Here is a 107921-nt window from a genome sequence, read left to right as displayed (position 1 = left end):
GTGGCCGGCAGCCATTAGGTTGCCCCGTGACATTCAGAGGGAGAGGATGATGGTTCCATCGAGAGTAGGTAGTGCCTAGACGGGGCTCCACCCAGCACTTAGTTCACGTCGTGACTGTGGCCCGGGGCACGGCCGTTTCCAGGGTACAGTCACGCCCCTGCCGTGCCGGCACTGTACTCCGATTCGCTGGCCCATATCTCATCTGGTCCATCGCATTAGCCTAATCTGCCAACTACGAGAGAATAGAGGGACCTCTTGCCGTGCGAGAGAGAGTCGGTCGAGGAGAGTTGCGGGGGAGAGAGAAGGGGAAAAAAAAAAAAAAAAAGGAACGACAAAAACGACAAAAACGCGGCCATCGATGCGTGTGCCACCATCCGCGACGCGGGATCGCTTGGTGAGGTGCTGCCATCTTCGCGGCCGAACCGCGAACGCGACCGATCGATTTTTTTTCTAACCGCGAGCTCCTCCGTTTCGATACCATCATCTTTTTGCCAGAGATGTCGTAGAGAGCGCTACTTTTTTTCCCTCCCCCTCTTTTCTTTTTCGGTGATTCGATGATGATCGGAGGATTGTCCCGTCGATCGAGATGCCATCTTTGAATCGGTGGTGATGGAAGAGGCGCGGTGGCGGACATGTTGGATTCGATGAGGTAACGTTGCTTCACGTTTTTCACGACGAGATTTTTCATTTGCGCTCTTGCATATTTGTTTAAAGCATGCCTCTTTTTCGCGAATGAAATTTTTGATAGTTGATCGAAGATTTTTCTTCGGGTTTGCATTTTCATTCTCATTATAGTTCAATTGGAATACGTTGAAACTGTGGAGATGAGATATCTGCGAAAAGATTTGTGCAAGCAAGTCGATCATAAAGTCTGTATAAATTTCTGTTTCGAATTTTTAAAAATTCGTTTTATCTTCCAACAGCACTTTTCTTTCACGTCATCCTGCACTTTGTCATTCCACTCTAAAAATCTGATCGAATTAAAGACAAATTTTGAGCAAGCGGTTCATCTATTCAATCTTGAATGCATTTTTCGAAGACAGAAAAATAATGACGCTCAAAAAATCAGTTCGACCGGAATCGTGCAATAAAGTTTTTGTGGATCAGCTTAGAAACACGCGTTCGGCGCGGTCGAGCGGCCAGTTTGCGTCTCACGACGGACGAGGAAGCAGCTTGTCGTCGCAGTTCGACTTTCCACCCTGTCCCCAGCCATTGTCGGCCAAGTCGGTGAGTACCTTCTGCATGCCACGCAATTTTCATGCCTCCGTTTTCTTTTGTGTTCCATTCACCCGATTCCGACCTCGGCCCTGTCCCCATTTTCTGCGGTGGCCGAGGACCGACGGAAAACCGAATTTCACCGAGCTCATTGTTCCCCTTGGAAATTAAGCACGAAAATACGCACTGGTTCTTCGTCCAATAGTATAAAGATATGGACAAAATTAATTGTGCAAAGATTAAAGTTACATTTTCCAGTAATTGGTTGTCGCGATATCATTCTTTCCAAAATGGAAAGAAATCCGGAAAACAAAACTCTTTTTGGTAATTGAAAAAAATTGTAAAGTATAAATTCTCTAAATATGTCTAAAAGAAAAATGTTCAGAAGGATTCTTTATTATTCCTTCGTCCTGTTTCGACAAATGTGTTTAAAGTAGAGTTTCCTCGAGATTCGACCAATTTCTCTTCCCTGAAAAATAAATTTTACGACGGTTAAAATTAGCATAAGCACATTGTCTACCGTACCTTGCCAGTATGTTCACGAGAGCTCACGTCTCCACTTTTCAATTGGCCGGCATAAATCTTCATTTTCTCGTTCAACAAGGCCAGGTTCGGCGAGGAAAAAAGCCAGATGTCGAATATTGCGACGAATTTTCGGCCCCCATAAATTGCTCCAGTTTTTCGCCAACACGTGTGTATGCTGGAACAATCGGCGGTTTTCCTTTTATCCCGGGAACAGACCTGCGAAAGGCTCCTCCGCCATTACGTGGTGAGACGTTCTCGAGACGTTGGTGAAATACGTTTCGCGTAACGGTGAAACGAAAGGAAGAAAAACGTGAGAGTAATTGACCGAATCGAGTTCTTAAACGGGCGCTGAGAAATCTTCCTTCTTCTTTGTGTACCTTCCTGAAATAGAAGTGGTTGAAGGCAGCTTATGAAGATAAGGAAATAGGGATGTAGAGATATTTTTTTTTTTTTTAAAGAAATACTTCTCTGCAATGTGTATTGGCTGAATTGACTGTTTAAGTGGGTGTCGAGTGAACTTGGTTGAAATGGAACGTGGTTCATTAATACAAGATGTTTCTTGTTAAGAAAGGATTTCGAGAACGTGTCTGAATATGCATCGATCGAGTCGAGCTCAATTTTCAAATTGTGTGAAACCTTCCTCTCCTGTGTCTTTCTTGTCTACGTTTTCCTGAAACAGAAATGAGAGTTTAGTTGAGAATGTAAGTGGTCGCAGAAAGTGAGATATTTCTTGAGCAGTTTCTTTGTGAAGATACTTATATCAACGTTCAAAGAAAATAAATAAAATTGCCAATAAGAAAAGAATAGAAAAGAATAGAAAATTCAATATTATTTTATATTACCTGTGTAAATCTTGTGATTTCCAAACTTTTGAGTAATCCAATTAAATAAACCAACCGATAGATACAATTATTTACACGGATAGAGACGATACAAAAAAATCGACGATACACAAGATTTTTAAGAAACTTTTTCTAAAAGTCACATCACTCTCTAGGTTATTCTCAACCTCTCAAGAATTCGCACCTTATTACACGTACAGCTCGTTATAATTTGAAATTATTTCCACGAGGAGAATCAACTCGTTATCTCGAGATATCGACACCAAACATCTCGTACACGCGATTTCGTTTCGAGGTTTAAACACACTGGCGCCTGATGGCGCGAAGTTTCGAGATCGGCGGTCTCGATCTCTTTTTCTCTCTCTCTCTCTCTCTCTCTCCGTGCAAATTGAATATCTAGAGGAAAATTGAAGCGACGATGGATGATAGGGTGGCGAGGTATCTTAAGTGTTCGTTTAAATTAATTTCTCGCGGTTGTTAAAGGCCTAAAGCGCGGGCATTAGTTATTAGGCGGCTGGTGTTAATTATTGGATGAAATGAAGTAAAATAGTGTATTGTGTGAAAATGAGCCTCGTTTCGTTATGGTTCCAGGCCCTCACGAATAAATATCACGTTCCATCAAGTGTGCACGCAATTTGTTACGCGAAACGATACGCGTGACTTGTACACGACGCATAAATTTTCGACGCAGGTGCACAGGTCCTTTTTTTCTTGCCCCTTCTTCTTTTTCTCTTCGATCATCTTGCTTTATTTTTCTTCGATGCCAATTCGCAGCCGTCCTTCTACACTTTTTCGAATTTGAACGTTGGAGATTGCGAGGCTTCGCTTCACAGATAATAGAAACGGCGATCCAATTGGTGATTGAAGACTTCTTGAAGTTAGATTTTCGTATTTCTCCTCGTATATATATATATGTAATAAAACTACTGTAATTCGTATCGATCGAATGATAATAAAATAAAACTGGAAAGGTAGAAAATTTTGAGTTGAAAAAGTAGCAATTAATTGAAATTAATTTCACGCGGAAACATTGTTTGGAAATAAGAAGAAAAATTCACGTTATCGAAAGGATATAAATTACAATACAATCAAAGTGTACTTAGCTTTTGGCAGACGGTGTCGGTGCTTAATAAGCATCTTATTTATTAACTGACTGCATCATTACCCATTGACCTTTAGATCTGGAACGATTACGAGAGGAGCCCTCCATATATCCGCGAAATTATATATTACGCGTTTATCGTGTCTATCCTGTAATTTACATTATTATTAATTACGAGTTGGTATCTAGTTGCATCTAGATCACTGTAATAAACCGAATCCAGTCTCGTCGATCGCAATCTTTCTCGCCTTTTCCGCATCAGGAATTCTCTCAGAAATTACCAGCTCGATGTTTCAATCTTAGCTATCATTAAAAGCCGCGTAATGTGTCTTTAATAAACACGAGTGATGTAAAACCTCGATTATCCAGTTTTGATTTTTCCTATTACTTTTTCCCCCCTTAATGTTTATATATATATATATATAAAAAAAAAACACTATATTGGAAATGATAATTTAATCGAACATTGATCTTAGTTTCCTTTGATTTATTTTTTTTTTTTTTGAATTTGGAACGTTATATTATTTATATTATCCACGTTATTATTATATTATCATGTCATTTATATTACACGTTATTCAAAGGATTCTGATAAAATATAACAAGTTTAATATGTAAGACATTAATATCTTCACCTCTTCGATCTATCCTTTTCTATTTTTAAGTATTAAGTATACATTACACATTATATTATCTATATTTATGTTATTATAAAATTATTTTATCATTTATATTAAACATTCATTTGTTTACTATTGCATTCAAGTGTGTTTACCTTGCATTTCATAAAATAATTACTTCGTCTGAGATACGACTTTTTAACGACTATAAGAAATACTATAAGAAATAGATTAAACGGTGCTCCTATTAATAATAATTCACGTAAGTTACATTTGAAGGAAGCAAAAATTGAAGTCGTATAACGAATATAACGAATTGAATCTCTAGCTATTATTTTATATTATACTTAATCTTAATATTCGATAAAGAAAACGTACCTATTACAGTTTCTTATATTTTTTGACACTGCATAAATTTTTATACGAAAATCCTTTGATTTGTTCGTCATTTGTTCGTACAGCAAATGATATTTCACATTTAATAAATTGTTGTTATAATCACGTCCTCCATGTTGCAATTTCATTTCATTCATCGACCATTTGGCGCCACCGTCGTTTCATTCGCCTTTCGATTCGTGTTTATCGTGCATCTTGTTGGATTCTTCGGCTCCTCAAGCGCGATGGAACAAGCGGAGACGTCTGTGAGACATTGAGTCGTCTCGCTGACAAATGGCCGCCGTTTACGTTCCTCGACCGAATATTTTCGGTGTTTCTTCTTCGTCGTCGTTCCTTTTATTTCCGACTGAATCCGTGAACGATTCTCTCGGCTCCATTATGTTGAGGGGATCGAATCATCCTTTCTTGAAAGGAGACTTGATGGATGGAAATGATGGAGGATCGGGGAATATCTGTAGTTTTATTAGATTAGGTCAGTGTTTCTTTGTTTAGGTTTCAAGAAACAAATATAGAGAAACGTGTCGATAACTTTGTTGACGCAGTGCTTCAATTTTTTAAGATTGAAATGTTTTTTTTAAAGTTTGAAAAGAATAATTTTTGTAATTTTGTTTTAATTTTTGAATATATTATTTTAGGAAGGAATTTCTATTTATTATTAAAAGTCAGGAATAATACAAAAAAAGTTCTTTATTTTTGCAGATATATTTTTCTTCAAATTCTAACGATTCTAGTGATTCAATATTCCACTAGATATATGCAATATTCTTGGTTTTTAATATTATCTATAAGTAGTATTGTTTTTTAATAGTTATATCAATTGAAGTGGAAATATATCAACTTCATACTACATTGATTACTCAATGATCGTTTTAACAACAATTGCATTTATTTGCATTTATTTACATTCATTCTGACAATCTTATATCATAGATCTAAATGTCATTACAAAAGATATTAATTGATCGAGATGCAATTGGAAAAATTTGTAGAATCAAGTCTACACAATCTACAATAATAATTATTTTTGTATCTTCATATATAATTATAAATATTATTTTATCTTTGATCAAAGCAGAAGCTTGCATTCCTGCAACCAAAATTACATTTTTCTCGATACAAAATTTGTTAATTACTAGTCACGGCTCGTTTCTAACCGAGATTTTTACCCTCGATTTCTTTATATTTCATTCATTCGGCTAATGACCCACGTCCACCTCGGAAGTAGCACCTGTTCCTAACAATGACTTGTCGCGCATAACGGAGTCAAGATTAATGATGCCTTAATGACTGCATAAATGGTTTCGAGTGGCGTCTAAGTATAACTCAATTCAGACTGTAGAGAATATTCCGTGTGAAACGTAATTACATAATTACATATACGATTGATCTCACGTTTGATGTATTTTTTATCTGACAGCTTAAAATATCCATCGTATTCCTTTTTCTTACGATAATTATTATTTGATAATCGTCGTGTCGTCGAGAAATAATTGAACCATGAGAATTTTTATCCTTTCGAGGATGTAACAATCTATCGTTATTCCATTCTTTGGCATGATTAATTTGATTTCAATGATTTTCAATCAAACTCAAGATTGAAAGAATAATTGAAACAATAGCTTCAATAATTTTTTTATGTGAGAACAAATTAAATAATTAATGAACAGAATAATTAGTTTAATGCTCCTTAATTGCTCCTTTTTCAGATTACTGCCATTTAGTCGATAACTTTTATCTACTTCAACGTTATTACGTTACATACATTGATAATTCTACAATATGGCATTGTAATAACAACGTAATCTTATCATTCCTGAAAATAACTCAAAGTTAATTTTCTAATTTTCCTTTATCTTTTAAAATTCCTTAAAAAACTTCTCACACCTTACATCTTAACTAATTCTTTAATTTTCCTTCAATTTTCCTTTAATTTCAAAAAATTCTCCTTGCCTCTCCTGCCTATAACAAAGAATGTATATCAAAGAAAATATCACAATTTATTCATAACTCGATATATATCGTTTCATCACCTACCTGCTGAAGCCCATTTTCAAGGGTTTAAAGTGAAATAACGCTAGATTCCGCGTATCGACGGCAAAATGGCGGCGGCGTGGAAAGTTGCGACCAAACTTGGTCCCTTCAGTTAGATTTCCAAGTTAGGGAAAATCGAAAAGCCAGATAAGGAAGTTACCACGGATCCCGTTTGCAGCTCGGTTTGCACGCTCGTTTCCGCATGCGACTTTGGCCGTAATAGCTGGAAAAGAGAAACGATGCGCGTTAGCCCGTAATTAGCGAGCCACCGATAATCACGCGCTCCACGCGCAATTATCTTCGGAAATTTTAGAAAGCTCGTTAGCCCGTCCTTCCAATTACCACGAATACCCTTTTAATTACGCAATCGGCCTCCCGTTGTTAATATTTAATCGCACGAGAGCGCAACAACTCCGCCAGGCGAATTTGGATTACGCTGGATTTATGACCGGATTAAGGAGAATATTTCCTTTCCTTTTTTTTTCTTGTTACGTTTCTTTTGTTTATCGTACTCCTTTCTCTTCAGCCCTGTTTCATACAGCACTATTATTCGTATTATCCTATTTGTACGACGGATATGGCGAAAGGCTCTCTATCGAGTATATATTTTGTATAAAATGTCTTGTTGAATTTGCACGTTGTTTGAATTCTTATGGGTTCGTCTGAAAGATCCTATATCGAGTTTGCGTATCATCTGAAAAATTTTATCATGTTTGTACAAGAAAGATCCTTATGAGTGTGTGTAAAGAAAGATTCTATTTAATTTATACATTATCTTAAAGGTCCTCTTGAGTTTGTATGATATATCACACGTGAAACATCCTATTAAATTTGTTTAATACATTATCTGAAAGAGACTTAGCCATCTTCTTTACTTATTTTTATTCTCGTTCTTCTTCTACTTCTTCCGTGTACATTAATCACCCTTTGGCGAGACGTTGGACAACTGGCATTTCACTTTGATGACTGTTTGGTTCCTTGTTTCGTTGCTCTGGAACTTGGATGTCAAAGGGTCCATTTGGCTTCTTTTCTGCAAGACGTAAAAGATTAGTCGCGATATTACAAACGGAGTCTTTAGTAAAGTCAAACATTTCGCTTGTAATTTTCTTGTCAAGCTGTGATTTATGACACGTTGCGATCATCTCTCTGCGTGTTTGTTGAGAATTGGAGAATTAACATTGGAGAGACGGATATAACTGAAATGGAAAAGGTATTTATGAAATCTTCTTTTTCCTATTAGATTCCAATTTAAATTTTTGTAAATAAATTTATATTTACATTTAGACCTAATTAATTAGATAGATATGTTTTCCAATTACTGTACGTTTAGCTCGTTAAAGATAGTTTATACGTTCTTGTATATCTAATTTCAAAAAAAAAGAATCTTATCAAACTAGTAATAAACACGTATGAATTGCCTACAGTTTATCTAACATTTTTACCGATCCAATTTTTTCCAAGATTAAAATAATTATTCAATTTCTGAGAAATCTTAACGGACAAATGATGATAACCTCTTATAGACTTATTTATTAATTTAACAATCTTCGAAATATTACACGATAAAAAAAAAAAACAATCCATCGATCAATTCGTTACGAATAATAAAATTCCATACACCTGTTATACTACTCGATATGATCAGCTATCAATTTTCAACGGAGGGGAATACACAAAGGCCTATAATGAATTTTTATCACCTCCAATAATCGGCCTCCATTTTCTTCTCCCGCATTGTATCGCCGATATTTTACCCGACACCGTTAATTCCACGCTTTAATTTCATCCGGATTACCACGTTCTGACGTTTGTTGGCCGTTGCGTGGGCAGAGAAACAGAGGCAACCTGGATCCTGCTGTTTGTCGTTCACCGTTCCAACACACAGGGAATCCCGAGCCGTAACAACCATCGTGAATTGTCTTACACACGTGGCCCTTGTTAAACGCTCTCGACAGTTACAAGGCACCACTCCGTGGCCGTAATTGAAGGAGATTTCGGGAACTGCAGAGAGAGATAGAGAGTCAATGCCAAAATTCGACGATGATCCGTCGAGGAGAAAATACACTATCGTCGCGTCTTCGATCAATATTCGTCAATATTCTATTCAACGACTTACGAACAATTTTTTATTGTCACCTGCATCAACTTTTGTATCCTTCATAAATATCCTACGAATAACGAAGTAATCCACGATAAATATATACGATCGAAGATCTTGAATATCAACGTAAAATGACAACAATGGTACTAATTAACCTCAAACGACGAACGTTCGACACACGCGATCTCGAGATTCAAGATGGAGGCGAATTCAACGTTTCCCGCGAGAAACGGCGGGAAAATTTGATTAACAAAAACGGCGCATCGCTGAATTCCAACTGAAATAACGAAAAAAAAAAAAAAAAAAAGAAAAAAAAGAAAGAAAAAGGGACAAACGTGGGACCGTCGGGGAAGGGTGGCGGGATCCCGGGGCGCAACGAATATTAATAACGTGGCAAAGTTAAAAATGTTTACCGTGCGTTACGTTTGATACGAGGGCCACGAACGTGGCAGCAGGGTCCCTCGTGATTGATCGCGCGTCTCTTCGTCTCTCCCTCTGACAACGGGGTGTTTCCTATGGATATTGCTTTGGTACGGTGTTGCACGCCGACCATCTCCCTTCCATCGCGTTCCGTCGAGGCGCACCGACCATACCCGATCTGTTTCTATCCCCCTACGAATCAAATCTAACCCCCCCCCTCCCCCTCCCGTTCTTCTCTCTTGCTAGGGGTCCTAGACCCTCGGGCTCGCCATGTGCAGGCACGAAAATCATCGTCCAGGAATGTGGCCAGACGTTTCAACTGTCTGAGGATCTTCGTTCAATCCCTGTTACATGTTTTTGGATCATGCATGTACGTGGATGATAGAGATTTGAAGGGGCGCTTCTGGAAAGGGGAGTGAAGAGCAAGAATTGAATTGTGGAGAGAGAAAGAAAGTGTTTACAATACAGTTTTTTTAGATTTTCACGGAATCCTTCTGGGAAATTCGTCAATTTGGTGATGCTTGAAAATAAACAAGTTACATATAGATTATAAAAAAAAAAAAAAATAGAAAACAGATTTTTAAAGAACGTTCACGAAATCCGAATTAAGATTCATCAATATAATTAAAGCACGATGAAATTCTTAAATTGAAAACGTTCGAAACAAAGATAGATATCAATTTGCGATTAGAACGTGATTAAATTTTTACGAAATTAAAAATATCGAAACGAAGGACGATCCAATAATCGATATTAATTTTCACGATATGGATGAGAATAGATTTCGAATTTTACATGGTTAACACTCGCATTAGACGTAATGCGAGGCAAATGTTTTTTGACAGGGCCGTGATATTTAATATTCGTTAAGCCTTCCAGTTCAGCCACGCCCCCATATTAACCACGTTTTTTCCTTTTTTCTTTCTTTTTTTTTTTTTTTCGCCGTATTAACGCATATTCCAACGTTAAACGCAATAATGGAAATTGATAATCAGCCGGTCGTTAACGTCACGGCCGAGTAACGATTATTTATTCGTAACGATTTTCGTGGCTGCGTGATTCGCCAAGGGGTGAAAATCGCGATCCACGGTACCGATTAAAACTTTCCTACCCCGTTCCACATACACCTCTCGCGATGAATTCTCCGCTTGATATATCAGCTCCGACTAAAATTAGAATTTTTCTAATAGCCGACAACCTCGTCTTGGAGTTATCCATTTAATTTCATAAGGCGTATCTGTGTCTATTATAGTTCGCAAGATACGATCAATCAACGATTAATCTAATCCATCTAGGAGCGTGTAATGCAATTTTTATTATTGTCAAACGTGTCGCTTATTCACCAAGCAATGATACAACTCAAAAATTACTGTTTTTTTTTTAATTGTTGGCATAGGAATGCGTGCTTCTTTTTTTACACCGATTAAATTTTTCATCGAAAAATTTTTTGAATAATTAATTTCGTTCAATTAAATCGTCTAATTCAATCGTCGCGTTAAAAAATATAATTACACAATTTTGTATATCGATTGAAAAAGAATTTCCTTCGATTTTCGGGCCTCGATAAATTAATTTGGATCACAAAGTTACACATAAAGTCTCGTTTCCTATTTGTATTGTTTCACAGGAACACTGAAGTTTCGGTGATATTCCCATTGCCCCTCTTCTCCAGTTTGTGTATTGTAATTATTAGACGTGCTCGATGTTACAGAGGCCGACAAAATGTCAGATATAAATATCGTCTCAGCACGAGCCCTTCCCTCCGCCCCCGCGTGATCGTTTCATATTGATGCGAACACCATACCGATCATCCTGCTGCCTCGCCACCCCTGCTATTTCTTCCCCCTATTTCTCGTGCACAAAGGAAACTCGTACCACCATTAAGTAACAACTACATCACCACTTATTACGAATCTTTTCTCCCTAAAGGATGTGACGCATCGCGGTACATTGTACATCGACGACAAATTGTTAAACGATTGACCGAGAAAGCTCAAAACAATACACTATTTTTCGATCCATCCAATGACAAATTGGATGGACTCTTAGAAATTACATATTAACGCTCTGCACGTGAAAAATATTTGTATCCATTATGAATATTCATATTCGACTATTATTCTGGACGAATGAAAACACGAATGTATATATAAAACCGACAGAAGATTTACAAAGTGAAAAAAAGTCGAATGAACTTTCGAAACAACCTGTTATATCTTCCTCTTCTTTATCTTTTTGCTTCTTTTTTGGTTATCGAAAGGATCGGTCGTTTTTGGGCACTCGATACTTAGCCCGAGGAGGAAGCGCACTCGATGCAATTAATTTTGCTGTAGGGCACAACGTATCGCGATTAATCTTGGCGTGTGTTGGGCAACGGTGTCACAACGGTGGCGATCGAAGTCGTTTCGAGTAATTAGTCGTCGGTGGTCGCGAAAAAAAAAAAGTAGCTCGCGCCACGAAGCGAATGGTAGGTACCCGCGGCCATATAATTAGCCGTTTCTCAAATTGGACGTAGCTCGTTGTTGTTAGTTACGCTTAGTCGGTTGATAATCTCTTCTTTCGTTCGCTCGTTAATGAGCGCCCTAGCGGCAGCGCTCGTAATCTTGCAAATGGCTACCGTGCAAACGCGGCTAGACGATGACTGAGGGAGAACGATGAGGAGGGGGGCACAGGCCAGCTCAAATGAGACGGGAGACGAACGACCTTTGCGCGAGAAACGTCTAATCTGGCCGATAATTTTTGTCCGTGTATATTGCCTTCCTTGGTAAAAATTTCCTATCTAGGGTTTTTTTTTATTTTTCCAAGGTGTGTTGAAATATTCGAGATCCTAGACGATGGGCTTGGCGAATAGCGACGAAGCACAGTCTTTTTTACTAAACTTGTATCGTATTTAGGGTTTTTTTATTTTTCTCGAGACACGTCGGAGATTTCAGACGAAGTTAGAGAATCGATATAAATTTATTAAAAATTATTAAAAATATTGTAATTTATTTGTGTTAACAGTAAAAAAAAAAAAAAAAAAATTACGAAACTTTAAATTTTTCGAAATGTTAAGCTTTCGTCTCTGCTACGAATTATATGGAAATAAGTATCTATTTCAACAAATAGGTACGAGATACAAGAGACATTTGACTTTTTTCGCAAAATATCATTGAATTCTTCAATCTTGACCTCCCTTGTGACTATCGCGTTTCGAAACAGTCATAAAACCACTTCCACGTGTAAATTTCCTTCGGGATCGTTTCATCATCAGCCATTTTCCCAACCTCAAATCTGAATATTCGCATACTTCGTGTTAAAAGTCGAGATTCATTCCGTTACGTACAAGTTTCCTCCATGTACGTTGCTACCGGATCGATTAGTTTCTCTATCTTATGCCAATTTAATCCTAAATTAGCGTATTATGTCAAAAATCAAAGTTCAATCATATTTACTTCACTAGATTCTTTTATATTTGTCCGATTTAACTTAATCTAATCTAAAAAAAAAAAAAAAAAACGTGAATATTAACATATGTAAAAAAAATCAAGATTTCTTTTCATATTTATTTTTTCTTCATGAACATTTATGCTAAATCGATTCGTTTCTTAATCCTTGCTTAACCTATCCCCGAATATGAACATTTGCATATCGCGTCGAGAAACGAATATATTCTACCACATTTAAAACTTTTTTGCGCACATTGTTGTCCGATCTGTCGGTTTCTTAATCCTTGCCTAACTTAACCTCAAATATGCATATTCGCTTACCGTATCAAGAAACGAAATTCATCCTACCAAGATATTACCACATTTACAATTCCTTTGTGCGCACTGCTACCTGATCCATCGGTTTCTTAATCCATGCAGAAACGAACCTTTGAGCATTTGGTAGCAACTGGTTGCAGTAGCGAGAATTAACGATTAATCTTTCGGTCCGGTATATTGCGACTGAATCAGAGGGGACACGGTCGTTGTAAAGTGGAAGGGGGTCACAGAAAGAAGATAGGAGGATGCAACGAGGAGATATACGCGGAGAAGGCACGTTAAAGAGGGTACAAGTGGACAGAGATGGAAACGGGATGGGGAGTGGGGATGCAGAAGGGAAGAGAGTAGTTACAGACCGGGCATTATGCAAACGACGCAACAATTAGACTGTGGTCTTCCACCGGTTATTTAGTATTTAATATAATTTAACCCGTACTCGGCTATATAATGGCCATCTTCACACATTCCACCAAGACTTTCGAATATATCCAACAGGTATCCCAGTTGTTGTTGTTGTTGTTGTTGTTGTTGTTGTTATTGCCCTGGTCGGTTGGCAGCGTCACTTTCGAACGATTAATGCCTTACGAGATGCTGGATCTCTCGTTCTTGTTAACGATTAAGCGCCGATAGAGATCTCTCCTCTTGGCTTTTCAACTCGTTCGTCGGCGTGCCTCGAATATATCTGTTTGCGGGAATCTTTAATGATCGCAAGGTCTTTTGCGAAATACCTGTTATATAAATATATCCACAATTGTTAAAGACCGATTGTTATACATATTATCTGTTAATAATATATATATATTTTTTATAAAATTTAATTATGTGCTATCAAACAAACGAAAAATTTGCTACATGAAAAATGAAGGAACAATAAAACTTTTAAATATCGAAGACAGAAAATATAAAAATGGATACCATAGGGATCAATACAAGTCATAACGAATATTTGCAGACCAATTCCAATTTCGTTAACGCGATAAATCGGAGCGTTAAACCGGAATACTCGAATTGAGATGGACATCAAAAGGCCATCACCGCAAAATTCTTAGATACTAATGCCTTTCCACCTTCCAGCGCGGTATCATCCTTTCACGAATAGACGTTTTTTGCATAACTTGGCCGTAGGAGTTCCCCTCTCTCGTCGCCGCCATCAGCACCCCCTCCAAAACCTTACAGAACTTCCCATGTCCCTCACCGACTCCCTCTCCGGACGCTTTCCCCTCCCTCTCCCCCACCACTCCTTCTTTCTCTCGCTCCATCTTCACCTCTCTTCTTTCACCGACACCTCATCTTTTCCCTCTCTCTCTCTCTCTCTCTCTCTCTCTCTCTCTCTCTCCTCCCTCCCTCCCCGTTCTCCCTCTCTTCAACAGCAGGCTGCCACGACGGTGTACACGAGGCTCTGCGGCTAAGAGCAGAGCGACGTCGCCGACGCCACGCACCCCGACGTCGCCCTGACGCGCTCCACTGACGCTGCGGAGCGGAGATTAATGGCTTCGGACTCTGAAATCCTGGAAAATAAATAGCGGGGGCGCCGGTGGCGAGAGCGAGAGTCCTGTGGAGCAAGATGTCCCTCTCTCTCTCTCTCTCTCGCTTTCATTCTCTCTTCAATCGCCTATCCTTTTCTTTCTTTTGTACCAGTGGTCGATCGGGAGAAAGAGATGAAGAGAGATGAGATGAGAGTTGGAGAGAAAGAGAGAGAAAGATTCCCGAGGGACCTGCCTACCACTGCCCACCGCCATCGCTGTGTTCCCTTCTTTGTGAGGAACCTGAAGGTTGTCGAAGGGCTGACGCGAAAAGCGACCAGCGTAGAAATTTATCTGGCCGGAATGCTTTTGTTGGCTGGCCCGCTTCGTGACGAGGAAATTGAAGCCTCTACCAGTTTTTCTCTTTTTTTTTCCCTTTTTTTTTTTTTTTTTTTTTGATTGGTCGGATTGGATATAGGGGATTTATCAGAGATACTGGAATCAAGGCTTGGTGATACGCATTTGTTCTGATGGTTACACGATCTGCCATCTATACTATTCTGAAAACCGTATAACCTTTCAGTTTCAACCTGATAGTTTTTAAAATTTTTCAAAACGATGATTTTTAAATCAATGTATTTTGAAAAGAAGAATTATTCTTAAAAAAAAAAAAAAAAAAATTATTCGAAAAGAGTTCACAATTCAAATAATTGCTATACAATAAAATAAAACTATCTCTGTGCTGTATCTATATGAGAAATTTTATTGAAAAACAAGAACGTTTCAATTTCGAGAATTTCTTAATGAATTCCTGGGCTAATAAGAATTATTGGTCGAGGTTAATCGAAGAGAGTGCAAGATCTTATTTTCCTTTTAGTAATCCCACCTTAAACGACGCTCGTTGAAGTTATAGCATTAAAAACATGATGCGAATCGACGTAAATCGGTTTCGATTCAAGACTATAGTACACATTTTACGAATGAATCGCGAATAAACAGGCAGAAAATGAACGGTCTTTAATTCGACGCCGACTGTAATTTGATCTTATAAGCGAAATTACGTGATGTTGTTTATCAATCTCTCTTTCTTTCTCATGAATACCTGATTCGACTTCATCACCTTCTCTCTCTCTCTCTCTCTTTCTCTCTTTCATTCTCTTGCTCGTCACGGAGAATCGACCAAGTAATTTTCAGGTTGGCTGAATCTGTAATCAGAGTGAATTCACCTGTACAGAGACGTCGATATCGTGGGTAAGATTGCGCACACCGGTGAAATTATCGTGTACGTCCTTCGCTTTGTACGAGCTCCATTTTGAGATTTCTTCTCTGTCTTTGTTCGTTCTTGACAGAACGATTACACGGGATAGGATGTACGTTATGCATCCAGTTTTGCCAATTAGTCGCGTTAATTATAGATTTCTCGAACATCTTGCCAATTTATGATGAAATTCACGTGTGTCCATGTGTATCTTGATCCTGATCGAAATTCTTCTCTGTTTTGTTGTCTTCGATTCGAATCAATTACAAAATTAATATTCGTGTACGAAAAATATTTCAAGACAGTGATTACGGAAAGTATTTTATACGTTATTTTTTTTATATATACGCAGTTTAAATATCATGAATGTATGTCATACGTGGTTGAAAAAGAATGCAAGAAATGCAAATGGAAATTGAGACAAATACGTAGAAATACTTTCTATAATCATTCGATAGAAAATTATACTTACGAATAACGATAAATTCTTCGAACCAAAACGAGAAATGAAATCATCAAGATGCTTTATTCATCTGTGTCAACCCAATTCCTAACCTGTACTTTCCAACCACTTTTCCTGGTATCGAGTCGTCGATATATATATATATATATATATGTAGACTATTACGATGGTTAACTCGAGCAAAATGATTCTATCTGGACGAGTTCCCTGAAATGATCAACAGCGACTTGCTCAGCATTGTAGAAATTAACCAGGAAAAAATGATTCGATCGCAATTGTAGAAACGACGACAAATTACAAATTCTACGTATTTACGATCAACCATCATTGGACTACGTAATACGATATAACCTCTACTACCGTATTCTCCCAATTGAATATTTACTTGACGTAATGTTTATTAACGTTTAGAGAGCACAATATATATTTTACACCTTACGAAGAAACCGATGTCGAAAAACATATTTTTCAAGTAAAGATGATAGGTTACTTACTAACTTTCTATGCGTCGATAATCGTATCCAACGATCGAAGTAAACAAACAAGTAATACACCAATTTTCTTTTCGAACTCGAACAAACAGCGTGCACTTAGTAGTAGAGACAGTGAAAAATCGTTTCGCAAAGGCATCTTGATACTTTCGTTCGTAAAAAGCTTCTATACTTAGTTTGCATAATTCGAGTCGAGCGTCTGAACGCGTCGTGGTAGGCTCATGAATACCGTCGTTGATTGAGAATCGCGAATGTAGCCAGGGATCTCCGCGAGAGGGCGTCTCCTGTTCGTTAATTAACATTGTGTTTTATGGAGAAAGACGTCAAAGTATCTCAGACCGCGAACCCCTTTTATCTCAAGGGCGGCAACCCTTTCTCTTTCGAAAGAGACCCCTTTATATTGTTTACCAAACTCGTTATGCACAGTTTATGCTTGTCTCTTGATATTCTAATCACCACCTAAGGTCTTTCTTCCGCTCCTTTTTTGAAACTTTGAAAATTGTCGAAAATAATTTTGCACGATTTTCTTCTTCTTTTGACAAAAAAAAAAAAAAAAAAAATTATTCACAATGGAAATAGAATTTGACAGGCAACTATACTTTCCTCGAAAATAATTTCTTTCGTTTCTACCGCGATCCATCAAAATCGAATTAACGGCTCTAAACACAACTTTCCGCCGGAACTCCCCTACCATTTTTCCATTTTTCCCTCCGTCACGGAAGTTTTACATTCATTTCAACCGATCTCCTTCCAACATTTGGACAGTTGGAATGGAATATTCGAAATTCCACCTCGCTTTTAATTATTCAAAAATCTTCTTTTCGGGAAACAAACAATCCCGAAATAAGGAAAACTTTCTTTTTCCCGTTTTTCCATAAAACGCACGGGACGTAAGGTCGTATCGGCGCGAAATGAAGGAACGTGTTTGCAGATCGGAGGGATGGATCGCATAGGAATATCTAATAAGAAGCCGGGGCTCATCCATCGTGCGTCGTGGGCCACTCGGGAGCCTGTCACCGTGGGCGTCAGCGTGCCACGGCTGCGAGTGGAGGGGGGGGGGGGAGGGAGAGGGTGATTTACATAGTAATAATATCGGAGCCTCCCCGCGCCGAGTTTCGAGGCTCTCCTCTCGAATCTTGCACCAACGGCCTTAAACTTGTTCCCTAATACGCGAACCCCCTCCCGCCATTACCCTCCCCCTCCCCATCCCCATACTTTTCACGACATCGGCGATGAAAGATCGTTACTCTTCTGGGAAGAGCTTCCCATTGAACGCTTAAAATTATAACGCTTGCAAACTTTACTCTCTCGTTCGGCTTCTCCCCAATTTTCACCACGTCGCAGCAGCGTTAATCCCGCCCTGCGCCCTTCATGTATTTCGGTTTTCTTCGTCGATTCTTCTTCTTCTTCTTTTTTTTTTTTTTTTTTTTTTCCGATAAACACCTCCCAAATTAGAGCAAACTCGAATCGCGAGGCGAGATCTTTCCGAAAGTTGAAATTTCGTTCGGTCCGAGCGAGGAGAGGAAAAAATCGAAAGCAAGAGATCGAGGAAAGGTTTTTTTTCGGGGCGATAAGAGGCGGTAATCCGAATCGAGAGGAGGGTATATCTGCCTCGAGGAGGAGCGAACGATTGAAGCCCGTTTACGGAGAGAGGAGGTCGTGGGTGCCACCGAGCGACTACAGACATTAGTCCACTGACACCATTGACACTTTTATTAATGACGTCGAGATGCCCGAACCGCCATCCCTCCCCTTCGTTCACCCTGCTCGAGGCAGCAACCCTCGAGGCAGATTTTCCTGCGGGATCCAATCCTACGGATTTCTTTCTCTTCTTCCATTCACTCGAACAGACCCTTTTTTTCTTCTTCTTCTTCTTCCTCCTCCTCCTCCTCCTCTTCTTCTTTTTTCCCGCCATTATTGCGTATATACCTCTCCTTTTTCCACACTGCGACCCCACCCTTCCTTCGCCTCCGTTCATCCATTCCTGTGTCCTGGGACCTCGCGAGGGAGCCGCTCTCAAGTTACATTGAAAAATCTGGCGGACGGGTGAAAAATTGGCGATACCTATATCATCTATTGTGCTTCTTCCTGCCTTTGTTTTCCGCGCAAAAAGGGGAAGAGAAGGAGAGGAAGAGAAGGAAAACTGTATTTAACGCGGTTGCTCCCTCTTTCCAATTTTTCACTTATCGAAGATCATTGCTGATCAATCGGGAAAATGGCTCGAGACGTAAATAGGATAGCCACGATTCTCGATCTCGACCCGAGATTCACGGTATAAAAAATCCATCATCGGTCGGATCCCCTTAACGGCGATTTCGAGATGAAAACGCGAAGAAAACGGGTCTGCCTTTCAATTCATGAAAATCAAGGATATATATATATATGTACAGCAATCTCTCGAATCGTCACGTCGTCTTTGTAACACGATCGTAACGACGAGATCGAAACGTTTTATCCAAAGCCCTGGTCGCGCCACGTATTTCTGACCACGTTGCCTCCACACTTTTGTTCTCCACGGCTTATCCACGGATTTGCGGCCAACGATCCGCGGCGAGCGAGGTATCGTGAACCGCCTACTTATAAGATTTATTTCTACCCAAGTTCACCTCCCGTAATCGGCCAGATGTTTGAGCGCAACAAATTTTTCTCACCAATTTTTCCCGCAATAGATTCAACTCCTCGCTACACGGTATTTACATAGGTTTCACAAGGTTCTTGTTATAAAACAAGATAACACAAGATCGTCCATCGTCTGATCGATCGTCTGTTTTAACGTTCGTTCATTTCGTTGAGTGTTGGTTGGAGAAAGGAAGTAGTTTTAATATTTTGTATATTTTAGTTCCTCTCACTTAAGTATTTCGGTCTGAACTTCAACTTCAATTCCATGTTTCTACGTTAATTTTAGATTTAAAATTGTACAAAAATGCAGACCGATTCGCTAACAGATCATCAACTTGTCCATCTCCTTTCTATTGCTCTTAAATTTTAATCAATAAATGTATGTATAACAATTTTATCCATCTTAAATATAAAATACAAGTGTAAAATCTTATTTTTCTCGAAGAAGAAAGCGTGGGTCACCATCATATATCGTTAAAAAAGAACAATTCTCTTCTCCATCGATCCGAACATCTGATCTCCATCCCAACGAAACCACACTTTCGTGAAAGAAGAGACTCCGATCAAACGAGCCCTACCTCCCTCTCTCTCTCTCTCTCTCTCCTTCACGCGCTCGCTGATGGATGACAAATGGCTCTCCTCCACGACGCGTCACTCCAGGCGCTGCTCCCCCTACACGTGATCGACCATAGCTGACGTGATAGAGAGAGAGAGAGAGAGAGTAGGAGGAGCTAAGAGAAAGAGAGAGAGAGCGTGACAGGGGTGGAAAACGGGGGGGTTGGATAGAGCGACCTCGACAGGGGTGGGATACGGGTGTGGAGGGGCTGGGACGGAGATAAAGTGGGACGTCTGATCCTCCGTCGAGGCGAGCAAAAAGATCCTCGCGCGCTCCACGTCCCAGGAGACGGAAGCTGGGAACGAGAAAAACTCCCTCTGAGCCACGTCCACCTCCCCCCCTTCCTTCCTTCCTTCCTTCTCGTCTCATCGAGGAGGGTATACCGCTTTCATCCACCTTTTCTTCCAACCCCGTTCCAGCTGGAGAAAAGAAAGTTCGAAGGGAAAGAATCTGGGCTATACCTCATCCCGTGGCGGCCGACCATTAATTAGTTCGGAAGGAGAAGCGTGTGGGTCGATGCGCGCGCCACAGTTTTAACTCTTCGCCGTCGTCCACGCGTTGCAATTACATTCTAGGGACCTTCTTATGTAAACACGAGTTCTAGGGACTTTTTTGCCCCTCCCTCGGATCGAAACTTTCGTCGATTCGTTAAAGAAGAGAACGAAATTTCGAACGAAAGCGTGTACATTCTTTCCAAATTATACACTTATATCGTTTCGAATCTCCACGGCCGTGATCCACCGTGGCATTTTTTCCATCCCATCGCGGCGGAGGAGGAGGGTCGTTCCGACGTTTCAAAACGGCTCATCAGTCGCGCAACGTGTCCGTCTCCGAACTGGACGAAGATTGAAATCGAGAAATCGAGCAAAACGAGGGGCCCCTCCGGTTAGGCGTCGCAACCCAGCGGGAATATCTGCGCGGCGCAAGTACGACGCTTACGAAAGCGAGAGAGAGAAAGAGGAAGCGAGAGAGATGGAGCGGTGGCTGTTTGTATCCGAAATGAATTGACCGGTGCGCGGTTGATGGACGTAGCGGGTGGCTCGTTATGCTTACAGCCGGCCCGGCAATCAAGAAGAATTCATACGAACAACCGGCCGACGTGTCGCTCGTGATGGAGGCCCGAGCCGCGCGCTCCATCCATCTTCTCCCCCGCGCAACGCTCACCTTTTAATCGCGTTATAAAATTAGCCACAGGACAGGATGGTCCGAATAAAAATCGATCGAATCGAGACATCTTCGCCATCTTGGATAATCGTATAAAATGGCGGATCTGAAATTAAAATTCGTAAACACCATATGTTTATTAACATATATATATATATATATATAACGAGGAGAATGAAGCGGTTATCAGAAGCGGTTATTAAATACCTGTCTCTCCTTTTTAGCGGGTCGAGTAGTACGCCTTCGAGATATAATTTGCGGACACGAAGCCCTTCGAGATTCCCCTCCCTTCCTACGGTATCAATTACCGTATATAGGCAGGATAGGTCCTCCTCACCTCTCTTTATTGCACAAGATCGCAATAAAGACATTTAACATTCGAGCGTTTATTACAGCGTTTATAAAAGCGGTCGATAAAAGGTGGCGTCGGTCCGGTTGTCCGAGTTGAGCACGACCCCCGTTTAATATTTTACCCGCTCTCATTTTCGCCGCTCGTAAACTATTCATTTACCCCGCGCCTATAATCTCGATCGAAGAGCTGCTAGGGATTATTATATATATATATCCCTATTTCCTCCTCTCTCTCTCTCTCTCTCTCTTCTTTTTATATATTCTTTGCCTGCAATCCTCCTCCCTGCCAATCTTCACGCACGTACTACGCCCGGTTCGTTCTCCATTTTTCTTTGCTTGGGTGGGGGGGGAGGGAGGGAGGGAGGGAGGGAGGGGTAGGGTAGGACGATTTCTTCGGGTGGCCTTCGCGGGTATGTTGCCCTCTCTGGTGTGTTGATACTCGTCTTGATCGTCGTTGTTCGACGTCTTACAATTGCAATTTGGAATATCGTTCGAAGGAAAGTTGAAGTGTGTGTGTGTGTGTGTGTGTGTATATTAATATCGAGTTCAATCGAATTGTCAACGTGAGCGAGCGAGCAAATTTTCCAAGTTCGAGTCTCGCAGGCCAGTCGAATTTATCGATCGTTGCGTCGTTGTTGTTGCATTATGCATTTATCGTTGGACGAGAGAGAGAGAGAGAGAGAGAGAGAGAGAGAGAGAGAGAGAGAGAGAGAAATAATTACACGCGGTCGAGAGAGAGAGAGAGAGAGATGAAATTTTTCCGACCGACAACGAACGGGCAACGAACGGGTGTATTGATAAATTTCACAGGGCCATAGGCGTAGAATGGAGCGGGATCTGATCCCGTGGACACCGGCAATCTGCATAATGCGTATTAATGTTTATTATCGCCGAGGCGAGGGTAATCGGGGAATCGATACTTTGCGCTCTTTACTTATCCGTCCCTGGCTCTCTCTCTAAATTGCACACGCGCAACGATCCCTAATGTCTTAACTGAATACGGGTGAAACGAATCATTATCGTAATTTTGGCGTTTCTCTCTCCCTCCTCTCTTGTCCTCTCGCGGCGATCGATCCTTCTGGGTGGCTGGATTGAGATATCCCCCCTCCGTTCTCCTTCCTACTCGTGTATCTTACTCGAAAAAATGGCGACGCGCTGCAGAAAATGAAGCTCGAGTTTTTTTCTTCTCTCTCTCTTTTTCCTTTTTTTTTTTTTTGCTCTTTTTTTCCTCTCTCCCTCGAGCTCGAAAAGTTAAGAATTTCTTCCACGTACGCGAATCTACACTTTGTTTCGAGGAGACTGTTCCATCTTTTCCTCTACGTGTATGTATATACATATATATATATATATATGTTGGTCGTTCGGAAAGTAATTTCGTTTTTTCACACGAGCGTCGCTAGTCGAACACTTTGTCCAGCCAACTTCAGTCTATACTGTGTTCTGTTATCGTTGTATACATCGAGAGTTGGCATTTCAATTCGGCGCAAGATGCGAAATCAAGATATATTTTTGGCATATTTTATTACCGAAAGATAAGAAGAATGGTCCAGGCGAGGAAAAAGGCCAGTGGGAAAAAAATTGGATCATCTCGACAAGGGATCAAGTTTCCTCGCAATGATTAATTCATCTCCTTCTGGCAAACTTCGATAACGAAGTCAATAGAACGAGTTTCGAACGAGCAAACATCCTTCGACTTGTCTCCCTTCAATTTTCTTCGAGTGAAAAGAAGCCAGGTATTTATCACGTATTTATCACGGACAAAATCGAAGATGCCGAGAATCGAGAAAGGGATCCACGAAAATTCACTTCGTTCGTTCGTTCGTTCCTTCGAAGCGAAAACACCGGCGAGCATGCAAATTTCACCCTTCCATTCGGTCGGTCGGACATGATTAAACACAGAAATGCCGTTGTTTCAACCCTCTCCCCTTGTCCCTGGTACCTCTGGAGGCGCGCCGTATCCCTAGGATTCATCCCTCAGTTTAATCACCACCACCCTTGAAAACTCTCCGGTTCACGGTGGCATTCAATAACGTGGCCAGTTCCCACAACCCCTCTCTCTTTCTCTCTCTCTCCCCACAGTGGAAGAGCGGAGAATTTATCTCGTTACGTTTTGATTCTGTCGGCGGATTCAACGGCGGAGGCCGCGGGAACGCGACCCTCTAATTGCTATTCATCCCTGCCCATTGATAAACTCTTTGCCTCCTCGCCCTTCTTAATTGGAATCATTGCTGCGGGAAATTTCGGTGTCTAACGTCGTGGAAAGGATACATTTTCTTTATTAATTATAACCTCGTGGAAGGGTCGAGTCGGGCGCTTTTCGTGTAATATCAGTCGATAACGTTTACTAATTAATTGGCACGGATTTTAATTGGATTCTTAATTTTGCAATTACTCGTAAACTCTACTTAACCTATATTTCCTTCTTTTCTTTTCTTTCCTTCGTGTGTAACGAGTTCTTTTTTTCGTATTAGTTATAACTATTTCGACAAGTGTACGAGTCTCGAGCTAAGAAGAGTTGGTGGTTTCAAAAATTCAGGCGTGGAAACGAGAATGAAAATTGAACGAGGACGAATCGAGAGCCAAAGCGTCTCCCACGATGGTTTTCGAATGGAATGGATGAATAAAATTGGAAAAGTGGATAACCGCGCCAACTGACGGACGATTCGCGTACGAATTTATCGGAATCATTGTTACGGGAAATTTCGGTGTCGAACGTCGTGGAAAGAAATGCATTTTCTTTATTAATCATAATCTCATGGAACCGTCGAATCGTGCTTTTCGAGTAATATCAATCGATCCAGTTCGCGTTTACTAATAAATTGGCAGGTTTCAATTAGATTCTTAATTTTTCAACCATCACTCGTAAACTCTACTTAACCTATATTCTGTTCTTTTATTTCCTTCCCGTGCAACGAGTCCTTTTTTGTATGTTAGTTACAACTTAGTTTTTTGACAAGTGTACGAGAGTTTCGAGTTGAGAAGAATTGGTGGTTTCAAAAATTCAGGCGTGGAAACGAGAACGTTGAAAATTGAACGAAGACGAATCGTGAGCCAAAGCATTTCCAACGACGGTTTTCTGACGTTCGAGTAAAAAGTGGGTAACCGCGCCAACTGACGGAGGATCCGCGTACGAAACGGCAAAAATCCATTTTCGAATAGAATTGTACAACAAATTGTGATGAGAAACGGACACCGCATAATAATCGTGCGCGATCTGGTCGTTGATAAAAATTTGAAAAAGTCATCTTTGACTTCATACCATCGAAAAATCGATCGAAAAACGAGCCGCGTTAATCGCGTTAGACCTATTCTTTCGCGACATACCACTCTACAAAAATTAGCCCACCGATCGATCATCAATTCGTTCCTCCATTTACGTTTGCTCTTTCAAGAAACAAAATATTCGCGGCGCTCGAACAATTTCTTCCTGTCGTCGAAACCACCAAGTTTCATAAAAATGTAATCTCGTTGGGAAAACACGGTTCGAAACATACATTGTTTATCCAACGAGTCGACGATCCGTGAAAAAGAAACGATCGAAATAATTTTACGATCGCGAAGAAACGCTCGCGCGTAACACTTTCATCCACGGACGGGAAAAAGCAGGGATCGCGACAAAGCGGGCGAAGGGGAGGGCTGCCTCTAAATCTTTGCAGAAGAGGCAGAGAGAGGAAGCGACAGATTGTTTCGTTGCATAGGAAACGTACAACCGCATTTATACCGCTAAATGGGATCTCGTCTTTCTCTCTATGCCTCTGTATCTCTTTAACCGTTATGTTATGGCCAACGCTCTCTCTCTCTCTCCTCTCCCTCCCTCCCCGCCTCTTCCCCTCTATCTCCCTCTTATATAGCATCGCGTTTACGTTTACGAGCACCACCGCTGACGTTTACGAGCCACCGGCTGACGTACGAGCCACTTGCTGCTCTCTTCGCTCCAACCTCCATTCCTCGCCTCCGTCGTTTACGTAACGTTATTTCCAACGTTATCTCCCCCTCCCCTCCCCTCTCCAAATTTCCTTTCGCTCGACCGCTTCTCCGTTCGCTCTCGAATTCGAAACATTTCGGAATCGAACAAGTTGGAAGCGTAAAGAATAGGATGTTGACGCGTTTAATCGGTTGAAGTAGGGAGGAAGGGAGGGATTAGCGAGAAGATGGGAAGGAAAAGAAATATATATATTTTCCCTTCTGGGTGGGGGAATTCGGCGGCGGAAAATCGGTTTTGCATTTCGTCCACGTAACCAACGTCCATTTCGGGAGGCGGGGCGCGGCGTTTGAGCGATTTATGGGTTCGGGAACCGCATTGTATCTGTACGCGCGGCGTACGCCCTCCCTCCCCGCGCAGCGACGCACCTGACGTGACGTGACGTGACGTGACGCAACTGACAAGTCGGAAACCCGTGGCCTGGCTGATCTTGCGCGCGCTTGCCTAACCTAACCTCCTCCTCCTCCTTCTCTTGCGAAACAACACCCATCGTCTCCTTTATCCCTTATTCCTTTCCTTTCTCTCCTTTTTTATAAGGAGGGCAAAATTTATCGCCCGCGAGCTTTTGTTCCAAGGGATGAGGGGGTGAAAAGAAAAGGAGGAAAGTTGTTCAAAATTGTGTACATACTATGGCCAGCTATGGAGAGGAGAAGAAGAAGAGGGAGGAGGGCGATAAGTACCCAGGATCAAGGACTTGGGCTTGGCTGCCGGCCATATTTCTGGAACGTGGTTTTCTTCCCTCCCTTTGCGGTTCGGATCCGCACGGTATCGCGAATTGATATTCGCATCTCTCTTTCGCGGAGATAACGCTTCTCTCTCTCTATGGTATGGCGATCGTTGGTACGTCCAGTGATTCTTTCGAGCCACCCGATGCGTTTTTCCGATTAATACTTACTTAAGTTTCTTAAGTAAATTCGTTTCTTCGATCGATTAAATTTTAATTGGAGAGATGATATCGGAAGAGACTATTAGCGACAGTATCTTACTTACTTTCTTGTAAATTCGTTTTTTAAATCGGCAAAACAAGGATCCTTGATTTTGAATAATCCACGAATTGAGAGGCACTGGTACGCGTTATTTGTATTAAAAAAAAAAAAAAAAAAAAAATGGATTCCTCCATAGCGCGGATTCTTCTTCTAATCCAAAGCCGTCTCTTTCGCCTCTTGATTTCAGAATAATCAAGACCTTCATGATCATAAATCCATCCGGCGGATGGAAAAAGAGGAGGGATGCGAGAAACAACAAAGATCGGGATCGAACGTGTATCTCGCCGGCCATTCTTCTTGTCCCTCGAGTGGAGAATTCCAGCATCGGCGAGTAATTGCCGCGGTCATTAGCGGCGGGCGTTCTTGAATTAATAATGACGTCACTACAACGCCTAGACACTTCTGTTTGGCTTTAATAAGGAGACGACAGGTCGCGTCCCTCCCTCCCTCCCTCTCCCTGATTAACTATCTTCCGACGCTAATTATATCCCCCGAGTTGTTAGCCACCCTACGTCGTCGTCGTCGTCACGTCGTCCTACGACCAAGACGTCGTCGTCAAGAGTCGCGTTTCATCGCGCCAGGCGACGAAAACGAGTATCTCAATTTTCCACGAATTTTCCTTTGATATCAAAATCGAATTCTAATATTTTATTCCTATTCCAAGCGAGAGAGAAACCTTATTAACAGGAGCCGTGGATTTTTCAAAAGAGTTTATCAATTTTCCCAAACTTTTTTTACTTCGATATTTTTGGATTTCATCGAAGAAGGACGCTTTTATCCCCTCTTCTTTTCCGCTCTCTTTTCGAGAAACGAGGAGGGCGACGACGCGGCAACCGGACTTCCGGGGAGGCCTGCCTGCTCCCCTTCCTCTCCATTGTCCCTTCCTCCTCCTTTTTCCGGCAAGCGAGGAGTTTCTCAAGAGGACACAGTTCCCCTCCCCTCCCTCCTTTTCGAGACGGCCGCTTCTTCCCCGGCGTTCTCTCATGATTCATCGCCGCCACGATGGATTATATCCCATAGTTGACCATAGCTTCCACAGATGACGATGCCCGATTTATGGCGCGAGATTAATGGCCCCGTTTCAGATTTAAAAAGGCGCTGGAAAATTGCACGAATCCGCGAAACAAATCCACCCGTCTTCCCTCCCTTAAGGGGAGCAATTGGTGAAAAATTTAATAATAAATCGATCCCTTAAAGAAAACTTTCTAACTCGTTCGATCGAGAAAGCGAGGTAAAGAAGTCATCGAGGGAGGCGAGGATCAAAGGACGTACACGCGCTGCCTCGTAAACTGGTCCTCGACCCGCCATGGCCGCCATCCCCCCTCCTCTCCTGTTGCTCTGTTTTTCGAGCCCAGCCTCGGGCAGCTTCGGGGCCCAAACGGCCGAGTTTCGAAAGTGCAACGTATTACGCGCCGCGAAACGCAATTTCGCTCGCTTTGGCGTGCAATTTGGCGGGCCACGCTTTCTCTCCAACAGAGGGGGAGGGAGAAGCTAATAATTGCTCGAATGGTTGGCAGGAGAGGGTTTGTTTCTCCTCCGTATTTTTTCCTTTTTTCAAGTATTAATTTCGAGAGAGCTTCGATCGAGTCTTTAACCGTAAATCGAATTCACGAGTTGCGGGAATTGAGCCGTTGCTGTGTTCTCGATCCTGGAAAAAAATTCGTATCGTTGTTATTTGAGAAATGGGGGGGTTTTATTTCTAACAAAAAATCAATTCGAGTAAAAAAAAAAAAAAAAAATACGTATTTAAATATATACGGGAATAAGTAGATTATTTCGTAATCTCCAATTCCATCGAAGATGGCGCCCCAATCGAGCCTCGATCCCGCGAAAATTATTGCCATTCGCACGGCTGATCGATCGAGCAGCCAGCCACCACGGTTAATCGTAATCCATCACGTAGCAGTTATGCTACCCGATTCCGGATAAACGCACACGGCCATTTCCCTTACACCATCTTTCTTTCTCCATCATCGTTAACAGCAAGGATGTTCGACAACGTTCGAGCGTATTAAGTTATTCGAAATACGTTGGAGGAGGCCGCTTCTTGTTAACGATGGCGGACATCTGCCGGAGAATTTTCGAAACAGGCGACGGATGCTAAAGGAAGAAATTTTTCGTCAGGAATGAAAATGAAAAATAAGGGGGATAGGACAGGGAATTCCTTTTTTTTTTTTTTTTTTTTTTTCGTGGGAACGATCGTCGAGATAGACGATGTGTCGAAATTCTTTTTCCCTCGTTCGTTGCCTTTCCAGATCCAATCCAATTTTTGTTTCAAAGATTTAAAGATCAAGCTCTGCTCGCTCGTACAAAAAAATATATGGAATGATTCATTTAAATCGAATCATTTTCATCGAACGAATCGGCGAATTTAAACTTTCGAGTCTCTTCTGTGCTTCGAAGAAACGCGGCTCAATTTCGAAACACGCCAAGAGAGTAAAATCGGCAACATTGTTACAAATCGCGCTTTTAATAATCGTAATAATCTCCGTTCCCTTTCGAAACGAAATCACGAAACGATCGAAAACGAAAAAACACACAACAACACGGAACGACCCCTTTCGCGCTTAGTTTCGGATGCAAATTGCACGGTTGGGCCACATTGTTGCCTCCAAGTATCGATGCGAAGAAAAAATCGACAGGCAAACCTGTGTGTCTCGTTGCGTGCGCAATCTTTCTTCTCGTTTTGCTCCCTTTCTTCGATCGTATTGCCGGAAATTGCCGGTTAGGGGAGACGGTTTTCGTACTTTCCTCTTTTTCTCTCTCTCTGTCTCTCTCTTCCCCCTCCTCTCCTCGCGATGATCGCGCCGCCATATCTCTCCATCCGTGCATTTTCGTGCTGATTAATTCTTCTTCTTCTTCTTCTTCTTCTTCTGAGAGAGAGAGAGAGAGAGAGAGAGAAAGGATGTCGAGAAATATCGAATGACAAAAAAGAAGGAAAAAGAAAGGCATCGCGTCAAATTAATCTCCTCCTAAAATTGGGGATCGATCCGAGAACTATTGGCGCCAATCTTTCCAACCGACACCAACGCCCACCCAATATTGCTGCACGCCCGAACTCGAGACGAGATCTTATTATATATTTATTTAAACTGGCGGAATTTTGCTTCGAAAAAATTTCGGATCGAGATCGAAATCGGGACGATTTTCGCGTCGCTCGCCCTCGATTTCCCTCACTTTTTACCAACACGCCCGGCGAAGGAGGCTGCCATTAATCAATGTATATACATACATTGTCGGCGTGGTGGACGTCCCACGTCCGACACGGAGGATGATTATCTGAAATAAAATATCGTGCGACAAATCACTTCCTTGCCAAGAGTCGTTTAACTGGTTATATAAAATTACAGCCGGGTATTGTACACGCCAGAGGAAGCGTGGAAGAGAAGTCGCCACGGTTGAAAAGTGTACCGTGAAACGCGGATGGTTAAATAATTCTCTATCCGTTGAGCACCGTTCATTTTTCTCTCTCCCACCTCTTGTTTGTTCGCGTTTAATAACGCGAGCGTCGTATCTCGAAGAAAGTTAAAGATCCAACGCGTGGATACGTTTTATCTTTTTGCTTCTTGCGCGCAAAAATGAACGAAATTGAAGGATTAAAGGGAACGGAATGAACGAGCATGCGAGCGTATCGAGGATCATTGGTTAATCGTCCACCAGTGGCGCTAGCGTCGCATCGTCCATCCTCCGTGGTATTTAGCTAAAGATAAAGCACGAGGCAAAGGTGCAAGTTCAAGGATGAAATATAGATATGGGGGTTGGCGTGCAAAATTGGATTAATTTATATCAATGTAACCAAAGTTTTCAGAATTATATTCTTAGACTTTCGTATCGCTTTCGTTCGACGAAAATTTATCGAATAAATCCGGTTGAATTTCTATCGAAAAGGAAAACGATCGATATAAAAAGAGAAATCTTTTTTTCTCTCTCTCTATTCCACAACCATTTGAGAAATCCGATCCCGTGCATTATTGCGCGCGTTGAACGTTCGTTGACGCCTCGTTGGAACCCTCGGCCTTCCAATAACCAACGATCCTTTGCAAAAATCCTTTGTCAAACAATCGCGAAATTCCGCGGCCGACACCGCCGTTATAAATCACGCTGGAAACGCGTGCCCCGTTTCTCATACGGGGCGAAATAAATTCTTTTCTTCATTTTCATGCAAACGAACATCGCCACCGCCTCGCCATATTCTCGATCCCCGACTACGCGCCTACGAAAAAAATTCTTAACACAATTTCAACATATCGCAATTGTAAACTTTGGATCGTTTATTGAATCGAAAGAATCTTATCGAAAGAATCATTCGATCGATCATTAAATCGACTGAATTATTCGCAAGAATAATACTTATCTTTCGAGAAATTATTGCGAAGGAAAGCCAAGATAGGCATAATTTTTTAATTATTCCTCGTCGCCGTTGGCGGGAAGAAGGAAGGATAAAATCAACGATTTATCGCGTCTCCAAGAGGTTCAAAAGTGTATCTCGATTCGAAGCGCACGCATTTACCCGTGATGCGTGTGTACCTGGCAATATTAGAGGTATAACCCGTTACACACACGCACACACGTTTGTCCAAATAGGCGTATCACGAGTTGCCCACTGTATTTATTATTGTTATTATTATTATTTCGTTTCGTTTCCCTTCGTTCTCCCCCTCCCCCCCGACCCCTCCTCCTTTTTTTCTTCGTTCGCCACGGCGGCGAAGCGGCGAGAAAGAGAGAGACAGAGAAAGAGCGAGAGAGCGAGGAGACCGCCGTCAGACGCAGGGACGCCATTCGTCGTGTGGCAACGCGCATGTGAAAATACGACGGGAATATTTCACTTTTCGCGGCGCTCGCGCGCCCCGACGACAGCGTCGCGGTGCCACGTCACGAGGCATTCATTTCGAAATACGTATATATACACTGCTGCTACGTCCAGGCTCCCGGGAGTAGCCTTAATAAATGTAGAAGCATTTATAAAGGCGGCGAGATGCGAATATCCCCCCTCCCCCCTCCCTCTCCCTCTCCTTCTTCCTTCGTTGTTCTCCCTCTTGTCGAGCGAGCCTTCCCTCTTTCTCGCTTCGTTTCGTTTCTCGATTTTTACACGCGAAACGGACGATTCTCTCTCTTTTCAAGGAAAATACGATTCTGATCGATTTTAATTATAATCCTTTTTTTTTTTTTCAAGCCGCCGAGGAACGTACGATTCGATTTTATTATTATACAAAATATAATATTCCCTTCGATTCTACGTTTCGTCGACGATGAGGAAAAGAAGAAAAAAGAGGAAGGAAGTCGATGAGGAAAATTCTAAAATTTCCTTGAAAGCTTGAAATCCTCTCCATCGACTTCCTCCTTCCATTCTCTTCCCGAGACACGCGAATAATTATTTGTTTATCGAAGTGGATAGGATAGATCTGTGTATCGTCGATCTTTGTCAAATTTTTTCAAACTTGCTTCGAACTATTCTCGTCGAAATTATCACTTCGTGCTCCTGCACTTCCCAATTATTCTAATAACGATTAAAAATTTCTCTTTTCTATTTTTACTTCCTCCTCCTCCTCCTCCTCGCGGCCAAACTTTCAACGTTCCACGAATCGTCCTCCCCTGATGACGACGCACAGCGACATGGACGAATTCGTAACCGACTGAAACAAATGTAAAGGCATTTCTAACTGCGAGGAGAGGCGAGAGAGGGAGAGAAGGCATCCCGACGGACGTGCTTTTGATCGAACTTCCGGCAAACTTGAACGTTTGGCGACCGGGTCCGCGGTGAAAAATGGTCGCCCCCATCCCGTCTCACGAATTGAATCTCATCTCCTCCCCGTAATAGGCCAACCGTTAATTGAATATTCTTCCGCGGAGAATTCCTCCTTTTCGAATTTTTATTATTCAACGCTCGTACTCAACTATCGAGATGTTGAAAAATTCACGCCTTCTTTTTTTTTTTTTTCTTTATTCTTTCCATTCGCAAATGATGAAAATTTCTGATTATTTTAATTCAAATTACATATCGACAATTTCGCTTGTTTCGCGGGGAAACATGTGCGGAATAGTTTTATCCGAATCGTTTGAAAATTTCAATTTGAGCGAACGAATCGAAAAACAAACGACGAAAACATCGTTTGGCTACAGAAGGTCGACCGGATGCTATCTCTCGGCCCATATAATCCCTCCTACTTTCGTCTCTCCTTTCTCCCTTCAACTGGACGTCCCGTCCATCTAGATACGAGTAAGAAGAACAAGAGAATGGATATGTACATGTATTACACGTACAAGAAGTGTACTTCCTTTCTTCTAAAAGAATATCGAAAACCAAATAATTCGAATCTTCGAAAAGAATGTAACGAGGGAAAAGCGAAAGGATCTCCACCGTATCTCTCGAATTTTGTAATCCATCTTATTCCTGAATTTCGTTCGGAGAATTTTTGAAAAGATCGATCGAATAAGAACAAAAATACGTACTTTTACCTTTTCTTCTCGTCTCGGGAAACGATTCTCCTCCCGAAAGCAGCTGCCGTGCGTTCGAAGGATTCTGGCACGATTTCCGGCCGAGGCGAGCCGAGTTGAAAAATAAAGCGAGAACGCGCTCGGCCGTTGCCCACGCGATTAATTTTCGCCCAGTTAAAATGGCGGGGAGAGGGAGGAGAGAGGGAGGGGAGAGCCCGAAGATCGAAATTGCGTCAAAAATACGCGGGAGAGGGGCACACGGCGTGCAATCCTACCCATCCACCCACCCACGCACTCGTTGTTATTCGGTAGCACGGTTTTCACGATACGAGCGAGGCACACGCGCCCGTACACGAAACACGGCACAGGTCGACTGCTCGTGAGCGACGTATTAATAGAAGCGCGGCTCGTTCGAGTGTGTCTGTTTGTTGTTGTCCCGAGCGATATTCCAACGAGCCGTGACCGTTGAAACGCGGCGGATTCTTCGAAACCGATATAAACACGCCGGAGAGGCGAAGCAGAAATTCTTGTATATCGGGGACGACGAGGTTTGGCCATCGCTTGCCCGCCATGTTCCGACGGCCGTCGCAGCCATGTTTGCCCCGCCGTCTCGCCTTTTTTCGTCCATTCCCGAGTCTTCGATTCGATCGGAAAAACAGTTTTTATCAGGTTTTTTTTGCGGAATTGGAAGAATTCCTTTTTTTTTTTTTGAGAGAGGGGGAGAGGAATCGAGGATGATTGATTTTTCGGAATTTGGAACGAGAGAATTTTGTGTAGAGAGTTTTTCGTTCGTCGAGTTTATAATAGGAATTTTTGAGTTTTTTTTTTAAGGATTTCATTTGTGGGAGAGGGGAATAAATTGTTTGCTCGAGAGGAAAAGTTTTCGGAATGGATTTTCGTTTGGAACGAGAGAATTTTGGGATTTTTCGTACAGATCGAGGGAATTTTAGAGTTATTCAACGATTGTTTTATCGCGGTGTTGAGAAGAGAATCAGTTCTTTCTTTTTCAGAGAAAGAGTTTTGGAAGAATTTTGAATCTTCGTCAAACCTGTTGTTTGAAAGATTCGTATTATATTGGTACGCTTGTTCCATTTTTTTCGTCGTGGATACGGATTAAGTATTTTTAAGGGATAAAATTTTTGATCCCTCGAGAGCGCGGGATATATTTTTGGAATAAAAAAAAAAAAGTACGAGAAAAATGAGTTCCATCTTTCCGGAATATTTTGGAATATCTCGTTTCGGGAAGAATTATTTTTTCCAGAGTAGAGGAGACAAATTTTTTTGTCAGAGAGTACGGTTTCACGGAAGAGAAGAGTGCAACACATTATATCTTTAGAGAAAAATGAGCTTCGCGTGAATATTTGGGAAATTTTGTTACGAGGAATTATTTTTTCTACTTTTCCTTCCCTATCTATATTACTTTTATTCCTTTCGAAATGCATATTCCCTCTCTCTTTTAAAGAGAAATAGGAAAGAAACGGAATCCGTCAAAATTATTATTATTACTATTTCATTATTAATTATATACGTTTAACCGCTTTTATATTCTCGACTCGCGCAAATACAGATCTCAAATGGTATTCGTTGTATCCTCCCTCGCATAGATTCCGATACGAATTCAATATGCGATATCATAAATAATTCCCTTTCACGTTTTATAATACGCGTCCAGGTTTTGGTTCGTTCGTAGGTGGATTAATTTTTGGTGTAAATTTATTATCCCTCATTAACCTCTCTCTCTCTCTCTCTCTCTCGGTTTTGAATCCTTTCTCTCGAATTTTACACGAGAACGATTTTAACCAAAATTGGCCTCCTCCTATCGTTCCTGATTATTTCTTTTCCCATCTTTTTCCCTTTTTCGAAATTCTCACGAATTCTCAATGCTCGCTCGTTCTACTCTCGTTCTAAAATTGCAACGAAAAGTATCGATAAAGTTCGCGATGATGATTAATTCCGCGCGCGTACAAAAAAAGAAAAAGGTTGTTCGAAAAATTACGAGTGATGGCAATTAGCTTCCTTTTTTTTTTTTTTTGTTTTGCGAAATTTATGGTGACAAAGACTCGAGAAACTCGAAATAGTGAAATATATGACGAGTGATCGAAACGAGTGGAACCGTTTCCGAAAAGATAACACTCGAGCCGGCCCTGTTGCGCCATATTCCGACGGCCGACGCATTCGGGCTGCCATGTTTCGAGCTGCCATGCCTCGCCTCTTTTGCGGACGAATCGAACGATCTTTTCGAGGAGAAAAAAAAGCAACGTTATTTCGTTCGTTTGAATCGATCGTTACAATTTTTAATCATCGAATCGATTTTAATGTTAATTCTTCCTGACAAAAAAATTCATATCTTCGAAGGGAAAGAATTAAAAATCAAAGTAAAAAACGTTTTCTCCATTTTCTTCGAATTGTTCGAACAATCTTCCAAGAGACACGAGGAGAGGAACCTCTTCTTCCTTCCTCGCGAGAGAGAGAAAAAAAGGAAAGGGCGCAGATTTATGAATATTACTTTTCGAAAACTATAATAAACTCCTGGTGTTCTTTCTTTCCGTCGCTGGGGAGGGGGAGGAGGGAGGAGGAGGAGGAGGAGGAGGAGGAGGCAAATTACAGGATGGCGTGACCGGGATGGAGCGCGGGGTGGTAACGATGAAACAAAAGGCGACTCTCGATCGATCGAGGAATTTATCGATATTGCGTGGCGCGCGTAACCGGGTTAACGATAACGATTATCGCCTAAATACAAACTTATTCCCCTCCTCCCTCTCTCTCTCAGAATCCATGATAATTTGAACCCTTTGCACTCATGTCTCGCCATCCTACGTTTTATCTTATTGTACTTCACGTATTCACATCGATGTTGCATTCTAAGGAATCTCGTTGCAATCTTTTCCTTTAGTTTCTGTGTTAAATGTGCGCGCGTGCGTTATAAGAAATAAGAATATATAAATAAATAAAAGATTTTTCCTCTTTCGTTCCGGCTGATCGATTTTTAATTAATCTTGATTGAATGTATCGTGTTATACATATTATACAGAAATACAAATACTCCCAGAAAAATGTTTCTTCTCTTTTTCCTGATTTTATTAATTAATCGGTCATTTCCCCAGATCATTTATTTACAAACATTATATGGATTTTGATCGGAGGGAATCGAGATAAAATTTATTTTTCAACAATTCCCAGAAGAACGTTTTCATTTCGATCGAAATATGAAAAAAACACAGAAGATTTTTTTCGATCGATTCCCCTAGATCATTTATTTACAAATATTTTTTTATCTCGTACTCTTCTCTTTATCTCTTCTCGAATAATTCCCGGAAAAATGTTTTCATTCCGAAATGTGAAACGAATATTCAACGACTACTTTTACCGATCGAGTCGACAAGAGCGAAGAAACACGTGATTACATCCGAGCGCGAAGGGTTGATCCAAGGAAAGTGGATCGAGATCATTACGAGATCGAAAGGGATTTCGACCACCTCCCCCCCCCCCCGATTTCCGTTCTCAACGGGGAACAAGGAAGGATCGAAAGAAAGAGGGGGGAGGAGGAGGAGGAGGGTGGTGCGCGCGATATTTACGAAAGCGGCCGCGAGTACCCACGTGTGCGCCGTAAATCATTCGCCGTGACTCCTCTAATTATAAGTATGACTATCGCCGCTATCGCATCGTCGCCCGCTCGTAGAGAACCTCGTAGCCCGAAGCGAGGTGAACTTCCTCGCCCGCGATAAAACGATCCTCGAGTTGTCGGGATCGCGAGAGAGAGAGGGAAGAAGTAAAAAGGGCCGACAGACGAATTCCATGTTGCAAGGAATCGGTACCCCGTTTACCGAGAACGAGCTCGAAACGAGACCGCCTTTTAATTGCCTTTTCTTTCTTTTTTTTTTTTTTTTTTTCTTTTTTTTTTCTACTTCTCGGCCCCCTTCTCTGGATCGTCGTTCGTACGACGGAGAGGAGAGGTTTTTTTTTTTCTTTTTTTTATCTCTGGTCGGTCGTGGTCGGTTATTGGGTCGGGTTGGGCCGTCGACGGAGGAAGAGATCCTGTCCTGTGCTCGATGGATTCAGCAGGAATTTCCTGAATATTGAAATTACGCGAACAATTATATAATGGCAATACTCGATGATTAATTCTTTCGTTTAATCTGCGGACCTATTTTGGTTGTTGATGGAATCTTCAGAATATTGAAAATATATAAACAATTGTGATATTCGACGATTAAGTTGAACATTTTTAATTTTATGTTCAGAGATAGAAATCGTGACTCGTATCAATGAAGGAGGAGAATATTGAAAATATATAAACAATTGTGACATTCGACGATTATTATCTGTCGTTTAATTTGTTTAATTGATACGAGAATCGTGCACGAAGAAAAGTAGAAATTTCTAGCAACGATTCCACCGAAAGAGGTCTCTGGCCACAAATTAAACGACAGATAATTAATCATCGATTATTACAATTGTTTATATATTTTCAATATTCTCGAAATTCCATCACGATTTCTATCAACAACCCCACGAAAAAAGGCGACGAGGAATTTTCAGAAATATTGAGAATATATAAACAATTGTGATATTCGACAGATTATTATCTGTCGTTTAATTCGTGTTCAGAAATATTCAGATGCCCTCTTTTCATGGATTTTTCTTTATCCACGATCCTCGTATCGATGGACGAGGAATTTTCAGAACATTGAAAATATATAAACAATTGCGATATTCGACAGATTATTATCTGTCGTTTAATTCGTGTTCAGAAAATCGTGGCGACGTTTCATTTTTCTTCATCCACGGTTCTCGTATCAACGGAGGAAGAATTTCCGGAATATTATGAAGAAATGTCGTCAATTTTTAATATACAGCTTGTAATTGTTGAATCTCTTGATCTAAATAATTGTAAGCTTGAAACGTTTTATATTTTCAAAACATGATCGATAACACAATTCGTGCCAATTCGATTACGATTCGTTCCTTAAAATTTCTTCAACCTTGATGAAACTAAGAAACGAACCAAACAATTATACGACGTTCAAGCAAACCACGATTTGTCGATTAATTCATCCGTCCAACACGGATGCCTCGATCGATAATCCTCACGATTCTCACCATTTTCTTTATCGATTCACAAGCGTATAACGAAGAATTTCCAAAATTCAAAACATCAAGATACACACACACACACATCTGAATATTATATAAACAATTATACTCCATAAAAATCCTCACGAAAAATTCCCAAAATTCAGAACACCAAGAATACTCATCGATAAAAATCTTCACGAGCGTATAACGAAAAATTCCCAAAATTCAGAACGCCAAGAATACTCATCGATAAAAATCTTCACGAGCGTATAACGAAAAATTCCCCAAATTCAGAACGCCAAGAATACTCATCGATAAAAATCTTCACGAGCGTATAACGAAAAATTCCCCAAATTCAGAACGCCAAGAATACTCATCGATAAAAATCTTCACGAGCGTATAACGAAAAATTTCCAAAATTCAGAACATCAAGATACACACACACACACATCTGAATATATAAACAATTATACTCCATAAAAATCTTCACGATTTTCACGAGCGTATAACGAAAAATTCCCCAAAATTCAGAACGCCAAGAATACTCATCGATAAAAATCTTCACGAGCGTATAACGAAAAATTTCCAAAATTCAGAACATCAAACTCGATTCTCGATGTAAACGATGTGACGAGCGTATAAAACGAGGAATTTCCAAAATTCGAAACGCCTAAATGTTATACGAACAATCGTATATAATTATATGCAAGCACGACGATTAATCTTGGAGTGAAAGCGGGCAGACTTCAAAATGGCGGCTCGACGAAGGGGGTTCCCCGATTAGAATTCGGCCGATATCGATAATGGGTCGCGATATCCGCGAGGGGTGTGGTGGTTACGCACGCATGATGTACGAGAAGTAATATTTTCGGGGGCGCGATATATCTGCCGGGAGCGGACAGCGGCCCCGCGATGGGGCCGTCGATATCGGTTATCGAAAATATTTTTAAATTCGCCAACGATAACGCGCCGTCACTTTTGCTTGCGCGCGACACAACCCTTCTCCATCCAATTCGACGTTTCGTTTCACATTTCTTCGCCCACTTCTTCAAGAAATGTTTTTTCCGCGAATCATTGTTGGTCCTCAATAATTGATGTTGAGATCTATCTTCGAGTTCTTGGAGGAATTGGGTGATAAAGGGTTCAAGAATCGTGAGCTCTCGTTATTGTCGAATTAAAAATTGTATTTTAAAAAATCGACGAGCTTCTATTCAGGAAAATGTTGAAAGTAATCGATAAGGATTCGTCGAAACGAATGACGACGATCTTTTGTTATCGATAACCGATCAAATTTGTGATATATATAAAAAGTCGGTGAGATAATAAGGTTTCAATAACGATTAAAAAGTGTATTTTAAAAATTGATTATATTTAAAATCAAATGATTAAGGGATTCCTTCAAACTCCAAGATCCACGCTTTTTCGACGATAATTGATCGAATTTACGCTAATGAAATAGAAAAATTCGAAAAGTCGGAGATCATCGACAACGGTATTTTAAAAATTACGAAGATAAAAATTCACGACAGCCGTGAATTGAAATCCAAAGATCAACGAAGATGAATTCCTCCAAACCCTTTGCACTCGTATTTATATATAACAAAAGTCCCTAGAATGTATCGCGTAATTACATCAGTAAATATATGTACAATAATAAAACGTAAGATGGCGACATATTCTAAAAACTAACGAAAGCTACAAATTCCTGTTACAGCCTTTTTATCGAAATCCAAAGATCAACGAAGATGAATTCCTCCAAACAATTAACCCTTTGCACTCGTATACATATTTGAAAAAGTTGCCAAGATCGAGCAACAAAAGTCCCTAGAATGTAATTGTACATAGAGAATATAATTACATCAGTAAATATATGTACAATAATAAAACGTAATATGGCGACATACGAATGCAGAGTTAAGAGCCATATTTTAAAAATTAACGAAAGCTATGAATTCCTAACTATTAGAGTCTTATTATCCAAGATGAATTTCTCCAAACTCGAGGATGATCAGCTATTCAACAATTAACCCTTTGCACTCGTATTTATATTTAAAAAAATTACCAATCGAGTAACAAAAGTTCCTAGAATATAATAGAACGTAGCATGGCGCCCCTATGGCGACTATACGACGTACGAGTGCAAAGAATTAAGAGCCATATTTTTTAAAACTGCTACAAATTCCTATTTACAGCCTTTTTATCGAAATCCAAAGATCAACGAAGATGAATTCCACCAAACAATTAACCCTTTGCACTCGTATATATATTTGAAAAAGTTGCCAAGATCGAGCAACAAAAGTCCCTAGAATGTAATTGTACATAGAGAATATAATTACATCAATAAATATATGTATAATAATAAAATGTATATAAATAATAATAATATAATATAATAATGTAAATAAATAATAATAAAATTGAGATGTAAGATGGCGCCTAATATGGCGACATACGAATGCAGAGTTAAGAGTCGTATTTTAAAAATTAACGAAATTACCAATCGAGTAACAAAAGTTCCTAGAATATAATAGAATAATACTAGAGCGTAGCCTCGTATATGGCTATACGACTATACGACGGTACGAGTGCAAAGAATTAAGAATCATATTTTAAAAACTACAAATTCCTATTTACAGCCTTTTTATCGAAATCCAAAGATCAACGAAGATGAATTCCTCCAAACAATTAACCCTTTGCACTCGTATATATATTTAAAAAAGTTGCCAAGATCGAGCAACAAAAGTCCCTAGAATGTAATGGAATAATAACAGAACGTAGCATGGCGCCTATACGAATGCAAAGAATTAAGAATCATATTTTAACAAAACTAGCGAACGAAAGCTAGCGAGTTCCTGTTATCGAGATCCAAAAATCAACGAATCAAACGATCCTTTTCAACAATATCGATCGATCGATCGAACCGCTCACGCAACAGCCGTCGAAATATTCCGGAATAAGAATCGAACGAACCCTCCTTTCGACGAGTAACACCGGGCGAAAAAAATTAATTTCGATCGATATTCCCTCCCCTGACGATCGATAAACCCGTGAAACAGAACGAGCCCGTTAAAATGGATACGCGTCGGTGATCGAACGTCGGTTTATCGCTCCATCTCATTCCTTTACCTCCATGCGTGGCCCCTCCTCCTCCTCCTCCTCCTCGCTCGTCGTCGTCGTCGCAAAGGGAAAGGAACGTGGCGCAGAACTTGATAAATCAACGTGCGCCCACTCGGCCGATTGATTCCTCGTAGAGAACGGAATCCTTCGAATATATCTCGACGTACGAATTTTTACCAACAAATATTTTTTTCCAACACCAAGTTTCAAGGCGCGAAGGGGAAAAAAAAGAATGTAGATTTTGGAATGGATTTAAGAGAAAAGGGGAGCCGCGACCGCGGGGGCGTCCGGCCGACGAGAAATTTTGCGCGCAACTGAACCGGATATTTCCTCGAGGATACGAGGCCCGCCCCGAGGCCTTGAATCTCGCAATTTGCTTACTCTTGAAACGAATATTGCGAGGGAGCGTGGTGAAGCCTTTTGCGGGCCGAACGGATCCCCTGCAAGGGACCTCGTCCCTTTCCCCCACCCACCAGGACAGGTGAATCTAATCCTTCGATATCCTCCTTCCAAACATTCTCTCCTTCTCTCCTTTCACGACGACGAGATCGACAATTTTCAACAATTCCGTATTAATCTTTCCCCAAAGATTCATTTGTCGTCCACTTTTTCCACGAGAGGAGAATAATAATTCCTCCCGTGTTTCTCGATCCGAATACGCACGCTTCCCCTCCCCTCCCCCCCCCCGCCCTCTCCTCTACCCGTCACATGTTCTTCCAGGCGGGTATCGCTCGGCCTGCGACCTTGGCCGAGGCGGTTTCAAAAGCGTGGCAATAAATCAAATCGAAGATTTTCGACGCGAGCAGGAATCCTCGGTCGCGCTTTCCATTTACTCCTCACTGGATTCTGGACTGGGCTCCAGGTAGCGGCTCGCCTTTTGCATAACTCCAACCCCTTGTCCACGGTGGAGGAGAACCCTTCTCAACTTCGAAGGGGTGCAGAGGCTACCCTCGTCGTCGTCGTTGTTGTTGTCCCTTCTTGGCTTGGCAGAAGAAAGAGGGAGGGAGGGAGGGAGGGGGGGGAGAGAGAAGACACGGGAAGGTAAACATCAACGCCAGGGGTCCGGCGGCCCCCCGTCGTCGCGCCCTTTTGCTTCGTGAAACCCGATCGTGCTCGGATTCGCTCCGCTTCAGTTACGGCGAATCGATGCCGAACGGTTCGTTGGGCAGACCGAAGAGGAATTTCAACCGGGAATCTCGACAAATTCGATCGATCGAAGATCGAGAATGCTCGAGAAACGGGCATTTTTTTTTTTTTTTTGATCTCTTGAAATTCCATATCGATCGGAATAATTGTAATTAAAAGATATATATATATATATATGGATCTGTTTATTATCAAAAGGATCGTGTTATATTAAATTTCGCCGATTTCGCACGAATAATTATATAGGCGTCGTTATGCATGCACCGAGTGCATAATAAGCGACATAACAAGCGCGAAATTACAGGCGCGCGATCGTTCTAACGACTTCCTTCCTTCCCCCCCCCCCCCGATTTTCCGCGATCTCACACGTCCCTGGAAACGAACGAGTTCTCAACGTTTTTTTTTTTTTTTTTTTTTTTTCATAATTCGATCTTCATCCTTCGCGTCTGAAAACTTCGTCGTCGGGATGTCCTTGAATAAAATTCTCCTCGAAAAGGCAGAATAGCGAAAAACAGAATTTCGAGTAACATCGAGAAAAGAAGTGGAGAACGACGATGAGCTTTTAATTCGCGAAGACGCGCGAAAATACGCGCTAGCCGATGCATAATTCCCGCTGAATATGTACATTTTTATCAAGGGAGACCGTTTGGCGACGCTCTGACGGCGAGGGGACCGCGATTAACGACGCCATTTTGATCCAGGATACAAATTGTTATTTTATTATTATTATTATATTATTATTAGATTATTAATTACATTTGTGGATTGAACTATCGTTACGAGTCGTCACGTTATTTAGCCCACGCATATACGAGATATCGAGCGACATTAATATATTAATACAATGTGAATTTTTGGACCGGCATGAGTTTCTCCAACGAATTATTATTTCTCGATCGTCTTTATTACGAAGCGGAGGGTTTAATTCGACGACAGGTGGCTAATCTAATTTTTTTGAATGATGAGCGCGGCGGCACGATGCTCGAACACCGTCCAAATTCATCACGCGGACGCGAATCGTAAACAGGCGATAAGGCGAGTAAAAAACAATTTGTACGAGTTAGCTAGGGGTGATGAATGAAGGTGAAATCGTTGGAGAGAAGGTGGGGGGAAGGTGGGAGGTTTGGCAGGACGGACGCGCCTCTAATAATGATAAATGAATAAGTAGCCAGATCGGCCTTCCAACAAAGGGCTCATTGATTCGATTTGATTGATGATTCCGCACAGTCTTTGTAACCACAACTGTGGTACGCCTCCCTTGTTGTTGTGAAAACGCAACGCGTTATTCCGACGACCGCCTTCATTATCGGGTTCGCGATAATGCATGGAAACAAGCGTGACGAAACGTGGTCGATAATTTGTTGAGAGAAAAAAAGAAAGAAAGAAAGAAAGAAAACACGTTGAAAGTGTGAAAAAATATTTTAGAATCCAACGATATAATCCTCGTAATTTGCGAAGAAAATTTGCGAGGAAAAACTCGTGGATGATAAATTGGAAAGAAAGAAAGAAAGAAAGAAAAGTAGAATGGAGATTTAAAATGTTCGAAAATACTGTCCGAAACACGGTTCACAGTTAGAGAGAAATAGAAAGAGAGAGAGAGAGAGAGAGAGAGAGAGAGAGAGAGAGAGAGAGAGAGAGAGAGAGAGAGTGTGTATTTTCCATTACCAAAAGGAATGCCAAACTTCCAATTCCATTTCCAAATTGCACGATTCCCCCAATCCCCCTTTCGAAACGAAAATCCATCGACGAATAATAAATTCCATGGAAAGGAACCACCTGTACCGCGAAACTGATCCAACTTTCATTCCATAAATTCCGATTCTGTGTTGCTATACGCTTCGAAGTTGAATAGACAAACAATTCTTCGTAAAAAAAAAAAAAGAAAATCATCACTCGATCATCCATTCGTAACCGATTCTTCCTTATCGGATATCTCATAAAACTAGTCGCGAATAGCGTCGTCACGTACTATCTCTATCGTTATTCGCAACGTATCGAATTTCACGATCACTTTCGTCCTTTTTTAAAAAACATTGAATCGTTAGGATTCGAGGCCCGTTGTTTTCACACTGATCGCGTCGCCGCCATCTTGATACGTTCGCTTCACCTGTCACGTGACCAGCGAGCATTCCGGCTAATCGTCGAAGAGAAACGACCCGAGGCGCCGGTTAAAAGCGGCCGGTTAATTAATTCGTTTCTGTTCGGAATCGATTTTCGACTCGGTCGGTAATTAGCGTCAATTTTCGCGACGAGTAAACGTAATAACGTTTATTTTCTCTCGTATTTTTCTCGCACCGCGGCGAACAACAAACGGCGAAAACTGTAAATTGGCGGATCGGCGGGGGAGGGGAGCTGTGTAAATTAATTCGAACTAACGGGATCGGACGGTTTTAAGCGTTTAAAACGATTCGATTGCAACTGAATATAGGTGTCGCCGTCGAGAGGATATTTTTGCTCGATCTTGTTTGCCCGACGGATTATACTCCCGGTTCCGTCCGTTCGTACGTGGCGGGAAGAGAGGGAAGGGGAGGGAAGGGGAGGAGGGTGTGGGCGAATTGTATTGTTTTTATCAAGTAAACAATTGCGCTTGTCACGCGTGTTTGAAGCGTTGGGAGAGGAGCGGGGGGATGAAGGGGGCAGTGTTTGGTCGGAGTGTGGACGTAGAATTTTACGCACCGATAACGAATGTCGGCCATAAATAAATTTTTGGCCTGCACCCGGGCCGTCGATGCCCCGGTATTAACAGGTTATGGTCGACGCTCGATTATTCTGCGGCTCTGATGGAATTAGGATTATGAATCAACCATCGTGATTATTTCGTCGCGTTTTATGTTTGCTCGAGATTACCGCACATGCGGCCGGCATGAATTAATTTTCGGTTAAATTCCCCTTGTTTTTTTTTTCTTTTTTCTTTTTCTTTTTTTCTTTTCTTTTTTTAATACAACACCAAGATGAAAATATATACAAAACGTATCGTGTAAACGATTTTCGCCCGAAACACGAAATTCGATACGACGATTCTATCGAAGACGATCAAACGACGATGGACAATAAATTTTACGTCGATGAATTTTTTACAATATCGAGTTTACAAATTTTCCGAATTAACGACGAGATATGAAAAGACTGTGTCAAGGATATCGGAGGGAGGGAAAGAAAAAAATTAGGAGGGAAAAATTGGACGTCTCGAGGTTCTGGAACGACAGAGAATGGGAGAGTTTTCGTGGCGGGGTGATTGGTGGCAGCCGTTAGTTTAATCATCGCGCATTAGGCGAACTACACCCTTAGCCGGAGGCCTCGCCCACTTTCACCCTCGGATTCCGCGTTGCTCGCTCGTTCCGTTTCGTTCGGCCGCCGCGCTGTCAGCTTTGCTCCATCCGCATTTGTTTTATTCGGTGCTCGCGGCCTCGTTTGTCACAGGCTACTCTTCGAGCGCGTTTCCGGTTACGACCAATCGCCAACCATTGCAACGGTCGAGCGTGCCCTCATTTTCAGAAAAATTTCTCTTCCTTATTATTATTTTCGAAAAATTAAGCGACTGGAAAAGGCATAATACAAATTTACTTACAATCTTCGAATAAACGAAACAATTATTAATTCAACGTATTCCTTTTTCTCGCTTCTTATTTTTCAACCGAAAAATTTCCTCGACGACGAGAAGAATTTTCCTCAACTTTCCGCGCCAAGAAATATTTCATCCCTTTTGTTTTCAGCGTGTATATATCGCCTTCTCTCTCTCTCTCTCTCTCTCTCTCTCTCTCTCTCTCTCTCTCCGTGTGTATATGGAAGTTGAAGCAGGATTTCCACTGAGATCCCGGTCGCAGTTTTTTGCGCGGGAACGACGGTTAAGTGTGTCATCGCGAGGAATCTTCGCCGCGTTTTCGAATTTACGAGGTGGCCTCCCCCGAAAAAGAAATCGAAGAAAGGGAAAGAAGGTCGGTTGGCAAGAACAATGATGAATGTGACGAAGTTCGGGATCGAGGGTGGAAAAGTTTCTCTCTGTTATTTTTCCGTTCGTTTTTCCACCCTGTAATTACCACCCTTGATCCCAATAACTACCCTCTCCTCGCTATTTTCACCGAATTTCGCGAAGAGGGTGCTTCTTTTTTTTTTTTTTTTTTTTTTTTTTTAAATAAATAGCAACGATGATGATAAGAATGATAAATTTTCGAGATCAAATCTCGAATCTGCCACGCCACGATCCACCATCTGGACGGAAGAGAAACACCCCAAACCCTTGTTTTATTTCCAACGAATCGTGGAATTCATGGACAGGGAGGAGGAATCTGGTTGGTGATTCGCGATAATTCTTGTAACGATTAATCCCACGTGTCCTTGAATTCGCGACCCTCGATATCTTTCTCTCGCGTGCGAACCCTTGTCCGTTTCGTCGGCCATTTGTAAGTGGTCCAGGCATCCCGTTTGAATTATTATATCCTCTCCCCCGGCGAGATCGTCCCGGGTCATACGATCTTCATTAGTCGCTGACAGCACCTGGAAAATTGATCCTCGATGAGGGGAGGGCGGATAAAAAAAGGAGAAGAAAGAGAGAGAGAGAGAGAGAGAAAGGGGAGGAGAGAAGGAGGAGCATGATATTTTATCGATCTATTTTTCATCTATATTTTTTAAATAAAAATTCTATGCGCAGCGATTTGTTTAAAATATTTTTTTTTTCAAAGATACACCGGCCTCCCTTTTATTTCTTCTTTCCAATTTTTTAAAAATTCGTTTTTATTATTACTTTCTCCCTCCCTCCCTCGAAACATCATTTCCCCCCTGCGTAAGGACGAGACCGACGACGAAACACCACCGAACTATCATTCTTCCTCGTGCAACGACGAAAGAGCTTTTCGAGCGGAAAAAAAGAAGAAGAAGAAGAAGAAGAGGAGGAGAATAGAAAGAAAAAAAAAAGAAACGGAAAGGGAGAGGAGGAGAGATTTCGAGAAGAAAAATACGGGGGGAGCACGGTGAAAGAGGAAAAGAATATTTCCAGGAGGGTTGTTCCTCCCTCCTCCAACCCTCCCTCCGTGTCGAAGCTCGCGAAGTGGCGCGTCCAACGGTGAAAAGGGGAGGGGAGGGGAGGGGAGGGGAGGGGAGGGTCGGAGAGAAAGACGAGGCGGAATGGTCCCAGCGCGCAACAAAAGCGTGATAAATCGAGTACATTAATTCGCATTTTACCTTTGTTTGCGTTATGGAATACAATATTAAATGGAATGGGCGCACAATAGATAATGTTGGGCGCCATCATTTACGCGGGCGGGAGCGAGACAGCGCGAGTTTCGCCTTCGCCCTCCGTTTCATCACTTTTTAATCGCAACAGAGCTATCCCTCTCGTTTCCTTTTCGATTATTTTCAAAGATCGTCGTTGTGTCAGAGTATTTGTTTACACTCGAGTTTGCGCAATGATAAAATTTTCGATAACGATAAATTCGTGGAAATAATAGCGGTTAGAAGATGTTGCGCCACGTTATGGAAACAATAAAACTCGGCGGCGCGCGAATAATAAACACAGGCTCTGTTATTCGTGTCGAAATTCGATCCATTTCACGCACTCGCGTTCCCACAGACACGTATCTCTCTCTCTCTCTCTTCTCCTCGTTGTAATGATATATAATAAATTATATATATATATATATAAGTATATTTATAATTGTATATAAAAATGTATAATCGTAACAAATAGAATTAAAATTTGTTTAACGAATAAATTAATTATTCCGAGGTAAATTAAGAGAGATTTTTTTCGAGATCTTAATTTCGAGACAGCGAAAAAATGGAAAAATAAAATAGAATCTCGTTATTTGTTTCCATGCCCCCGGTAATGGATTTCAATTTGAAACGATCAACAGCAGTCGATCGTCGCCCTTCCTTTCATCACGATTGCTCCACGACCCCTCCACGTCCTTAATAAAATTCCATATTATACATTTTCGAAGACTAGAAACGAATACTTCAACTACTTCAGGAGGACAGGCTAGTTTAAAAGGGAAAAAAAATCGTTCTCCGTCCAAGAATTCGAATTTGAGAGAGAGAGAGAGAGAGAGAGAGAGAGAGAGAGAGAGAGAGAGAGAGAGAGAGAGAGAGAGAGAGTTAGCCGAGTGTTTAATCGAAGCGCGAAGAAGAGGATTTCCGCTCGATGGCTGGCGGCGAAACTTAAGGTCCGTGGAAGTTGGTGGTGGGTGCAAATGGTGTTGGCAGGCCTGGGTGACGCATGGATTCGATTCCTGGGAGCTCGTGATTCCGCTCGGTTAGCCCCGCGTCACTCCCAGCGAACCCCATTTAACCCGCTTCCAACCTCCTCCCCCTCCTCCTCCCACCGCCCCCCCCTTTGTCGCCGCGCTTCCATTCTCTCCCGCCGCCGCCGTTCTGGAATCTGGACGCGCCAACCTACCACGGACACGCGTCCGTGGCCACCATTGCACAAGCGGAATGCTCGATACGATGCTCATGGTTCGCTGGAGTTGACAGGGACGTCGAAAGATTTTTTTCGAGGAGGAGGAGGAGGTAGGAAATTTTTCGTTCCGTCGATTTAAAGATAATAAGAAGATTCAGAGAGAGAGAGAGAGAGGAGAGAGTTTATACCGTTTAACTTAGGTTTTCTAACAGTTTTTTCTTCAACTATCTACGTTTTTCGTGTCCTTTTACGTGATATAACCGTGATATTCGCGAGCGATAAACAAAGAAGAAAGGGGGCGGGAGAGGAGGAAGCAAGTTTAATCAGGAATTGATACAGGGATGGCTGTCCTGTTTTCATTAACATTCCACAAATCCTGGGACAAATTAAATTACTTCGCCGGGGCTAATGAATGTCGGGATGGTGGTAGGAGGAGAATGTTCTGAGCGACAGAGGAGAATAGCGGGGGCTGATAATCGATAGCTCTCGAAAGTTTAGTTCATTCGTTCGTGTGACTCGTTGGTAGTAGACATCCTGGCCGCGATTAAATTGCGCCCATGGAAATGGAGATCTCGCGTGAGAAACCTCTGTCCTCTTCTCCAACGTTTCAGAGAGAGAGAGAGAGAGAGAGAGAGAGAAAGAGAGAGAGAAAAATTTGACTCGACCGAATTTTGACCCTAGAGTACAATCTCGATCGACAAATGGAGAAAATGTAACGAGAATATTTATCACGTTTGACGAGAAGAAATTTTTAGAGGGTGGAAAGTTTGATATCCGATCGGAGAGTCGAGACACGCGCCGATAAACACGTCCAAACAGTTCAAGAAACATTCAGGACAGAAGGAAGATTAATTCGGAAACGAGGTCGAACGTATTTCACAGGTCATTATCCACGAGTCCCAAATTCCCCTCGTTCTTCGTATTATTATTTCATAAGCATGTTACTTAAATACCTACAGGGATATCTACTTACTTATCAAATTTATTTATAACCTTTCTCCGGAACTTTGTTCATTCAACTTATTTTCGTATTGTCAGATCCATCCGAAAGTATAACTGATACGATACATTTTGACATCCAAGTTTTGGATTCAATTACCAGCTACCTATAATTTACAAAATTTATATCAACTTACAGATAATATTACTCTCTCCGTGAACGAAGAAATCTTTTAAAGAATATGGATTGGAAAAATTAATACTTTCAAAGTTGCTCGTTTATCGTACGTCATGCATCGATGCATGACTCGAGCGCACCACACGAGAATCAGCGATACTAATTTTTCATCTGCGTTAATCCATATACTCGTCCTCAAACTTCTGTCTATCCATTGAATAAATTTCTAAAACGTGATAATTACGAATATACGATCGAACAATTTATAAGTTGAAAGATACATTAATAAGCATGTTACTTAAATACTTACAGAGACACTATCGAATATTCACTTATTTATCAAATTTATTTATAACCTTTCTCTCGAATTTCGTTCGTTCAACTTATCCTCGTATCGTCAAATCTATCCGAAAGTATGATCGACTACAATATTTTAATATCCAAATTGGATACAAAATTTAAAACTTACGATAATAATCCGTGAATGAAGAGAAGGAGTCTTCCAAAGAACATGGAACTGGAAAAATTATTACTTTCAAAGTTACTTGCTCTATACGTACGTCGTGCATTAACTGTGACTCGAGCGCACCACACGAAAATCAGCGGTACTAATTTCTCATCTGCGTTAATCCATATACTCCTCCTCAAACTTTTGTCTATCCGTCGAATAAATTTCTAAAACAAACATGATTACAAATGTACACGATCGAACAATTTATAATTCGATGAATGATATATCATAATTTCTCAATTATTTATACAATTTTCACATCGATTAAAACGCGCGAGTTCATCACCCGGTTTTAGGGCGCGTTTGCAACGATTCATCGAAAGGTATCGGTTTGCACGGTTGTCGAGCGCACGGCTGCGGAGCGCGGGGGTGGAAACTGGAATGAGGGTACCCGGTAATGGAATACCTTCGCTGGAGGAACGCAATCACGCTGATGTTTCGGAACCCCAAGGCTGCCACGGGGGATTTCCACGCTCATGAGCAGATCAGGCATTGCGTGCCGGCTCCTTCTGTCTCTCCTATCCCATTCGCCTCTCGTTTCTCCAATCTACCCTCGCCCCTCCCTCGCTTCTGTCAATCAAGCTTATAACCATCTGGAGAAGAAATTCTTCGAATTTTTTCCTTTTCTTTCGAATTATCATTCTCCACCGCTCTGATTTTACCGTTATACCTGTTCCGACTAGACCAGACTCGGGGCTGATCAAACCGAAAGAATAAGGAGAGACAACCGGGAGGAAAGGACAAAAATCAAAATAAATACATTTACAGATTATCCACGGCAATAACTCAAGCGCGGTTTGAATAGACGGCAGGGGGTCCCTCTTCCCCCTCCCCGTCCAAAAACTCCTTCTATCATTCGGCCGCTGCTTTGTATTCCGCGTTCGCTCGCTTCCTCCCTTTCCAGTAGTCTCAAACTCTCTTCTTCCTCCAACCCATCCTTCTTCCTCCTCCTCGTCGTCGTTGTCGTCGCGATGATCGTCCCCGGCTTCATCCTCTAAGGCCACTTGATCCACCCCTTTCCATCCTCCTCCCCAACCAACTTCTTTGATCCCCGCCGACCGCTCAACTTCGAAGGATCACCGACGAGATTTCCCAAAGAATTCATAACTTTCGGGTGAGAGAGATCCGCCTAAAGAGGGGCGACCCAGGGGGTCTTGCGATTTCCGGAATCCCTCACCGTTCCAAGGAAATTCGAACGATGCGAAGAGTACACATAGAATACACCTGATATAATAGAAACGATATAATATCCTCCACCTTTTTTTTTCCCCCCCTCCCCCTTCTCTCTCATATCCTAATATCAACGGATCAGGATTCTTCATTGATATCTGATCGAAGGAACGCGCTTCCTTGTCGGCGATTGTTGCTGTTGGTCCCGTGTTCGGACACGGGTCGGTCCCTTGGAGACGTTGCTCGGCCGAAAAAGGGTGGGCACAATGGGCCGCAGCGGAGGGTCGGCTCGAGGGGATGAAACCACCGGGGAATAAACGGGAGAGAGAGGATGAAGAGAGAGAGAGAGAGAGGGACGAAGAGCCCGCCATATCAGTCTTGCTTGCGCCGACAGTTCGTCATTTGTCACTGTCGCGGCCATTAATAACTCCGCCATCCTGTCACTGCGGATAATACGAGTAGGTCTCCTCCGTTGCGGGGCACGGTAGGGGTGGTGTGTTCCGTTCAATTCAGTTCGGTTTAAGGGGGTCGGTTGGAACGACGGATTGGAAGATGCCTTTTCAGGGGTAGTTGCACGCTCGACATGGCCGTGCGATCTTGCCGCCCCTCCATCTTGCCATCAGGTTCTCCTCCTGGTAAACTCGGTCGGCAAGACGAGAACGAGTAAGTAAGTTGATTCGTTGAAATTTGAAGAGAAACTGATTCGCGTTTCAAAAAGATGTTTTTACGAGATATTCAAAGTAATTCCAAGTTTCTACTTACGAAATTATATTCAAAAGGAAAATCTCAATAAATCGTGGAAATGTCACCTGACGTGCCAACCTACGTCTGCATTCAAGTACCTCGAAGAGATTAAAACCCGAAAAGCCCAAACAGAGCGGGAGGAGAGAGAGAGAGAGAGAGAAAAATACCGACAAAAATACCCACGAAAGAGAGAGAGAGAGAGAGAGAGAGAGAGAGAGAGAGAGGAAAAGAGGAAGAAAAATAGGCAGAGCGCCGGTGGAAAAAAATTTTCGCGAAAGCCCTTTCATCACACTTGCCCGCCAAACTGTCTCGTTGGAGTTTTTATTGTGTCCGAATTGCGGGAGAAAGAGAGAGAGGGAGATATATTGTGAAAGCAGCCGAACATGTGCACGTTAACACAGCGAGAGAGCTCGTTTGGTCGCGAGGGGGTTGCGGGGGTGGCGGCCAGCTTGTTGGTATTACGTAAGCGTGGCGAGGCGCGAGGCCATTTCAAAAATGGCGGGAGCAAAGAGAGAGAGAGAGAGAGAGAATATAGCAGGGGAAAAAAGAGGTTACGTCCCGGGCGCTGGGTGATGCCAACACGGCTTTTTAATTAGAGCCGGCAACGCGCCGCCACCTGACATCCTCTGCACCGCCGCGACCCCTTCATCAAAGTATCATTCTCATTTCGTTGAAAATTTCACCGGCGGAATTGCGACGCATCGAGGGAATGGAGAAAAATAGAAGGAATAAAGTAAAGGGGGGAGGGGGAGGGGTAACGAGGAAAACGAAGAAATACACGTTGCTCTTAAAAAAAAGTCTTTCGATAATCATTGGACGTTGGGGTTGGTGGGAAACGATCGACGTAGTACAATTGTTCGTGATTAAATTGTACGTAAGTATAGTTTTTTTTTTTTTTTTTTTTTTTTTTTTTTTTTTCAGATGCAGTGTAATACAGTTAACAGCCTCGAGGCTAGCTATTAATTGGGTTGCTTTTTCGAACGACGAGAGTTTAATCGGGCGGCACGATCGCTCCACTTGGTCGGTGAAAGGTTCGATAAACTATTATTTCAACGCGTGGAACGTAATATCGCATGATGAGGAAGAAGAGGGGGGAGGAACTGTTTCCTCGCTTTCGAGACGAAGGCGAGCCGCGCTTTGATCTTTCAAGTACCGTACACACACGCGCGCACGTAAGAGAGTTACATTCGTGCGCGTGTAACATTACACGTATATACACGCGCATGCGTTGAAAGGTTCTTCCGTATGGACCTCGTTATGTTACGCCTATCGTTTGTGTATCCACGCGGAATGCGCTTCTCCGCGGAACGTTCGTACCGATTGAGTAATCGGCGATATCCTGCCTCGTAACTTTAGGTTATGTTTGCATTGGTGATTCGCCCGATATTCTGGCACGCGTTGCGGTAATACGCGGGGTGGAGCGCTCGCCACTGAATTCCTTCGGACTGCGATTTCGTTTCGTTCGAAATATTCAATAAATCGAGACGTTAGATTCGAGCGTCCAGATATGTAATCCTGATATTATTTTCTCGAAGCTGTCTCTTATCCAAGCTTTTATCTATCCTCTCGGGGATCTCGTCGAGGAAGCGTCGATCTCAAGATAATTCTATTTTTCCTCGCGAGGCGAGGAACGTGAATCCACTAAAGAACGTGCAAGAGTATGCAAGGTGGCATACAATGGGGAGCGCGAGATTACCGACCGAGTTTCTAACCCTAATTCCTAAAGGGGAAAAGGGGACAATGGTTTTCCCAGCTTCCTCAACGATTGTATACTGTATATCAAAGGATCAAGGACGGTGTTAAGTTCGGAAAGGATTTCAACTTCACGCTGCGAAAGAAACGATTCTTGCGTGGAAGCGGCCCGACCTTCCTTTCACGAATAGCGAAAAGGACGGTCATAAATCGCGTCAAGGTCACCGACTTCCGAGATCCTTTCGAGTTTCCTCTTCCTCTTTCGGCCGCATCTCGTGGAATCGTTGCGCGTATCTGGTTCGGAGCAACTACCCGACCAACTCTTCCTGTTTCCTTTTTCCTTTCATCCTTCCCCCTCTTCCCTATCCGCCATTATTACGAAGCGGCAATCGAGCGAAAATTCTTCGCTCGTCGCTCGAGAATACATCTGGTATCTGGTACGCTTTAAAGTCGGTCTTTCGGGCAAGACGATACTTGCCTCTTTTTTTGCTCGATCGGTCAAACGATATTCAAGTAATCGATATTATCAACGAGACTACAACTACAACTTTTTTTTTTATCGATACGACGGAATAGGAAGCGAAAATAAAAGAAATAAGCGAAGAAATAAGTTTTTAAAGAAACTGTTTCAAGAAAATCAATATCCTAATTTGTCAAATTTAATTCAAAAATTTATAAACGTCTCGACGTTGACGGTTTTTATCTCTCTGAAAAGATCTTAGGAGGAATAAATATTTTTCGAATATGGAACGTATCCTCTGGAAACGAATGAAGAAGAAGGAACGGAATGAAAATAAAGGAATTTAAAGTACCTCGAATTTTATCTCTAGTGAGAGGGAAGGGAGAGAGGGAATGTTTTCAGCTGGAAATTTCCAGAGAAACGATACGGTGATCGAGAGCCGAACGTGTGGGAAGGTCGAGCGGAAGCATGGACGAAGAAATCGTGAAACTCGGGCGGGGCGGTCGGCGGGAGGGGGTGCTGGAAAGAACGAGAGTAAAGTGATAGAAAAAAAAAAAAGAAAAAAAAAATAGCCCGATTTATCAAAGGCGTTTCTTCAGCTGCTGACTCTGTACGAATTTTCACCGTATCCCGCTTGTATGGCGAAAAATGCCTCCCCCCTCTCGTCTCTATCCATTTTCAACCCCTCCACCAAAACCATCCCCCCTTAAATTGAAATTTTCTATATCCAAATACCTCCTTCCCTCTTCAACAAGTTGGACTATTCTTGATTGTTATCAATCGATCGATCGATATTATTCGCGCGCATTTCTTCGAGTTCGAAAGATCGTTTTTCCTAAAAAAAAAAAAAAAAAAAAAAAAGAATATAAAAATGAATCGACGAGCTGAATCTTGGATTCCCATTATTGGATTTCTTAAACGAGCAAAATAATACGAAACAGACAGAGAGAAAGAGAGAGAGAGAGAGAGAGAGAGAGAGAAAACGAAACGAAATTCAAAGAGGAAGGAAAGAAGATTCGCCGGCCCGTGAAAATGATCTCGCCCCGATCACGGTCGACCCGTTTCACGGAAGCTCGGTGTTGCGAGCTTCACCGCGGCCGATAAACGCTGATTTATACCGTTGCGTCGATTTCCTCGAAATTTTCGACCCGTCTCCTCCCAAGGCACCCCGACACTCGCTCGAAGGGGTTCATCGGGCCGTGTTCCACCCCCCGTCGATCCACCCCCGCGTTTCGTCCGACCGCGACGCGGAAGCGAGGGGAAATAAATTACGCGCACGGCGTCGTCCAACGGCCAGCCTTTCCCCCACCTCGTTCTCTCCTTCTCCTCTCACTTCCTCACCCATTCCTCGCCGCGTGGATCTTCGAACCGACCTTGGAAACGACTGTTTCGATCGTGGACACCAGCTCCTACCGCAGTGCAATTTCGTCCGCTTGAGATATCTTTGTTGTCATCGTAAAATAACATTGTAAAGAAAAGTAGGATTTGTATTAGAGAAGTAATTACAGGGAGGTAATTTTTCTGAAGCCGCCTACATTCGAGCATCGGCTCGAGTATCGGCTAGCTTGCGTTAACAAATTGCGCAATTAGGATAGGATCCCTTCCTCTCTTCCCCTCCCCTCCCGGGAATTCGGCTTTGGAAGAGGAACACGCGGGGCTGATCCCTTTCGTGACTACGCTCGAGTATCGAGATTCGATCGCCATTCGCCGTTTTGTTCGTCGTTTTCAAATAATAAGATTCTGATCTTTCTCGATCATCCTCGCTCTTGCCTTTCCCTCCTTACCTCGATTGTAAGAGACGTTATATTTTTCCATAAAAGGTTAGAGAACGATACGCACGATTTTATAAAAATGTCTCGCCATAAACTGTTTCGCCAGCAAACAAACAAAGGAGGGGGGGGGGGGGAAAGTGTCATCCGTTCAATCGAATCCATTTCCGAGGAGGAAAGTTTCGAGGGGGGAGGGGAGGGCCGCTTCCAAGAAACCCCCCCCCCCCGTATCATTAAGATCTCATTATTCAAATTCGACCTTTGCATACTTAATCGCCGTGCTCGTGCGGCAACCGCTATACACCGGAGCGTAGGGAGGAGGGAGGGGGCTGCCAAAGATAAAGCATAATATCGCGATTCCCTGCCCCGCGTAATGATGATGACCGGCTTGCCGCCGAGCTGGATATACCCCAGGTAAAGGGGAGAGGGGAGAGGGGTACGCAGGGGGGAGGGGAGTGGGGAGGGGGTACATAATACGCGTAATGCGAAAAGAGGCCATTTTCTCGGTCCCAAGGCGCGAGCAAAACGACCGCCTCGGTAAATTCGTGTTATCGGCCGAGGAGGCTCTCTCTTTCGAGAGAGAGAGAGAGAGAGAGAGAGAGAGAGAGAGAAAGGATAAAGTTCTCCAGTACAAGTGCCCAAGAGAGGACAGAATACGCGAGGAGAGAGAAAGAGAGAGAGAGAGAGAGTTATCTCGCCATTTCGTTTGTCACTCTCGAATTATCGCGTTGGATTGACGAGACTTTAAGAGATTTTTAAATAAAAAGGTAAGTAAGTAAGTAAGTGTTTCATAAGACGAGATGTGTCGTTAATTAAATTTCCTATAAATTTCGAAACTTTCTAGAAATCGAAGAGAATCGAGAAAGGTATATATAAATATTATGCAGAGATTATATTTGTATATTTCGAGCCACCCGTTTTTCGATCCTGCGGAATGTTGTGTCAGGTGTCGAGGAGGCTTCTCCTGTTTCTCTTTCTCTCTCTCTCTCTCTCTCTCTCTGTTCGGGGCTGGGAAGAGGCGGTTAAAAAATTACGTTTGTTGCGGCTCGTACGTCTCAAGTCCCAAGTGGCTGGCTGCGACACATAATTACTTTCCTTAGCCGCGCGCTCACCCATCGCGGACAGTAATTAATAGTCCTTCCTGCCCCGCGAAAGCCTTTGCCGTTTCGCGACGAGTCTCGAGGATGCGAGATTCTTTTTCTTCTCTTTTCTTCTCCTTTTTGTTTTTTCGTTGGTTTTCTTCGAACGGAGGGGAATCGAGGTAGAAGGCTTCTCCATGTACTTTACATCGAATCTGATTTAATAATAATCGGCGCCTACGATATACACTTCGATTATTTGCTAACACTTTTTTTGCTTTCAAGTTGAGAAACAATTGGCAACGAGTTTTATTAGGTCGTGTATACCACGTTGAAATTGCCGTTTTTTATTACTATAATTAATAAAGAAAATGTATCCTTTTCACGACTTTGGATACCGAAATTTCTCGTAGCAATGATTTCGATAAACTCGTACGCGGATTCTCCGTCAATTATTCACCTCGCACCCGTTTCACTGTCTCTCGATTCGTCTTCGTTCAACTTCCAACGTTCTTCTCGTTTCCTGTCTGAATTTTTGAAACCATAAAAATTCTCAACTTGAAACTCGTACACTTGTCAAAAAACTATGTAGTAACTAATACAAAAAAGCACTAATACAAAAAGCAGAAGGAAATAAAAGAACGGAATATAGGTTAAGTAGAGTTTACGAATAATTGAAAAAGAATCTAATTAAAACTTGCTAATTAATTAGTAAACTCGAACTGGGTCGATTGATATTACACGAAAAGCGCGATTCGACCGTTCCACGAGATTATAATTAATAAAGAAAATGCATTTCTTTCCACGACACCGAAATTTTCCGTCGAGCAATGATTCCGATAAACTCTTCGTACACGGATTCTCCGTCAGTTGGCGCGGTTATCCACTTTCTCAATTTTATTCATCTCGCACCCATTCCACCTGAAAACCATCGTTGGAAACGCTTTGGCTTTCGACTCGTTTTCGTTCAACTTTCAACGTTCTCGTTTCCACGCCTGAATCTTTGAAACTATCAACCTTGCCAGCTTGGAATATAAGTTAAGTAGAATTTACAATTATTCTAAAATCAATTTCACGCGATGCTAGAACAATGCTAAATAATTAAATCCAGCCTCGAAAAGATCTCGACAGTGTTATCTCGAGACTGCTTCGTTCTCCCGTTCACGATCGCTCGTTTGAAAAATCGTCGAGGAAAAACCTCGCCTAATCTCGTACGAGCGGAGGGAGGGAGCGGAAGAGGAGAGGAACGACAGCTGGCCGGCCCTGACGACGAGGCTACACAAGGATTTCGGTGCGGGCTAGGGAGGGGGAAGGGAAGAAAAAAAAAAGGCGATCGCTGACGTTTGATGGATCGCGACCAGGACGAGGTGGACAGCATAGGATGCGCTCTCGTGTTTTTCCACGCTTTTCCCTCCTCGCCTCGGGCCGCGAGAGGATCCGCTCTCGAACAAAGACATCAACGCTGACGGATGCGAGGAGGAGGGGTATCGTTTCTCCGTTAAAAAGTGTTTTACTATTTTTTTCTTGGAAGGGATTTAGAAAGAAGAAACGGATTTAAAAGTCCCGGTCCCCTCGCCACTTCTCCACCGCTTTTTATCCGGTTGACAGTTCCACGAGATAGAGGAGGAGGGAGGGGATAAGGGGGACGAGAGACGTATAACTATTCGTACATCAGCGAATCGATCCCGCTTCCAACACAACTCTCCGCTTTTTCGCCGCGAAATCTTGGAAAGGAGAGGAGATTGTGCAACTACTGTCAGTCTACTGGCGCGGTCTCTCAACGGCTGGTTAAATTACCAACGTTGCATTCTAATGGGTACACGCGTTCATTCTTTCGCAAATTACACGCTTCCTCCGCCTGCTAATCGAACGAGAGAAAGAGAGAGATAGAAAAAACGACTTGATCGAAAGAAAAAAAGAAAAAGTAATCTTACTCATCAAGCGCGTTGAACAACCGGCGAAACAATAAACGCGCGAATTACACGGCCGACTTCTTTTCGCGCTCGAGGCGCATCGAACAACGATTAGAATCGCGTTACCTGTCGAGAGATGATTGAACGCCTCCATTACTCCGCTCTGGAAAAATTAACATTACAAATACTCCTCGGTGTGTTTCCAACGTATAATAATAACAACAACAACAACAACAACAACGAACAAGAAGAGGAGGAGGAGGAGGAGGAGGAACGATCCGAGCCGTAATCCAATTTCGATGTTTGCTTTTTTCGCGACACGCGTGATAAAGCTGGGTAGCCGAGCGTGGACGTGAAAAATCGCGGCCATATTGTATATGTGCCTGTGACTGACTGCCTACCTCACCGTCTTGCCATCCATACGCCGAGATTAATCAATGACATCCCATCTGGAGGAATGTCTTCGGGTTTGTATTTGTCACTCGCACCGTTCCTTCCCGCACGAGGGAAGGTAAAATGGAAAACGGAGGGGGGAGGGGGAGGAAGGGATACTAGTCGAGATCGGCTCTTTGAACGGTCAACCTTTCTGATTTTTCCTCGATTAAATTTTCCAATATTAAATATTTCAGTACAAATCAGCCAACGAACGTTTCTCAAATCTTTTGGAAAAAAATGGAGAGTGCTCGACGAAAGGAAAGAATGTTCGGCAGACGATATTTGAAATTATCGCGCGCTAATGAAAGTCATATCCTCCGCCATTTCGTCACGGTTCAAACTATACAAATTAGAATAATTTCGAGTTTTCCTTTCGATTCTTCCATTTTTGAAAACCCACTCGAGAGTTTTTAGAAAAAGCCAGTTTAATAAAATTGGACTTCATATACTCGTTATATATACGTATTAATTTAAAAAAATTAAATTTACCAACTCGATACCTTTTAGAAAGTCAATAAAATTCCCCCTTCCAAGTCAGTCCCTGTAATCATCCAAGAAAATTTCTTTTATAAGAGAATCTACTTAATACACTTGTTACATACACGTGTTAATTCAAAAAATTAAATTTACCAATTCGAGAGCTTTCAAAACAAGCCAGTTTAATAAAATTCCCCTTCCAAGCGAGTTCTTGTCGCGCGAAGTTTTTGACTTCATAAAAAAATTTCTTATTCAAATATAATTTAATAAATCAGTCCTTGCAAAAATTTTGTCTCATATACTCTTTCTACATTTGTAAAAATTTACCAACTCGAAAACAATTTGGCGCGACAAATCAATTCTCCCCCTAAAATTCCATTTCTTTTTACTCGTTCGTCCCCGATTCACCCTCGCCCGGGTATTAATCGCGATAATCGACATCTCCTACCCCGAAATCCGATCCCAGTTCCGCAAAACAGAGCTCCACCAGACGCCCGAAGAAGAAGCCCAACCCGTTCCCCCTCTGTGCACACGCACACCCACGCTCCTTGCGGACAACTCCTTTGGCCCTCGAACTCGGGCAAACCTCCGACAAGGGCTCCGCTAATGAATTTGGAAACTGCAATCAGTAGCGTAGCTGGTAGCCAGGGTTGTCGATGCAGGGAGTCGACTCGAGGAGGCTGATGGAGAGAGAGAGAGAGAGAGAGAGAGAGAGGGAGGGGGGGGTGGATGGAAAGAGGGATGAAAGAGGGCGGATGTGACGCGGAATGATGGAGCGCGGATCGTGGAGAAAAATGAGAGTGGCGGAAAGGCGAGGGTGGAGGGACGCTGATGGATCGGCGCTCCTCCCTCTCGCGGCCCCCGCGCGCCACCCTCCACGTTCAGGTTCGCGCTCCCAGGGGTGGAAAAGCCCCGCAATATTACTCATAGTCCTACTCCTTCTCCGCCTCTGTTTTGCTCTCCTCCTGCTCCCCTTCTATTTTTCCACATTCTTTGTTAAAGCTTCCGTTTAAGGCTGCTCGTAATGTCGAGCGGGATAGTTTCGAGATTGGTCTTGCAGGAAAATTGTGTTTCCAAGGTGTTTGGAACGATTTTATCGTCGTTTAATCGCTCTTCGATGCGTGTAACCACCTATCATTTATTCATGGCCGATCCTCCTCGAGTAACCGCCATTTCCACAACCCTACAATAATATATGTATATATAAATAGTTTATTGTCGTCGACAAGATGAGAATGAATCTTGTTGTCTATTGTTAATTCGAAGCATTATCCGAATTATAGGTTTGGTTGGAAGAATTATTCTTATTAACGAATCTCTCTCTCTCTCTCTCTCTCTCTCTCTCTCTCTCTCTCTCTCTCTCTCTCTCTCTCTCTCTCTCTCTCTCTCTCTCTCTCTCTCTCTCTCTCTCTGTCTGTCTGTGTGTGTGTGTGTGTGTGTGTGTGTGTGTGTGTGTGTGTGTGTGTGTGTGTGTGTGTGTGTGTGTGTGTGTGTGTGTGTGTGTGTGTGTGTGTGTGTGTGTGTGTGTGTGTGTGTGTGTACACACAACACAAGGTACACAACAGGTTTCATGATGTCCAACAATTTTACGAAATCCAGTGCATTTAATCTAAGATACATATATATATATATATATACATATAATATATACGTTATATATATTGACTGTGACGATATTTCGGGGCAACGAGCAAACAATCGGACGTGTTACAGGCTTGTTACAACGACTGAATCTGTTAGGCGAATCTGTTACTCGCCAACAAATCCGTGTATTTATATGCCCCCAGTGTGTCTGATAGGCGCGATGGCCCATACGTTTTACCCTTTTTCGATCCGATAAATTATAATGCTTGCGTTGCACGCGGATTCCGCGTGTCGAGGAAGGGGCGAGACACGTTTGCCCAGTCCCGGTTGATCGGTCAATGAGTATCGGTTAAAGAATCGTCTCCTTGAATTTTCGTCGAAAGCTGCATATAACGGCCGATGCAATTACACATTCCGATCGAATCATTCGTGTGAAATCGAAAAAATAAAAAATAAAATTCCACTCGTCACCCTGTAGATACCCGATCGAATCGTAAAATCAAAAAAAAAAAATAAAATAAAATAAAATAAAATATCCACTCTGCAGATATCCTCTTTCCTCGACACCCAATTATACTCGATCGAATTATTCGTGTAAAATCAAAAAAAAAAAAAAATAAAATTCCACTCGTCAGACATTTTTTTGTCGAAAAAATCGCAAGAACGATCGGTTCGAGCACAGGCCCAAGATGGACAGGGGCGGAAATTGCTCGAACAGAAATTTCGGGGGACATCCATCCAAAGCCTCTCCTCAATACGAAAACTGTCGGCGTCAGAATCAGGGGGGGGGGAGGTTGGAGGGGTCGCTCTCTGGCAGGTACTATCAGGTGGAGGGGGAGGCGGGAGGGCCGAGACCGAGCTTTTGCGGGCGGTTGGCGCGATTCGGATGGCGGCGCCACGGACCGCCATTACTCAACTATTCACTCGGTAGCGCAATCATACGTCACAAAGGCCTTTCATTTGCAAGCGCATTGTGGAAACCCGGGCGATATTAATTGCCGCGGCTCGTTTACCCCTCTCCGCTCCCGAAACCGACCTCTCCCCCCCCTCGTTTCGTGGCGAAAGCCCTCCGTCCAACGCGGAGGGGGGGGAGGAGGAGGAGGAGGAGGAGGAGGAGGAGGCCACGTTCGGCTATTTCCCTGCGTATTACGTATTCCGCTGCCATGCGGCGGCTCTGTCCTCCTGCGTTTCCAGCCGACCCTCCCCTTCCCCCGAAAAGGGGTCCTTGCGCCTGACAAATACGTCGTCCGAGGACGACGCGAGCGTGGAACGTGACTGCCTTCTTTCCGCGCTTTTGCCGCGTCCGCGGCGAATATTAATTTTTCGCGGTGAGCCGAGAAGAAGGGGAAGGAGGAGAAGGAGGAGGAAAGAAGCTCCCCCTTTTTCTATCGTCCGCCGTGTGGATTAGCCTGTCACCGGGAAAGGAAGGAGAGAGAAAGAGAGAGGGGGTGAGTCGCAAAGTTATTCGAACACGGGGGTAGAATCTTGTAGTAATATCGTCGAAGAATTTCGCGGTTATTAATTTTGAACCGAGAGTCCTCCACCAACCACTCTCTTTTATATATATTTATTTATTTCCATTCGAGTTTAATTAGCGATGCATTGCTCGTAACCCCGACCAATTAAATTAATAAGAGGTATTCGTCAGTATATCCGAAATAATAGCTACCATCCGTCTTAGCCTGCTACCGTCTTAGCTTGCTGGGTATCTCGATCGTCCCCCGCCCGTGTATCCTCCTTGATTTCAACGGGAATAATATATCCCTCCACGCGCGAGTCGCACACGTTTTCGCCGTGGACGGCGATCCCGCGTTGGTCCTAATGCGAGTAAAACGCGTGGGAAGGTAGGAGGGCGCTGGTCGCGCGGCCTGGTGGCGTTGTGGCGATTCAACCAGCTAATGGCCGGCCATACTTTACACGTCGAAGGGAATATGTTTAAGGATGCACGTTGATGCCCGGTAATTCACTTTCGTACGTGTTAATATCGGCAGTCTGCGGTGGCAGGGGGGGTATAGGAAGGCCCTCGTTTAATTACGCCTATAAATCGGCCGTATCTAAAAATATTTCGTAACGCGTTTGTCATCGGTCCCATCTCGATTGCTGGAAATATTTCGTTTCGACCGATCAATCTCGAATTACCGGCTCGTTCGCTCTCTCGTCTCTCCTCGAAAGACGCGGTGGCGAAAAAAGAAACGAAATGGGCGGCGCGCTTCCGCGATAATGATCCCCTCCCTTCCTCCTCTCCCCTCCAAAGTCATCATCATTATCGCCTTTGCTCGCGATGCAAGCAAGAAGGTATACTCGTATGCGAGAGTAGACTCGTACGATTCTCGCGAAGATTCGTACGGTGATTTTTGATAACCGATAACACGAGAAGAAATGGAATTATAAAAAGAAAAAGGGGACGGTTTAAAAATTCACGGACGATTCACGAGAAAGGTGAGGTGTATTTAAATCCCGTGCGAACAGGAACAGGAGAGTCGGTCCGTCCAGTCGGTCGTAATCAAATACGCATTACCAGAATGTATCCACGTCACGTCGCGTGTCCGCCCGATTCTCCGCGTCTCTCTCTCCTATATACAATACAACTGCCTCCTCCTCCTCTTCCTTCTCCTCCCCCTAGGTGGACGAGTATTCCTCGAATACACCGCTTCCATACATCTGCCTACGATGGTGACGTGTTTCCAGTGGCGCCACGTACCGATAGGTAATAACGTGTCCGCGCTACATTCATCTTGGCACGCGAGGCGACCATCATCATGGCTCGGGAAGCCGACGAATCGGTGACGCAGATCTTGGCCATCGAGGAGAAGCAGAGAGGGGATGAAAAAAGAAGAAAAAAAAAAATCTTCGATTTCGATTAAAAGAAACCCTTCTTCCAAATTCAACTGAGAAGAGGGAAGGGATCCCCTTCGTCTCCATATCCTTCGTTTCTCCGCTCGAGGAAGAGGGGGAAGGGGAGGGGAAGAAGGAATAACGGATTGGTCATCATCAGGATACGGAGATACATGTATCGATTCGAATCGTTCTCTCGCCTTTGACGACAGATCGGGAAAAAGTTTTCGGGAAGATACGCTTCTATCTGGTGGGAGGGAGGAGGGGAGGCGGAGGAGGATCAGAAGAGAAGACGCGTCGCATACACGCGTGGAAAGGACGGGAGGAGGGGAGAGGGGGGCGAGGAAGGAGAGGGACGATAGACACCGCGAGGGGGTCTCGCGCAGCACGAACTTGTCCAGGATAGAATGGGATAGGTGGGGCCGTTATTAATCTGGTGTCGAGTTGAGCACAAAGTTATATAGGAGCTCAGGAAATGAAACACGAGAAACCTCCCTCCTCCACCTCCGCGTCCTGCCTCGCCTCCCACTCCCGTATCCACCCTCCTCTGTGTGTGCTTACCTCTCTCTCCTGTTCCTACCGTCACCTACCCCTTTCCTCCTCCTCCTCTCACTCTCTCTCTCCGCAGTCCAAGTTTGAATGTATTACCGGGACCACCCCCTCCCCCCCTACAGTCTCCTACGGTCAGATGGAGATATAACGATCACAGGCACATGAACCACGGGCCCGCGGAGACATGCATATTTATGCCCACTGCCCATACTCTCTCTTCTGCCCGCCGATTCCAGAAACTTGTATTCCCCTCCCCTCCCCTCCTCTACTTCCGCTCACAAGGATCGCGCGTTTGACGATTCAATAGATGTCCATGTTCAGATCGAAAATTCGTCCCTCGTTAAAAAATTTCAAAACGAGGGTCTTCCTCGTTCGGGGCGGAGAGTGATTTTTCGATCCGATGATTAAAATGATCTCGATCGTTTCATCGATGATGGAAAAGAAAAAGAAAAAAGAGAGCAAGGTCTCTCTCTCTCTCTCGAGTTACTAACCATCGGTGAAGACGCTTATTAACGACATTCCGGCCAGCTGCTGCAGGCGCAGGCCTGTCTTTATGCAAAGAGGTTATGTATAGGTATCGCGAGGAGGGCGCCACCGTCGTTCCCCTCGCGCCATTTTCTCCGCGCAATAGCCGCGCAATTATAAGTCCATCAACGAAGGCTACGCGTGTTTTTTTTCCTCCCTTCCCGCCGCGGGAGAGGCGCAGGGAGAAAGATTCGTACAGTTGCAGAGGAGGAAAGGAGCGGAGACGGTTTACACAAGGTAACGCGGGCATTTCGTGCATCAAAGTCGGTCTGATGCGATTTTAATCGCGCGGCTACCCCTCCAGCCTTTTTCTCTGCCCGCCGCCAAAGGCGGCTCGACTCGAAAAGCGAGATCCAACCCCTGCCAGCCGCTCTCTCCGATGCGAGACTGATTAACTTCGATTCGCTTCTACCGATATATCCGAATTTCCAAATATTTATCTATATATAATCCGTACACTTCGAACGTATCCTATATAAATAAATTCAGCCATGCTATATTGTATACCGATATAATGAACTCTCCTCGATCGATACAAAACACCATTCTCTGAAAAAGAAACAAGGGAAGCGAATTAAAGAGAAATCATTCTCGAATGGCGGTCACCCGAAAGATTAGCAAAGGATCGCGCGCAAGCAAGTAAGTAAGTAAGTAAGTAAGTAAGCAAGCAAGCAAGCGAAAGAAAGAAGCAGAAGAGGAGAAAGAAAGAAGGAAGGAAGGGAGGGAAGACAAATGCCGGGGCCATCAGCGCGCCAAGCCATTTCTGCCTCATTGTGGACTCCATTTGCGACTCTTAGATTGCCCGGTGAAATATCTCGCCGCGGTGATGGAAAAATCGCTAGCGTAGGGAGCGGAGCAAAATAAAAGTAGCCGGGCATTTCTCAGCCCCTCAGAAGAGAAGGGAAGGGAAGGGGGGGAGTGGAGCGCACAACACAGGGGCTGCTTCTCCTCACCGGTTGGGCAAAAACCGAGAAGCGATGGAAAGCTCTCGTACTGCGCTTCGAAAAGAAACTTTGGAGACGTTGATGGAGACCTACCTCCCTTCCTCTTCCTTCCCTACCTCAACTTTCCGTCCTGCATCCTTTTTAAACCACCACCCAAACGTTGCTCACTCCGCTCCACTCGATACGTTTCGAGAATTACAAGGGGGATGACGAAGGATGGAAGAATAGGCGCGCCACTTAAGAGTTTTGGTTCGATGATCAGTGGAAGAAGAAGAAGAGGATAAGTCTTCTCTGAGAGGCTAACTTTTAAACATCGACGCGCGGAATTCCAAGTTTGGAAGGGAATGGCCTCGATGGAAAGGCATGCGATAGCCGCATCAGAGATCCTTTTCTTCTTCTGAAATCCCACGAAGAGAGAAGGAGAGGAGGATTTAGCAGACGCTATTTACGCGGCGCGGTTTCTTTTCACCGGGTCTCACACATGCTGACCTCGCTCGGTTTTTCCGGCCGGCCTCGGGGCGAAATCCGAGCGACGGTGCATTAACTCTCCAACCCGAGCAGCCTAATGACGCCACCGCGTCCCCATAGGGATCCTACACGCTCGTGATTTCTTTCTCGCTGCTTTCCGCTTATACACGAACTCCGCTCCTGCCTCCATCTATCACCCCACAGCGGAGAGGGAGAAAAAAAGAACTCCATCCTTATATCGCGTGTCCACCAACCTCCTCCCCCCTTCCTATTGTCTATTATCGTTTCTCTCGTTTCTTCTGGCGTATTGGAGAGACGGCCAATTGTTCTAAAAAAGAAAAAAAAAGGATAAACGTCGAAGCGAGATCGAAACGAGGCCAAGAGGCTACAGTAAAGAAACCAAGAGAGAGAGAGAGAGAGCGGAAGGGGTGGAGGGTTAAGCGCCGGAGGGATGGAGGGAGAGGAAAGTGTAATCCCAGACGATCAGCGTGCGGCAGATTCGGCCTTAATGAGCTCGAGCAATGATAAATGACGCCGTGGGCCGCGCCTCTCTCTTACTACGTTTATCCTCGGCACGGAATAAGGTGTATCCTTGTACGAGGGCCCCCTCGAGTTGGGTATATACCTGGCCCTGGTCTTCCGAACAGCATCCATCCTGGATCCAGCCTTCCATCTCCCGTCTTCGTTCCACGGTGTAAAAGCTTCATCTCCGCCTACGATCCCTCAAACTCGGCCCAGGGATCGAGGAGAATTCAAAATGGCAACTGTGCCCGGCCGGCCAGACCTCCCCCGAGCCAAGTGACACCCATCCATCCTTCGTTCCGGGACGATTCAATTGGGTGTCCTTCCCACTGTGGCCACCGTGTTTACCACGGCTTTGTATTCGGCCAAGCGGTTCAAGCTTTTGCCGCGATCTTGCTTAAATTTCATCCACGTTCGTTGAACCGAACACTTTTCAATTGTTGTACTAGTAATAGGAACATGGAAGAGCTGCAGAAGAGATGATGAGATGAGACGAGTTGATTTGACGGCGAGGTAAAGTATTATAGAGATAAGTTTGATTATTACTTATTGAATTTCTCTTGAGATGGAAAAATGGGTAAATTAATGTGCTTGGTCAAATTTTCATGCACCTGAAAAGAAAAATAGATGTAAGAAAAAATATTCTAAAGTTCAAATATTATGATTTATATTTTTGTAATATTTGTATTGTACAACAATTATAGAATACCATTTTTCTTCTTGAGAGGAACAAGTATTGGACTTGATCACATCATCTTTGCCAAAAGTGGATAAATATTTGTCTCTCTTCCTTTTCTATTTGTTCTTTTCCTGTTTATTCTTTGGTATCTCGTGAGACGAAGCTAAGAACTGGAGATAGAGAATCTGTTTAGAATAGGGGAGTTAGGCGTGACATAAGACGACACGGGTGTCGTTTTGATAGGGGAAACAAAAAAGAAAGAAATTTAGATACTTTGGCTTACCAGGAAAGAGTTTTCCTGGGAGAAAAATTAGTCGTGACGATAATAAGGGTTCGAGTGTACCCATTGAGCTTCGAGTTTCGTTTCGAGGACCGTGTTCGTTAATAGGTTTTCCGTCTGAAGTGACGCGGGGCCATTCGTTCTCGTGACGTTTCAATTGTGAAGCCGATCCTCCGGGACCGAACACGGAAGTTGATCGACCGTTCCCTTCGAAATTTTCAACCTCGAGATCGTGAGATGCGAAACTACCTGATCTGTCGTCGAGTTCGTTTAATTAATCACGATGGGGAATAATAAGGCACGAAATTTCGTCAAACGGAATCATCCGCTACGCCTGAAAGAACAATTATTGGTTAGTTACGCAAGAATTAATCGTTTGATTATTTACTTTTATCTCGTCTCGTCAAACTATACATTCTTATATATCAAAATAAGATATAAAAAAAATTACTCAACTTGTGAATCGATTACGAATGTTTTCACTTTTATAAAACACGATTAAAAATAACGATATCTCCATCGTTAATCGAGAGGTAAGAGTTCCTTTGAGTGCAACAATCAATCCTTTCGCAGGTGCAGAGACGATTGTACATACCGCCATATTGACAGCTGATCCCGATGAAGCAGATCCTTGGTTAATGAGCTCGTTATCCGCAGGAATGATCATGGCCTGTGTTTGTCAACACAGCGACCCCTGCATTCCCCTGGTTCCGTTGGTAATTGCTTAATAAACCAGTCGAACCACGAAAATTATCCCTTGATCGCACGAAATTTCAGCTGGAATAAAAAATTGTGTTTATATTTACATACACTTGGAGAAATTTCGCGCGTTAACGTGACCACCGTTTAATCGGCCATCTTAATCTTGGGATACAATGAAGGTATGCGCGTATATAAAGAAAGAATTAAAAACCGAAGAATTTTCGTTCGAAGGTATAATAAACGCAACACTCGTTTCCATTAACTCGTTTCTCGGCCTCGGGCTACCTGATTTTGGCCAACCAACTTTATCTCGATGTCGTATATTCGATGAAATGACGAGCACCTTTACTTTATCGATACTATAATTCCAACAACGCGAACATTATCGTTTAAAAACTTCAAAATAACCAACTAAGAAAGCGTACCAACAAAATATGCAAAGCAAGAGTCTTTCGACGAAGAGTGACATCTACATTTCTCTAAAAGAAAACAAAAAGAAAGACAGAAAGAAAGAGAGAGAGAAAGAGAGACCAGAAGCCTCTATCGCGAGATCACCGCTTCGCTATTCGTTACCGTGTCCGCTAGAAAAAGCAACGCGGAGTTTCTCGCGCGAGATCCCCGCAAAGGGCGCAGGATCTTCTCGTTCCCGTGAATAAGGTGCATTAATCAAGCGCCGCGGGCGTCTGACGTCTTAATCCTGGCTGGCCTACGCACCGTCCTCTCTACGCCCACGCCCTCTATGTACCTACTAAACGGCCGCTACGTCACCGATCCGCGGCCTTTGTGCGCGGCCATCGCTGCTTCATCGTGGGATCGGTCTTCTCCTCTTTTCGCGGGTAACGGGACACGACGAGTCCCTGTTTCCTCGAGCTTCGTGTCGATATATTGCACGAGGAATGGAAATTTTACGCGACGGTGGACAGGTTTATTCGTATTCATGCACGGAAAGCAGAAGGAACAGTTACACTCCGCGGGAATGAGAAAGAGTGGAAGAGGTTAGGTTATGTTGTTACGCGTCGGTGGATTCTTTCCGATTTGGATCGACTCGTCGTGGCCGTTTCGTGCAAATGTGGGTGGATGGATGATAGTAGGTAGGCTCGATATTGGAATTCTTTGATTCGAATAAAAAGTTTTTTTTAGAAGAATTTGAATTTACACGAGATCATGCTGATTACATTGAATTCACATATAGGACGTATAAGTTTAATAAATTTAATAAATTTTGATGGTTTGTGGAAGATTATGCGAGACAATTTACATCGATTTCTACGATAATTCGTCTCACGAACGTGGATCAAATTTCCGATTCAAGTTTCTATCGAATACGTTACATTGAAGCATTTACAGAAGAGCATACTGATCACATTGAATTCGCGTATAAGACGTAAGTTTAAATTTAATAAATTTTGACGGTTTATGGAAGATTATACGAGACAATTTACATCGATTTGTAAGATAATCCGTCTCAAGAAACGCGTGGACCAAATTTTTGATTCAGGTTTCCATTGAGTGCACCGAGGAGAGGATCAGGTAAGCAAACCGATCGCGTGGTGGGGGTAAAGGCATGGGGAGGGGGAGGAGAAGGAAAAAAGCCCGTGTATACCAGCTAATCTCGGCGGCATCGTTTTCGTGGGTGTCATGCTTTCACTTCGTGGGGTTCAGGCTGTCTGTAGAAGGCGATTGGTTCTCGCTCAGCTCCTCCCAGAATCCATTAAGAGCTGAAACGGAGAAACACGGCATTAATTTTAAAACCAATCCCGGAGGAGAAATCGGGCATTGGCCGCGCCATTCCAGCTCCCGTGAAATCTGTCGAAAAAAAGCCTTCTTAATTGCCCCTACTACCACGAAACAACGTCTCGCTTCAGGGATCAAGGATTTCCTTCCTTCAAACTATGATCCCCTTGATCATCGATCATCCTGATCGAGCCACGTTTCAACCTTTTCCTAGGAAGGTCTGATCTGAACGTTGATCATATTGTATTTGAAAGTTTCGATGGATGGACTCGTCTATTGGAACGAGTCTTTATGCAATTGTACCGTTTGTATTGATCTGATCCATCACTTTCCACGAATATTATTATTAACACGAAATTATACACTCAAATTCTGTCAAGATCAAGAAATCAGAGAATTTTGGGGGGAAAAAGATATCGATGAGTTGAACTGGTTGGAAAGGGGGAGCGGAATCAGGAAAGGAGAAAGCGAAACGGTCTAAAGTCGAAGTCTGGTACAAAAGAGACGAGGAAGGATAAGGAACAGAGATAGGAATAAGAAGAGAGCAAGGTTTAGGTAGCTACTCTCTTGCTCAGGTTGAAACGAAGGGAGCCGCCCTGTGTTTGTGCTCTCGCCGGGGAGCACAAAGAGAAATGGCGTGGTATTTATCAGTGCTCACCCTCCCTCCTCCTCCCTATCACCTCGTACGGCATACCACCGTCTTTGTCTACCGCTCCCGCTCCCCCCGCCGTTGCCTCGCTTCCATTCCACATCCAAATCCATTCGCCTGCCTGCCAAACCTCTCCTACCCCCCTCTAAGCTCTCTCTTGATGCCCTTTCGCGCACCGCATATATGGCCACTCGATCTTCTCCTCCGCGGGACTTTGACAGCTGTCTAATTCATGTTGCGCCCTCGTTTCCACCTGTGCTCGTCCTGGATTTCCTAGCTCGATTATCCTCGACGATACTTTTCGCCGTATATTCTTCGAAGTTTCTCGACTTTTGCTTCTCCGTCGATCAAGCAAATTCACGATCGAATCATCACCTCGAACAATAATATTCGTCGTTCCCGATTAACAGAATCGAAGAAAGTGGAGAGGGCAGCACACACACACACACACAGCAGCGGGACACACACGGGCGTGAAAATGGGCGCGTGCGTGGCCATGAGTACGAGCGTGTACGTGCACGTTGGGTTAGCAATATGTAACGCACTTTGGAATAATGCTACTACGTCAAAGCCAGCGCCACCGAAAATATGAGCCGGCTGCCGAGCGTCTCGCTAATGCCCGCCCATTTATTATGCTTACATTATTTCGAGATTATTAGTCTTCCCCCCTCCTCTTCTAAAAACCTTACGTAATGTTTTGACTCGCGACCAACCGCGCTCGTCGTTAATGAGGACGAGTCGTTCGGAGAATTTCACCCATCTCCCCTCCTCTCCTTGCCTAATTTGCCACTGCGCGGCAGCTAGGTTTGGCCGAGCGTCGAAACGTAAAAGAAGTGGAGAAATGGCGCGAGTGTTATCTTTATCGTCGCACGGGAAAAGGATAGAGCGAGATAGTTGAATTATTGGGTTTAGTTAGAAGAAGAGGATCGATAGCAGAGTTTTACGATAATTGTTTTATAACGGCAATGGTGAATCATCTTAATTTTTATTTGGACACGTTTTTGTAGAAAACGAAACACGATGTTGGAACGCGATGTTGAAAAATCGCGAATTTTGGGAGCAACAGTTGCACGAAAGGCTTAATTTCGATCATTGTTGGCAAGGGTGATTGGTGTTTCTTGAGGGAGGGCGATTATTCACGAGGGGGAAGAAGAGGAAATTACGATAATATCTCGGGAGATGAAAGTTGCTCGAAATTGTTCAATTTGTTGCCATTTTGCCGTTTCGAGAGATCCTTATCTTTTCAAGAACCGCGGTTCCACGAGGAGAGGGGGAAGGAGGAGGTGAAGGAGGAGCAGAGTGAAACGTCCATGGCTACATTGTGAGGCGGGGGGAGGGGATGGGGGGGGGGGCATGGAGGAGCGAATAAAAGGATGCGTCGTCGTTACGCTTCCCGAAACATGAGAAATGGCGTAAAAATTGCGGAAGACAGGCGGAATCGTTCGGTATTAATTATCGAACAACGCACGAAATACCAGAAGCCGAAATATTTTCCCGTGAGTAATGCCCGCTGCCCTCCCGATCCAAGTTAAGTTAAATAGCCTTTGCAGAAATGTTTTACCAGCCCAAGGTGGTTTCGTCTACCAAACTCCCTTCGGAATTCTACCTTTAAAAAGGAGAAACCGCTCCTCCGAATTCTTCGTGCAACACGCGCATTCCCGCCAAGAATTTATTATTATTCGTTCGAGCCTCCTTTTTATCTAAAGTATCTATAAAAAGTATCTTCGCGAAAGTATCGGTTCCTCTCCTCCAGATTAGATTACCGTATAATAAAAATTAATCTCTCTTTTATTTTTCTCAACTTAAAATTCTCGTTTCTTCTCGAGGAATATATATATATATATATATATATATATAAAATATCTCCACAAAAATATCGTGTAAATTGTTTCCTCTCCCCCAAATTAATTTCTCTTTTATTTTTTTCAGCTTACGTTGCCAATCGAATTTCGAACTCTCTTGAAATTCTCCTCGAGGAAGAGAGAACACTTATATCTATATAAAATATCTTCACAAAAGTATCGTGTAAATTGTTTCCTCTCCTCCAGAATAATTTCTCTTTTATTTCTTTCAGTTGCCAATCGAATTCTTTTCAAAATTCTCTTAAAATTTTCTCCTCGAGGAAGAGAAGGCTCGATCAAGGTTGACCCAGGTTAATCGCGTTAAGGAGAAGAGATCCAATATGAGAGAGAGAGAGAGAGAGGGGGCAACACTGCTCAAGACGGGAAGAATGTATCAAATCCGAGTTAGGGCCACGGCCAGCAGCTTGCGCCTCTCGCGATCCCTCTTTCCTTCTCCCACCGCTCAACAGCCCTCCTCCTCCTCGCTCGACTCGACTCGACTCGACTTATTATTTGTAGCCGCAGCGTGGTGGTTTGCCGGCGCGCACCAGCATCCATTTAATCTCTCTCAGTGAGGAGCGTTTCTTTGATCAGCGCGCGACCGCATCTGCCTGGTAATATCTCAAGCTGGCCCTGCAACCGGCGTCCCGGGCGCGAGCTCCCCGTCTTGCCCGCACCGGGGCATTTGTTCCTGTCAACCGGCACCTCGGATAGTCTCTGTACCCGTTGACTGCCCCCTCCATCCTTCCTCCTCTTATTCTTATTCTCCCCCTCCTCCTCTTCGCTTGGCCGGCCTCCTCTCGAAAGAAGAGGAGGCTCTCGCGTGTGCCACGATCCTTCTTTTCCCTCGCTTTCGCCAAGTTTTAATAATTGATTAAGCATTGTACACTTCATACCTGTTGAGAATTGATGAAATTCGTTCAACATACTCGCAATTAACTCGAACCCCCCCCCCCCCCCCTGTGCTATATCGCGTCCCCGGCAAGCTTCTGATAAATTTCAATTCGAGCGGAGTGCATCTCGACAAGCGCCTCGTTATCGTCCTCCGATCACCCCTCTTATTCAGAAGATAAGGGCGGCCGTTGGCGAAAACTCGCTCCGTGTTGTCATTCGTTCCTCCTCACCGAGGAGGATAGGTCATATACAATCTAACTAACGAGAGAGAGAGAGAGAGAGAGGGAGAGTCATCCTCCCTCCCCGTCCCTCCTTTCACCGCCCTTCCACCGTTCTATTCTTCCTCTTCGCCCCCCCTCCAACTTCTTCGCCCGGGTTCCCGGCGATGAGATATGACTGCCACATTATCACCTGATTATGTTATCACTTTGCATCGGCCGTTCCTTCGCCGCCGTGGCTGAAACTACCGTTTATCACCAGGCCTGGTGGTGGAGATCCTCTCCACGGGCCCGGTGAACGGCCGCATCCTTCACCTCGCTCCCCTCCCAGACCTTCTTCCGATTCGCGCGATTCGAAACAATCTTTCGATCCGGTCCAATTCAACGGCGAGCAACAACGTAAAAATATCACCTTCGTTGACAGCCTGGCCCCCGGTAGCGATGGCTACGAACGAACAACGAACATCCGAACAACAACACGCTGTTGTTTAATGAACAATCGTGGTATTGTTCATATTGTTAAGTATCGTTCGAAACATCTCCCTTGCTGCTGCTTGGAAATGGAAAAAAAATGCAAACCAATCGCGCTCCACCGATTAAAGGGCTGACATCCTCGAATTTCCCCGGGCGGAAAAAAAAAAAAAAAAAAAAAAGTCTCCTACTTGGAATGGAGATTCGAGGCGGAAAAAAGGGGGAGGGATTAGCCGGTAACTGGATCCACGCGCGCACACACGGACGGGGGACATCGCTGCGGGACCATCGGGTCGCCCACAGCTCATCGCCGGGCGATCACATCTCATCGTGCACCGACTATTGCAAAAGAGGAGAGGTGGCTCTCACTCGTCAAGCCATCCCTCCGACCCATTACATCCTCCTCGTCCCTCTTCCCGCCGGTTTTCAACCCTCCTCCTCCTCCCTATCAGCATATCCGACCGCTTAGCACCTACTTCCCAGGAGTGCGATACGAGCCGTAACTCATTTGAATTACACATTTCCCTCGCGCCCCGCGAAATAACAGCGGCCGCTGTTAAATTGGCGATGTGGATCCACGGGGCTCGAGAATATTTGAAAATACGGTGACGACACGCTTGGGTCGAGACTTGGCCAAGCTTCGATCGGGCCCTGTAATTTTTTTTTTTTATCAATCGATTCGCGCAACATTTTGTACGTGTGGATTTGTTTAAATAAAAGAAGAAATAATTCCCCCTCTCTCTGAAGAAACTTCGACGCGTAAAAAGATTAGAACTCCGTAAACTACCCTTCGTAAGTAGCAGTTCCGGTCCCTGGAGGTATCGACGAGGAAATGAACGTGGCCACGACTGATCGCCTGTATATATCTCTCTCTCTCTCTCTCCATCACGAAGCACGCCGTATACGGCTCCCTGGCGCCTTGCTCCGCTAATCGAGGCCCATTAAAACAACCCCGCCTCGCTCGAATTTTCTCGCCCTAATCTTGCCCCGGTAATGCTTGCCCAACTTTCTAAACCTCCCAAGATCGGCGGCCAAGTGGCTCTTAACTCGTCCGCGCTTTCGAAGATTCTTTCGCCATAATTGCGCTTCTCTTCTTCGGGATTTTTCGTTTTTCGTTCGAGAGGAAGATTGGAAAAATTCCACTCTGAATATTCCTTACGAAAGTTAACGTTAAAGATATATATATATTTTTAGATTTTTCGAAAGAAGATCGTTTCGAAGAAAATTTTGACAATTCCTCCTTCGGTAGAATAGAAGGAGGATCGTCCACGGAGAGGATAATAAGAGGGAGGGAGGAGGAGAAGAGAGGAAACGATTGGCGAAACGAGGGGCCGATCCTATCGTCGAGCAAGGATTTCCCTAATTATTATAACCCATTAATGCGATGAGCGTTATTATTTTAATGCCCGTATCTGCCTGCAGTATCCCGGCTAATTTGCCTCTCCTGTGAAATCGATTGTGCCGCGTGCACGTTTGCACGTTCATAAATAATCAGGCCGTGTTCACGAGGATGAAAAATCGGACCCGGCTCGGTAGCGGCTCGCTCGCCCGACGCTCATAATAAATCCGCTGTTTCGCGGCTCTCTAACGAGCGGCTCTCTCGTCCAAAGCCTTGTCGATTATATCAATCGTTCCGTGCCGAAAGTGCGCGATTTCCTTCCGCGAAACTCGACGTCGCGCCCCATTAAGCTCGTTCCTCGCGTTATACCACCACGAGATTTCGCTTTGCAGTGGGCTGGGAGGAGGGATTGTCGTAGATTGATCCGATCTAGTCTGCCTGTCCACACCTTTCACCATCGTGTGGGATGTATAAATCTTTTCTTTATTTTTTCAAACTTGTTATTTAATTTTATATAACTTCGTGTAATTGTAATTGCAATTGTACGATGTATATATACATGTCCTTTTAATAACAAAGCTCGATAATCTTCGACGATATCGAATCTCGAGAAACTCCGTTGATTTCGAGCGCGGGATTCGAACCTCGTTCGAATTTTCGTGTGACGAGGGAAATCGCGATCCATCATGGCGGACGGAGTAAGGAGGGGAGGGAGGGGGGAAACGTCAGCTCGAGAGGGAAAAAGAAACGTAACGTTTCACGTGTATTTAAGCCTCGAACCATTTTTCGGATAATCGTATCATGCATCGTGGGCGTGCAGATAGTTATCATAATCCTCGTATTCCTTGCGGGGTTATCGTTAACCACCCACCGATACATACTGAATCCGTGAACGATGCACTCGTTGCCCTTTACCGGCTACGGGACACGGGCCGCGTCACGTTGACACCAGTTTCGCGGCTCGGCCGACAGATGGCTGTCGTTTAAACGTCGTTTCAACCCCTAAGCCCCCCGGCTCATTGTTGCTACGAGTTCGGCTGGAATGAATTACCGACCCGACAAGTCGAAACGATGAGGAGATCAGCTTTATGGTCGCTCGTCTAAATAAGCGGCTTCGCGCTCTTCCCGTGGATGAGCCGCGTTTATATTTGTCCGTCACTGCTTCGATCCTTCTTCCCCTTCTTATCGTTTTATCTTTCGCGTTTAAGTAACACGCAGCCACCGCGTGTTGGATCGATATATTTGATCCAACGTGTTATTAAAAATCATATACAATTCGTAACAATTTTGTAAAAACGTGTGTGCGATCAATTATAAAATTTTTCTAATTTGTTGTGTAACGACAAAATAGAGATCTGCTTAGAGGAAAATTTAAGTTGAATTAACAAATTTGATAATACTCACCGGATACACACAATCTTCGATCTTCGACAGAGAAACAAACGTAATCACTTTCGAACGAGCGAGGATCGAGCGAAATCCTCGACCTTTAATTAATCAAAAAAAACCTACGAGTCGCATATTTGGGATACCGAAAGAGGTTAGAAACGCGATACGCGAGGACGAGGGAAGAAGAAAACGTCGGCAAGTTTCTTTGAAGATGTTCCCGAAAGGATATTCCCGCTACCACCGTTGGGAGCCGTGATTGCCGTAATTTCGCCTCATTACAATTACGCTAATATCCTGGCCATCAATTAGCCAAGGCTAAAGAGGCTCGCATTAAATAGCTAATGCATCGCCGCTCCACGGATCAAGCGTTCGCCTCGGTTGCTCGTGCGCGAGGATCATAGAAATGATGATGACCGCCGTGAACTAGGTTTCCACGGTCAGGCTTAATGGCTAAATTACACGTCACGATTGTATCTTGGATGTGCAACGTTTCGTCCGTTTAATGCCGCCTGTCGGGGGTGTTTCGCGCTTTGATGATTGCTGGACACGAATCAATTTGATTCGTGGTAGGAAGATTGTTTGGCTTAGGAGATGTTAATGGGATGAGATCTGGAGGATCTGATTGATCGGTGAACCTGTTTGCTTTGCAAAGTGAAAGTGAGAAACTGTGAAATGTTACTTCGAAGATGCGTTAGTCAGATTGAAGAAGGATTATTTCTGAAGAATTTGTTATTAAAAAATCTTGAAAGATCTTTTACTTTTTTTTTTTTTTTTTTTTTTTTTAAATAATTCTGGTATCTAAAATTCTTCTGATACGCGATATTGTATTTGAGATAATGAAATCATATGATAGTGTGAAAAAAAATGAACATTTTTAGTTGAAAGTTAAAATAATTCATGGAATTCTTCGTGGCATTTTCCAATTCAAATCTTCAACGTATGTGGATAGTTTAACTTCTACTATTTCGAAATCAAATAAAAAGAATTTGGCAGAAAATTAATCGAATTAAGAGGGAGCGTTAAGATGAAAATAACAAGAATTCCAGTCTACACGAGTCATTAATTCTCAGTACGTATGAATGACGGGCATAGTATTGGGCACAGACGAGACTCCTTTTTACCACGACTAACAGATAAACCGAAAGAGGGTTCAACGTTTCGTGGCACGTGCTATGATTCTAGTCGAGGTCTTGTAACGATACACTTCATCTTCTCTAATTACTGATAATAAATCAGAACGATGTCAAAAATATAGAATTTTATTTATAGAAGTAAGAAATAAAAAAAAATTTCACAAAGATTTTCCATTATTTTTTTTTTTCTTTTCTTTCATTTCTCGCATCACGATCGATTGTATTTTTTTTTTTTTCGAAAATAAATAATAAATTTATTTGCATTTACGTGAAAGGAGAAAAATCTCAACCAAGATTTTCATTTCTTGATCCATCAATCGAATAATTTACAGTCAAAATTGATCCAGGATAGAAGAAATTTTACGTCGGCGCCTACTAAATGTTATTTCCTCACGTCCCGTCATCGACTCGTATTTTGATGATTTATCGTCGCTTGTGTGTGATGCAATACCCTCCACGAGGTCCATAAGTGCGCGTTTAAACGATAAATCTCGGAAGTGACGGTAGGAGAAGCTTTTCAGATCGCGACACACGCGGGGTTGCTCGGCTTCTGCCTATCGATACCTTAGACCCTTGAAAGAGTTTAAATACGCGAAGCTCTTGAATATTTTAGTCCACCGAATATTTTCTTCTCTTATTCTGTTACCATTTATCAAACTGTTCGTGTATCCTGAATTTTTTGGATAACTAACTGATAACTTGAGAATTAGTAACTTTTTTTTGTCTTAAAAATTATATAAATTTTCTGATGAACTGACAACATGAAGATTATTGCTTCTATATACTACTTCATCTTTTGTTATTACTTTTTTATATAATGAATCAATCCATTTGAGGTTAGAATGTTTTAATATAATAACTCTTAATAGAATAGTAGAATTGTTACAATTTTTCTAATAACTGATATGAAATCTATTGGAATATTAGTTGATTTTATTAAAAATGAGATTATATATTTTATTTTAAGATTAAAAAAAATCAATCTTCTTTTTCTTTAATTCATTGGAATCATATTAATATTGTTATAATTTTTCTAATATGACTAATATAAAATCTATTGAAATGTTAGATTTCATAAAAATAAAAAATTAGCTCAACCTATTATTATAATCTATATACCAATCTATTATTAAATTGTTCGTTCTAATAAATAATATTAAAGATTAGAACATTTCAATGTAACTTTTGGAAGAATTGTAAAGTTATTATAGTTTTTCTAATATAATTAATATAAAGTTCATTGGAATATTGAATTTTATAGAAATGAGGTTATATATTCTATATTAAAAGTAAAAAATTAATCTTAATCTATATTAATCTATTATTTATTGAATTATTTATCCTAATAAATAATATTAAAGATTAAAATATCTCAATATAACTTTTAAAAAGATTTTTGTAAAATTATTATAATCTAACATAATTGATATTGAATTCATTGGAATATTGAATCTCACAGAAATAAAGCTATATATTTTATATTAAAAGCAAAAAACTAGATTCTACTTGTTTTCTAATTTATCATAAACTATATGTATAATATCTATAATAACTATATATAATCTGATATTTATTGAATTGTTTAATTATTCTAATAAATAATATTAAAGGTTAGGGTGTCTAAAAATAACTTATAAAAGAATTATAGAATTGTTATAACCTTCTAATATAAGATTGTTCTAATTTAAAATTGAAAAATTAAATCAACAATCTACTTTTTCTTTAATTTATTATAATTCTATATATTTTATTATTATTATATTATTTATTGAATTTTGTTGTTTTAATAAACAATATTACAGATTAGAATATCTCAAGATAACTTTTAAAAACTTTTAAATAACTTTTAAAACTTATGAAATCTATTGGAATATGTGATCTCAGAAATAAGACTATAGATTATATACTCTACATTAATCTATTATTTAAAATAAAAAATTAGATACAATCTATTTGTTCTTTAATTCATCATAAACTACATTAATCTATTATTTATTGAATTAATTAATTGTTCTAATAAATAATATTAGAGGTTAAGATGTCTAAATGTAATCTGTAAATGAAAGGATTATAGAATTGTGATTTTATGATTATCCAAAGTGTGTAATATAACAATTATAATGCGAATATATGAGTAATATAACAATTGAAATATTGAATCTCAAAAATGAGGTTATTCTAATTCAGGAAAATTAAGGAAAAATTAGGCTTAATTTACTTTTTTCTTAATTTATTATAATCCTGTATATTTTATTAATATATTTTTTCATTGAATTTTATTATTCTAATAATATTAAAGATTAGAAACGTTTCAAGATAATTTTTAGAAAGATATGAAATCTATTGGAATATTGAATCTCATAGAAATAAAGTTATATTTTTTATATTAAAAACAAAAAATTAGACTTTAAATTAAAAACTAAGTTAAATTAAAAAATAACTAAATTAAAAACAACTTATTTGTTGTTTAATTTTAATTCTTTAATTTATTATAAACTATATTAACCTTATTTATTTATTTATATTATTATTTATTAAATTGTTTAATTGTTCCAATAAATAATATTTAAAATGACTAAAAATAACTTGTAAAAAGATTGTAAAATTGTTATGATTTTCTAATATGACTAATATTAGATTATTAAAATATTAGATCTCAAAAATAAGGTTATTCTAATTTAAAATTGAAAAATTAGACTCAGTTACTTTTTCTTTTATTTATTGTAATCTGTATTATTATTATTCATTGAATTTTATTGTTTTGATAAATGATATTATTATAATTCTTCAAATAAATAGAGAATTCAACAATCAATCAATATAAATCGACGATAAAAATAGAATTAAAATTCTTAAAAATTAGTCGCAAAAAGATATTAATGTTAATAAAAAGATACAAAATGATCTTTTACTTACATGTAAAAGTTTCAATAGACCATAGAACCATAAATTTCATTTCTTAACATAAATCATTACTGATTGATTTCTGAATTCTTCAAACATTCACTTCACTTTGAATCATTAATCTAACCTATCCTTAACTAATCAATAATCTAATCTAATTTATCATCTTTAAATCTTCATTAACCGAAATAAATTTCACAAATTCAGTTCATCACACCACTAACTATCAAATAACGAATTTTTTTTAACCGAATCGTTTATCGATTACACAACTTCGAACGATTTCGATTAATCTCGCATATTCGAGAGATTCCGTTTCTTTTTCTTGTGTCACTCAATTACAGTTTACCGCCATTTCCGTGAGCCACGGATCGATAATAACGCAATAAATCTGGCGATCCAACGGTCAGTTATATACCAGTCAACTTATTCTTTCAGCTGTTCGTAAACAACGTGACAAATACTTCGCCGGTCCATTAATCAACTCGTCGTAAATTCGCCCACCACTTCGACCGTTTTAATTGGAAGTAAAACACGTAACTCTCTAGCTTCGTTTCGCGCGTACATCCATCTCGAATTATTCGCACCAAACTTCTGGTGAAATTCGCGAGAAAAAGTTGGTGAAAAGTTCTTATGTTTTATTTGATGTTGCAAAGTGTATTTTTTAAATCTTGAAATTAAAATTGAATCTTTTTTCTTGTTTTTTGAAATAATATCTCGACATCATATCATATTAGAAAATAAATTGTTAATGATTCTAGGAATTTTGTATCTTAAATATTATTGGTTAATTAATAAACAAAGTCAAAAAAGAGTGTAACATATTTGTGGTATTTTAAAAAATGAAACAAGTCTTTATTTCATTCTTTAAGAATCAAATTATTTCATTTTAGACAAATTTTACATATAATCGATATCGTGTCAGTAAGAATATAAGAATATAATATAGGTTAATTTTCATTTTTATATACACATCAGCAATTTCAAATCATTAAATACATATAATGTTGTGTATGAAAAGGTAAAAATATAATTATTTTATAAATTATCTATCTCAATTCTTTGCAATTTTATCACATTGTCAAAATATATCAAATATAAATATATATTACATGTATACCAAATTTATATATATTTTAAATGTTATTTTAACTATTTCAACAGCCAATTAATATAAATTACATTTTCTTTGAAATTTTATTATTATCAAAATATATCAAATTTATATATATTTTAATTTATATTATTTTAATTATTTCAGCAGTCAATTAATATAAATTACATTTTCTTTGCAATTTTATCAATTTTATCACATTATCAAATATTATGTATATGCCAAATTTATATCTATTTTAAATATTATTTTAATTGTTTCAGTCAATTAATATAAATTACATTTTTTTGCAATTTTATCAAAATATATCAAATATTATATATATACACCAAATTTATATATATTTTAAATATTTTTTTAATTGTTTCAGCAGCCAATTAATTTAAATCACATTTTCTTTGCAATTTTATCAAAATATATCAAATATTATGTATATATGCCAAATTTATATATGTTTTATGTATTACTTTAATTATTTTAGCAATTAATTAATATAAATCACATTTTCCTTTCCCAATTTTATCACATTATCAAATATTATATATATACATTAAATTTATATATATTTTAAATATTATTTTAAATATTGTTTCAGCCAATTAATATAAACTACATTTTCTTTGCAATTTTATCAAAATATATCAAATATTATATATAAATATCAAATTTATACATATTTTAAGTATTACTTTAATTATTTCAGCAATTAATTAATATAAATCACATTTTTATTTCTCAATTTTATCACATTATCAAATATTATGTATATATGCCAAATTTATACATGTTTTAAGTATTACTTTAATTATTTTAGCAATTAATTAATATAAATCACATTTTCATTTCTCAATTTTATCACATTGTCAAATATTATGTATATATGCCAAATTTATATATATTTTAAATATTATTTTAATTGTTTCAGCCAATTAATATAAATTACATTTTCTTTGCAATTTTATCAAAATATATCAAATATTATATATATATATATATATACACCAAATTTATATATATTTTAAGTATTACTTTAATTATTTTAGCAATTAATTAATATAAATCAAATTTTCATTTTTCACTTTTATCACATTATCAAATATTATGTATATGACAAATTTATATCTATTTTAAATATTATTTTAATTGTTTCAGCCAATTAATATAAATTACATTTTCTTTGCAATTTTATCAAAATATATCAAATATTATATATACACACCAAATTTATATATATTTTAAGTATTTTTTTAATTGTTTCAGCAGCCAATTAATTTAAATCACATTTTCTTTGCAATTTTATCAAAATATATCAAATATTATATATATACACCAAACTTATATATATTTTAAGTATTTTTTTAATTGTTTCAGCAGCCAATTAATTTAAATCACATTTTCTTTGCAATTTTATCAAAATATATCAAATATTATATATATACACCAAACTTATATATATTTTAAACATTATTTTAATTGTTTCAGCAGCCAATTAATTTAAATCACATTTTCTTTGCAATTTTATCAAAATATATCAAATATTATGTATATATGCCAAATTTATACATGTTTTAAGTATTACTTTAATTATTTTAGCAATTAATTAATATAAATCACATTTTCATTTCTCAATTTTATCACATTGTCAAATATTATGTATATGTGCCAAATTTATATCTATTTTAAATATTATTTTAATTGTTTCAGCCAATTAATATAAATTACATTTTCTTTGCAATTTTATCAAAATATATCAAATATTATATATATACACCAAATTTATATATATTTTAAGTATTTTTTTAATTGTTTCCACAGCCAATTAATATAAATTATATTTTCTTTGCAATTTTATTAAAATATATCAAATATATATATATATATACACCAAATTTATATATATTTTAAGCATTATTTTAATTATTTCAACAACTAATCAATATAAATCACATTTTCTTTGCAATTTTATCACATTATCAAATATTATATATATTTTATATCTTATACAATATATTATATATATTGTATAATTATAATATATAATTTTGTGTAAGTAATTTATAATTTATAAATTTATATATTTTTTAAGTATTGTTTTAATTGTTCCAGCAACTAATCATTGTAAATCACTTTTCAGAAAATTATTTACATTGTTTAAGGATTTTTTTATTATTTACATTACTTTCACCTGATAAATTATTACAAAATAATCAGTAAGTAATGATAATTTAATAATAATTTAATTGATTTATTAACCAAAAATTTATACAATAAAGAGTTCCTATACAATAAACATTAAAACTAAAAGTGAAATTGTTTTTTTGTTACAGATGTTAGAGAAAACTGTTAAGAAAACGACACTTTTTTTTTTCTATTGGACAAAGTTACAAGCAATGGATTGGACTTACAAGGGAAGGCAGAAGAAAGTCGAAGGCTTACATGGGGGGCTTCCGCGCGAAATCAAGATCTTGGTTTTAAGGTGGGGACACCGGGGTAATGGCGTGTGCATTATTCTGATAAATCGACTCGACTGGCGTCAAACCTGACTCTGCCCTGACTTGGTCAATCGTATCTACTTCTACGCAAGACGGTCGCATTCGATCCTTCAAGGGAAGGTTCCCAGGGAAAAATAATGTTAAAATTTTGAAGCCAATGATCATCCATTCTTCCATTCGTCGAATATTATATACCTTTCCTATATTTGCAAATATTCGTCAATATAGTAAACACATACTGTATATATTCATGCAACCATCTCCAAACATTCGCTGTTTCGCACGTGCTAATGGCTACAGATCGCAATCTTCCTTTTTATTTTCTAGTATTCCTAGATGGAGTTGTCGATCTAATCGTTTGCACATTTGTTATTTTAGGAAAAATACGCGAAACGTAATACTTTTTTTTTTCTTTCGCATTTATCAAATCTATCAAAAAAAAAAAAAAAATCCAAAAATACAATAAGCAACTTTTTCCATCGTTTATAAAGTGTACGGAAACGAAAGTAAAAAATGAATTTGCATAAAAATCGACAAAAATCCAGTAACGAGACATTGGTCGACTATCAAAAATTCAGAGAAAGAATCGAAGATCCGTGGCACGAGACATCCTCGAATTAATCCAACGCCGATCCCGATCGGTCCGCCTCGAATTTCCGTGGACACTGATTAAGCAACGCGAGCTTCTCCTTAATATCCAGATGCCCGATAAAGACCTTAACCAACGAGTTATCCGCGCGGTCCAGCAGATAGATACGCGGCAAAATATTCGAAACGAATGAGCCGCATCCTCGTGGACACGGCTACCGTGCATTTGTCCGCTCGTTCCTTCGTCTGGATCGTATTAATCCGCCCCTAATGAGCGACCGACCGACCGTCCCTCCTGATCGAAACCGCGTGGAAAGAGAGAGGCTTCGGGTATCATCCTTGGAGCTAGTACCGGAGGGACGGGCTCATTACGGGCACGCCGCGTGTGCTTCGTGACCGGCTCAATATTTAACGCGTCTCGAGGCGTTCCATCACCTTTCGATATCTCGACACCTGGCCGAGAAGATTAGGGGAACGGTCTTGCCGCTCGGGACACCAATCGATGGCTCTTGATTATCGATTCACTTGTTTGAAAATTGGTTGGGGCTCGATTTGGGGAAAATCGGTATGGTTGGAGGGGAATTTTTTTTTTGGAATCTTTATTTTGTACGAAAATTGTAACGTTAAATAAAATGTCGAAGAATTCGTTCGTGTTAGGTTAATAGTTGGAAAGTTGACATTGGATATTTTCGAATTGGAAGGAGAAAAAAAGAAAAAAGAAATGGTACCTAAGTTACCATCGATAGATAATTTTTCTACAAATACAAGTAATGTAAGAAAAATCGAGTGACGAGTGTAAGATAAATAGAAACGTGGCAAGAAAAGGTTTTTAGGATTAGGAAAGAAACTTGTCCAACGATCAATCGTCGCCTCTCCTATCTGGTTGAATGAAAAATTTCCTGGAACCGCGGAGCGTTAATTAACCGAAAAGTCACAATTACGTGTGTATCCACGTAGCGTGCGATAAAAATCCGAATTCCGTCTTGGTTATTATCTTGGAGGATCTGTGAGAGGTGGAGGCCTGTGATAAAAGCTCGTGGTTAACAGGCGTGTATTGATCTGGACGGGTCGGATCCACTGATAATTAGTCAATCAATCAACGAGGCTTGCGTTGTTTTATTGAAATACGGCGTCTCGTTTCGAGGTTCGACGCTTAACAAGCGGCACCACGGTTCATTCATGCCTGCTAATTCCCATCCTGCGTGTTATTTCCTTTCCACGTTCCCTCATCCGGTCACTTTTACGCGTATTGCTCCATTAATCGTTCGATTAGACCGGCCGATAATGCCCTCTGGAATGGTTCGCGGACCTGCCACCAGTCGGCGCCGTAATTCCCTAGAGCAGCGGCTCCCAATCCCTAGGGTACACTATGAATTCTCGAACAATTTTCTGATGTTATTGTATATCGATTAATTTTTTTTAAAAATAAGTAATTCATTTCCACCGCTTGTAACATTTGTTGTAACACTTCTTTTCGCTTTGTTTAGAGCCAACTTTGCTAGGTATTCATCAAATGCACGAGGAACGGAAGATTGAGAGACACTGGTGTGCCGAACGAACGAACGATTCCCGGGCTCGTAGTTGGAAGAGAATCTGCGACCGCCTACCTGGATCATCGATACCGATTTTTCATCCAAGGATACCTTATATTCGCCACGCATGCGGCCATTCGAGAATGCGGTGAAACATAGGGACATTTGGACGGACACGAAAATACACTCTTATCGATTCCGCGAAACTCTGAACGATTCCTTGCTTACCCCGAACCGCGTCGATAATTAATTACGAGGATTGAGATTGCACGGATTCCTTAACGAAGACAGATTTGAAAAGTTGAGTCCCGATCTCGAAATTCAAATGAATACTTGAATAAAAACGATCGTCCCTTTATATAAGAAGAATATTCTTTCCTTTCAGGTAATTCAAGATAATAATTCTTATCCTCCCTTGCCTAAATAATTTCACTTGATTACTGATCGAACAGAAAAGAAAATTCTCTTTTTCAATTTTTCGATTTCGAAGTGAGGCGACGAAGAGATCAAAGAATCAAAAAAATTTCCTCGAACTATGTCCCGGCCGATTTATCCGATCGCGCTTTAATCGTTCGATTCCGTTGGTGGGGGTGGTCGCTTGTAGGCGGCCGGTCGAAAATAGTTCCTCGTGAGCGGAAGCAACAAATAATCGGCCGAGGTGTGGACGCAAACCGCGCGTAACGCGGTTTCGGTCGCGCGAGGGAAGACGTAAAAGGACGTGCAAAGTGGATCGAAAGGAGAAGGCGAAATCAAGAGAGAGAGAGAGAGAGAGAGAGACAACTGAGCGGCGTAGTAAAATAGAGGGAGTTGGAATGGACGCGGCCCATGTAATCTCCGCGATGCGAGCCTTCTCCTCGCCTCGGATATCATCCCTGAACTGCGTCGAAACAGTCATCGTCTAACTATATATACTTTGTTGTACCAGTAATAACATTTTGTGATACCCTTTTCCGATTATTCCTTCATTGTTGGCACCTCCAAACAACCCGTTCGAATATCGTGAAATCGTTTTACCATCTTCGAATGGGCTTCGAGAGCAGAATGAATATTCGTACGAAATGCGCGGATAAAAAGGCAGGAATAGATTGATCGAACGATGCAGTTTCTTTTTGCAAAGGATAACAGTATAATTTCAATTCAGCGTGGTGAAACAAAATTATGATTAAGAAAAAAAGAGTTTTATTTTCGTTCCAGTACGAATAATTGGAAAGTTTGAAATTAATCGTTTGATTAATCGAAGGCGTGGAGGAAACGTGGTAGATTTGTAACGACTACGCCTATGCTGGTGCTCTTGGTATACACTTGTATACACGTTATATATGCGCAGTGCCGAATTCGCGCAGTCCGCAAAGCACAATCCGTATGTCGGACATCGGCACGATTTATCGCGTTGACACGTGTCTCTTACCAAGATGCGTATCGCCCTCTCTGTGCACGGCCTCTCTTTTAACCACGATTAAAATACATTTTCGAGGATAGAACGACCGAATTTCCGCGGACCGCGTCCCCTTCCTAACGGTGAAACGTTTAACTCTTTCGCCGTAATTTATAACCTAGGTCGTGTGATCAGACCGCACCGAGGGCTTTATTAAACGCGAGACGGGGGAACCGTTAAATCTAGTTTTCACTCTGGAAGAAGGATAACCTTAATCATGAAAGAAATGAAAATATTTCGTGATAGAAAAGGTGTGATAGAAGTTTGGGATTATTCGTTGGTTTTTACCAAAAGTGAGGTTAGGACCTCTTTCACGCGTGATGATCACGTTCAGTTTTTAACATTTTTGGATTTGTAACGCCAACGTTGTTGTTCTCAGATCTCGTAAAAGGGAATTGTTAACCAACAACACGAAATTTTCACAAAAAATTTCGATCAATCGTATCTCGAGTATCGAAGTAAGTATCCTTAAAAATTTAATCAATTTAACATATAACTGTCATTGTTATCGTTAAAGAAAAAAAGCTCGATCAATTACGATTAAAATTGTGACTCAAAAATTAAATATTCCTTTGCTTCTTTTCCAAAGCTCGAGCGTTCCTTTCGATCAACTGCACCTTTGCTGGCCCAATTTTTTTCCTTTACCGAATCGAAGAAGGAAAAAAGAAGGAAAAGAAAAAGCAAAAGAAAAGGGAACAAGGGGGCAAAGAGGGCACGCAAGCTGGGAACGGGATCGCGCGAAGACGAGAGAAGGCTCGTGAAGGCACGCCAGGATATGATTTATATTTCTTTCCAATCGTTCGCATTAAAAATGGTAAATGCTCTTAATGACGGCATTAATAATTGTATTCAACGAACCGCCGGTATTGACCTGAAGACACCCGTTCGAGGCACGCCCGTAGAATACCCTTGTAACGATCTGGTCCGGCATTCATCTGGGCGGAGAGAGATCGTTTGTGAATGAGCGAACATTCAATGGGCACACTTTTGATCCCGGCATTATTAATTATCCGCAAGTAGCTGCCTTTCCAGCCTTTGCTCCCTTTTTCCTAACCGTGTCGTGTCTTTGACCCCGTGGCTCAGCCTCGAATTCGCCTCGAAATCGGTTAATCATACTCATTTTTCCCTTATTACGTACATACCGTTTCATCAACCCACTTATCGAAGATCGGAAGAAGCTTGTACGATTGAAATTTTCAAAATTAGAAATTCTCCACGGAGAAAGAGGCTTATTTAATAAATACCTGTCCACCAATTAACGTTCGAAATCGCTGTGACTTTTAAATCCATAGTTTCCATAAATTATTTCCACCAATTTTTATGACGTACCTTCCTACAATAGCCAATTATTTCAATCCCCTAATAATTCATCTATTAGTACCATCGTTGGTAAAGTTGGACGAGAAAAGGTTAAGTTGGATCAACGATTGGAATTTATAAAACTTGTGTGATTCATCCTTTACATTTTACTCTAAAAATCGAGACATAAAATAAACGTATACTTAATATATAATACACGTATATCTCGATCGATCTCGAAAGAAAATTCATGGGAGCGGATATGCACGCCCCCTACATTTATATATATGTATATAGACGTCCAGAGAGGAAAAGAACGCCATGGGCCAATCGGAAATCGCTCGAATCGCGACCTTTATCGCCTTATTAAAGAGGGCACCACTTCCACGAACGGACGGCAGCGCCTCTTTTTTATCGGCCACCTCGATCAACGGTGCTCTCACGCTCCCTTTCATGGTCTTTAAGCAGGCGCACTTAGCATGGCCCGTCATTACTTAACGCGAGTAATAAAGTTGTACCACCAATTAGCCGACGCCATGGAAGCACGCGCATCAACCGTGCGGTAGCCGAGGTTGCGTATCGCTCGGCGATATCTCGTCTCGCTCGTCGAGGATAAAATCGGTAATCCGTGGAATAATCGTTATTACTAAGCAGGGACTACGGATCGAACAATAATTTACCTGGCTCGCTCGACTTCTTTTCTTTTTCTTCCTCTTTTTTTCAGATGGAAAACAGTGATTTTCGCTGCGATCATTGATAGAGATAATCTGGAGAGGATATGATGTCTTGCTTCGTCTAGGGAGATGCGTAAGTGGACTGCATGAATCATCGGTAAGGAAGAAAATTTACGAACAAACGTTATTGACGCATTACTACAAAGCAACTAGCTTATTCTATTCTACCTAGTTACTTTTTTTTTCCAACTCTGCACTTTATTTTCGTCTCTCTTCCCAATAAGGAAAACGAATATAATTATGTATATCTTCGATACGTAAATACATTTTGCGTGTCTACTAATATAAAATTGCACTTTCTTCGAATCGAAATCGACAACAATGTGGACGGAATCGTCGAGCGTGATGATTGCAGGGCAGCAACGGCTCGTGGCTCGCTCGTTCGAGCGAGCCACGGGAACAGTAATTAATGAGCAGTTTGGCGGTCGGCCGGACAGCTGTCCCGTTTTTTTCTCCCTCCCCCTCCCCGCTCCCAACGACGGACGGAGCCGCGGCAGAGCCGTGGAGAAACGCGGAAACCTCGATGCGGACCCGTAGAAGACGCGCCTCCGTACGGAAGGAGCAAGATGGATTGCCTGACACCACCGGACAAGATCAATTGAATTTCTATTTGGACGTAACCGAGATCCGTTTGCCTCCTTCTCCTCCGCCACCGCCGCTCCTGACTCACCCCCAAAAAGCGACAGCCAAACTCTAATTCTTCTTCCATCCACGTCACTATAATTGTACTCTAACCTCGATCCTTTTCTTTTCTTCCGTGATTCATTCGTGTGATAATGGCCGCCTACTTTTGTTTGAACAGGATTAAGTTAAATCTTAAGGCTTAGCTCCTTTATATTTTTCTCGTTCGTTCTTTTTTTTTTTTTTTTTCTCTTTATTTTCGTAGATCAATTTCTGGCTAAATAGACTTTGTTTGTGACGTGTTTATATCGTATCGAAGATTATCAAGATTTCTGTAGCTTCTTAGTTTCGAATTATTCTTGAATCGTCTTTCGCACGTGACAAGTGCACGCAACACTCGAATCATCGATCATCGATCATTGCCTTCGCAGAATGAAATCCAACTCGAGACCAATCTGATACCTTCGACCTCGAGTCTCTCGTGGACAATTTCTGCGAAATAATAAAATTATATCGGCGGTCGATTCGAGATGATAGTCGAGTGATAATAAATGGGTTTGAAAGTAGCCTGGCTAATTACTTCCTCGGAAACCGCACGAACTCGCGATGCGGCCGTTGATATCGCCGTCGAGTTTTTTTCCTTTTTTCTCTTTTTTTTTTCTTTTCTTCTTTTTCCTGGAGCCCGGTTCGGCTACCGGTTTTACAGCGTCGCCGTTGAATTTAACTGTCTATTAATTAATGCCCGCCCTATTAATTCCCGTCACGTTTTAAAAAAGAAGAGAGAAAAAAAAAAAAACGCCGTTCCGTGGAAAATTACGATCGGTCGCCATTCGAAATCCCATTGAAACGAGCAAAAGATCCCGAAATACTTGCACGAATCGAATTAATTTTCAAACCAAGTTTTTATCGGTCAAATATCAATGATTGTTTCGAATTAGAAACCGATAAAAGAGAATATTCGTATTTTGTTAGCGCTGAAGAAATCTAGGGTCCCCTAGATCTCTAAAAAAATTTCTCTATAGATATCGTATTTAAAACAGTGCTATAATAAAATAATGAATTTCGTGACAGGTTTCGCTTAAGGAAAGGTTAATGCCTCGATGATATTAGCAACGAATCATCTGGAACAAGTTGTAAATAAGGGCCTTGATAAGTGGTAGTAGCATGGTTACCCAGTTTTACGTCACCAGCCGATTTTCTTCGTTTCTTTCCACCGGCTATCGCGTTTTCGCGGTCAATAACCGATTGCACGTATTATCGTTCCGACCGTGATACGTCTCTCCGCCAATCACGTTTTTCAATTCTTCGAAACAAGACGTTTGTGAAACGTTGTTGGGAGCGATAAAATAAACGGGAATAAAATAGCTTCCACGATATATCGTAATTAATATATATATATACATATATATAGAGAGAGAGAGGAATAGGATATTTCCCATAAATGTAGGAAGTATCTATAAAAAAAAAAAAAAAGCGTAATGAATAACGTGTATATTTTTAACGAAATTTAATGAATTTATAAGATTTAAGGTACACAGTTACCCGTTACTTTTTTACGAGGCTATGAAATAAAGTAAATATGACGCCAACATTACGCGTACTGTAACGTAACTCACGTACGCCACCATAATAAATTTCATTACGCTGATGTCTTTCAAATGACCGTGGCGCGCATGAAGGAACATGGAGGAGCAAGCGTATAAGCTTGCAACGCGAGCATGACACGAGTAAAATTAAAAAAAAAAAAAAAAAAAAATATTATCTTCTCTCAGTTTCATCAATTCTCCCGATCCGACCTCCTACCGATCTTAAATAGAAAATTTATCCTCACATTCTTACATATGATGTTTCTTCGATGTTCTTTATCCTTTTTTTTTTTATATTTATTCGATCATCCGTACGTACGTGCTTTACATATTATTCCGATTATTCCATTTCATTTTTTCCCCAACAAACTTTCTTTCTTCCTGTCTTGTCATTCACGCTCCCATATAAAAACACAACGTGCGCGGTCTAAATATATCCTTGGTAATTTCATTGTGGTAATAACCACGCGTGGCGCTAGCGTTGCGTCACATGCGTATAGCTCTGTTACCGTGGCCGAGCTTGTATAATTCTCGTCGAACTTCGCTTGACGAAAGAAAAATTTTCTAATTTATTCTCGACGAGGTGGATGAGTTTGGGAAAAAATCACGGTGAAATTGGCGGCGGTTCAATGTATCATTAGGTAGTCATTGCAGATCACAGTGGGTCCCGTTGGTACACGCACGATCCGACGGACACGTAGGTAAGCCATCCTGGCTTCATTCACGTCAGATGCGAGGCGACCACGTCATTTATCTGCCAACCATTCCGGCTAACGATGCATTGCCGGTTTGTCGGCCGAGCCGCTCTTCCCCTCCCCCGCCGTCAGCTTCAGCATGGAATTCGTGGCCCTACCTAACGCGAGACAATACGTTTTTCACGTTTTTTTCAAGCCTATCCAATACTTGTTTATTTCGAGTACTCGTAACTCCCAAGTATCGATTAATTTTTCGACATTATTCGACTCGGGTTTAAATTTATAAACTTATAAATTTACGTATTGTCGTGTTATATTGGGCAAGAGAGAAAGAAAAAGTTCATCACCTGCAATTTAAAGGGATTAATCCGAGAAAGTCGTACGAATGAGAGAGATTACGATCTTTTAAGCATGGAATGTAATACGCCTCGTTTTATCTGATGAAGCGTTTAAAATTTGTTCGCTCGCCGGGTATCGACGTTGTTCGTTTCTGGTGACGTCCATTAAACTCGAAACTTTTTCTTTTCTCTCTCTCTCTCTCTCTCTTTTTTTCCCCAGTGTCCGTGGTGCCGGCGCAGCCGGCGTCTCCGGCTCGAAGAAGCGTGGAACGACTTTAAAGCGGCGATGCAATATCGCGCCAGCTCGAAGTTAACGAGAGTTTCGCGTGTTCCGGAAGCGTGCAGGTTTCCTCTGTCGCCGGCTACCACCCTCTCTCGCGCCACTCCCAAATTTTGCACGCACCTTAAATAATACGGGAGCAATTAGGCAAACTGTGCCACGGGCCACCATAAAAACGTCTTCCAAGATCTTGCCATTTCCACCACGTCTCTGGATTCCCCTCCCCTCCCCCCTTCACTTTAAAAGTAATAACACGATTGATACCGTCAATCGATATCGATCGAATCTCCAATAATAATATTTATTATATCGCGATATTGATTAATCGCGAAATAAGTTTATTGCCTGTATCGTGTATGTTATTGTACGCAATATATTATTATGAAACGACACGATCGGTCGTCGCTTGTCGCTTCAAAATATCGATTTAACGGTGTCGCTTTCCGGGCACGGAGCGAAACGGACGTGTTTCTCTCTGCTCCTCGCCGAGGAAAATCGTACGTTACGGTATGTTTAATTGTAATTTTAAAAGTAACGCGTGCTGTTTTGAAAAAATAATACGAAGCATCGATAAAGGAGGGGGGGGGGGAGAGAGGAGGGAGGGCACGATTTTAAAAAATTTCAATTATTTTCAAGAGAATAACACGATGTTATTATCATCATCGATGTTGAAAATAATTTTTGCCCGACTTTCCCACCTCCTTTCGCCTCCTCTTTAATTTTCCAACGACTCGAACAGCTGAATCCCCGTTTACCGTTCGTAGGGAAGGGGGGAGTCGGATCAACGGCGCACCGTCGTCGCCGTGGTGGACCATCATCGTATCAATGCGGCCCGGATTGACAGTCCCGCGCTGTGATAAATGATACCCTACTCTTATACCCTACGCCAGTTCCGCGTTCGCCGTGGTTCCACCCCTGCTGAGAGAGAGCTCGATCGAGGGAAAGAGGGTGGATGGACCGCTCGCAGCCTCGACAGACTATGAGAGAAGATATCCGCGGTGAGAAGTAAACACGTTATACAAACGAATGCAGGGGATCGATAACGTTGCCAATCCTCTTTTTCTTTCTTTCTTTCTTTCTTTCTTGGAAAGAGGTGTTCAGGAGGTTTCGAAAATTTCGGTAATTCCTAAGTTTTCCACGATTTATCCTGCAACGAACGGCCGATTATTTCGCAGGATTATCAAACGGTGTATTTTTTGAGGTACCATTTCTTTCTGTTGAAATTGTTTTATACTCGAATCAACGCGATGTAAATTGCAATTGACTCGCACTTTTACGTCTTTTTCCTATCGTGGAAAACAGTGATGGGGAAAATTTAAATTAAAATCAGTCGAACGAATTCGTGTAGAATTTTTGTAATTTCAAAAAGAGAGAAATTAACCAGGTTATTCGTTGCAGGCATTTCGCTTCTTTTTACATTTTTCTCGGTCGTTTGTTGGTGGAAAATTTCTAAATTTAGAATTTGTTCGTTGATTGTACAGTGAGTTTTTTCGTTTATTTCTTTTTTTTTTTTTTTTTTGAAATTTCGAAGCATGGTCTTACAAGTAAAGTAAATTATTCGATTTAGTTGATTGATTAATTGTTTAAATTAATTAAAAATTCTATTCTTTTCCTCTTTTCCTTGTTGAGTGACGTATTCAATTTTTTGAGGCACCATTTCTTTCTGTTGAAATTGTTTTGCTTTTCAACCAACGTGATGTAAACAGGACTCGCAACTTTTACTTCTTTTTTTCTTTTTCATATCGTGGAAAATTTAGTTAGTCGAAGAAGTGGGATTTATTTTGCAAGGATTAATTCGTATAGAATTTTTGTAATTTTAAAAAGAGAGAAATTAGCCAGGTTTTGCTTCTTTTTACATTTTTTTTTTTTTTTTGCAAGTATTTAATTTTCGCAATTTCCTAAGTACAGAAAAAGTTAAAACGATATTCTTTGCTAATTGAACTCGATATAAATTGGCCAAGGTTTATTTATTTATTTTTTTTTTCTTTTCACCCCGTGAAAAACAGTGATGGGGGAAAATATAATAGTCGAAGAGTGGGCAAGTGGATCATTGGTACAAAATCTTTTGAAATATCGAAATATTGAAAAAAATGGAAATTCTTTCGAGATAGTTTTACCAACCTGAACCAACGATAAATCTTGGTGGTATTACCAAGCTTTATCTTTTTATTTAGCTGAAATTACGTTCGACTGTTCGAAACATAATAAATAGGAAATCTAAGATGTCTAAGAATAGATTTACAACAGCACTTGAACATTGCTCGAGATATTTAACCGCCCATTTTTCCAAACTGACTAACTTTTTTTTGTTTTCCCATTCCCCGAAACTACGGGCAAGAATAAGTAAAGGTTAATCTCAAACGCAAAGATTCCTCTTCGACGAAATACGAAAAATTCTCCCGTTAATAAATTTTGGGCATAAATTTTAAAATTTCAACAAATCGCCCATTCTTTCTCCTATCCCAGTATTACCTTTCACTTCCCCGTGTCACAAAGTCTCTCTCTCTCTCTCTCTCTCTCTCTCTCTCTCTCTCTCTCTCTCTCTCTCTCTCTCTCTCTCTCTCTCTCTCTCTCTCTCTCTCTATTTACAAGATCTGTTGGCGTTTAAATTTCTAAATAATCCCCGGAGGGATGTTGGCCGCGCCAACAACGCGGTGTAAATCTCGAGGGTACGCTTTAAGAATTAGTCACCCGCTAATAAGTGTCAATATTTACCCTTTAATCCCTCGAGTGGCCAAAATTTCTTCTCAATGTCTTTCACGGGGGGGGGGTTGGGATGGAGTGAGGTGGGGAGGGGAGGGGAGAGAGGGGCTCGAGCCTTTGTTACCTGGGGGAGAAGGCTTTAAAACCGGGGAAAAACATGTTAAACGCCCCGATTCCCGTCTCGTCCACGTGACGAATCGGAAATGGCGATCCGCTTTCTCCAAAAATTATTCGAAATCATCGAATCTTTTTCTTCTCTTTCCATTTTCATTTTTATATCGCAAAATTTTATGAAAGTAACAAATCGTTTTTATCGCTGTTATTATTTAGAAAATTAGAAAATAGAATATTTAGAAAATTAGAATATTCTTACTCGAATATTATTATTGTTACATTATACATACGTTTATTTCTAATTTTTGATTTTAGAAAATTAGAAAATAGTCTGAACTCCCGTTTTCTCGAAATTCCGGAACTTCGATGGAGCTTGGATATTCTTACTCGAATATTATTATTATTATAGTCGTTTTTTCTAATTTTTAATTTTAGAAAATTAGAAAATAATCTGAACTCCCGTTTCTCGAAATTCCGGATATTCTTATTCGAATATTATTGTTATTACAGTCGTTTATTTTTAAATTTTTAATTTTTAATTTTTGAAAATTAGAGAATAGTCTGAACTCCCGTTTCTCGAAATTCCGGATATTCTTACTCGAATAATATTATTATTACAGTCGTTTATTTTTAAATTTTTAATTTTAGAAAATTAGAAAATAGTCTGAACTCCCGTTTCTCGAAATTCCGGAACTTCGATGGAGTTTGGATACTCGAATTTTATTATTGTTATTATTATCGTTGTTTATTTCTAATTTTTAATTTTTAATTTTAAAAAATTAGAAAATAGTCTGAACTCCCGTTTCTCGAAATTCCGGAACTTCGATGGAGTTTGGATATCTTATCGAATATTATTATTATTATTTTTATTAATTTTTGATTGTTAGAAATTGTAGTTGTTGTTGTCTGATTGTTAATTTAGAAATTTCTAGTCGTTTTCTAATTTTTAATTTTAGAAAATTAGAAAATAATCTGAACTCCCGTTTCTCGAAATTTCGGATATTCTTACTCGAATATTACTGTTATTACAGTCGTTTATTTTTAATTTTTAATTTTTAATTTTAGAAAACTAGAAAATAGTCTGAACTCTCGTTTCTCGAAATTCCGGAACTTCGATGGAGTTTAGATATTCGAATATTATTATTATAGTCGTTTTTTCTAATTTTTAATTTTAGAAAATTATAGTCGTTTTTTCTAATTTTTAATTTTAGAAAATTAGAAAATAGTCTGAACTCCCGTTTCTCGAAATTCCGGATATTCTTACTCAAATATTATTATTATTACAGTCGTTTATTTCTAATTTTTAATTTTTAATTTTAAAAAATTAGAAAATAGTCTGAACTCTCGAAATTCCGGATATTCTTACTCAAATATTATTATTATTACAGTCGTTTATTTTTAATTTTTAATTTTTGAAAATTAGAGAATAGTCTGAACTCCCGTTTCTCGAAATTCCGGATATTCTTACTCGAATATTATTATTGTTACAGTCGTTTATTTTTAAATTTTTAATTTTAGAAAATTAGAAAATAGTCTGAACTCCCGTTTCTCGAAATTCCGGAACTTCGATGGAGTTTGGATATTCGAATATTATTATTATTATTATTATCGTTGTTTATTCCTAATTTTTAATTTTTAATTTTTAATTTTAGAAAATTAGAAAATAATCTGAACTCCCGTTTTCTCGAAATTCCGGAACTTCGATGGAGCTTGGATATTCTTATTCGAATATTATTATTATAGTCGTTTTTTCTAATTTTTAATTTTAGAAAATTATAGTCGTTTTATCTAATTTTTAATTTTAGAAAATTAGAAAATAGTCTAAACTCCCGTTTCTCGAAATTCCGGATATTCTTACTCGAATATTATTATTATTACAGTCGTTTATTTCTAATTTTTAATTTTTAATTTTAAAAAATTAGAAAATAGTCTGAACTCCCGTTTCTCGAAATTCCGGATATTCTTACTCGAATATTATTATTATTACAGTCGTTTATTTTTAAATTTTAAATTTTTAATTTTAGAAAACTAGGAAATAGTCTGAACGTTTCTCGAAATTCCGGATATTCTTACTCGAATAATACTATTATTACAGTCGTTTATTTTTAAATTTTAAATTTTTAATTTTAGAAAACTAGAAAATAGTCTAAACTTCCGTTTCTCGAAATTCCGGAACTTCGATGGAGTTTGGATATTCGAATATTATTATTATAGTCGTTTTTTCTAATTTTTAATTTTAGAAAATTATAGTCGTTTTTTCTAATTTTTAATTTTAGAAAATTATAGTCGTTTTTTCTAATTTTTAATTTTAGAAAATTATAGTCGTTTTTTCTAATTTTTAATTTTAGAAAATTATAGTCGTTTTTCTAATTTTTAATTTTAGAAAATTAGAAAATAATCTAAACTCCCGTTTCTCGAAATTCTGGAACTTCGATGGAGCTTGGATATTCGAATATTATTATTATTATTATTATTATCGTTGTTTATTTCTAATTTTTAATTTTTAATTTTAAAAAATTAGAAAATAGTCTGAACTCCCGTTTCTCGAAATTCCGGATATTCTTACTCAAATATTATTATTATTACAGTCGTTTATTTCTAATTTTTAATTTTTAATTTTAAAAAATTAGAAAATAGTCTGAACTCTCGAAATTCCGGATATTCTTACTCAAATATTATTATTATTACAGTCGTTTATTTTTAATTTTTAATTTTAGAAAATTAGAAAATAATCTAAACTCCCGTTTCTCGAAATTCCGGATATTCTTATTCGAATATTATTATTATTACAGTCGTTTATTTCTAATTTTTAATTTTTAATTTTAAAAAATTAGAAGATAGTCTGAACTCCCGTTTCTCGAAATTCCGGATATTCTTACTCGAATATTATTATTATTACAGTCGTTTATTTTTAATTTTAAATTTTTAATTTTAAAAAATTAGAAGATAGTCTGAACTCCCGTTTCTCGAAATTCCGGAACTTCGATGGGGTTTGGATATTCTTAGTCGAGTATCATTATTGTTGCTTTAGAACGGTTTAGAAATTGAAACGGTATAATAAACGGTAAGAAGTTAAAGCGGTATAATAAACGGTAAGAAGTTTTTCCTGGAAAACGATAATAATAATAAATAACGGTATATCATTTGTATGCGTATAATATACATAAATCCGAAAAGTCAGGTAATACTTTTGCTTAACTAGCCGCATTGTTATCGAAATCTCGAGGATTTTCGAGTTTACGAGTTGTTAAAACAAGTTTGCATTATGTACAATACGAAGGAAGAAGCTTATCGGATTTCCTGGAGGCGGCCTAACTGTCTCTCATTCTCTCGACGATTACTCGGCAGTTTTTCCGCTCCGCCCCGAAAACGCCATTAAAATTGGCCTTCCATTTTGGATTTTCTAATCTACGCTTTCGATATTTTTTTTACCCTAATTTTTAAAACGTTCGATCGAATCGGATGTGGATCAATAAACCACACGAGAGTCTTAAAGAATGGTAGAAAAATTCTAATTCCAATGTATTCTTTCTCCACTATGAAACGTGAAATATATTTTTTCGAATTCAACGGGTTGGATCGTCTCTCGCCTCGATTCGAAGCCTCTAAAAAGTCTTATTTAAACAAGAGAAATTTTATTAATAAGCCACGTGAGAATGTTAAAATTTAATGTTTCTTTCTACGAAACGTGAAATATACATTTTCGAATTTAACGTTGAAAAGGAGTTGGATCATTTTTCGCCTCGATTCGAAGCCTCTAAAAAGTCTTATTTAAACGAGAGAAATTTTATTAATAAGCCACGTGAGAATGTTAAAGTTTAATGTATTCTTTCTACGAAACGTGAAATATACATTTTCGAATTCAACGTGTTGGATCGTTTTTCGCCTCGATTCGAAGTCTCTGAAAAATTTCTTCTTTAAACAAGAGAAATTTTGGGGGAGAGAAAAAAGGAAAGAAAGAAAGAAAAAAGAAGCTGGCAAACAGAGGATAAAGTGGACAAACAAGATATAAATCAATCGTTTCGATCGATATAATGGCTCGATATTCCCAATTTTTCCAAATGGTCGCCGCCCTTTCGTGAGGTGGTGCATACATGAGGGGGCGCACATATGTTGCAACCGCTTCCCTCCCCCTGCGGTGCCGCGCCATTTCACGCAACGAGGAGCCCCAATTTAATTTGTCCCGCGAAACAGAGAATCCTTATTCAAAGTGATTCTATTATTCACAAGTTTCGAGACCTTTCCCTCCACTGCCTCGTCGCGTAAAAGGATCCTCGTTAATTTTAAGGGAGGCGTTTTCTAATTTTAGTTTTCCGTTTTCAGGATTCGAAATGGATCAAGAATCGGATCGATCGATTCTCGAGGGATGTTGAAGAGATTTTTTTTTTTTGATTCGATGGTGAGGAATTTTTAAATTTCGTGTTGGGTACGATATGTTTCTTCTTTTTTTCTTTTTTCTTGAAATTTCGAATTCAAGGGTAGTGTCAGATGAATTATTTCGATTCGGTTGTTAAATTGTGATACAGATTAAATAAAATTCTATTAATCGAGTTAAATTTCTTCCTTTGTTTTGTTGGTGAAAAATTTCTAAATTTAGAATTTATTTTAGTTGAATATATAGTAGGATTTTTGTTTTTTTGAAATTTCGAATATAAGCATGGTTTTACAAGTAAAATAAATTATTCGATTAATTATTTAAAAATTAGTTAAAAGTAATATTAATTTAAAATTCCATCGAGTTCTTTTTTGCTCTTTTCCTTGTTCGATTGTTGGTAAAAATTTTCTGAATTTAATAATGGAAATAAATTTATTCTTCAAGCATGCTTTTACAGATAAATTATTCGATTGACTCGAGGGACAATGAGGGAAAATTTTAATTGCATTATTTAAACGTTTAAAATGATATTAATTAGAATTGATGGATAAAAAAATTAATATTAATATTAAAAATATATGTGAAAAATAATATCGATTAAATAAAATTCCATCGAGTTAAACTTTTTCTCCTCTTTTCCTTGTTCGATTGTTGGTAAAAATTTTCTGAATTTAATAATGGAAATAAATTCATTCGTTGACTATAATGTATAATATAATATAATTATAATAAATAAATTATTCGATTTGATTGGTCAACTCGAAAGACAAATTTTAATCAAATTTAAAAATAATATTGATTAGAATTGTTGGTAAAAAAATTTCTAAATTTAGAATTCATTCATTGACTTCAAGCATGCTTTTACAAATAAATTATTCGATTGACTCGAGGGACAATGAGGGAAAATTTTAATTGCATTATTTAAACGTTTAAAATGATATTAATTAGAATTGATGGATAAAAAAATTAATATTAATATTAAAAATATATGTGAAAAATAATATCGATTAAATAAAATTCCATCGAGTTAAACTTTTTCTCCTCTTTTCCTTGTTCGATTGTTGGTTAAAATTTTCTGAATTTAATAATAGAAATAAAATAAATTCATTCGTTGATTATAATATGATACGATATATAATATGGTATTTAAATAAATTATTCGATTTGGTTGGTTCACTCGAAAGACAATCAGAAATTTTAATTATTTAAATTAGTTAAAAATAATATTAATTAAGAAAAATTCCATCGAGTTCTTTTTTGCTCTTTTCTTTGTTCGATTGTTGGTAAAAATTTTCCGAATTTAATAATGGAAATAAATTCATTCGTTGACTGTAATGTATAATATAATATAATTATAATAAATAAATTATTCGATTTGCTTGGTCAACTCGAAAGACAAATTTTAATCAAATTTAAAAATAATATTGATTAGAATTGTTGGTAAAAAAATTTCTAAATTTAGAATTCATTTATATAAATAAGTTTCTTCTGTCGTTTCGTTAAAATTTCGACTTTAAGACATGCTTTTGCGAATAAATTTTTCGATTAACTCGAAAGACAAAATGATATTAAAAATGATATTAATTAGAATTAGTTGGTAAATTATTTGTAATTCTAGAATTTTACAATAAATTTAAACGTGAAAAATAATATCGATTAAATAAAATTCCATCGAGTTAAACATTTTCTCTTCTTTTCCTTGTTCCATTGTTGGTTTTCTAAATTTCCAAAGTTAAATTTCTAAATTTAATAAATGGGGAAAATGGAAGAAATTCATTCGTTGACTCAAATAGAATAAATTTCGAATTCAAGCGTGCTCTTGCGTACGTAAAATAAATTATTTTAGAAATTTCAATTATATCTAAACGTTAAAAAATAATACTAATCGAATAAAATTCCATTCGAGTTAAATTTCTTCTTCTCTGTTCTTCGATCGTTGGTGAAAAATTTCTAAATTTAATAATAGAAATCGAATAAATTCACTCTCGTTGACTATAATGTAATATATAAATTTCGAATTCGAGCATGCTTTTACAAATAAATCATTCTTATTCTAATTCTCGGATGAGAATCAAAAATTTTAATTGCAATTAAATCTTAAAAATAATATTTCGATTATTTTCCTTGATTAAATGATCGATATAGAAAATTCGAGAAGAAAGAAGTAAAGAGAGAAAGTTGGAAGGAAGGAAGAAAAGGGGAGGCAATTCTTAGAAAGAAATATATAAGTTTAGAACAAACTACCTGAACGACACCTGATGAGATGACGTGTCCCAATACTGCGTCCTCTTTGCAGGCCGACGCACGTGCCTCCTCCCCACCATAGCCCCGAGCAACGAACAAAAGGAAAGGAAACGTGTGTCCTACGAGTGTCTTCATTTAGACAACGTTGCCAAAATCATAAACTGAAATTATTTCCAGGTGTTTCTGTTTTTGCGCTTGTTGTGTGCCCAGGTATGGTTGGAAAAATTTTACAACGGCAATAAAAACTTTTACAACTTTTTCGTCTTTTTCTTTCCCTTCTCGAAATCTGTTCCGCACTTGTACGCACAATATCCACCATCGGGGCTGAGGGAGGCAATGTTTACCTCTTTGTGGAAAACGTTACGCTCGAGTCATAAAACGGTCATCGAGAATTTGGCTATCCTGCTTCTTTATTAGGGGGGATCGAGTTCGTGAAAGCTTGTGCCAAGTGCAAGGTTGCCAAATGTTTTGAATATCCGCTTGTTAACTTTTTCCATCTCTCTACGCTAGAGAGAGAGAAAGAGAGAGAGACTTCTTCTTCGAATGTAATCGTGCTACGAAAATACTTTTTTAACAATTCCCCTCGAAATTCACCAATTAATCAATCGATGCAAAATAAAATAAAATAAAATAAAATAAAATAAAAGAAAGATCCATAATCAAGATTGCATTACCACCTTATCTCTCTCCCTTTCGCCTCGAAATTAAGTCGCTCGGCGAAATCACTCACGATTCGCGACCCTCCTTCCCACAAGTATCGCCCTTTGCGGATTATTATTTATTATCGTGGTAATCGTTCCTCCACGCAAACCCATATTCTCTCTCTCCATCGAAAAGAAACGCGTGTCCATCCCGATCAACCGGTCTCCCCCCGTAGCTTCGCGTCGAATCGATCATTAATCACCGTTTTTTCCTCCAAGCTTACTTTACTATTTATACATATATAGTCGCCTCGTCTATTATCCACCGTGGACGGATAATTGTCCAGATTTAGGATTCCTTCCGCCACGAGTTTCGCCGAATCGCCACCTCGATCGATCTTTCTTTCTTCAATTTCAATTTTCAATCTCGAAGAATTCCTAGAAATTTCTCTTTTTTTTTCTTTTTTTTTTTCCTCTCTCGAGACGATCCCCTTTCCTCGAAGGAGAGCGCGAAAGTGGGATTAATGAAGGGGGGGAGAGGTGCTAAATGTGCGTGTACACATATATAACGATATAAGGAGAAAGGAAGGAGGGTTGATTAATCGTCCTCGGGTTTTAGAGAGAGACTAGGCCCCTTCCCCCCGCCCAAGTTTCCTCGAAAATTCCACACGTTCTTTTTTTTTCTTTTTCTCTTCTCGAATCGGAAGAAAAAAAAAAAAAAAAAAAAGAACCAATCCAACATATCTTCGACATATCAATTCTCGATCGATCTGGAAAAATTCGCGATCGATGGTACAGGGGGGGAGGAGGGTGCAGATCCTCGACACATGGCGACATTGTGCGAGGTCGTGCGCGACTAGGGGAGGCGGGAGGGGAGGGGGATAGGTTTTGTGTGAATAACAGTAATAGTGGGAGGGGATCGCGGATCCGTATTGGGGGTGGTCTTAGCTCGGGACCGAAGCCAAGGGCAGCTGATAGACCTGGGATAAGGTGGGAAAGGGACGGAGAGAGAGAGAAAAGGTCTCTGTACACTGGCCGGTATTAGGGCCGTATCGGTCTCGGTACAGGGGCGGGGGGTAGTGGCAGGGGGCTAAGTACCCCCTCCACCTTCGCAGCTTCAGGGGGTATGGCTGTCACCAGTATTCTCTATAATAATACGGCGAAAGTAGGCGCCCTTTTCGCCTACTTTTGAAAACCCTGCGACAGTGCTTGAGTGAATCGTGGCAGCGGCACATGCAGTCGTTCGTCAATCGTGATCGGCATTCGGGAAGCGTGCGGCGAACGTGGTTGTGCGTGCAGTTTTTGCGAGGACCAACAGCAACACCACCAACATCGCTGCTCGGCGAAGTCTCGTTCTCGATATAAAATATGTCAGTCGTGAGTGAGCGTTCGAGCATTGACGAGTGGCAAGTGGCAAAACGAAAAACAGTTTTCCCTTCTTCTCCAGGGGAGTTATCCCTTGGGGGGTAAACGGGTTAGACATCAGTGGTGCAATAGTGCGATTCGATGAATATTGATTGGTGACACGCCGGTTTTTCTGATTGTTTCTGAATTGTGATTTGGAAAAAACGCGTGGATAGTGATCGCGTGAACAACCATCTTTCTGGATATATCTTCTGACTCGGTCTCGAGAACGATCTTTGGGAATCATCATGGCTATGAATTCAACGTTCGTTTCGAACAACGATATGGATTATTACTGGCTGAGCAGAGCGGGCCTGATCGACAGGGATGAAGATTTTCCTTACTTGAATTTTGACAATTATTATCAGAGCCAGCCAACCGCGGGCTCTGTGTACCAGAACGTGGACAATTATTACAATAATCCTCCATCGACTGCGTACGATCAAGCCGTCGAGCACAACGGAATGGAATCGGGCAGTCTGTTGGAGATGCTTTTGAGGCGCGATAAGCCTCAGGTGGAGAACAACGTTGCACAATCGCAGATCGGGAAATCGGCGTTGCTGGTTCACCCCTTAGCCATGGTTATGCAAAACGGGAAAACGTGTTGTCAGACACCGCCGTACACGCCGACTTCATCTAATAAGAGTATATCGCCCATCGAGGCGTTCATCGGACAAGGACACGTGCCCGTGCATCCGCGTAATGGTTACGTGCAAGAGTACACCCACCACCACCAGTTGTATCCACCGATGCAACATCAACAGGTTGGCGTAGCACCAGCGACGATCACGTCGATGAGTTACGTGCAACAAACTCATAACAATTGCAACAATAACAACATTTTGGATAAGAGTTACGGAGTTAGAGATAAATTCATAAATGGGCTACAGCTGCACCAACAGCAAGTACAACTGCAACAAGCACAGCAACACCAACAGCTGCGGCAACTCCAGCAACCGCAGCAACTCCACCAGATGCAGCAACAATCACAGAAACACCAACATTTGCAGCAACTGCAATTGCGACCGCCGCAGCCGATGCAATTGCCACAGCCGCAATTGCAACATCCGCTGCAACAGCCGCAATCGCTGCCACAGCAGCAGCAATTGCAACATCCGCTGCCACAATCGCAGCAATTGCAACACCCGCTTCCACAATCGCAGCAGCAATTGCAACATCCGCTTCCACAATCGCAGCAATTGCAACATCCGCTGCCACAATCGCAGCAATTGCAACATCCGCTGCCACAGCAGCAACAATTGCAACAGCCGCTGCCACAGCAGCAACAATTGTCACAGCCGCTGCCACAGCAGCAGCAATTGTCACAGCCGCTGCCACAGCAGCAGCAATTGTCACAGCCGCTGCCACAGCAGCAGAAATTACAGCAGCAATTGCAACAGCAATTGCAACAGCCACAGTTACAATCGCAGCAACCGCTGTCACTGCCACAGTCGCAGCAACAGCAACAGCCACAACAGGTGAACTATTCTTGGCTAAAGTCTTCAAACTCGAAAGGTTTGTAAATTTTTTTCTTTTTCTTACTTTTTTTGTGAATGTTATGTCTGTCTGTTCTATCAGTGGAAAATATGAATAATATTCTCTTCGATATTTTGTACATTTTGCAGAATTCGAGCAGAGAGATTATCTCTATTCGTAACTGTTAAGTTTTAACCATCTCGGGCGGTTTCGAAAATTAGCGTGGAAATATATCGAATTTTCTTAGAGATTGGATTTTTTGAATAATAAATTATTAATGTAACTTGCAATAACTCGAAATAAATTTATTCGTAACTATTAAGTTTTAATTTTTCTCTTTATCGTGAAAAATTTTTGAAATGAATCATTAGAGGTTAGGTATATGTTAGGTTAGAATATTTTGAATAATAAATAATTTTATTCGTAACTATTAAATTTTAATCATCTTTGATTTCGGAAATTTTCGATTTTTCTTTGCAAACTATCGTGAAAAATTTTTGAAATTAATTATTAGAGGTTAGGTTAGGTATATATTAAATTGCTATAAATTATCAAAGTATTAATATAAATTTTTCGTTAAATTTTAATTTATAACCGGTTTCGAAAATTTTCTATTTTTTTTTTTTTTTTTGAAAATTATCGTGAAAAAATTCTTGATTTT

The 107921-nt window shown here is 40.6% G+C and overlaps 4 long non-coding RNA genes across 7 annotated transcripts; 2 read left to right on the top strand and 2 right to left on the bottom strand.

Moving 5' to 3' along the window:
* The first annotated feature begins 247 nt into the window (after positions 1 to 247).
* Positions 248 to 103996, top strand: LOC147656212 (uncharacterized). Of its 4 annotated transcripts, none has more exons than XR_015294822.1 (6): positions 248 to 649; positions 1108 to 1227; positions 85031 to 85179; positions 87271 to 87700; positions 101444 to 101519; positions 103792 to 103996. It is a non-coding gene; the product is annotated as an uncharacterized LOC147656212 (long non-coding RNA). The 4 variants fall into 4 exon arrangements; XR_015294821.1 differs by lacking the exons at positions 101444 to 101519; positions 103792 to 103996 and adding exons at positions 89130 to 89208; positions 89340 to 89673 and having other exon boundaries at positions 87271 to 89048; XR_015294820.1 differs by lacking the exons at positions 101444 to 101519; positions 103792 to 103996 and adding an exon at positions 89340 to 89673 and having other exon boundaries at positions 87271 to 89208.
* Positions 5565 to 8950, bottom strand: LOC147656215 (uncharacterized). Its single transcript, XR_015294825.1, has 7 exons — positions 8868 to 8950; positions 8432 to 8732; positions 7502 to 7761; positions 7074 to 7425; positions 6735 to 6954; positions 6585 to 6659; positions 5565 to 6513 (listed from the first exon to the last, which is right to left on the bottom strand). It is a non-coding gene; the product is annotated as an uncharacterized LOC147656215 (long non-coding RNA).
* Positions 15202 to 16920, bottom strand: LOC147656214 (uncharacterized). The gene is made up of 4 exons (XR_015294826.1): positions 16677 to 16920; positions 16192 to 16389; positions 15729 to 15966; positions 15202 to 15666 (listed from the first exon to the last, which is right to left on the bottom strand). It is a non-coding gene; the product is annotated as an uncharacterized LOC147656214 (long non-coding RNA).
* LOC147656213 (uncharacterized) lies at positions 22849 to 24259 on the top strand. The gene is made up of 2 exons (XR_015294824.1): positions 22849 to 23156; positions 23895 to 24259. It is a non-coding gene; the product is annotated as an uncharacterized LOC147656213 (long non-coding RNA).
* Positions 103997 to 107921: the final 3925 nt, after the last annotated feature.

The sequence above is a fragment of the Apis florea genome, unplaced genomic scaffold (genome assembly GCF_048593485.1).
Source record: "Apis florea isolate Af1SG1 unplaced genomic scaffold, ASM4859348v1 contig_37_pilon, whole genome shotgun sequence".
Lineage (NCBI taxonomy): Eukaryota > Metazoa > Arthropoda > Insecta > Hymenoptera > Apidae > Apis > Apis florea.
This window is presented reverse-complemented; position numbering and strand designations above follow the sequence as displayed.